Raw genomic sequence first — 120192 nt, 5'->3', positions numbered from 1 at the left:
GATAGGGTATAGTTAATAGTTATATATATGGGTATGTAGGTATGGCCAGCCTAGTATAATATTGTAGTCTTTGTGGCCAGCGTGTTCTTGAGTTCCTGACCTGTAAGTGATTACATACTCTTTGACCTGTACTGATGTATGTACTCCTACTCTGTATGTCTATGGTCTGCCGTCCGTGGTATCAGCTGTTGTTTTTTTTTTTTTTTTTTTTTATTCACTATAGGTAAGCGCTTGACCACAATCACACCTGATGGAAAGTGATGATGTGATCTAAGATGGGACGCGTTTACCTAGAAGGTGCCTATTCACTCTTGTTTTAAAGATACCCGGATTGTAATTGGTAGGAAACACAGATCGCGGAAGAGTATTCCAAACCTTAGCCATGCGTATGAGGAATGAAGACGCAAAACGTTTTGTGCGTGTAGATGGAATGTCGACGACATAAGGATGGAAACTCGCCCGACGTCTTGCGGTTCGGTGGTAAAATGGTGAAGGGGGGACAAGATCGAAAAGTTCCTGTGCACACTCTCCGAAATATATCCTATAAAATACCGATAAGCCGGCGACCTTACGGCGGTGATCGAGACTTTGAAGTTTCGCCAACAAAGGAGAGTCTTCGCCTATAAGTCTCCTAGCTCGACGGTCAACGTTGATGTTTTACATCTCTTTGATTATGTTTATCAACATCATCATCTCTTTGGTTGTTTTGTAATTTGATAACAGGCTACAACTAAACTTGAATTTTATTAAAGTTATTTGATTTTGTGTGTACCTAAGTGAATTAAAAATCAAGTGATTAGTGATTACTGAAAGAAAAATTGTATATAATATAAGTAGGATACAATACGTTGAATTATAACCGATTAGAAACGAGAGATGAATTAAATTACGATTTTTACGTGAAATTTAAAACCATGAGACAATGTAGTGTACCCGGCTGTCGTTCGGCGAAGCCGCTGCACGCCGTACCCTTCTGCGATAAATATAGATGGAAGCAATGGACAACTTTACTTCCATACCTTCAAAAATATAACCTACGACAGCTGGATAACGTGAGAATTTGCAATAAACATTTTCTCCCGAGACACATTACTGAAAAAGGCAGGTTAACTAAGGATGCAGTTCCTTTATTTCATTTAAATAACCCCTATAAACATAATAAAAAGAATAATGTTTTCGAAGGTTATAAAATTTTAGAAATAAGTCCTATAGAATCCAATGAGCCGGTAAATTTTAAGGTATTAACGTCTGGTAGCTTGCCTGCACAAGCAGACAACACCTCTAAGCGTCCATCTACAGAGGACACGCATGGTCCGCCGGTGGATCACAACATGTATTGTTTGCCTTCCCCAGCAGACAATAGACAGAAGCGTCCGTCTTCCCCGTGCGTCACGTGTCAGACTCCTAGTAAGGAGCTATTGTCAAGTGACAGCATGGTCGTGCATTGTGATGGTGGTACTCCACTGCCAAATGTGACGGTTGGCTGTGTATCTGCATCAAATGCTGGTCAGCACATTTTGGAGCCCTTGTTACCAGATGTGAAATGCAATATAAAATCAGACCCAGTTAGCCAAGGAACAGTTAATGCTCAACTATGGCCTCACATTATTGTAGAGGGATTGACAAATGCAGCATCCAATGATACAGCCAGTGTAGAGACACATGCAGTGGCACTACACAATATATCAATTCAGCAAAGTGAACAGGTTCCAGACTCACTGTGTGCAGATATAGAACATTCTCTGCAAGATGAGATGGAAATTGTAGAAGAGGGAACAATGAGTGCAGCATCCAATAATAAAGTCAGTGATGAGGGAAATGCAGTGGCACTACACAATATACCGATTCAGCAAAGTGAACAGGTTGCAGACTCACTATCTGCAAATTCTCTGAAAGATAAGCTGGAAACTGCAGAATTGCTGCTAAATTCACAGTTTATCACTCCGGACAATAATGATATACAAGACAGTTATATTCTCCCATCTGACACAGTTGCTGATCAGTCTATACACACTGACAGCAAGGAGCAGTCTGCTATTTATTTGAGTCCAAATGTTTTTAATTTGTTGACAAGCAAGTCACCTCTTGAAAAAGAGACTCTTGAATCAATACAAGCATTATTTTCAGCTCTGAAAGATCAGTATAATCTGCCATTTAAGGATGCTTCTACTAAATATTTACAAACAAGCAAATTCATTCCTGGAAATAATCACACTCCCACTGAATATTCACAAAGGCGCAAAACTCCTAAAAATCCATCTGTTGAGCTTGATAACCCATCAGAACTTAATATCCAACCTTCAGTGAAACAAATAGAAAGTTTGGTACAACCATTGCACAATACTTCTGCTCAAAAGCAGACTTTGGAGACTTTAGTTTCTGAGGTAACAGAATCAGTTAATGCAGAGGAAACAGCAGAATTACGACAATCACCGGTGATGGCGGTCTACCCGCGGCGGCGGTGGCGGCGCTGGCGGACACCAGCCTGCCCATTGAATCCCCTTTCTGATGCTGCACCGTGTCCATCCACACAAGACTTTCCAGTCAGTGCATTGCATCCTTCTTCAGCATCTAACACAGAAATAAGAAGAGTTCGCTTGGACAAAGAGAACAGTACCCCCAATGAAAGAATGTTACGTATGCAGAATAATATGTTAAAATTGAAGCTGAGGAATATAAATCATAGATACAGAAAATTAAAATCAAAATCAGATACTATATTGGCCAAAGCGAAAGAATTCATTAAAAATTATCCACATTTAAACCCAGAAGGCAAATTAATGGTAGATTTACAGATAAGATTAGCTAGAACACATCCAAAAGGTGCCAGATACAGCGATGAGGAGAAAACGTTTGCCTTTAAACTGCTTCAAATTAGTCCTGAATGCTACAAATTTATGCAACCTCTATTAAAATTACCTGCTTTGACTACAATGAAATGTTTTGAGAAGAATGCCTAAGAAAGTAATAATATCACATAATATATTATAGAATGAGAAGAATTAAATGTGAAGGCCAAAATAGGTATGTTCTATTTGATTAAATCTCTGTATCCATAATTCAGTATCATCAGTCTATTGCATCCCCACTACTGACTATATGGGTATCCAAACCCTTCTCAGAATGAGAACCTATACATAGTATCCTCTATTAATCTGTGCTATAGGTTTCTTGACAGACACCACTGACCACAGGCAGACAGACAACAAAGTGATCCTATAAGGGTTCCTTTTTCCTTTTGGGGTACGGAAACCTTATAAATAGAACTTTGGGTTGCAAGTTGCTTGAAATAGTGTCTAATGAAAGCTAATTATTGTGAAAAATAACAGCAAAACAAATTGCATTCGTGTTCGCAATTTTTTTTAGTTTGCCGCCAATACCTTTTTGGCAAATACCTTTTTTGTATTGTACGGAACTCTTCGTGTGCAAATCCGACTCGCATTGACCAATTTTTATTTTAAACACCATTTAGCACTTGAAACTGCATTTTTGAAGATGATTTCATGTTGATTTAGTCTAGAATAGGGATTTCTTAGGGCTTAGTGCATTTTTTGGAAAGTAATTGGCAACACTTGACATTTATTTTGACATGACTTTGACATACCTGCTGCATGACATTGACTTTTATGCATTGAAGTTGTGAATGAAACCAATACAATTACTTTTTGTATGAATGAAACTTCGTGGTCATAAGAAATAAAATAAAATCACAAAACCGAGTGAAGTCTTATTTGAATTATATATTTTAAATAAAGCGGTTCAATGGATCTAAATAGATTGCCTAATGATCAAAAACTACAGTTGTGCAAGTGGTATTTTAAAGGTAAAAAAATCTTCCTATGCCCTAACATAGTGTTTATATACTCTTTGTGCCCTAAGTCTTGCAGGATATCAACAAAAGATGTGACCAGTGACTCCGATTTTTCCAATAAGTACACTATTTTGTTTGTGGGTCATAACATTACAGACTAGAGTTGGAAATCTTTACAACTTCAAGCTAACACCATTCCATCTAACATTAATAAATAAAGTTAGGTGGAGATGTCAACTAACCCTTTTTAACCCGCGACCCAAAAAGAGGGGTGTTATAAGTTGGACGTGTGTATCTGTGTATCGTAGCTCTTAAACTAATGAACCGATTTTAATTTAGTTTTTTTTTGTTTGAAAGGTGGTTTGATCGAGAGTGTTCTTAGCTATAATGCAAGAAAATAGGTTCAGCTGTTTGAAAGTTATCAATTCTTTTCTAGTTACTGTAGCTTTCACTTGTTAGGGGTGTTAAAAATTTTTAATTTACACTTGTTAACAGTTAATTACATTAAACAGGATAATATGACTTGAACAACTATGTTTTCCCAGTGAATTTAAGTAGGACCTATAAATAATTGTCTTTTTTACTTTTAAGTATGTAACTATTAAAGGTACTTTTTTGTTGATAGTTGGGTGTATTCTGCTTCCATTTGTATGGGCTGTCAACTCAGTGTGGTTCTTCAAAGAAGCGTTTATGAAGCCACCGTTTGATGAACAGAAACAAATAAAGAAATGTATGTATATATCACATTTGACTATAATAATAATTGTGGTGATCTCTCTGTAGGTATCACACCCTGGCATTGTGTGGTCTATGAAGTGGAAGGTCCCGGGGTTGATTAGGTCAGTCTAATATGAAATACTGATAGCTTCTCCATGTATCTTACAATAATTGTGAACCTATTACATATTTTGAATCAATTTACCTAAACCTATGAGAAATATGAAAGGTTTACAATGTAATTGGTTTGATTTGTGTTTATTGGATAATAAGATGTAGTATTGAATAGCTCAGTATCAGTGCAAACAATACTAATACGTTATTTGCTACCTCTGGTGCAGCCCCATACCATAAAGGTAAATTAAAATACATTAAATCACATCACATTGTTTATACGTTTTATGAAATTAATGAAGATTATTTACTATTATTATAACTTTGTAAATTGCCAGTGTAGACTGTCTACCTGTCTGTTACTTCCTCACTCCTACAACTAAACTGATGACAGTGAAAGCACAGTGATAAATATCAAAGGTTTTCAGGGTTTACTAAGCCTCCGCCTTCCATCTGTCTGTCAGTGTCATGTATCTCATGAGCTGTAATAGGTAGAGAATTGAAATTTTCAGTGCATTTCTATTGCCGAAATAATAAATTGAAATTTTCACAGGATGTGTAGGTCTATTGCCGGTATAACAACAAATAATAAATTACCAAAATGGCAAATATCAAAATGGCTGCCATGCAAATCAAAGTAAAATATAAAGTACATAATATCTTGTACTCTGACTCTACTTGGATTATAATTTTGAAGTTAATCTTGTGTTAATCTTCTTTCTCTCTTTTTTTCTGAGGGTAGTGGGAAGGGGATGGATGAGAAAGGCAGAGGACCGTGTGGTGGCGCGCTCTTGGGAAGGTCTATGTCCAGCAAGCAGGCTGATTGATTGATAATGTTGTGTTGCAGATGTGATACTGAGCGGTGTGGGCACTCTGGTGTGGGCCGGCGCGCTGGCGACCTGGGCCGTCGCGTTCCAGTTGCAGCGAGTGTCCTGGGGTGCCACGGGGGATGCCCTGTCCTTCATTGTGCCTTTAGGACGTGCCTAGTCTCATACTCAGGGCTGTCAGACTGCTGCTTGTTCTATTTTTCACAAAAGTAAATTGGCACGTGTAATAGGTAGTGCTATTCTTATCGTGACGGACATAATACATTAAAGTCAAAGCATTTATTCAAAATTGGTACTGTTTATCATGCTTTTGTATTTGATTATCTGTTATCGATTGATTAATTATTATCAGTAATTGTACTGTATGTTGCATTGATTGGCCATTGTCTGAAAGTGGTCACATAATAAGGAAAATATGACATGAGGGATCCTTATCACATTGATTCTTAACTGACGTTAAAGATCTGTCAATTTAGTTAGATTAAGGGATTTGTGAACAACTGAATAGGTAACCTTTGTTAAGTGTAATTTATTTAAATAAAAAAAATTATAATAAAAGGGAGTTTAGGGGCTAGTCTAGTGCAACATTTGAATCCAAACCAACAAGCTTTTGGTGGCCAAGGCAAGGCACATTAAAAGGAAACAAAGTACTCCTGAAGAGGATTGGAGTCTCGACAACCTAAATCCTAGGACAGAATGTTCCATAATAAATTGAATGTCAGATATTTTAAAAGATGTGATTGATGAGAAATTATTTGTTAAAGCCCTCGCGAATTACATACATTTAGGGTCAAAAATAATAAAAATAAGGACCTGTGTGGACGAGAGACTATTGTCCGCGGAGGACCAAAGCCCCTCTGTTGAGTGTTTCGCTGTACTATTAGTCCATTGTGTGAGTGATAAGATGCAGTTGTTTAGTTATCCATTTTGTCCACAACAACAATGGACGTGACAGGACAACAATCCTCGTGTGCGCAGGCCGTTATTATCGTTTGATCTGTATACTATAAGCCAAGTAAATATTACGCGTAAAATCTGAGAAAAAACTCGCCATATTTGCTCTGTGTCAACTGGCATGTTAAAAGTACCGTTTGCAAATATGGCAGTCCTTTCTCAGATGGTACGCGTAATATACAGTGTTGTACATTTTGATAAGAACCATATTGTAATTAGGTAATGAACGGTTAAAATAAAACAATCTTACATAATATGAAAAGTAGTTTTATTTGTACAATATTATATAAATAACAGAGACAACACAACACAAATATATAAGTATAAAATCATTTTTTAATGGCTGACGGGAATATTAAAAATAAATAGATACTTAACTTATATTACATGAGATATAAAATGCGTGGTCAAAGAGAGTAAAAGAGAAAAGCACATATTGCTACCCAAATGCATGAGTTTTAAGTCATCACTTTAGATGAGTATGTACGTAATATCTGGCTTTTACCCGACTACCGCAAAGCCGAAAGGAAGGATTATGATTTTAGCAGTCTATGTATGTATGTATTTTTAATATCTAATACACCACAAGGAGGATAATTTGCTGACCAAGTCGCGTCTGGCAGCCGAACCGAATGCAAACACAAAACATTTTGATTTGCGGCACCTAATGCCGAAATATCGTAAAATGTGCCTAAATTCTAATCATTTGTCAAATCCGATAGTGGAGTTGAACCATAACAGACTGTGTTCATACAAAATGTTCGACTGAATCACCTTGTGCAGTCATTCAATACAGGTGGTATAAAACATGCCACATCAATTGAAATAGGTATACTGACTTATACTACTTCATCGTAATGTTTTCTTAAATTAATTTTAATGTATGTACCACAGAAATCAGAGTAAGTATGGAAGTGTAAAGTACCTACAGACACATGACATTGTCGCCGGGCCGATCGCCAGTGACCCATCGTCGCGCAGTATCATGAAAGTAGACTTATTTGCATAGCGTTACAGCTTGCGTTGCTTTGCTAGCGAAACGTTTTATGTGCAATTGACCAAGCGGATGGAAGTTACATGAAAAAGAGTGGAGGTGGAGGATAAATTTTGAGTTCATGAATAGAAACGTACTACAACATTAAAATATACCAAGCAACAGCAAAATAATTTTACTATATTTCAGCGTTTATTATGACGATCGTAGTCGGGTTTCAGTTTGTTTATCTCGTCGACAGAGCACTCTTCGCTCGGTACGCAAGATACTTTTATAAAGATTCTGTTGGTCACGATGTTTTCACATTACATGTGTATAGTAAGGTCGTGCAGTAATACTGTCGGTCTGTTCACTCGATGCGCACGAGGCGCGGCGACGCGAGGCGCCGCTCGCGCCGCACCCGCGACACCTCCGATGTTGCCATCCTGTGGACATTATAAAGGGTGTAATTAAAACGCTACGAAAAATGAAGACAGGTGACAATAATGATGATTACTGATAAGATACCTAAAAAAACGCGAAAAATACCTTTTTTTTTTAAAAAAAAGTTCGCTACACAGTGTGTTTTTTAAACTGGGAAACTATGGGGGAACCCAAAACTATAGGAGGCATTGGAAGACTCACGCTTGACCAAAAAATGGACTGTGCCAAAATTATTTCACAAAAATTACCTAGAGGTTCCTAAGACAGTTTCCCTGTATCTCCTTTGGTTCCGGATTTCCCCATACTGTTCCAGTTAAAAGAAACGCACTGTATATTGCAAATATCTGAATGATGCTAGAGGTAGACGAACATTGCGTAGATAGATGCCGCGAGGTTAATGCTGTCTCGTAGGTGGGGCATTGATCCCGAATTAGCTATACATTGCGGGTTTGACAGCATGGGCCCCACCGCCGCGCCTACGAGTGTAAGCTTGAATATTTACCTGAGCAATAACACTAGCGCCATGACGTCGCAGGAGATGAGCATGTAGAACACGTAGGACCAACTGCCCGCTCTGCCGGAGACCAGGCCGGCCAACATGGGCCCCACCGCCGCGCCTACGAGGGTAAACTTCTATGAAAATTCACACTTAACCTAATATGCACTGTATCGACAAAGTCGAGTCAAGGCAGTGTACAACAACACCAACGCTCTACGGTATATAATGCGTTTTCGTACGTGCTGGTTTTTAGGGTTCCATCTTGACAAAAAAATTATAAGTGGGCACGAATTTTTTTTTTTCTCATCTATCTCTATGCTACTTTTTGATTGTCAAGTGTGTGGGCAAAATATCAGCATAATGGTTGTTTCTAACTGACTTCAAAAATGAGGAGGTCCTTAATCCATGGGGATCTTTGTTTTTGATATTGTAGTATGTACTATGTAGATAAGTGTTGGTAAGACTCACCTATGCTCCCCGTGCCGTCTATGATGGCTGTGACGGTAGCCAACGCCTTCGCGTCGCCCGCGAGGCTGCTGTGTGTGCCTGCAATGTATACAAGTCTCCAGATTCATATCTCCAGACATTGGTACTGATTCTAATCGCGACTAAATTTTAGAGTATTCGCATCTCTTTCTTACCAAAGTTATAATAAAAGGACAGACAAACTTAATTTAAAATTGCCAGTTGTTGTTCAATACATTGCTACAATGTTGATTGAAGCTTTTATTTCGTGATGCGGGATAGACTCCGTAAACGTTTTTCTGTGTGACTGCTGTTTATTTGACGTGTTTACGGCAACCGGGTGAGATGGTCGGTTCGGGACCGCGAGAGAGGATTGAAGGAGGCGATCTAGGTAGGTTCGCTAAGTTTGTCTAGTTGCGTCGGACAGAGATGCTAGTGTGAGATACGTGAAAGTAACAAAGCTCGAAATTGAGAGTCAAATCGTTTGATAACAAGAGAATATCGTTATTTACGCCCACAAAGTCAAAGTCAAGGTATTTTATTCATATTGGGTACTATTGTACACTTTTTATATTGTACTTTTATACATGGCATAATATTGTATATCGAATCTTTGAAAAGAGCTTGCTGGTTCTTCTCGGTAGGAAAGGCATTCCGAACCGAAAAGTGGTAAATGCTTTTGACGATTCAAAAGTACTTTTATAATTGAATAAAAATATTTTGAATTTTTATGGAGTAATCAGTGAAGTACCCGCAAATGAGTGGCTCACCTAGTTCCGCGCTGACGGCGGTCGTGATGAGCGCGTAGGGCCCATTGACCAGCACGCCCGCCGCCACCAGCAGCGCCACGTTGAGCGCGTACGACATGGCGCCCCACGTCTGGTACGCCAGCAGCTGCGGGGTACAAACTACACTTTAGTGCGTGTAAGCCAGCCCCATATCTCACTGGGCAGCAAGACGGCACTACCGTGGTGTCTCGAGCTAATAAACATCAGAGCAGACACCAGTGTTGGCCACCAACAAACTTAATCTGTAACCGACTGTAATCTGTAAAGACATTCAGTCAGTCAAACTTTTTCCACTCTCTCACATTTGAATTGCCACATTAACAAGTAATTGGATGTGTACATCGTTTTCAATTAATAATTAATTAGTAAAGAATATAGTGTGTGTCATAATAATAAATATAGTGTTTCCTTCATAACACCCAACGAGCACCGATGTGAACCATCAACCAGCACATCAATGACAATGTGAAAGAGACTACCTGTCAATGTACTATCATTTACTGTTAGTCACATTTGGCAAAATAAATAATTTCATTTCATTTCATTTCACATTCTTCATCATATGGTCCTTCGAGCCGGATATGAACCAGCGACCTATGGATGTCTGTTCATATGCTATGGTCGTTAGTTTCAAAATGGACGTCGAAGGACATTGTAAAACGACATCACGAACCAAAGAACACAAAATGCGTGTACAGTCTGCAGTCTCCGTAGACTCACCGTGGGCGCACAGAGCGCGTAGAACCCGCAGCACACGAGCGCGGGGCAGCTCGCGTAGTCCGCCAGCAAGCCGGCCAGAGCCGCGCCCACCACGCCGCCCACGTCGAACGCGGTGCTTAGCTCGCCCGACTGCTTCGGCGTGAGCGGAGCTGAGGACATCCCACCGTTGATACCATCATCCTTGTCATTATCTCTACACCCCGTACACACTTTAGCCATAGTTTGAGAACAATTATGGAGAACTCTCAGGCATGCTCGTTTCTTCACGATGTTTTCCTTCACCGTTAAAGCAAGTGATATTCAATGGCTCAAAACGCACATAACGCCGAATAAAAACCCGCGGGAGAGCGATTTATTTAGCAAATTACATATAACACTTCATTGAAAAAAATTGATCAGCCATCTAGATTTAAAAATGAACGTCATTTTCGTGATGAGCATCCCGAAAAATTCGGAAACTATGCACATGGATTTTATCAAAAATTGGACAGGGTCTAATGAATCCTAAAACACTTAACAAAACGCAAGCCTGTCACGCTGAAATACTACGGCTAATTTAATTTCGTTGCTACTGCTCAGCTTTTAAGGAATTAGTATGAATAATTCTTTATCATACTTACTTGACGAGTTGATGTATAGAGGAAGCCAGAACAAGAAAGTATAGCTGACCAGCTTAGCAAAAAAGAGTGAAAGAGAGAAGTCTATGACGCCGGGGATGGCCAGCGCGCGAGTGAGCGAGACGGCACCACTTTGCGAGCGAGACGAGCGAGACAGTAGCGCTGTCTCTTCTGTTGCCGAGTCTTCTTGTTGGTACTGCAATGATGGAAACTTTCTTAGCTTCGTTTTAATCAAATATTTTTAAATGAGAATTTTATGAAGATTTTTTCGTGTGTTTTTTTATTGTGTCGTATTTTTAGGGTTCCGTACCCGAAGGGGTGCCAAGGGGATTCTATTACTATGCCTCCGTCGGTGTGTCAGAGAGCTGTATCTCGTGTACCAGACCGAGCCGTCAGACGTTTGTGGCAAACAACATACAGCATCGGCTAGCAGAGCACAGAGCACTTATTATACAAGTGTTTGGCTTGTAGCCAATCGGATCTAACGACAAGCACTTCCAAGCGTTAGCAAGCATACGCAAGCACCCGACCACACGCTTGCCAGTGCTTATTGTTTGCCACAAGCATGAAACGCGGCCATAATAGATAGAGTTCAAATTTTCACAGAATGCGTATTTCTATTGCCGCACGCTATAACAACAAATAATAAAAAATAAAAAACGGCCGCCATGAAAATTTTAAAAAGGTTCGATTTCTTGATACGGAACCCTTCGTGTGCGAGTCACACTTGACCGACTTTTAATCAGTTGTTTCGGAACGGTATATGTGTTAGTTAGATATTAATTTGAAGACTTTAGTTTAGTCAAGGCGTATCCACATGCTTCGTTCTGAAAAACTGTTAACATTAAGAAGTGTGAAATAAACAGAGTGAAAGTGAGAAATGAGTGCGGAGTGAGTGAGTGAGTGCATTCACAGACTTACCGGCGGTGAGTTAGCGGAGTGGCGCGAGGGTCGCAGGCTGGCCGCCTGCAAACATGCTGTTATTTATATGCCTATCTATTGATTTTAAGCTTATTCCTTAGTTAGTTTAACGACATATGTAGATAACGGGTGCATACCATAGATAATAGCTATACAATGTAGCATACTACGATTAATTTGATGATTTTGATTTGTCGCAATTTCGAGCCAGTTGCATGAGTCGTGGCCATAAATACCAACTTATCGCTCTCCCATTTCGACTTTTTTTTAATTTATAGAGTAGCGCTTGGCTGCAATCAGACTTCCTGTTGTGATGATGCAGCCTTAGATGGAATGAATAGAATAGATTTTTATTCAAATGAACTTTTTACAAGTACTTTCAAATCATCAAAATAATCTAACACTGGTTCGGTATACCGTTCCTACCGAGAAGAACCAGCAAGAAACTCGGCGGTTGCTCTTTTCAAGTGTTAAAACAATAATATCCCATACTATATGTACTATACAAGCAATTGCAGCCCCACGCATTGCTGGAGCGAGTCAAATCCATGTTTTTTTTGTCATTTACGTAATCTTCGATAGTACATAAGTATATGCTTGTTTTCAGGAGCATACTTTTGATAGATTTGGACCGCGCTTACCTATAAGATGCCTATTCACTCTCGACTGCTGAGAGTGAACGAAAGGTCGAACACCACTGGGGTCTGATCTCTCACTTTTGTTTGTTAGCCGAAGTGGGATAGCGATAGCGATAGGCATTTGCTTCAAATAGATATTCAAAGTAATAAAGATTTAAAAATACCTTTATTATACATTCACGAAACACAACTTCCGTGTTAACTCAGATTTTCATTACGTCACCCAAAAGCTACTTCATGCGTGTTAAGTCAAATCAGATCGAGTCAAAGGAAAGTTTAAAATCTGCTAACTTCACTCACAATTTCGTTATGTTACCAAAATGTAATATTTTGTGAGTGAAGTTAGCAGGAGGCTTAAAATATCTATGATTTTTGGCGTGCATCGGTGCTATTTCTACGTTAGATTTTCTACCGTTTCTGAAAAAAGCTTTACACCTATAGTTCAAATCAACGTTTTTTGTTGGCTGAGAAGTCGATTACACGCGCCCGCGCACCGTTGATACGCAAAATATGTCGTAATGCGGCGTGATTTGTGAATGACTTCTCAGCCACCAATAAGAAGCGAAACTCTTTACGAAGACTTGGGCTCCGCCGCTGAGGAGTCGTTAACTTCCTCGAGAGATACAAGATATTATGCTTGTTCGTATTTATCGACTGGAATGAACCGGATCTGACAGGACCAAACCGGATCGGAGCGGTCCGATCCAAATTACTTTCATAGAAAAATAATACAAGTTACGTTTCTGTCGGGCGTCCCCCGCTTTTTTTATAAACTACAAATAATTATGCCATCAACACCTTGCCCAACTTACCTGATCCCCAACAATCACTTGTGTCGGTTCCTCTTCAGTGTCAGATCTCGTGGACTGTCTGCTTGGCTGCAAATTATGTCACTATTAAATTCACTAAATACTAAATAGAATGAATACATTTTCTTTTATTTAGGATCATAGCGCAAACCCTACACAGTACAAGTGTATACATATACAGTACAGAAAAAAGGATCACAAATACTTCGTCTTATAAAATACGGCTTTGAATGCATTTCAACCGAGAAAACCACCGCCATTACATAGCTCTAATAGTGTAGAATGTAGATAGTGTGCAGGAAATATTGTACATCGAGCTTTAGAAAGAGATAGAGCGTTGTCTCTGTCGCTGAGACCGTCATAACGTCACATAGGTATGGATGACAGAGACAACGTTCTACGGAGCCGAAATCCCTTTCCAAAGGAATTACAAGTAATCTAAAAAATAATAGTGTCTAAAACCGAATGCGTGTCTGTCGCGCAAAACTGTCCCAAAAAGGGAATCGCCTCAGCGTAATGCTGTAGAAGTCCCGTGGGTATACAACCTCTTGGGCACCTAGCCTGGGTTCTGGCGCCAGGAACAGGCACACCAAAACACAGCCGCGCCCATCCTGGCGATGGGCGCGGTATATGAACGATAGCGCCCGGTCACTCTGCACATGCTTCACGTTCCTAGCGTAACACTCACAGATGTCCTGTCGGGTGTGAGGCCCACGAGCCTGGGTTCCGGCGCCAGGAACAGGAACACCAGGAACCCTACCGCGCCCATCACCAGCGCGGGGTATATGAACGATAACGCCCAGTCCGTCTCCACATACTTTGAGGCCATGAGCGTTCCTTCAACAAACATCATTCATTACAATCCATTTTAGCTTAGCTGAGTTAAAAGGGCTACCAACAGCTACTGCGACTCACCGAGGATGTTCCCCAGCGAGGTGTGCGAGTTCCAGAGCCCGAAGATGAGGCCCTTCTTGGCGTTGCCGAACCACTTGCCGACAATGGCGACCGTGCCCGGCCACCCCGTCGTCTGCGCCACGCCCGCGCCCGCCTGACATGCAACCACAGTGAACAAATCATTTAAAAAGTTTTCGAAACCCCCGCTGGCGGTTCGCACTGCATCAGGTATGGTGTTTATAAACTCGTAAAATACGGGTCTTTTTGTCATGAACTAAGATGTTTTTGTTATGAATTAAGATTTCAATTTTAAGATTGACAAGATGAGAGAATGACATCATATATGAATAATTGATAAGACAAGATTTCCACGTTATTTTACCGAATTTTTTCGTATATATTACCTTCTCTGGTCGGGACCTGCGAACTTACCTGAACCAGCAAGTAGAAGGATATGTCATGTACGTCGAGCGTGCGGCCCAGCCCGAACAGGTAGCAGAACACGGCCGACACCAGCATGCCCAGCGACAGGAAGTACCTCAGGTCCACCCGCTCCGCCACCATGCCTGCAATACAAGCAAGCATCAACAATACAAGACGTCCACTTCCTATTCAGGAGGTCGGGGACTCGATCCCGGGCAATGTAACGCAAAACTAATGTGAGTGGATGGTCCACGCCCCGATACGTGGCGAGAAACGGATGCCCTTACCACACCGACCAACGCTCACTGCGAGTCGCGAATCACCACTCACATTTTCTTTAAGTTACAAAATGGCACACGAACAGGGGCAGCCTATCTTTTTATTGTCCGTCTTCTAACTTTTCGGAGTTATGTGCATTTTAATCAATTAAAATATCACTTTGTTTTTTAATGGTGAAGGAAAACATTGCGAGGAAACCTGCATGACTCTCTTCATTTCTCCATAACGTTCTCAAAGGTATCTGAAGTCTGCCAATCCGCACTTGGCCAGGGTGGCGAACTATGGACGTAAGACCTCCTTACTTAATTTCCTTCTTATTCATTCCCTTCTTATTACGATGATGATGATGATGATGATGATGAAGCCATGCCCACAGCTGGACTGTAGAGACTTCCAAGCTCCACGGTCTTGAGCTGCCTGAATCCAGCGGCTCCCTGCGGCTCGTTTGATGTCGTTTGGCCAACTAGCGAGGGTGTTCCAACGCTGCAGGAATGGCTTACCAGAAACAAACATGGCGCCGGCGTAGGAGAAGAGGAAGGCGGAGTCCAGCGTGCCCAGCAGCGTGTTGGCGTCCGCCGTGTCTGCAACAACACTGTAGTTAGCGTTATCATTCCGTTCCAACATCTGCAGTGCTATATCAATGCCTTACTTCACAATTGCATAGTTGTCGATTTCACAAGAGAGCTGTGTAGTGGGTGGCCCGGGTGGGAGCGGGTGCGTCCTGCGGGGCGGGCAGCGTGTAGAACAAACTCTTAATAATTTTTAGGGTTCCGTACCTCAAAAGGAAAAACGGAACCCTTATTGGTCTGTCTGTCTGTCTGTCAAGAAACCTACAGGATACTTCCCGTTGACCTAGAATCATGAAATTTGGTAGGTAGGTAGTTCTTATAGCACAAGTACAGGAATAAATCTGAAAACCGCGAATTTGTGGTTACATCATTAAAAAAAATTAAAATTTCAAAGTTTTAAAGTAAGATAACTATACCAAGTGGGGTACCATATGAAAGAGCTTTACCTGTACATCCTAAAACAGATTTTTATTTATTTTTATATACAATAGTTTTTGATAATCGTGCAAAATGTTGGAAAAAATACCCGAGTACGGAACCCTCGGTGCGCGAGTCTGACTCGCACTTAACCGATTTTTATGAGTGTTTTCGACCTACACTTCAAGGAAATTTCCAAGTATTTTTTAAATACATATCAAACTTAAAATATAGCGCTCTCTCTGTTTGACTCTATCATTGGTAATATTTTTAAAAATTTCCATAAACAATACCGGAAAGCCATTCCCAATCACTTGGAACGTTTCGTTTCACACGGCAGATAACCGTTTGGACACGGTTGACCCACTTTCATTGTTTTAATAATACTTATTGTTTAATGTTTATATAATAAATGCGATGACTTGTAAGCTGTTACATTGAAAGTTAAGGGAGTGATAGCAAATTGGTAATTATTAGTAATAAAGATTGCACTTATTGTATAAAGTTCAAGTAATGATTCGCATCGTGTGTAACCTTGACACGGAATCGTCGTTCATTGTAGTTTTAGGGTTCCGTGCCCGAAGAGTTCCAACGGGACTCTATTACTAAGCCTCCGCTATCCTTCCATCTATGCATCCGTCTGTCTGTCAGCAGGGCTGTATCTCATGAACCGTAATTGTTGAAATTTTCACAGTGTGTTTCTTTTGCCCCTATAGCAAAAATTAATAAAATCCCCCTGCAGATACACTGCCACGAGAATTAAAAAATTGAAAAGTACGGAACCCTTCGTGTGCGAGTCCGACTCGCACTTGACCGGGCTTTTAAACCGATAGATGTACACAGCTAAACATACTCAGGTAGATATCTTGCAAGTCTTGAGCTACTTGTACCTATATAAAGGCGAACTAGGCAACCATCTAGGGCGCTGGAATTTCGAGGGCGCCACTAGGCACTAGGCATTAGGCAGTATTCGTGTTTTATTTATGGTAGGTAGTTAGTACGAGTTAATTGACTGGCGGGGAGTTATATAGAGCACAGCAATAATAAAACCGGCCAAGCGCGAGTCAGACTCGCGCACCGAGGGTTCCGTACTCGGGTTTTTTCCAACATTTTGCTATAAAAATTATATTCAAATTATTTTCATGAATTAGGAAAATAATCTATAGGCTTTCTTGACAGACACAACAGATGGACAGATGTACAGACGGACAACTAAGTGATCCTATAAGGGTTTTTTCTTTTCAGGTACGAAACCCTAAAAAATGTACATAGTTTTTATCAAACGCCTGTCATTTCTGTAAAATAAAAGGAAATTTTCCCACTCGCTACACTCAGCTGATTGTGGGATTGTTATACTCACTGAAGGGCGCCCAGTCGCACCACTGGTCGTCGCCAGGCCGGACGTCGGGCGGCTGGGGCAGGGCGCTGCAGTTCTGGTGCAGCACGCTCTTCACCACCGAGATGGGCTTGCGCGTCAGGTGGTACGTCATGTACGTGAAGTACGTCAGCACCAGGACCAGGGCTTGGTAGCTGGAACCAAGCAGATTCGTGTTACGAGCCAATACACTTGATGACCGTTTGCTCAAACACGGATCTTTGGGCAATCATACACAGACCAGTCAGACTTCTGAGACTCTACAGGATATATTCCAAAAATAAAGTTTTTTTTTTATATTTAGGAGAGTGTGCCAAGGAACTATTCGACCTGATTTCCTCTTGCCATTTTATCGAAACGCTAGATCTACAATCTGCAGCCTTACTTAGTCGAAATTACTTACCTAATGGTGTTTCAAATAACACTAGGTACTAGTATATGGAATGCCCTTCTGGCTTCTGTTTTTCCTGCTTGCTATAATATCAGTAGGTTTTTTCCTTTATTAAAAAAATTCGCACTACCTACGCTGATACTGATAGCGATTTTGGATTTTCCAAACTATTTATAAATAGGTAAACTTGCCTAGTAGGTATAAAGATACTTGGTAGTAAATAATTGGGTTAGGGTCATCAGATTATTTCAGTTACTATCCTAACCACAAACCGAGATGATGTACCTAGATTGTAGATCATACAAATAACAGTATATGCGGTTTGGGTTAAAGGTTGAAATGTATATCTATGTCCATTCTCATTTTCCTGGGAAGCTACTGGGCCGATTTGATGTGGTTGCATTATATCTATCTCATCAAGGTCAATTCATTGCTGGCTCACTACAGAGCACGGGTCTCTTTTCAGAATGAGAAGGGTTTGGCCATAGCCTGCCTCACTGCCCAAGTGTGGATTAGCAGACTTTACACTCGTTTGAGAACGTTAGGAGCAATCTCAGGTAGGTATGCAGGTTTTCACACGATGTTTTCCTGCACCATTAAAACAAGTGATTTGCTTAAAACGCACATAACTCCGATAAGTTAGAAGCCTGCCCCCCCCTCCCCCCGAATAAGAGGTGGATGTCTTAACTTAAGCTATCAGAGCTTATTATTAATATTATGCCTTTAGAATGTTGAACAGAATATTATTTAGGTATGTTGTGTACAAATCAGTAACATTATCCATGACAAATAGATAAAATCATCATAAAAGCAAATTACATGTAATGATAGCATCATATTACTAAGGTACCTAGTGGCTGGTAACAGCAATATGAATCACATCACTTCCAGCCATGTTTATACAGCTTACAAGCATGACATGTGATAGTGTAAAATGTGTCAGCTAAAACAATAGCTATTTCATCCACATGGATTTAGGTGTTTCAAATATAGTTACATATATGTATAGTTAGACTTATACATTTGTTCCTACTCAAATCAAAATAGTTTTAATGACAAAGATGTAATAAATAATATGTACCTATCTACCTTAATTGAAAAATGATGTCTTTACTATCTATTAATAGGTACTGCTTAGTCAGTACTAATATTGTAAATGCAAAAACAAGTCTGTCTGTCTGTTATCCTCTCATGTTATCTCACTTAGCAGATTTTGATGGATACAGAGATAGCTTGCATCTTGGAGGCTGACATAGGCTACTTTGTATCCCAGAAAATCTAAAAGTTCCCAAGCAGATTAAAAAAAGAAACTATGGCCTAAACCTTCCTCATTCCTCTTTACAAGAGACCTGTGCTCAACAGTGGGCCAGCAATGGGTTGATTATGGTGATGATGGTGAAGCGAAGACAGATTTGTACCTAGTAGGTAATAAATGTACATTTTTTGTCATTAATTCTTTCAGTAAGTACTTTCATTGAACAAGTTGATAAAAAATTACTAACTAAGACTAACAAAAAACATTCAATAGCCTTGCTAGTTCTTATCAGAACAATAAAAGAAAACACTAGGAAGTAGGCACATAGTAATTACCTAACAATGTTTGTTTTTTGCTGTGAAATTTTTTATCTATCTCATTTCTTTGTTTCTGAAAAATGATTTCTAGGTTTATGTGTATGTCAAATATATTTTGTTCAGGGAGAATAGTCAGTTAAGGGTAAAAATATTTGCAGTTATTACTAAATGTAGTTAGGTTTTACTAGTAACTGTAGCACACTTGTACGTTGGTTTCAACTCTGCACAAAAATTATAGTAAAAGTCCACTGCAAAAAAGTTGTATTTACAACTTTGTTTCATCATCATCTGGTGGTGGTGGATTTTGGTGTGTAAAAGTTTCTTATTGTATATCAAAGAGTTTGACTACTACTTAGTAGTTTACTAATTAAACTCGTTCATGTTTCAGTCCACAATTATTATTATTAAGTACTAACTTATGCCCACAACTTCGTCCATACACACACACTACACAAATTTCAAACCCCAATTTTACCCCCTTAGGGATTGAATTTTTAAAAATCCTTTCTTAGTGGATGTCTACATCATAATAGCTATCTGCATGCCAAATTTTAGCTCAATCCGTCCAGTAGTTTGGGCTGTATGTTGATAGATCGGTCAGAGAGTCAGTCGCTTTTTCCTTTTATAAATATTTAGATTAACACTTGAAACAGAAATTTGATAAAAAAAGGCACAGACCAAAATAACAATATAAATTGCCACATACACTGAAAATTATAGATATATCACCGTTTTTTTTTGTCTGTGCACAAGCTACTCGAAGGTAAAAGTTTGATCAAATTATGTGTATTATAATCTTACCATCGTAATCTGTTGAACTGAAGCCGAGGGCACATCCAAGAGCTGATCTTTTGCAAGCATTGCACTCCCACCGGGGCGTCTCGGCTCACCCCACTCATTTTCAAACAACTTAACCACTTCCCTCTCATAAAAGCCACTAAAACCTTTATCTATAATGACTCCAAACCCACACACATTTTGCAGTCTTTGTGTACAAAAAAGTTTGTTTTTAAGCAGCGAAACAAAGTTCGATAGGAATACTTATTATTCAATGTAATACACATGTGGATACGTTGAAAAATAATTTTCTTAGGTGAATAACACGATTCGCTAATCGTTTTGAGTAATACTTTGTTCTTGAATTATTTAAATTTAAAACTTATAAATAATTATTTTTATGTACTTCGAATTCGGTCGCGAACTTTTGAGTTTTGACACGTCCCCATTTCAAATCATCAAATGTCAAATCAAAGTTCTAAATGTCAATGTCAGCTGCTTGGTCTAGTGATGCGTCGATGCATTGAAATATCATAGAATTATGTCGTACTCGATTTTCGTTAATCGTTAAAGTTTCGTTAAATTCGTTTAATTGTTAAAGTACCTACTTATGTACTTTAACAATTAAAAATAACTATGAGAGAATTACAAATGTAAGCAGCCATTATTGAATTTACGATTTTAATGGTCTATGTAATTAATAACCATTAGTAAGACGTATTAAGTATTTTGTTTTGTATTTCATTGTCTTATCAAACTATGTATACCTTCGTAAGTAAAAGCTTTGAATATTAAATTCTATCCAAATGGCTATCTATTATTTTAAAGTTTTTTTTTTACAGAAATTAACCTTAATCAGCTTATCAATGCCATTAGTGCTGTGTTCAATCAGCGTGAGACGTACTGGCTGGCTAGATCGTGTAGTCGACTATCATAAGAATCGTTTTATCGATGATTTCATGAAACAGCCTGTAAAGATCTCAGGTATTCTCACAAGTTTACTTTCCGGTTACCCTAGTTATCTAGTTATAGCTTCAAAATGTTGTCAGAGTCAGATTTTTTTCTTATAATTTTCAAATATCTGAAATTGTTTTCAATGCATTGCTTGCATAGAGCATTGAATTTCAATGCCATAAGAATCACAATGTAGTGAACGTTCTTTGTAATGAGATGCAGTACCTACATAATCACGTTAACCTAGGGCAAAATTATGTAGAGCAGATAACTATACTAACTAATATTATAAATGCAAAAATATGTCTGTCTGCCTGTCTGCTAGCTTTCCATGGCCCATCCATTCAACCAATTTTGACGAAATTGGTACAGGGATAGCTTACATCCCGGGTGAGGACAATAGGTCCACGCGGGCAAAGCCATAGGCATCATCTATTAGAAAATATACCTTCATGACTCTCAGCTATGAAAAGTATGATGCAGAGAGATAAAAATAAAGATAAAGATTCAATTTTTTTCAATAGCTAGAATAGAAAGAGCACCTCCTGGTTACGTGGATTCCAAAGACTGGGATTATAATTCTGTCATCCATCTGCTTACACTCATTAGAGACAGCGAAGGGGCTGCACCGGTCAGACAAGCATTCCGGAGAGCCATGAAAACCAACAGACGGTTCTTGAGCTTCTCTGAATCATTTAAGGCTTTCCCTAGTTTAATCAAGGTAAGATTATGATCTAAAACTTAAGCTTACCTAGATAATAAGATTGGCTACTGAGAAGATTGCAAATAGGTGTAAGCCGTTTCCACTTAGATGGTGACATTAAATAGCATTTTACTTAAATCAGATCGGTAGAACGGTGATGGAATACACCGGATTATTCTGTCCTAAAAGTCACATGTGTAAGGATACTTCCGAAGATCTACAGCAATCAGACGTCAAGTCAACGGTTTATTTCATTAATTGTATCTACCTTTTTGGTGCAGGATGATCGAAATGATTTCCACTACGACGTAGACATGGGAGAGTACTACGCCGATGTAGCACAGGATAAGTGGTCAGGGATATTAGACCCGAGCGATGTGATTGTAGTTACAAATCCCGTCGAAGCAAAGCTGCCCAGCGCAAGGATTAGCGTGGAATTGCTCAAGTTTTGTACATTATGCTACTACTACTAAATACTAGCTATAACACTTTAGGTCCTTAAGGCCCGCTTTAGGTATACGTATCCTATGACAATCTCCAAATCAGTTCATTGTAAAATTATATCAAAATCGATTTAGCGATCGATCGATTCAGCATTACGACAGGTACATTTAATTTCAAATTAGTATTAAGATAGCTGTTATCTCGAGATAGTATATTTTCAGCTTTGGATTTTTTTCTTCTTCTTAAGTTTCTTTTAGGGAAGATTTAATGCAATATAAGACATCTTTGCAGGACAATTTTGGAACGTAGAGCGGCAGCAGTCAGGGTTATTCCAACAACACCACTGAACATGTAAGTACATATTCATAGATGAGGAACAATGAATAAGACCGAGTGAAGCGAGGTCTCGGGTCTACTTAGCCCTCGGATGAATATGCATCGTTATAAAATGTACCTAATATACTTTGCACATCACTAAGCCAATTTAACATTTGCGCAGAGTCAAATAGACAGTCACAGATTAAAATTCAGGGAGTTTTAGGGCAGCCCATAAAATATACAAACATGCCACTGACTTTGTCTGTGTTGGCGTTTGATGGCGCGCGTGAAGTACCTTTTTGGAGTGTTTTTTGTTAGAAGTGCCCGGTTTTTGTGTTCTGTTGGTGTTTATTGGTGGTGGAACTGACTGGGAAGCGCTCTAAAGCCGTGTGTATGTCGGCGGGCGCCGTCACAGACGAAGTCCATACTTATAGTTTCCCTAACTTGTAAATAACTACCTACAAACTTGACATTGGCTAATCAGTGTAAAGCACAGAGATATGTGTAAAGCCAGACGAGAAAGAAAAAAAAACATGCCACTTGCGCGAGATTATTTCTTCTAGCAGTAAAAACGGTAGGTACCTACCAAAGAGTACTTAATCACTTGGTACCTACTAGTACGACGTATGTTCAAGTAATATCTTTTTCCAGCTCCTGGTCAGTAACGCCGAAGAGAACTACAACTGCAAAACCAACTACAATCGCCATTGAGTCTACTCCAAGTACAATCACCGTTAAGTCTACTCCAAGTACAATCACCGTTGAGTCCACTCCAAGTACAATCACCGTTGAGTCTACTGCTACTGACGGTTAGTCTTAGTCTAACACTTAATATTTGCACACAACAGAGTGAACAGACCGTTAACGATAACTTCTCTTGCCGTCACTTTGGCACCATTGCAAATCACACAATATTAGGCCCTAACCTGTAAGGAATAAAGCAAACAAAGCAATGGGGCCAATACGATGGCAAAGGACAAGTTATAACTTGTAGTGAGCGGTCTGTAATTAGCTTGTACCCTTCCAGAAGTAACTACAGCGTCTCCAGAGAACGATACCTCTACCGCAAGTGAGGATGGTAACGAAGCTCCCGAGCACACAACGCCCGTGAACTTAACAGAAACTTCATAAACTTGAAATAAAACTGCACTCTGACTGTTATTTACTTACTGTTAGGCCTTATGGCCAAATGCTCTAGTGAGCCATTGTTAGGTTGTTGTTGATGATAACTCAGTAAATACTCAATGAAACACAGTTTAATAGTTAGTGAACAGTTTATTATCTCGGCGGCCAAGTCAAGTGTACCGCAGTGACGTCCAGCGCGAGCATGTCCACCCTGGCGCCCACGGCGTCGCCCAGCGCTGGGCGCGAGCGGCCCAGCTCGCCGTGCGCCCACTCCTTTACGTACGTACCCGCTGACGTGCGCACGAAGATGCGGAACAGTTGCGGGTGATCTGCGGAACGAGGAAATTTTAGCCACAAAATTAAAACACCGTTATTAAAAAAGCCGGACATCACACACGAGTTCCGTACCATCGTACCCATCGTACAAGATATTATAATTTTATATGCAACACTGCAAGTTAATAACGGACAGCGCCATCTAGGATATGATTCAATAAACTAATTATTATTTGTGTGTGACAATACGTCCATGGTGTGAACACATTCTAATTTTTTTCTTGTGATGTAACCACAAATTCACGGTTTACGGATTTTTCCCTGTACTTCTGTTATAAGAAATTGCTACCTGCCAAATTTCATGATTCTAGGTCAAAGGGAAGTACCCTATATATTTTGATTCCCTTTTCTTGACAGACACGACAGACAGACAGACAGACAACAAAGTATCAAGGGTTTATTTTTCCCTTTTGAGGTATGGATTATGGAACCCTAACAATAAAAAAAACTGGCACACGAAGGGTTCCGTGCCATCGTACAAGAAATAAAACTTTTTTATTTCCATGGGGGCCGGTTTGAAATTTTGTTGTTATAGCGGCAATAGAAATACACATTCTGTGAAAATTTCAACTCTCTACCTATTACGGTTCACGAGATACAGCCCGCTGACAGACAGACGGACGGACAAAGAACCCTACAAATGTAGAAAAACTTACCAGGTACCGCTACAGCCTTTAACTCAAGTATCTGCCTGGTTCTTGTAAGTAAGGGCCGTCTATGCAGCACTCTTATAGGTGTTTTCTGCTGGATGGTGATCTTGACCTCTCCAGGACTGTCCAGGATATCGGACTCCGTGCCTTCATCGGTTGTGTCCAACACATCTTCCATATCGTTCATATTTTCAGTACTAACTAGATTTTCTTTTTGGGCACCATTGTCCACAACTTTTTCGTTGGTGTCTAAAGTTTTAGCATCTGCAAGTTTTACAGATGTTTCCATGTCTGTATCCTTAACACCTTCTGAATTATCTATATTTTCATTTTCTAAGACACCATTCGATTTGTTTAGAATGTCTACACTGGTGTCTTTGGAATTTCGATTTCCTACATCTGGAATGTTCATAGATGTGTTCATTTTAATGTCTTTGACAATTTCGGATTTGTTCGGATTTTCACCCTTTTGGACAGCATTACATGTGTCCAAAACATTTTGACAAGTAGCCATAGATATATTATTATCTGTACTCTCCAATTTTAGAACGTTTTTAGATAATTTCAGATTATCTACTATGTCCATAATATTTTTAGATGTCTTGCAAATGGGTTTGGAAGATTCTCGAGCATTTTTAGTGGTGACTTGTTCAGGGTTCGAGTTTTGTGTTGTGTTTTGAGGAGTGTTCCGGAAGGAATTGATCCTTGCTATGTCTTCTGGTGTTACTTTTATAGGACTGTCTGGGGATACCTACGAAAGCGAAATAAAATATTTAAAAAAATGAATTGAGAAATTATTGTTTAGAAAAACTTTGCGAACCAATAGGAGAGTACCCGCCGCGCCGCTGTCTCAGAACAGCGCGCTTGTCACGTGGCGCTCAGTCACCACTTAGGTATGTTACTCGATTCGAGATACTTAGATTCGAGTTTGGGTCAAGATATCTTATTTATACAAAAAAAAATTGGTTGTCTGTAAAGTCGGTTTACTGACGATAGTTGAACGTGACAACAAAGGCTGATTGTGCTTCTTTGTCGCTCGTTCCGCGCTCTCGCTTGCACTTCAAGCCTTACATGGAACGCCTCAGAGCGAGGTAACGCCGCATGAGTCATGTTTTTTCGTGCGTGCAGCCGGCTCTATCGAATTATAAGACGTTGTCACGTCAAAAATATATGCTTCGTTTTCCAAAACAAACAAGTACAGTCGATAGTACCGATACCACCAAAAGATAAGATAAAAAATAATATAAGATTTTATCTCTCAAAGCTCACGGGTTTTCATAGTGTCGCCGTGTGAACTAAATCTGACTTACGTCATCGTATATGGAGTGAGAAAGCTTTATACAAAGCGCTTCGTAGGTTTTGCTCTTGGTCTCTTCCCCTTTCTTCAGCTGGACCAAATCCTCTCTGCAATACGATAATGACGTCAGCAATAATTCAATATGGCGGATTTATTCACACAATCGTGAATCTATATTATGATATAACTGGATTGCGCACTCCTAATACCTACTTATCGCTATCTCACTTCGACAAGCAAATCTACTTCTCACTTGGCAGTTGAAATGGGATATGCCTAGTTTTGATAGAGAAAAATGGGGATGACAAATACTGAATGTTTTCCCCATTTTTCTCTATGAAATACTACGATGATACAATAAAATACATAATGTCTAAAATGAACGCAGTATTATTTAATAGGTTTGGCTGAGCCACATTTGTTAAAAGTGTACTGATTCTTTTACAATCACTGAAAATTTTAATGTTTAATCTATCGCGAGTTATTTCCATCGGGCTTACATCGACTAAATACGTGAGTATAGCTGGTACAGTTCATCTCTGAAAATATTGGATGTGCGAGCGAGAAGGAAGCTTAGCTAACCACAGCGCCATAAAACGGTAGATATACCTTGTAATGGGGACAATTTGCTTCACTATGACCTCTCCACTTTTAGAAATTTCTTCACAGGCTTTTGCGAGCTCTTCCGGAGTCAACTGTCTCGTGGGATCCGTGATCTAGAAAGGAACTAGTGGTCAATCTACCAAGTAAAAGTAAAGTGGTCCCTTTTAAGGGATCCATACCTCAAAAGGAAAAAGGAACCCTTAGTTGTCTGTCTGTCGTGTCTGTCAAGAAAGCCTATAGGGTACTTCCTGTTGACCTAGAATCATGAAAATTGGCAGGTACTTAGGTAGGTCTTATAGTACAAGTAAAGAAAATTGAATGAAATGTAATATCTTTAGAGCAAGTTTTCAAAGGTCTGTTGGTTGGTAATGAGTCTCCTGCATACCTCGATAGCAAAGGGCCTTCCCTCGCCGAGGCAGCGCACGTCCACGTCCTCTCTCCCGGCCGCGATCAGTTTGAGCCTGCGCTCCGCTTCCTCGCCCTCCAAACTATGTAGTTTCAACATTTACAGCCTTACTAACAGACAATGTTTCACCGCGATATCTCTTTTTGTAATCATCAGTCAAATTTTCATCAGCAATTTGACATTCTAAAGAAGAAGCATTGTATAACTATCGTTAACAACGTTTATTGAGGGTTAATAGTTCAAAAATTTATAGAAAATACGCAACTAAAAAATTGAGTTTGACATTGGTTGGTTCTACATTGCTGCTTTTCTGAACGATATAAAAATAATATTTCGTAGCAAGCCTTCAACGGAGCCATACTAATATTATAAACGCGAAAGTGTGTCTGTCTGTCTACTAGTTTTTCTTATACTTGTAAAAGTTAAATACTTACTTGTAAAAGTCCGCTAGGGGCTTGTATATGATTTCTTGGACGGAAGACGGTAGGACTCTTTTCCCGTCCAGTATCCACGGCGACTGCGGTAAGTTGCGACTCAGTTTTATGTACCTTGGGGGAAGATGAAATAGGTATGTTTTTTTTCTCTATTCAATATAGGCGCACGCTTGCCTGCGATTACATCTGATGGGAAGTGATGATGTAGCCTAAGATGGGATGTGTTTGGATAGAAGCTGCCCACTCTTGTTTCACTATTCATATTTTTTTTTAATGAAAAAATAGCGAGCAGGCGGGTCACCTGATGTTAAGTGATTACCGCCACCCATGAACATTTGCAGCGCTAGAGATACCACCTATGCGTTGCAAACTATACCCATATTGTAATCTAGTGGGAACAACGCCGATGGGAGTTGATTCCACAGTTTGCATGTGCGTGGAAAAAGTCTTTACATTTCTTTTTTTGTTTGCATACAAGCTAAGTCAATTTACATAAAACAGAAAATTATTAATTCTGATAATAAAATCAAAGCAGCTTGGGATATCATCACAGATGAAACGGGGAAACGTAAAGTGGAAAATAATAAATTGGAACTTAAAATTAACAACCATATTACTGACTCCGACTTAGAAATAGCAAACGTATTTGAGGACTTTTTTCGAAACATTCCAGTTACCACTACCAGTTCCCTTAACTCGTCGCCAGCGGAAGCCTACACTCTTCTAAGGAGCAATGTTTCTGAGTGCAGTGTATTATTTAAATTTGAACACGTTACCCCATATGATATTGTTAAAGTATTCAAATCGCTACAGTACAAAAAAACAGGAGACCTATGGGGAATTTCAGTAAAAGTAATCAGCAATATTATTGATATTGTTGCTCCATATCTTGCTCTAATCTTTAATGAGTCCGTAGATTCAGGATCCTTTCCAGATCTTATGAAATACAGTAAATTAATTCCTCTTTTTAAATCGGGTAGTAAAACTGACCCAAATAATTACAGGCCAATCTCAATTTTACCGACTTTTAGCAAGATATTTGAAAAAATTATGCTCAACCAACTGATCCAGCACTTTAATCTGAATAAATTACTTCATTCGGAGCAGTATGGTTTTACTAAAGGTCGATCAACAATCGATGCGGGCGCAATGCTTTTAAAGCATATATTCGATGCATGGGAGAACTCACAGAATGCTATTGGAATTTTCTGTGATTTGTCTAAAGCATTCGATTGCGTTGCGCATGAGACTCTCTTGGCTAAATTGAACCACTATGGAATCAAAGACTCTGCGCTTAGTCTCATTGCGTCCTACCTCAGTGATCGTATACAAACTGTATGTGTAAATGATGTGAAGTCATCCGGATCAGCCTCACTAATGGGTGTTCCACAAGGCTCTATCTTAGGTCCCTTCATGTTTTTGGTATATATAAACGATTTACCATATTTCGTCCAAAATACTTGCGATATTGTACTATTTGCTGATGATACGTCATTGATTTTTAAAGTCGATAGAAATTATAATAATTTTGACGATGTAAATAGAACCATATCGCAGGTTACTCATTGGTTTACTGTTAATAATTTGCTTTTAAATGCAAAGAAAACTAAGTGTGTCGAATTCGCATTGCCCAATACTAAGACGGCAAATGATTTTAATTTAATGGTAAATAATGATATGTTGAAAGTAGAAGAAACTACCGTGTTCCTGGGGATAACTTTAGATGCAAAACTTCAATGGAACGCCCATATATCAACACTTGCTGGTAAACTCAGCTCTGCTGCTTACGCTGTTAGAAAGATTCAACAGATAACTGATGTGGAAACTGCAAAAATTGTATATTTTGCCTATTTTCACAGTATTATGTCTTACGGAATCTTGCTATGGGGTAAAGCGGCAGATATTGGAAAATTTTTCGTTTTACAAAAAAGGGCAATACGCGCAATCTATAATTTAAAACCGCGCGATTCCCTACGAGAGAAATTTAAGGAAATAGGTATTCTTACAGTAGCTTCTCAATATATTTACGCTAATATAATTTTTGTACGACAAAACATTCATAGTTACAAAAAAATCGGTGATTTCCACGACCGGCAAACTAGAAACCGTGATAGGCTCGCATATCCTACGCTCCGCCTCAGGAAAGTTGGAAAATCGTTTGTGGGAATGAGTGTAATATTTCATAATAAAATTCCACAATCAATTTTAGACTTGCCTTTACACAAGTTTAAAAAATCTATTAAAAGTATGCTCCTGAAAAAAGCTTATTATACAATCGAAGATTATGTAAATGACAAAAAAGCTTGGATTTGATGCGCTCCAGCAATACACGGCGCTGCAATTGCTTGTATACAGTATGGCATATTATTGTAAATTGTACATTTGAAAAGAGCAACCGCCGAGTTTCTTGCTGGTTCTTCTCGGTAGGAACAGCATTCCGAACCAGTGGTAGATTATTTTGACGATTCAAAAGCACTTGTAAAAGTTTAATTGAATAAAAATAATTTGAGTTTGAGTTTGAGTTTGAGTTTTTTCAAGAAATACACTATTCCATTGATGTATGACAAAAGTGAGTGGAAGAAAAAGACATGTTGTGTTGTGCCGACCCTACATAGTTTGGGATATAGGACAAGAAGATGCGGTTTATCAAACATTTGTATAAGTCAGCTTGAGACCTCGCTTCGTACGTTTGGAATCCTACCTGCCAGCGAGGTACATGGGAGCGTGCGTGCATACGGCGCCGATGCACATCGCCCGCACGCCCACTGCGGGCAACCCGCCGCCCGCCGCCTGCAGCGACGCCAAACTTGCGCTCTCTAGCGCCTGCCGACAACAGATCATCATCATCAACTGACAGATATCCACTGCTACACGTAGGGACTTCCACACGCCACCGCCGGACGGCAGCGCCCCCTGCAGAGTAGTTTGATGTCATCTGTCCACCTAGTGGGAGTCTTCCAAGTTACAAGGCTGCGCTTTCCGGTGCGAAGTTGCCTTACCAGCATCTTGGGACTGCAACATCTATGTGCTCTCCCCGTTACCACTTAGTTTCACAATCCGTTGTACTAACTCGGTGATTATGGGTATCTCCTCATTTCTGGTTTGATCATGCAGAGTTACTTAAAAAAACTTAATACTTAAAAACTTATTTAAGATTTTTGGAAGCTCTTGACAGAGATCACCGGCTTTTCTATTCTTAGTTCAAGCACATTATATAGCACTTATGAATATGAACATTTAACATTTAACAAGTTATGAAAATTCAAAAGTGACATGCTTACTACCTTTGTAGTAAGTCAGAAGGGGGTAAGTATGTTGATACCTGTTCCACAGATCTTCTCGTAAATTCCGTAACGAACCGTCTCTTCTGTTTGCTGCGCTCTTCGAATAGTTGTGGTGACACTTGTTTGAGAATCTCCAATTCCTAAAAATAACAAATTTGATCAAATTGGTACAATTTCAGTACCACTTAGTGGCATTTAGTAAAAAATGATTAGATTACCTGCAAGTCGTCAGCGTAGTCATAGTTGAGGGTGATCAAGAGTGGCGAGATCGCACCAGAGTCCAAAGTCTTGTTGATTTCAGCCGCGAGTTTCACTCCAAACGACCATTTCCATGCTTCTTTCAGTGCTGTTAGTGTCTCTAAAACAAGATAATATTCAAAACCCAGTCAAGTGTGAGTTGGACTCTCACACCAATGGTTCCACACCGTCATACAAGAAATAACTTTTTTTTGTGAATGTAATGTCAAATTCACGGTTTTCGGATTCCCCTTTACTACTTGTGCTATAAGATTTTGCTGTCTGCTAAACTTCATGATTCTAGGTCAACGGAAAGTACCCTATTAGGTTTTGATTCCCTTGACCTAGTGGTTAATGGCGCTCCGGGCTCAATATACTCACCCAGGGGAGATATTGGTATTGGAAATAATTTAGAAATTTCCTTGTATTTAAAACACTATCATAAAAATTATAACTTGGTATACTGAAAAAAAAACACAGAGGACACGCGCCTGGCCTTTGTACCAAAGTAAATAATGCTTACTTTTGAACGAGCACGGAAAACCACGCACCGCACAAAAGGCTTGGGCAATGAATTGTTTGCGCTACCATGAACATTCCCACGGTGCGTCGGTGTGGGGTGATCCGCGTCCGTCCGCAATATCACGCACTGAGAGAAAATGGTATAACTATTCATGCAATTTTTTTACTACTACTGAACTAATTGGCCTTGAAACTAAACTATTAAGAAACTCAGTAATCTCACTATCATCATATCCTGGGAACTCCTCAGCAAGACGTAGTGTGATGGCTCTTTCACGCAGCAACGTTGCTATCGGGGCAGAAAGCGCACAGGCAAAGGTTTTACACTCATATCTGGAAATTTTAACAGAAACTTTAAAAAGTATACCTAGCGTAAGTTCTGAAAGAACAAACAAGGAAGAATCAATAGACAATTTCATAGTGTTAAAAATAATTTCAAGAAAGTGATATGTATTTGTGTTACTCCAAAAAGTTACAGGTACATGTCTGGGATCGAACCCTAAATCTCTCAGACAGAAGGCATCTCAATGTCTTAATCACTAGGCTATTACCATGCAAAATGAAAATTTTGTAAATTCAGCCCCAAGGGGATAAAATAGAGCTTTGCATATTTTAGTATGGAGCCCCTGGTTTACCTACAAGTTCGCCTTTTTCTTTTTTTTTCTCAAAGTAGTGCAAACTAGTAGGTAGGCCAAAATTTTCAAAGCTCTCAGTGTAGTCCATGCAGGCGAAGTCGCGGACATAAGTTAGTTACATAAAATGTGGAAGGCTCACCTCTTTTTAAAAAGGACATCTTTGACCAAAACATAGCCCTCCATCCAGTTATCTTGCTGCAGTATGCTCAGGCAACTGACACAAACATCCAACCTCCTTTTCTTGCAAGGCGGTGAGTTCCTGTCCACTTCATCACTTATATCTTTACCATCCACATCTAATGTATCACCATTTAGATTCTGATTGTCACTTTTGCTTACATCTAATATGTTTTCTTTTGTGTCTTTACTATTTGTAGGAGTGGTTTGATTTTGTTCTACTGTTTTTAATAGTTTAGTGTCTTCATTATCTTGATACTGAAACATAAGTAGGTAATCAATACATTTCGTTAATGTATCGAGTTTAGAGTTCTTTTGATATTAGTTTATCATACATATTATGAAGTGCGTTATCTCAGTAAAATGTGAAGGATCAATAGCCAGAGGCGTCAAAAAAATAACTTGTTTTTTTTTCATTATTTATATAAGAACCCTGCTCCAAACGTTACCACTATACAGTATTCCAACCATCAAAGATAGTTTGAGAAAGCGATCATTATTATAAATGACAAAAAACAATAATTTTAAGAACTTTTTAATGGTACTAACTTTGATCACAAAATTGGCCACGTTCTCGTACGCGTTTGGATTTTTGATGCCTATGTATCGAAGGCAGCATGCGTCGCAGCAACCTAAATGTTTACAATACTTAAAAACAGCTTTAGGATTCATTTTTAATTAAAGTTTTACGGAAAAAGAAAAAATTAACTTAAAGCGCGTGTTTGAAATACAAATTACAAAATCACAGAGTACTTTTCAGAATGCTTGACAAAATGATAATGTTAACTGCTGTCAATGTCAAGGCAAAAGCAAGAACTCCGTCTGTGATGGCGTTTGCTGGCGCGCGTGCTGTGCTTGTTTGGAGTGTTTTTTTAAAGAGTGGCTGGTTTTTGTGTTAGTTGGTGTTTTTTGGTGGTGGAACTGATTGGGAAGCACTCTAAAGGGGCGCCGCGCGTATGTCGGCGGGCGCCGGCGCAGACGGAGTCCATACTTGTATAAATTCAATAACTTGAAAATATCACAAACTTGACATTGGCTAATCAGAGTAAAGCCAGATTTAAAGAAAAAAAAAAAAGGCAAAAGCAAGATAACAAAGCAGTGTTTTCATTTATAATTTTGGTTTTACCCATGGAATAACACTACTCTGTCTACAATTTGTCTCTAATGTTTCTTTCTTTCTGCCCTTTTTTAGCTCTTTAGAGCTTATCTAACTATGCCCTTTGATAAATCTGGGAAAATACAAAATGTACATTGGGTGTGTATAAAAAGGATATGTGTATAAAGTTCGATTTTGCCCCATACTCTAAAAGTAGGTAGTAAAACGCTCAAAGCAGTAACTAACGTTAGTCGTTTCACCTTGAAATAGGGCGAACTCCCTAAAAGTGGTAGCACTGTGCTCTGTCAAATATCAAAAATTGACTATTGGTTTCAGCGGTTTTAGAACATTTTTTATTTTTCAGAAAAGGCGACTTGTCACTGTCAAACTTTGTTTATGTAATTCAAAAATAAAAAAAATCAAATTAACACGATAAACTTCCCGTAATTTAAAGCTTTCATATAAATAAAAAGAAAGCCTTTAACAAAATGGGCACCGTGCACGCTAAGGTAAATCATTTAGATATTTACAGGTCTAGTTAGGTTATGTTGACTACTTTATACATATTTATCCCGCCCCGGCTTCGTTCGAGTGGAGTTTTAAAAAATCGGTGAGGGGGTGAAATTTCCGAAAATCTTGAAACCGTACCGCCGAAAGCCCAAATACCCATTTTCATAGATGTAACTTGAAAAATGACTGACTTTCATGCAAACTATTATCCCCTATTTAACCCCCTGAGGGATAGAATTTCAGAAAAGATTTTCTTAGTAGGCGCTTAGGTCATAAAAGGAACCTACTGGTAAAATTTCAAGTTTCTGATCCTAGCGGTTTAGGCTGTGCAATGTGATAAATTAGTCAGTCAGGGTAAGTCTTTTTATATGTATGTTTTGTGTTGTAGGCTGGACAGGACAGTGACAAGGGCGCAGTAGGCAGCGGGCTATTTGAGTTTGAAGAACCTGAAGCCTTTGAGGAACCCATACCTAAACCTACTATCAAACTTAATGGTGTACGGGTATGTACCATATTGAAGTTGGGTCTACATATGCAATGGATGTAGAGCTGTGATAGCTAAGTGGTTCAAGGTTTGATCCTGGGCATGCATCTCTAACTTTTTGGAGTTATGTGTATTTCAAGTAATAAATATCACTTGATTTAATTATGAAGGAAAAAATTGTGAGGAAACTGGTTTGCTTATCTCCATAATGTTCTCAAAGGTGTGTGAAGTGTGGCGATCCACGCTTGGTCAGAATGGCAGACTATGGCCAACCCCTTCTAATTTAGACAGATTCTGTGCTCAGTAATCAGCCAGGTTGATCATGATGACGATAAGCATATAAACTTGTCAAAGGTTCTGAAAACCCACTGCATTTATTTATTATTACAAAAAATCCCTATCATGAGGGTTGTAACAATAATCACAAAATGATAGGGATTTTTTGTAATAATAAATAATGCATTGGGTTTTCAGAACCTTTGACAAGTGTTTATGATGCAGAGGGAGAAGGAGAAAAGAAGGAGCAACTGTTGAGTTTGTTGCTGGCTCTTCACAGTAGAACCTACCTTCCGAACTGGTGGTAGAGCCCTATCATAAGGTGCACAGGCTTGTCCTACATGAGATAAATAAAATGAACAAATTGATTTGATCTGGAATTAATTTGTCTTGTTGTTATTACTAGGCCCGCGTAGATCGCGTCCACGTAGATGGGCTGAGCAGAACCAAGGATGATATCATTAAAAGCACTATAGATGATTTGTTCCATGCCACCGACTTTGAAGATGTCATTTTGCGTGCACATAAGGTTAGTCTATCAGTCAGTCAATCAGTAAGTGAGTGTATTTCGCTTTTATACACATTTAATTATGGTATAGAACCCTTCATGTGCAAGTCTGATTCACAGTTTATTTACAAATTAAAGGAAAACAACCATTAAAATTTCACTCTGTACCTATATTACAAGTTTTATGTCAATGGCGTCAATTCTGATGTTTTAAATTTAGAGTTTTGCATCATTTTTGTTTAATGGCGCGCGCATCTTTTTAGGGTTCCGTAGCCAAATGGCAAAAAACGGAACCCTTATAGATTCGTCATGTCTGTCTGTCTGTCTGTCCGTCCGTCCGTATGTCACAGCCACTTTTTTTATTTAATGCCGCGCGCATCTTTACTGCTAAAAAGGACGAGAAATTAATTTTGGATTTAATGACAAAATTTGAGTGCATTCTACAATCTTTTGTATACCTACTTCACTTTCTACTTACTGTTCTGCTCAATGCTCCTATATATTTTATAAATTATGTACTTTTTAGGCAATGTTTTGTCTATTAATAAGTTTGTAACTACACATAATAGGTAGGTCTATGTAATGACTTTTTTTTTGCCAAAATATAAAAAAATAACAAAAGGCTCAGGACTGTCACCTAAAATCACGAAGTTTGACAGTTTAATTTAAATCAAATTAGGTTTGTCTCTCCTTTTCTTATCACATTGGTAAGAAAAAGATGCGAACACTAAAATTTAATTGCTCTTAGAATCAGTACCAGTGTGTATTTATTTTTCAACAGGTCCGCCGAGCTCTGGACTCGATGGGATGCTTTAAAGATATCGGTGTATTTATTGATGTGTCGAGCGGGCCCGGATCCACGCCTGAGGGGCTGGAGGTATTTCCAATGTCCTTTCTTAAGATTAAATACTTTCTGGTAAGAAAGCCCATTTTTTCTTCTCCTAAACTAAGCGCAAATCTTGTGCTAGGAGTAGGTACAACAATAGTGCAATGGGGGGGAGTTTGAACCACCAACCTTTCAGATCAGTCCACTCCTTTAACAGTTGAGCTATTGAGGTTTATTATTGTTTGTTTTATTTCCAGGTGACATTTCAAGTGAAGGAGCTTTCTCGCATCGTCGGTGGAATCAATACCACTGTCAGTGAAAATGAAGGCAATCTCGTATTAGGTAAATCACTCACTACGCATTATAATCATTTATTTGAGTATGTTAGCTATTGTAGCCAACACCGAAGAGCTGATGGGCAGATCTTCTATTTTTAGGAACGCCGGAAGGAACAAATAAAACCAGTTAAGTATCTTCAGCGTAGTGAGTGTATTCCAACGGTTTTTCAAGTGACAGTTACCTACATTTTTATACACATTTACATTTTAGTAGACATTTTGACAATTATTAACCACAGATAAGTAATTAAGGTACGATCTACATTACGAACGCAAATAGTAGGCACATGCACGCACTATCAACTTCGCTATAGTCTTTCACTATAATAAAAAGCGTTAACATAAATTCCCCCCCTCTTAAACGTCGTTTAAGAGGAAAAAAGTTCATCTGGAGAAAATAAGGGGCAAATGCTAGTCAGAGCCCTACGCACCACTCCTCTCGCAGTTCGGACATCGGCGACTCTGGAAATTCCGTCAGTTCCGGGGTACAGAGCGGTGACCCTGCCGAGACGCCAGTTGAGAGGTGCGATGTTATCCTCTTGTAGTAGTACAAGATCTCCCACGTTTAGTCTTCCTCGGTTCGTACGCCATTTGATGCGCTGTTGAAGTTCGCTGATGTAGTCTCTTTGCCAGCGACGCCAAAACTGTTGACGCACCCTTTCGAGCCTCGAATAGCGGTCGAGGCTGTTGGAACTGAAGTCTTCGAAATTCGGTGACGGCAGCGCAGTCAGAGGCCGTCCAATCAGGAAGTGTCCTGGGGAAAGAGGGAGAAGATCGTCAGGAGAGGAAGACATGGGATATAAGGGGCGACTATTCAGAATAGCCTCCACTTGCGAAAAAAGAGTACTTAATTCCTCAAAGGTTAGATTATTATGACCTAAATATCTTTTAATATGATGCTTGGCGGATTTGATTCCAGCCTCCCAAATTCCCGCGAAATGTTTGGCATATGCGGGTATGAAAGAAAATTTTATTTGTTCGTCAGCTGCAAAGTCAGAAATGACGGGATTGGATTTCAAGAATTGAGTAATTTCCTTGGCAGCGGATACCAGATTTCGGCCATTATCAGAAAAGATTTCCAAGGGTTTTCCTCGCCTTGAGATCATTCGCCGAAGAGCGAGGATCAAGGCGTCTTTAGATAGGTCACTTACGGCTTCTAAGTGTACGCATTTGTAGCGGAAGCAGATAAAAAGACATAAGTAGGCCTTAGAAGTCTTTGCACCCCGACCCTTTCTATTCAATATCGAGAACGGACCCGCGAAGTCAATGCCAACAGTCTGGAATGGAAATGCAGGCATCACCCGCTGCGCAGGTAAATTCCCCATTAAAGGAGTCATAGTATGACCCTGGTGACGCCTGCACGTTACGCAATCGCGGACCGTACGTCTAGCTAAAACTCTTCCCCCCATTGGCCACATAGCTTCTCTAATAGAATACAGTAACGTTTGCGGCCCCGCGTGCAATAGACGCGTGTGCTCGTAGCGGAATAACAACTTCGTTAGCGTATGTTTCCCGTCCAATATGATTGGATGTCTCTTTTCGTATTCGTACTCGGACGAATCGAGCCTTCCTCCAACACGCATGACTTTGTTTTTGTCTAGGAAGGGACTGAGGGATGAGAGCTTGCTTTTAGTATTGATAGGTAAGTTTTTTGAAAGACAATTATATTCGTTTTGAAAGGAATGTTTCTGACTAAAAACAACGAGTTGCATAAACGATTCATTTAACTCAGATAACGTTAGGTTGCCCGCGCGCCTTGAAGCTGGGTTTTTACAATTATTTATAAACCTTCGTGCGTACGCGAAGCTACGTTTCAATCTGCTTAAATTTGAATAGTTTTCGAATTTGACTAGTTCTGGTTCAATGGTAATTGTAGCTGAGTGAGTTTTTAACTCGGGTAAAGTTTCGTCGACAGCCTTAAGATTAATGTTAGTGGGCCACTGATTTTCCTCCCTAAGTAGGAATTCAGGGCCGTTCCACCATAGTTTCGAATTTTTTAAGTGAATAGCATCGATTCCCCTAGATATCATATCCGCCGGGTTCAGATCTGTAGGTACGTGACGCCAAGATGCACTTTGCGTATTTTCGCAAATCTCCGCAACTCTGTTTGCTACAAACATTTTTAATTTACTCGGACTCGTGTTTATCCAACTGAGCACGACGCTTGAATCACACCAGTGTACGCAGTTTGATATTGGTAAGCGAAGTGAGTCTAGGCACGCAACGCAAAGTCTAGCTGCAAGCTGTGCCGCGGACAACTCTAGACGTGGAATCGTCATGGGCTTCCCGGCCGGAGCTACCCTCGACTTCGAGCACAATAAATGAACGCTCGGCTTACCTAACGCGTCGATCGATTTTAAATAAATGCAAGCGCCATACGCACTCATGGAAGCGTCGCAAAACGAATGAAGTTCGACCTTAATATGATTATCACAGAGTACATATCGCGGGATTTCTATCGTGAATAAAATGTCTATATTTGCTCGCGTTCGCTTCCATTCTTTTAAAAGATCGTTCGGAACTGGTTGGTCCCATTCTACTTTGAGAACCCATAGTTTTTGGATTAAAATTTTGGCTTGTATAGTTGCAGGTGATAGTACCCCTAGTGGGTCAAAAATCTTACAGGTATTGGAAACTATTTGGCGTTTGGTCGTAATTTCGCCTTGTTCGGAAGGAATCTGACATGAAAAATTCAATAGGTCGGTTTTTGGATCCCAACCCAAGCCTAATGCGCTCGTAGAATTGCTAAGACAAAGATTCTCTTCTAGATTTAAGTTTGAGTCTTGAAAGACACTAGGTAAATTTGATCGAAATTTTCTTAAATTAAAGCATCCCTCCTTTAGTGCAGTCTGAACTGATTTTAAAATATGAGCTAACTGTGCTTCTGAGTCAGCTCCTGTCAGAAGGTCATCATAATAAAAGTCGCGTTGAATTATTGTTTTTATGGACCCGTCCGTGCACTCTTCACCTAGCTGAAACAGGCATCTGGTACTCAAAAAACTAGCGCTAGCGAATCCATAGGTTACAGTATTCAGCTGCAATGCACGAAGAGACTGAGACTCATCTTCTCTCCATAAGATTAATTGAAGATGTCGATCCTTCTCGTTAATTTCGATTTGTCTATACATCTTTTCGATGTCTCCGGTGAGCACGTATTTATGCATTCGAAATCTCAATATTATGGAGAAAAGAGGATCCTGAATAGTAGGTCCTATTAGCTGTAAACTGTTAATGCTAATTCCATTACTAGAGGGAGCTGTTCCGTCAAACACGACGCGCAGCCTAGTTGACTCGCTCTTTGTCCTAAAAACTGCATGGTGGCACAGGAAATAGCCTGATTTTGAGGTAAAACTAGGGAGCTCGGAGCAATGGCCTAGGTCTAGGTACTCTTTTATAAAGGCCGAGTACTCTTGCTTTAGTTCAGGTTGCTTGCGAAATCGTTTTTCTAGATTAAAAAATCTTTTCTTAGCTTGACCAAATGAATCTCCTAAAGTCGTGGGTGAATCCTTAAGAGGTAGTCGGACACAAAATCGACCTGATTCTAGGCGAGTGGTGTGAGTTTTAAAATGTTGCTCACAAGCCTTCTCGCTATCGCTTAGTAGTATTTTTTGGGGTATCTCTTCTAGCTCCCAAAACTTGGCTATCTGATTATCCAAGCGATCGTCGAACGATTCGCTTGATGCAAAATTGCAATTAGTTTGTTTAGGGTCACAATTTAATGAAATAGGACCGGAAATAACCCACCCGAATTGTGAGTTACACAGATATGGTTTTCCATCACCTAAGGATTTAATGGTGTTACCTATTACATCCCAGAATAGGTCGGCCCCTATTAGCGCATCTACTGGCGCAGGGCTGTAAAACTTAGGGTCCGCGAGCTGAATGTTCTCGGGGAGACTGAATAATTTATAATCTATATTTATTTTCGGGATGTTCGCCGTTAATTCTGGCATAATAAAACATGATAAACTCGCGTGATAATCGCCTTGTAATGAATTAAATCTAACAAAACATCTCTCGGTAACATGATTATTTGAATTATTGCCTATACCTACAACGGTGAGGTTAGTGGGTATCGCCTCTAAACTTAATTTTTCCTTCATTCGCCTAGTCAAAAAGCTAGACTGGCTTCCACAGTCTAGAAGCGCGCGAATGATTTCAGTCTTAGAGTTAAGAGGGTTCATAACTTCTATCATCACAGTAGATAACATAACGTGAGAAATGTTCTGCCTAGATAGGTTCACACTAAGTTCTTCGACGGAATTCTGAACTGTGGGTGCAGTTGGCTCCCCTGTAGGTTTGTGAAGCAGGGTGGAATGTGGTCTTCTGCACTCCCTACAACGACTCGAAAAGCATTGGCGTGTTCGATGGTTGGACTTTAAACAGTTCAGACACAACTTCAGCTTCTGAGCCTCTGCTATCCTGAGTTCAGGAGTTTTGGCTAAGAACGCGGGGCAATTTTGAATTACGTGGTCAAGTTTGCAAACCACACAGTGAGCGCGATTCCTATCTGCATTATTGTTTCCCGACTGAACAGCATACGAAAGAGATTTGTTTTGTCTCATATTTTTATTATTATTACTCACGATTGGCGTGGTATTAAGTGAAACGCGCTTGTTTTGATTTTTGTTTCGGTTAAATGATTCCAAAACGTCGGCACGCTCCTTCAAAAACTGATGAAATTCATCTAAAGTTGGCATATCACTCAACGAATTCCGATGTTCTTCCCATTTCATACTAGTACGGCTGTCTAATTTAGAACTAATCATATAAATGATTAAAGTATCCCATTTGTCGGTGGGCTGTCCTAGACTAGCTAACGCACGCAAATTTTTATTCACGTTGTCTATTAATGAACGCAATGACTGTTCCGATTCGCGGGACAGTGTTTCGATATTGAATAAAGCGTTGAGGTGATTATTAATTAACTGCCTCTTATTATCATAACGTTCACATAATAAACTCCAAGCCTTATTGTAGTTCAATGCACAAACTTCAAGATTGGCTATGACGCGAGCCGCATCTCCCTCTAAATACGAGTTTAAATAATGAAATTTGTAAATGGGTAATATGTGCTCATTGTCATGAATAAGAGACCGAAACGTATCTCGAAATTCTAACCATCGGAAAACCGTTCCGTCGAATTTCGAGATTTGAATTAGAGGTAATTTAAACCCAATGCCTTGTGAGGCGCCTTGCCCTTGCCCTAAAGAATTACTTTGCGCATCCTCAAAGCACGGAACCCTCGAATTACGCGACAGAATGTCTTGAGCTAACGACGTCACGCTATCTAACTCATTCTCGATCTCCTCGCGAATATCTAGTTCGGCGCTTAATGTATCGCCGCTTAAAGATTCAATCTGACTTTGCACCTCACTGAACTCACTAGCTAAGCACTCAATTTTACCTAATTTAAGTTTTAATTCGCCTAATTCCAATGAATCTAACACGGAAAGCTTGTTAACCTTAGAGATATAGTTCTTAAATTTGGTAACACGACCCTTAACGCTGCTGCGTTTTATCATTAATTCCTTTAGAGACATATTAAAGTTAGTTTAACAGCTGTAGGTGAACAAAAACTGGTTTGTTATCGGCCGGCCGCTAGATCGCTGCAATAATAAGTTAAACTTATACCTAACTATAAATAGGTACGTTTCACCTATGCACGTCGCTTGCAGTGGTCGTCGGCTAATGAGCCGGTTTCAGTCTCTTGCGCAGCTCGAATGAGTGCGCGCGCCAGTAATTGAAATCGTATGAATTATGAAGTGAGTAGGTAGGTACGACTAAAGCGTAATGGATGAAAATATGACAACGTGCAAAACTTTGAATTTTGTGATTGATTGTGCGAAGTGGGATGGCCTTTTGAATAGTGCGTGATATATGGATGATTATGGAGCGATGAATGTATGAATTAGGTGTTTGTAGAATGGATTTATGGATGTTTGGATGAATGTATTGTGTTTGTATGTGGGATAGGACACTTATCTGAATTATTTGGTACGGCCTCGCTGTTGCTGGCGTAGAAAAGTGCTCCCTCTGCCTGAGCCCAATGCTGCGGGTCCGATTTGCGTCCCGGCGACGGCTTCAGACGTCTTCTCGTTGCGCCTGATGCTGCGGTACGATTGGCGTGCCGGCTGGCTTCAACGATGATGACTTGCGTTGCGCCTAATGCTGCGGTACGATAGGCGTCCCGGCGGGCTGCAACGACGTTGACTTGCGTAGTGCCTGATGCTGCGAGACGATTGGCGTCCCGGCTGGCGACAACGCTCTCACGCTGGATGGCTTTTCCTTCTTCGGGCGTCCTGTCACGGTCGCCACTATGTTAGCTATTGTAGCCAACACCGAAGAGCTGATGGGCAGATCTTCTATTTTTAGGAACGCCGGAAGGAACAAATAAAACCAGTTAAGTATCTTCAGCGTAGTGAGTGTATTCCAACGGTTTTTCAAGTGACAGTTACCTACATTTTTATACACATTTACATTTTAGTAGACATTTTGACAATTATTAACCACAGATAAGTAATTAAGGTACGATCTACATTACGAACGCAAATAGTAGGCACATGCACGCACTATCAACTTCGCTATAGTCTTTCACTATAATAAAAAGCGTTAACAGAGTAAAAAAAATTATGCATTTTAGTTAGCTATGAAAATACTTGTATGATATAAAACGGAAAACCTGGGTTTAGTTTAATTTATTTCAGTCTGGGGGAAATGGGTCTAAAATGTTGTAAACAGGGCTAAATTGTAGGGATTTAGCTTACGTTACGTGCTGGGTCGCGGTGAGCTTATGGCGGCTGAGTACAACGTTATTCATGCTTTATTGGGGCAAATGGATCTAAGAATGACTTATTGTAGGGGTAAAGCTGCCTAATGTGCTGAGTGCAGGATGTGTGTGGTGACCGAGAACAGCGGTGTGCATGCATTATTTCAGTCTGGGGCAAATGGGTCTATAAGTAATTTATTGTAGGGGTAAAGCTGCCTAACGTGCTGGGTCGCGGCGAGCGCGTGGCGGCCGAGTACAGCGTTGGGCATCGCAGCTCGTCCAACTTCAACGTGTCCGCTACCAAGCCTTACCCTCACGGCGCCCTCACACCCGTGTGAGTACAATCTTCAATACATATTAATCCTTTAAAACTGACCGACTAACTATGACTGACTGCGTGGATATCCACGCACGGCTTAAACCACTTGGTCTAGAAACTTTGCTTCAAAGTTCAAACTTTTCTTTGTTATGTAAGAAAGGTAGAAAAGAATATTTTTACACACTTTATATTAGTTTTACGTTACTTCGCAATTGTGTATGGGAATCTAACAATTTACTTTTCATTCAGCTATATATTTTAAAACTTATCTACCTCTGATGACAATTCTAACTTTTAGTGCAACTTATAAAAGTAACATAAAAAAACATATAAAACTATTATTTTTAGGGTAAATCTGCCTAAGTAACCCTGGCCCCTTGTTTAGTTACGAAAATCACACAGGTTGACAGCGACGGTGTACCAGCAGAACCACGAGTACCCGTGGTCGGGATACAAGCTGCTGGATCGAGGGCTGCTCTTAGATATCGCCTTTAAGACTTCCTCAGTAGTAAGTGATATGAATATTCTTCAGAATGATCTCTACCAGTTTTTAACCACACCATCAAAAAACATTCAAAGTCGCTCAATATAACTGTATCTATTCTGCATGTTCGTTAGTAAGGTACCTAAGTAATACATTTGATCAATAAAAAAATTAAAAAAAATTATGCAAATGTTCTTTTTAACCCCCGACCGAAAAAGAGGGGTGTTATAAGTTTGACTTGTGTATCTGTGTGTCTGTCTGTGGCATCGTAGATCCTAAACGAATGAACTGATTTTAATTTAGTTTTTTTTTTGTTTGAAAGGTGGCTTAATCGAAAGTGTTCTTAGCTATAATCGAAGAAAATCGGTTCAGCCGTTCGAAAGTTATCAGCTCTTTTCTAGTTACGGTAACCTTCAGTTGTCGGGGGTATTATAAATTAATTTATACTTGTTACTAATGTGCAGTAAACATTGGGTACATTAAATGGTTTGAATTTGTAAGACGTTAAAAATTTACCAAGTTTAAAGCTCTTAAATGAATTCTGACATGTTATTCTGGGTTAGACCAAACACAATCTGCAATGGGAAGGCATAGTCCGCGACACGTCCGTCCTGAGCAAGACCACCAGCTTCAAAGTGCGGGAGAGCAGCGGTGAGTTTTACGCCGAGATCTATAGACCGCACTTTGACTTTGACACTGCTAAAACGAGACAGCGTTATATAGCTGCCATAAATCTGTCTCGTTTTAACTAAAACTTAAGTCTAAGCAAAGTCAAAGCACGCTCTATAGATTTTAGCCTTAGTTACCGTCACAGATCTAGAGCCATGGGTGAAAATATTTGCACACACGTACACTTATCCTAGAAAGGATTGGTGTGTCAGCAGAGTTTGATTGTGGGAGGCAGAGTATGGTGTGATATGACAGCGCACGTTAAGTCTAATTAAAATCTTAATGGAGCCTAAAATTTTTAGATTCATTTTTGTTTTTGTACCTAAGTTGGGGTTAATTTCATAAAACAGATAATTTGTAGGTCCCCAGATGAAATCCGTGATCCGTCACATAGTGACAGTGGACCACAGGGACGAGCCCATCTTCCCCACGCGTGGGACTTGGGTCCAGTTCTCGAGCGAGCTAGCGGGGCTTGGTGGTGGTGTGGCCAATGTACGCACTGAACTGCAGGCGCAGGCTAACAAGGAAGTTTCGCCCGGGTTTGTGAGTATTGTAACTACACCATGTTCCCAGAATACTTGCAAAAACGAAGACAGGTGATAGTACTGATGATTTTGCCATCTGCCATTTTACCACAAAAAACGCGTTTTTAAAAAAAATCATGTATTTTTAAAAGTTCACAATATATTGCAAATAAAACATCTGACTGACGCAAGAGGTCAACAAACGTTGCGTAAGTAGGCCATTCGGAGTCAATGCCGAGTCGTAGGTGGGGCTTTGACCCGAGTTTTGCACGCTATACACTGCCGGTTTGAAAAACTAAATCACTAAAACTACAAAGTAAGGCAAATGGTTATTGGCATTGGAATGTGTTTAGGTAGTATAATAATGACTCTGTTTTTGGTAGCGTTCTGGTTACACCTTACATACTAATTCTATAAAATGTGTGTGCCGTTTTCATATGCTTTTTATGAAGCTCGTATTAATTCCTCGTAGGTAGTGCAAGCGTCCGGCGCGCTAGGTGTCCTGCACGACATGTACGGCACGGACATACCGGACCACTTCTACCTGGGAGGGCCGGCCACTCTGCGCGGCTTCCGGCAGCGAGGAGTGGGCCCTCATGCCGACCAGCACGCTCTGGGAGGGACGGTGAGTGTCGGTAGAGGGGACTCATAATATTTCAATGTTACATTGGAACATTGAAATAACATAATGGAACATTTTGTCATGTGCAGGTGTACTGGGCATCGGGGCTGCATCTGTACACCCCCCTCCCCTTCCAGCCCGGCAAGGGGGGTCTGGGAGAGCTGTTCCGATCACATCTGTTCTTGAACGCAGGCTGCTTAGCGCATCCTGGTAAGATTGACGTAAAATTCATGGAGCACAGTCATGCAACTTTGAAACCTATAGATTTTTAAAGGAATCTGACAAATCATAGACATGATATTAGTTAAAAGAGCATTTCTACAAATTTTTATTGTGCTTGTGATTGCTTAATCTTTATCTGAGGTGAAACTGTAACTAGGACCTTTTCCTTTTTTCGTGCGCGAAGTATCTTTCCATTAGTTCATCAAGTAGGTACATGTTTGTGCTGTATGTAGTGTTTGGTGTGTCTGTAGAGGAGACGGGTCTGGCGATGGTGGAGTCCCTATCGGAAGTCCGCGTGGCGTGCGGCGCGGGCGTGGCGCTGCGGCTGGGGCGCGCGGCGCGGGTCGAGCTGAACTACTGCGTCCCGCTGCGCGCGCGGCCCAACGACGTGCCCGCGCCGGGCCTGCAGTTCGGCGTTGCGGCGCATTTACTGTAGTGCGGCGAGGTAATGTGTTTATTAGAGTGGGACCATTTCACAGATAGCTTGTGAAAAGCCTTTTCATAATGAAACACTTGCCATTTTACTAAATATTCACAAATCAAAATGTCACGACCAAAATCAACGCTATTGATCTTGGTCATAATTTCTTAATGAAATCAATGTAGCAAACGATTGCAGGTGCCAAATATGAAAAATCACGTTCCGTTAAAAATCGCTGTGAAGAAAAATAATAATTTCATTAAATGAAAATATGCGAAAGTGTGTCTGTCTGTTTGTCTGCTACCTTTTCACGGCCCAACGGCCAACAGTTTAACCGATTTTGACGAAATTTGGACATAGGCTACTTTTTATCCCGGAAAATCAAACAGTCCCCACAAGATTCCTAAATACCCATCCGCTAACCGATTTGCATGAAATTTGGAACCGAGGTAGCGTGCGTCCTTGCAATTGACATAGGTAGGCAACTTTTTATCCCGGAAAATCAAATAATTCCCATGAGATCTTTAAAAACCGAAATCCACGCGGACGAAGACGCGTGATTAGAATGTTTGAGTCTAGACCCGTAATTGATGATGGATTCTCTGGATGTAATTGAACTTAATTATTATTATTAATTCCTTTTTTATGTATTTTTTTTCAGGTACTCCCAGATGTAGATGTATAAATAAACGACATACGAATTAATGTAAATTATTATGAAAATGTAATTTATAATTTATTGAAATTATAGTTAGGTAACCAGCATTTAATTCGGACAAATCGACATAGCTAAAATGGGTGTAAAAGTGAAATAAAATTGCTTGTGTAGTGAACTATAATTTATTTGTACAGTTAAATATAAAGCAAAAATAAAAGTTATTTTGTTTTAGGATACTGTCTTTCTAATAAATTATTCTTTTTCATTCTTGAAATATAAATTACGTACCCTGCAATTTGACTAATGTTAAGCTCTTGTAATAACCTAGATTGGTTTAGTATCTAGCCGCCAAGCAAGAACTAGTTAAAATACGAAACCTAATGATTACAAATATTGCTCGGCATATACTTTGACAATGTGTGTACTGTGTAGGCATGTATGTAATATAAAAATTATAGTTGTTGTTGTTGAAATAAATTGTTTTAGTTAAGAAATTGTGTTTTTTTAACAAACATCAATATCATATCTTTCTAGAACAATAAGGCCCATTATACGTCTACATGGAGATGTGTTTAGCAGACCAATCAGATTATTGATAGACTAGATCATGCCTGCGGCTTCGTCTGTGTGGACTGCACCAATGTCAAACCTCTATTTAACCTTTTTAGGGGTTGAATTTGCGAAAATCCTTTCTTAGCGGATGCCTACGTCATAATAGCTATCTGCATGCCAAACAGCCTGATCCGTACAGTGGTTTGAGCTGTGCGTTGATAGTAGATCAGTCTGTCAGTCACTCAGCTTCTCCTTTTACGTATGCAGATTATGTGAAGGTTTTCTTACAACATTAATACATAATCTCATTGAACTGTTGAATAGGTACAGACATTGTATTCCATCTAGGAGTTTCGCTAACTCAGTGTCTAACACTGAATGATAGCCACCAAACTCATTTGACATTGATTGGTTCAATGGTTTTACATTGCTCCTTCACTGGGTGAAATTAAAATACTTTTGTTTTGTACAAAACCTTCAATGGATTAAAGTAATAATTAGTGTCAAAGGAGCCAGGTGGCTATTATTCAGTGTTAGACACTGAGTTAGCGAATCACTCCGCTGACCAATGATTTGTCTGTTGGATAGCCACCAGGTCTAGTTTACTAATTTTGATAAAGGAAGGTGGACAGATTTTTTATGCTTGCAGAGTACATAGATGAATTATAAAATAATAAAAACAAGTTCATAACATATCATTCTATATTTCACTATAACTAATATTTACATAATAAATAATAATTTATTCCTTAATTTATTAAAAGCTACGAATGTTGCGATCATCAAATAAATTTCATTGGACATAAACTTGAAATGTTGACAGATTTTCAATTTAAAATCTTTCAAAACGCCACATATTTTGTCCACAGAAGACAAAAATGAGTCACATGATACAGTGAAAACATTATATCAGATAAAAGATTGATGCTATGCTATGCCCAATGAAGCAAGCATTGGCGCATATTCACTCAAGAGACTGAACTTTTAATTTGAATATTAGCATTGGAGTACTGACTATTGTCGTATAGAGAGTACATTAATGTATCTCCTTCTTGTATAAATTTTCGTAGTGCAGTTTGGATCTTAGCATGTCATCTTCGTTTATTTCTATGTGGAGGGGAGGAATTAGAGCGCCGGCTACTGACCTGAAAAACATCAAATAAAATATAGTCTATACTAAAGTTGAGATCTGTTTAGTGCAGGTTAGCAAACTCAAACTTAAACCTGTCTCGTATGAACTAAAACTTAGGTCTCTTAAGTTTTAGTTCATACGAGACAGGCTTATGTCAGTGATATAACGCTGTCTTGTTTTAAAGTGTCTTAAGCCTAAGCAAAGTCAAAGTGTGCTCTATAGATTTGAACCTTAGTATTCCTCAGTGCTTGAAGTGTTGCCAGTGATTATATACAGATCTGAGACATGGTTGCTAAAATATAGGAGCTTCATAAGAAAGCTCGGAGTCCCTCAGCAGGCAGTAGAGAAGGTTATGCTTGGAGTTTTTCTATGTGGTCAAACTAGAAATGAGGAGATCAGTAGGAAAACCTGATCAACATAGCACAGAAAGTTGTGAAGCTGACGTGGCAATGGGCAGGGCACATAGTTAAAAAAAAAAACGCAGCATTGGAAGCCCCAAGCATTAGGAGTACATACATCGTCAAACGGGTTAGAGGTACCAATGTTAAATGGAGGTGTCTGGTGCTCATAATAACCAAACACCACGTTCTTATTTACTTTACTGTCCACACTTGAGTTACAGAATACTTGGATAACACCACTTGTGGAATACTAGTGAAGGGTTTATTCGACCTGGACTATCTTCTGCAGTCTTTCTCAAATCCTTACAAGAGACCTATGCCCAGCTGTGAACATCTGTCGGTTGATTAAATATTATTAATAACTAGCTGATGCCCGCGACTTCGTTCGCGTGGATGTAGGTTTTTTAAAAATCCCGTGGGAACTCTTCGATTTTCCGGGATAAAAAGTAGCCTATGTGCTAATCCAGGATATAATCTATGTCCATTCTAAATTTCAGCCCAATCCGTTCAGTAGTTTTTGCGTGAAGGAGTAACAAACATACACACACACACACACACACATACAAACTTTCGCCTTTATAATATTAGTGTGATGTGATGTGATGATGATAATTACCTGGCCTCAGAGTTGAGGAAGTTGAAGGTGGAGCAGGCGTGCTCGGTGGGCAATATCTCCACGTTGAGCTTGGCTTCGCGCGCCGCACGGAACACGGAGTTCAGAGTATCCCTCTCATTGGTTTCCAGCCCTACAATCTGGAAATATAGAATTATTAGATGATGCCCACAAGGTTCGTTTTCAAAAATCCATTGGTAACTCTTTGATTTAAAAACGAGCAGGCGACGTAACCTGATGTTAAGTGGTTACTGCCGCCCATGATCATTTGCAGCACTAGAGGAACTGCTAATGCGTCGCCAGCATTTCAGGAATTTATTGGTTTGCCTCTTGAACAACCCCATATTCTGGGAAAATAGAAGCCTATGTCCTGTCTCTAGGATATAATCTACCTGTGTGCCCAATTTTGTCAACATGGGTTCGGAATTCAGCCATAAAAAGGTAACAGAGAGAGAGATGCTTTTCATTTATATTATTAAGAATGGTTAATTAAATAGCATACCAAGAGATCGATCTTGGGTTCAAGCAGCTTGAAGAACCTCAAAGAAGCCTCAGTGATGTCCTTTGATGTCCGCACTTGCCAAGACAGTATTGTTCTAAACAAAAAGGTACATATTCCAATGAGTAAAGGCATAAAATAGCTGAGTATTGAAATAATAAATAATTAATAGACTACCTATATACCTGGAAAAAATAGCTAGAGGTCCAAGCACTGTAATTCCATTGTTTAATCTAAATCCATACTGAAACAAACCATAAATAATTAAGAATATTATATCAGTTAGGTAAGTACTTAACGAAAAACCTTATGAAATGTTAGATTTCTAGCTTACAGTAGCATAGGAGTCTATCATAAGCCCTAAGTCTTGCTCTTGATTGATAACGCGCACTGTCGTCTTGCCTTCGCCCTCGTAGGCGGCTTTGTATCGAACATTGCTACAAAGAACAAAAATGTTAGCTGCTTAGCCAGATTTTGATTAGAGAGCGGTTAGATAGGTATTGAGAACTCTTGGAATATATGTACAACTATCAAGGAATATATGCCCATATTATTGAAGCAACGAATGAGCGTAATAATAATTTTATTGATCAAAATAGTAGGCAAAATAAATAAACACAAGTCTAACCTCCAAAACACGGGACTCCTTTTGATACCTAGGCTCAACTGTCGAAATTTATTTGATAGCATTGTTAGTTATTATTTAATTAACAATCACTTATAATATCGGTAATGCGCAATAATTTACATTCAATTTGGGAAAAATACAAAATTCTGCCTTTCTCACGAAACGTCAAAGTGACGTCCAGATCATATGTTTGACGTTGTTTAACGATTTGCCATGCAAATGCGTCTACGATATGCGTGTATCGGAATGCGGCAATGACGTCATTTGACCAAACCACAAAGCTGTCAAGTCAAAACAACTGTCAATTTTAAATTTTGTAGCAATGCAGATGCGCGCTATTTTAAAATTTAATCTTGAATTAAAGAAAACCATTGATTTTATTTAATTTCTTCTTGCTGAATTTAGTACCTGAAATCAATCTTTAAATTCCGTCCGCAGTGATCGCACAGTGAGCTACCTGGTTTTTAAAAAATATTGAACCATACAAAACTTTTTATCCAATATCAAATCTAAAGATTTTGAAAAAATCTGTAAAAAATGGAGAGTGTTAGTGCTACGACTCAAATTGTATACGTCCAAAGGAATCGTAGTGTGAATAATAATGGCTTTAAAAGCGGCTATGATGTAGATGTTTGGCAGGAAGTGAGGAAACGTTGGATGGTACTGGGTGTCCTACTGGCCATGGCGCTCGCTGTGTTGGCGCCTCATTTTGGAGCTCCCGGAGGCAACTACATGCATGCTCACGTAGTTATTACTAGAACGCATTGCACCCATTCGCCCATGTAATTACTAATTATTTTTCCTCTTAAATTAAGGTCTACTCCTTAGTGTAATTTTTCATATGTGACAGTCGAGTTACATTATTTGCTATTTGTATGAAGATATCAAATCAGGTTGTTTTCCCTTCTGCCGTCTTTATTAAAGTAACAGATTTAGCTCAACTCATATTGTGTTGGGGGTGATAGCCTAGTTGTTAAAACATTGGACACCTATTCGAGAGGTTGGGATTCGATCCCGGGCATGTATGTCTAATTTTTCAGAGCTATATATGCATTGTAAGCAATTAAATATAACTTTCTATAACAATGAAAGAAAATATAGTAAGGAAACCTGCATACCTGAGAGTTCTACGTAAGGTCCACTAGGTGACTGAAGCATGCCAATCCGAACTGGACCAGTGTAGCAGATTATGGCCGAACCCTTCACATTCTGAGAGGAGACTTGTGCTCAATAGTAGGCCAGCGATGGGTTGATCCAAATGATGTGTTAGCTAAACTCATGTTAACTGATGAAGCTAACTAGGGTCTCATAAAATCACACAGCAATGAAAGTTTACTGTATCATTTCATATACTTATAATTACTTAAATATCAACCACTTCAATTTATAGTGCCTAGATTTTAATCTGTATAGTTTTAATACACTAAGTAACTTACAAATCTGCTTTGCTTTTAAATTTCAAGTATTAAAAATCTTGTTAGGTGTTTAATAAATATGAGAAATGAAGCTATTTACTTTTTTATAATAAGTCATCTAAGTATCTATTGTGAATATATTTCATTACATTTAAAAGCTGACAAGTCATATGGCAACACTAGGAACAAGTTTTGCACTGATCAATTTTAGTAGACCATTAAAAAGCAGTTTTCAACACTCATTGTAGGCATGTTACAATCCATACTATTATCATAAATGGGAAAGTGTGTCTGTCCGTTTGCTAGCTTGTCACTGCCCATCCGTTAAATTGATCTTGATGAAATTAGGTGCAGAGATAATTTGCATCCCGGGGACTAACATAGGTTGCTTTATGTCCTGGAAAATCAAAGAGTTCCCACAGGATTTTTAAAAACCTAAATCCACATGGATAAAGTTGTGGGCATCATCTAATTGGTACAGATTGCATACTTTAGCTGTACAGATATTGGCTACTTTTTATCCCTTTTTTTCCATGTGGGAGGGGAAAATCCTCATGAACATCAGAATTGGATAGTGCCAAACTCCTACCGACTAAAACTTCCTTTTTTCTCCAAACAATATGTTAATAAATAATAATGTTCTCCAAATAAAAATGTTCTCGCCTTGTTGGCCTGACGCGCTCTGGCTTATCTTCCTTCTCTTTCATCCTCCTTTCTTTCAATTATGGATTCCATATATTTCTGGTTTATCATACACTTCCTTTTCTCCTCCAGCATCGCACTTATGAGATTTCACTCCAAACTCACATCCCAACTTGTTCATGGCAGTCCTTTTAATCCTGGAAAACCAAGGAGTTTCTACAAGGTTCTTAAAACCTACATACATACATATACATATACAAAAGTCATGGGCATCATTTAATAATAATGAATTATACACAGCTCTTAAAAAAAGCTGTGATGGTTTGGTTTTGTCTTACCATGGAATCCTAAAATTAAAGTTGTAGGTATATTGCAGGCCTGTTGCACACAGAGTATGTGAGCTACCTCCCGCTGTCGTACATCTACTTCGCGGCGGGGCGCACGCGCGCGCACGCCGGCCGCACGCGCCTGTATGCGCTGACGACGCTGCACGCGCAGGTCGTCGCCTTCGCGATGTGTGCCGTCAGCGTAAACGCGCTCGCGGTCGCGCTGGACCGACGCGTTATTGAGGGGTGAGCTTTTCACACTAGATTGACCGCGATCACAATAGATTGGAGTTTATCGTGCGATGCTGAACGTGCAGGTCACACGATAAAAGCTGAAACACACCAGCTGCGTAAGCGTAGATGTAAGCATGTGCGCGTACCACAGCGTTGTAATGTCTGGAAATGTATGAGACATGGCACACCGCTTGTGTGGCGTGAACGTACTTAGTATGTAGACTTATTGCGTGAAGTTACACATTGCAGAGTTCATTCAAAGAGACGCGAGGCGTTGTGTCTTTTCTCCGTTTACGAAGCAGCGCGTGAAACGACAGTTGGGTACCGCAGCGTTGCAAGCACAAAGACAAACATACAGCGAAGTATGGTTCTGTTTGTGAAGATGAATGATGTATTAAATTAGCCCTACTTTAGGTACCTACTAAGTAGTTACCAAGAAGTCTTTCATGTTCTTTTTCTTTTAAAAGTGCAAACAAACTGAATTGCGCCGTGAGTGTGGTGTTGTGTTCGTCAGACAGCGATCAAAGTCATACATCGAAGTTGTGCAAACAATTCTGTCGTGGCGCTCCGGCTCCCGCAGTCAATTGTCACACGACCACATAGTTTGGCCTTCTGCTCGATTGAGAATTACAGCTACAATATCACGATTGCAACCACAGCAACCATTCTGATTGATTGACGCTCGCTTAATATTGGCTACAATGTATAATTGCAACAAGAATACCATAAATTCAGCCAGTCAAAACGATTGCGATTAATGATAGTTGCATTTATACGCAATACGAGCTACTGTTTGCATTTTTATGATAACCATTGGTGTATTTCAGCGCAATGCTAGCGTCCGTGGCGCGGCCGTGCGCGTGGCTGCCTCTGTCGCTGAGCAACGACGGTGTGACGCCCGCCTTGGCCGCGTTTAACTACGCCTCATCCTTTGTGCTGTCACCTCTAGCTCATCTTGTACTGGTGCGTATCTCTCAAGCATGATAGCTTCACAAGCTCAACTCATTTGACAAGCAGTACATTCATTAACATTTCAACCAATCGGTAGCCCTCTACTGAGCATTCTCTCGCGGAACGGAAGTGTCTAGCTTATAGAAGCACCCCTCTGGCCAAGTGCAGATTGACAGACTTCACACACCTTTAAGAACATCGAGAACTGTCTGGTACCTACTTATGCAGGACCTGCACTGCAAGTTTCCTTACAATGTTTTCCTTCTTCATTATTCAATATCTAATTCATTATTCAATATCTAAATCAATATTTAATTGCTATTACTTGGAGAGGTTAGAGCTGCGTGCCCCAGACCGAGATCAGTAGGAACTGAAATTTTTTCATGTGCTACAAACAGACAAATCCTTTTATTTTGGCATAATTGCGGATGAATGTTTTTTTATTGGAAGCATTTCTGGCATGCAAAATAATTTGTTTTTTTTTCAGTGTGGCCGTATCCCAGTGCCTTTGCTGAAACGTGTGCTGATAACGGCTGTGACCGCTTTCGTACCGTTCACGCTTGGCACATTGGCACAAAAAACTGGAATTGGTAAGTGACAGCTAGAAATAATTGAGATTAAAATGTATCTATTAGGTAAGTGTTCTGGACCGGAGACCACGTACCGGTAAGCGCAGTGTAAGATGCCGCTAAACTGATGACCTGAAGAAGATGGTGGAAAGGGGGTAGATGAGGACCAACAGGGTCCACCTTCCTCATCACCCCCTTTCCACTTGTGGAGCAGCAGTGGAAGAGACTAGACGATGCCCACTACTTCGTGGTGGATTATGGTTTATTAAAATCCCGTAAGAACTGTTTTATATTCAGGAACAAAATAGTAAATTATTCAATAAATTGATGATAGCCCAGTCTTAAATCTTTGTTCCCATTATTTTAGACCCTCGAAGCAGCAAACTATCGGCTCTCGTGATATTGTACACGGAATGTTGCCAGTTGCTGCGAGAAGCAGAAGGCAGTCTGTACATTACTGATGTGATGGCAACACTGTTCTTAGGTAAGTTTAGGGTGTACCACAGGGTTGCTGAATTGCTCCAATATTCTTTTTGGTTTTTAATCATCAGCACGGGTCTCCTCTCAGAATGTAAAGGTTTTAGACCATAGCCCACTATTCTGGCCGAGTCTGGATTGGCAGGCATCACACATATTTGAGAACATTGTGGAAAATTCGCGAGCATGCAAGAAATTTCACGATGTTTTTTTCACCGTTAAAGCAAAATATGATATTTGATTGCTTAAAATACACACAACTCTGAAATGATAGAAATGCATCCCTGGTATTGAACCCCGGACCGAAGTCTTAGGCTATTGCCAATTTTTTTTAGTATATTTTCATTTCAATATAATAATATTTTAATATCAATTAGTAATAGTTTTTAAATAGCTTTACTAATGCCAATTAATAAAGTGCTTGTTGCCTTTGTCTAAGTAATATCTTAAATATAACGTACTTTAAACTGTGAATCTTTCCAAAAAATAAAAGTTTCGCCTATAAATAATTGTACCTACATAATTGGATTGAATATTTTGTCATGTTCGTTTGCAGTAATAAGCTGGTTGACAACAGTAGCTACCTCAAGTTATCTCTACGTCAAATGTGGAATGTTGACGTTGAACGAAGCTCAAGCCTTATTGTTAGTTTCTACCCCCAAGTCCATTCATATTGGTGAGAAAGTCAATTTACTACATACCTACTCTTTCTCATGCTCATTCTATCAAGATTACTAAGTTCATTGACATATGAGTTTATTATTAACTGTGAATCTTTAACCTTCATGTTGTATTGTGCTGTGATGAACTCCATTTGCACACTTAATGTATTTACTTGAATATGTCAGGGCAAAATAGTTTTCACTCCAATTTTTTTGAATCAAATTGTACCAAATTCTGGCAAATTAAATTTATTATGTCTTTCGTCTATGTTTTGTGACATGTATAACTATGAAATATTAATTCAAAGACCTTGATTGATATTGGTTCGATACACAAATTTACATTGTTCATTTATAGAAACTAGAAAAAGTTTCGGTGACAAAATACTTCCTTGCGTGACCCTAAATTTAACTAAAAGTTAATAATTACATACATTTTTTGTGTAATTTAGACTGAATATAGATAAAATGCGAAAAATGGGTCTGTCTGGCATATTTCTTCCTTTCAAGTGTTTGACTAAAAACATAAAAATGGGAACAGTTTCAAAAACATAACTAGGTTTCAGTATAAAAAAACTTAGTGTTAGTTTGATTAACTTTGACGTACAAATTTCATCAAAGGATTCAAATCTCAGAAAGCTTCTGCTAAAGATTTATTAAGGTCTAATATAAAATATCTGAATGTATTAGAATTTTTAAAAGAAGGAAGTTTTTGCGTACTTATATTGCATGTTCGACCTTTTTTTTAGAATTTTCTGGTTTTTTGATTGACGGTGGTTTTACTGTAGTAATAGTGCTCGTTCTATCTTCCTAGAATGGATTTCGGCAACACTATGCTCCGCGTCCGGCCTCGCTCGTCTCCCCGCAGTATTTATAGCGCCTGCGCAAGCACTACTTCTAGCAGCAATCACCACCGACCGTCACGGTAACGATGATGAGGATTATGAGGGCGATGAGTTGCCTAGATAGGATAACTGTAACTGTATACTAATGAGAGCAGCATTAGATTTTACTTAAGATTCAAACTAAGGGATAACAGTTCTGGTTTTACAATAATTCAGTCCAGGCATTAAAAAAGTTGTAACAAAAAAAATTAAGACATAACTGCCCCGCCAAAAAACGAACTAAGAAGCCAAAATTTTTACATTTGAAAATGGCACCATACAGTTGCAATATTATTTGTTTTTCAAAAAATTAATGGCCAGTGTCACTCGGAATGATGAAAGGATGCTAACGACACCCCTTACATCCAAACCTGTTCAGGCATTTAGAAGTTATGGTAAAATAAAGACGTTCACATTTAAGAACACATGAACCCTTAACATAACACTCCTTTTTCAGTCGTTTTGAAAAAGACTAGATTATGGAACCGCGGTCGTGTAGTTCGAGTAACGTATGTAGCTAACTATTGTAATGATGGTAGTGAAAAAACAATTGTTATAGATAAGAAATAACATTTTTGTATAGTTGAGTAGCATAAAGAACAATTTAGTATTTGCGGAATTATGCAAAGTTAAGTCAAATTATGAAAATAAAGTAAAATTGAATGATTTCATATTCGCGGACATTTGTAAAGTACAAGATTTCGCCTTTGAAGTTGCTTTGAAGATCCTAATACGACCATCGGACGAATAGTGGTTATAAATGATAAACTTTGAAATGTTCAGGATTTTTTTTAGCTTCACCAATTTGCCACATTAAAAAAATTAAACATTGATAAAAAGATGCCTTAGAAAAGATAGCCTTTACATTTAAGATGTAACTACATAGTTTAAACTTAGATAGGTAGATCACAAATTAAGGCGCAGTCTCACTAGGTGTAAGTCTTCAGTTCACTTTGTCTGGCTATCTCTGAAGCTATTGTCTAGATTATTGAAAAGCAAATCAGTGGATGACTTAACGAATTGGCAAACAATTTAGGATGACCCTATGACTGGCCTCTAACTCTAGAAAATATTTGACCGGGAACTGTAGGTATGCTAGTGAGACGGCATCCTTTAGTCTTTCCAATATAATCTTTTTACACTGTGACCTCAGTGCAAGCATGAGACCAATAAATTATAAACAACTAAGAGAGATAAATAAATTGCTTATTATTGAAGCACGCAGAGTAGGTAAACAGATTTTCTAATAGATAACCGTGTGATACTAGTTGTTGCCAAGCAACATATTATTAGGGCGCGCAAACAACTTCTGTCTTCACAACAGTTGCGTCGGAAAGCAATTAACTTGCGGGAGATGAAACTGTTGTAGAGACACCAGTTAATTGAGCGCGCATACTCCAAGAAATTCCTCGCTCCGTAGAAATAATTCAAATGGTTGTAAGTTTTAATCGAATATTTACCAATAAATTTTATTCTAGATATAAAAAGTGCTCATTTTCCAAGTTTTAAAACTAGTTACGTAATTGATAACAACGAAATATTCCTTCTAGTTCGTTGGGTCCATTATTGTAAAATTAGTTATAGGTTGTTGACTTTTTGGTAATAAAGTTATTTCTTCCGAAAATGAGTTTCATTGTTTAACACAACCTTGAATTCTGAGTATTTGTAACGCTCATCTAAATTGATTGCAGGATTTTGCAAAGAAGATATTGTGTAGCTAACATTTGCAATACTCCGTGATAGCTCCATTGCGAAAAATCGAGGCAATTAATAACTTACAGGTAGAGGTTGTAAATAAAATACAAAACTCTTGTTCTTACGATTTATAATTTTTTACTTAAAATAAAATTATCACAAAATCATGATTGATTTTTACATTTTTAAATAAGTAGAATGAGTCGCTAATGTTAAGACACTTTTAAAGTTACTTATAAATAAATTTCAAATCACAGTCAATAGCTTATTTATCTTAATTCCTAATAAGAGTTGTGATGTTTATTACATAATTTTTATGAGTTACATTGTGTAAAATTTACGCTATACCTACTATATTTATTTGTACCGACTTGAGATTTACTGTAACCCACGCTGATATAAAGGGGACCATTTTCCTAGATGATAATTATTTGCATATTATTATATTAGTAGTTTTCCACTCCAGGTTCTAAAGCTCATTATTATCAATCAAATAGTCGTTAATAAATGCAACAATGCAATTTAATCAGTACAAACATAGGCTAAGCTGATTCCTAGCTCCATGTTACAAATCAATATAACTTGCTAAGTAAAAAACAATACAAAGGTCACTTTCATACATCAACTAATTAAATTTACTAATACAAAAGTAGGCATATATAACATCATAAGAGTATAAAGTATTTGATACCAGATCAAAAGGCACTATGACAATTCCTCATATCTCATTAAGAGATCACATAAAATGGCGACCACAAAATGGCGAATATCAAGATCGAATGGTTGTCATTGTCACGAGTTGACCTCAGTGGGACCTTGCTGCTGTAGTAACTCCCAATATAAGCCTCGTTTGCGGACTAACTCTTCATGAGAACCGCTTTCTGCGATGACACCTGCAAAGAAGTAGATATTTAACGAGAGTCAAAGTTCAACTCAAGAAAGTATTGTCTCAAGTAGGGTAAAATTGGGAGTTGTAGCTCACGTCTCTAGATAAAGCGCGGCGCGTCTAGCGGTGTAGCTGCACCGCGCCGCGCATCGTATAGACGTGAGCTACAACTTCCAATTTCACGATCGATGTTAAATATAATCAGTAACAAGAGAATGATCAGGTTGTCACAAACTCCTCGAAGATGATTCAATGGTGATATTATTCTTGGATAGCCTACATCGCTATTGACATCTCATTTTAGAATTATTTGGATTTATATAAGTAATCGTTTATTTTAAATCGTTCAACAAATTACTTTTAATGTGTCAATTTCAGATAAATCCTAATGACTCAGGTTTATAAGGTTATTTATGAAAATCAGACGGTTTTAGTTACACATTAATCAGCTGATGGTATCAAGTCAACATACTTATTATTTATTCTTAATACGCGTGCGGAAACTTTAAGACCTTGATAATAAATGTTGGATTTCTTTGAGATCGTTGATATCAGAATACCATCGTATTCCTTATAGTTTAATATATGTACATGATGCAGCCCCCACAAATTCCATTTTACAATAACAACGTCAACTAAATCATTAACTTTTAATATCATTTTTATTTGTTTATAATTATGATGATTACTTTGAGTTTTTGAAAAGGAATGACTTTCTTAGACCATGTACATGAATAAACTAAAGTCGTATTAATCAACAACTAATAAAAATATTGACTATACTTTGCTAGTCATACTTATATTACTAATCAACCCTTAACAAAAGGAAAGTAAATAAAAACTACTAGATATATATTTTTTTAGAAAATTTTATTATCGAGACACCATTTTCTTAAAACAAGCACGTTTTTTAATGCACATATTGAAGGATGGTATAAACAACTAAACACATCACTATTCGTTTCGTATTGTTCATACAAACTTAATAAGCTAGGGCAAGATTTATCTTCCAAATTATAAACACTATCGCAACCAAACATTTTCGATATCCACTGCACTTTTTCTACACCTTTAGCATAAACACGTTTATTATTTAAATAATTATTCATGTTTACATAATCTTTGTAGTTTAAGTATGAAATAAAACCTTCTTTCCAATGTATTCCTCTGTTTTTTTCTATCCAACAAACTTGTTTTCTTTCCGTTTTCGTTAAATTATAAAATGGGTATGGTGGCCTGATTAAATAAGTCTGGATATGGTTATTACACAATATAGCTATTTCTTTTACTATAAACTCATTGGAATCCGTCTTGAATCCTTGTACATCAATGATGACACTCATGACAACTTGCGAACAATATTACTTAAGGGTTTATATTCAAAGAGGCGATCGTTTATTATAAGACAATATGCTGATGTTTTATCCGGGATATCTTGCGAACTTTCAATTTCCAAACGTACGTCTACAGGTCCTGTCTTTAAATTCTCGTTTTGTCTTGAACAGTCAATTACAAACAGTGGTGCCTTTTCTTTAAATGTGATCAGATCAAACAACGGGTCAACAGGAAGATTATAATAAGACTGACGAAATTGAGTGTACATTTCGTATAATATACTGTATTTATTTTCATCAAATTTCAAATTAAGTGAATCGTATGGGTAATACTGTGAATTTAAAAACAGTGTTACATTCGTTAATTTGCAATGATCAAATATAGAACTATCATTAGTCTTACTGTTTTTCCTATTAGTTTGTAGACCAAAAATAACATATCGAGGCTTTTCAAGTTGAGAAGTAGTTTTAATTGACCACGAATGTTTTGTAGTTTTAGGAAGTAAAGGATATTCATATAAATCCCAATTTCTGAATGCTATTTGAATAGGTTTGTCTTTTTCTAAATACTTAAGTAGTGAGAGTCTTTCACGATCCGAAACTTTTATATGCGGCACACGCCACTGAATTGTTCGTACTTCTATATCTATATTATCATCCTTGTGAATTGTTACACTATTTAAATTACTATTACTTCTATTCAGAATAAGTTCATGTTTACAGTTTATAATAATTTTATTATAATCCTCGGCAAATCCCATTATTTTATTCAATGGTATAACAGCATTAAAATATCCCTCTGTCATTTTAAAACCATCCATTTGCCAACCCCACAATGCTGCGACTTTGCTATCCCCCTCATTCATCGATATGTATGATTTTAATGTTGTGGTTATTCCAGGGTTTCTTACGCGATCTATTTCAATACCGTTCATTTCATACCTTATGTCTTGAAATAGAAACATAACAGGGTTATTAGTAAAATTTACAGGTTTCTTTATTTCTTTCCCCGATTGATCTTTTCCAGTCACTGTGGCAAAGCCTTCAACATAAATTGAACTATTACATGGTAATATGTATATGTCTTGCTGATGTATTGGAATGCGAATTTCATCATTTTCTTTAAAGCTGTTATTGTATGGATTGTACGTGTGGATCTCATAACTTTCGATAGAATTATCGAATACTGGGGTGTTATTAATATTTAGAATATTCATACTTTGAATCCGAGTGATCGGAGAAAATCTTTGTTTCTTTTTGTTACAATATTACGATTTGCTTTAATACGTGTACGCGCTCTAGTAGCACGCAAATGATTGATTCTTTTCACCTCATATCCAAGTGTTTTATTAAACACTATCATTTTGCTCTACGTAAATGAAGTCTCAGTTGGATATTTTCTTCTCTAAAATCAATATTGTTACCGTTTTCGTCAATGATTTTAACAGTTACGGATGATATATTACTCTTATTAACAGGAAGATAAATAATATTTTTTGGAATTTCTATATATCGATATCCTGGAGGAACGTTAGGAATAAATTCATGAATAATATGTGATGCAAACCCATTATTAAATGATCCGAATATAAGATCACATTCGATCCTGATGACAGACAAGGGAAGAATGTTAACTGGATTAACAGACTCATGCCATTTATTTGCTTCAAGTTTTACATTTGGGAAACCAAGTAAGCGTCCTAAACTGTTTTCTACGTCAAAATGTACAGTTTTGGAACAAAAAAGCGAGCATGTTAAAGTATTATTATTTGGTTTTATTTCAATTTCACAGTTGTCTAACTTACTCGCAAGATATTCTCTTATGTCATATAAATCATAAGTACCATATGGAATTTTTAAATATTTACATTCATCACCATATGCAAATATGTTATTGCTATGATTTATGTTTGGTATTGAGTTCAGAGCAGAAAAATATAATAAACCGCATTCATATTCACCATCGAGAATAAGAGGAGGTTGAAAAAATGATTCCAACACAGATTTGTGCCCGGTAATAGTGATTGTTACAGACATGATCGTAAACTAAATATTTACTGATTTTACTGAACTATTTATACATTTTATTTTGTGTATTCCAAAAACTTCTTAAAAACTTTATACATAGATGACCGCAGTTATAAGGATGACTACCTTGAAAATTTTTGTAATTATAACTCATACCAGTTCCTAAATATTGAATTAACTCTTTAGGTGGTTTTAAATTTCCATAGCTGTCAAAGTATTGAATTTCATTATTTACTTTTGCATAGGCTACCCAATGAGAGCCAGGATTATTGGAGCTATCCAAATTAACTATACCACATTCTTTTCGAAAAGGATGTTTTGGCATCTCATCTCTCATAAACACCCCTCGAAAGTAAGGAATGTCTTGCGAATGGTTGATGATGTCGATATTGGTGAGCGCTCGTTTGGGTAGCCTTTCTCTTAGTTTTTTTCATTTGAAATGTAAATTCCTAAACTACCTCTATGCGGTTTGATATGTAAACCTTTGCCTATATGGAGGGTTTCCATTTTTTCATGATGCCTCTTTAATTCTGTAAAACGTTTTTTAGCGTCTTTCAAATCATTTATAACTTTAGCGATTCCTGCAGCACCACCAGCTAAGCTACCCGCAGCAGATAATCCGGCAAAAATAGGTATCAAAGGAAGTACTCCACCAGTTTTTGGAATTGGTATAATTCGAGGAAGTTTTATTGACGAGTCTTTAGTCAATTCTTTAGCCGCTGCTATGGCTAATTCTATAGCCATTTTCTTACATTTGGGTTTCATTTTTTGCACATGCTTTTTTGCATGAGCAACAACATGTTTAAAGTGTTTTTTCAAACCAGTGCCTGAAGCGGATTTTTTTGGCGACACTGTTTTAGAATTGTTGGCTTTACTAGTCAGTCCCGACCCGGTATACAATTTAGCTATCATAGCTTTATTAACTAAATTTGCTGCTATCTTTTCTCCCAAAGTTGCATCAGATGCTAAAGCACGTTGCTTAGCCCTTTTCATCAATATTTTATCAGCCTTATGACGATCACTTAATGAAGTTGACAAGTCGTATGCAATATCGTGTTGTTTACAATATTCATCCAATTTATTTACACCTTGATCTCCCCGTGCAAGCCTTTTATACAATTTTGTACCAGCACCACAGTAATTATATCCAGGTAGATGAAGTTCAAATGGTAAATGATTTATAAACCAATTGAGAATACTGCTCTCTTTCATTACTTTTATTACAATGAATGTAAAATAACTATACTATCACTTAAATAACAATAAATAAATTGGGAACTAGTTAGTTATAAAATATTCGTTCTATCTATCCAACTATTTTCACTCGATGGAAATCCTAACCACTTTACAAATATCTTGTTTCCTTTTCTTTTTAAAACTTTTTCAATAAGATAGACATTAGGATTTTCTGTTTTTTGAAGTTCTTCTGCATAAAATGAGCCCAAAATTGGCTGATGTTTAGCATCTTCTATAAGGTAAGTAACAGGATTCGTTTTCTGTACTTTTTTAATACGGAATATTTCGGTGGACCAATTAGGAGTGTAACCTTTTTCAAAAACACCTTTATACTTACTAATCCGCACAAAATCTCCAACTTTTAAATTTCTCTTCTTAAGGATTTTTAACTGTTTTCCTACATTAAATCTTTGAAGTATAAGTTTCTTATTATTTTCATTAACTGCGTTAGGAGATAAACCGATCGTTCTATGTTTAGAGGTGTTATAATTTTCAACTATTTCTTCTAGCACACCTTTAGTCCAAGTGTAGTTTCCTTGGAAACTGAATTGTTTATACATTTTATTTTTTAAAGTTCTTATAAGTCTTTCAACTATAGAAGCTTTTTTAGTGGAATATGTAGAATAATGATTGATGTTAAACTTTTTGACTATCTTTTTAAAATTTTCGTTGTAAAACTCAGTTCCAAAATCTGTTTGAAGGTTTTTTGGAATACGTCCTTTCTTTAATATAGATTCAAACGCTTTAGAGACCTGATCTTTATTTTTAAACTTTAGTGGAAATGCCCAAGCATATTTTGAGAATGTATCAATTACAACTAAAATATATTTATAACCTGAATTTTGTTTCGAAAGAGATTTCATATCAATCAAGTCAGCTTGCCATAAATCGTCTATATCTCTCATGACAACATGTCGACGAGGAAAGTTTACTCTTGCATTTTTATGTATTTCATTTACGACGCTGTTTTTGCTCATGTTTTACTTTACTAGCCTCGGTGATTTCGATCAAATTACTTACTTTAATATTTATTTCTGTAATAAACTGATTAATTGATGATATTTTTTTTGAAAGATTCTCTGCCAAAACATCAACGTATTCTTTTGTAACACAATCGTTAGAATCTACCGGCTGCGCAAGATTTTTTACTCTTTTATGCTGAGCATCCAAATTATTGTTTGTACACTTCAAAGCGCATTCTAATAACACTCCTTTCATTCTTCGCATCTTATTAACATGATGTCCAAACTTATCAACTTTCATGTTCAACCTGCTTATCAATACTGAACACGCTCCATAAATGTGCTTTCTTTTATTCTTTTATTATACCCGCTTCTTTTAACTCTTCAATAATCGAAAGAATTTCATTATCATGATTAGTGTTGCCAGCGTCTCTGGACGCAATAATCAATCTTAATCTTTCAATTAACTCATTTGGATCATCCCAATAGATGAGATCAGTATCAGTTTTGTATTTCTTTAAAACTGGTAGCCTACCACCGTACTTTAATTTGTTTGTTTCACACATATCCTTTTCATAAAATAATGGTTTGATGATTTGAGAATATTTTTTTCCTTTGTCACCTTTAATTTGATTAGCAGGATTGTAATCCCTTTTATGAGCACTAGTACTAATTAAGATATCTTTATATGTGATTTTATCACTTTCAGTTACTTTATTCAAGTTTGGTTTATTTCTTAATAAAAGTTCTATTAAACCAGCAGTTAGTTCATAACTTTTATCATCAATAGTAATAAAAGTTAATTTGTTTGAAGACATATCATCTACAGTTGAAAATTTGACGGGGGTATTTCCTATCATCAATTTTTTGTTAATGCGACGTATACCAAATGGTATAGATACATTGCTTTGCTCGCCAAACAGATCATTGTCTGCCAGTGTTTCGGAAATGTTGACTTCATCATTTAGAAATTCCAAAGGTTCAGACATTTCCTCTTGTTTTTTCGGATTTTCTTCAAAGTTATTATCGTTGTGAGTAATTTCAATATCACCATCTTGTTTTGAGTTTATATTTGGAACTTCAGGCGATTGATTATTTTCAACACTTGCGTTGTTACAATTAGTTTCATGATAAGATTTGTTTGTAGCATATTTACTTAGTGTAACAATTGCTTTCAAAGGATCAGACAGTGGTTTAAATATTTTTTTCCGCCTCAGTTCTAACTCTTCATCTTCATCACGTAATCTTTTTACTTTACTTTTAATAGCCTTTACTGATTTAATTAACTCTTTTTTCAAACTTGTTTCCATTTCTTTTTTTAATTATTTTACACAACCATTGAACTATGTAGTAAAAATTAAAATGAAACTAATTTTAAATTACAATCTGTTTAAATAATTTCATTCAAAATTTTACAAAAACGTCGAAAGATTTTCTATATCTACCGTTATTTAATTCACAATCTTTGTTAATTATTAAACATGTGTATGGATCTTTCCATATATCTGAACATAATTTTTTGAAGTCTGACCAAGTCATGTCAGAATTGACATGTTCGTTATAGATGTGTTTCAAATTTATATCATCTTGTTTAAAAATTATTAAAAAATTTACGTTATCTCGAATTAATTGTTTTGGTATCTTAGAATATGTTTGAGTCAAATAAAAACAGTCGATGTTCTTATGTCTACCCATTGAAAAATAATCTCGGATATTTACTTGGTTCTCGCAAGTAACATCATCAAAAATAAATACAGAATTTTTCAAGGCTTCAGTAGGAGGAATAACCTCTTTATCATCTTTGAAGGTAAAGAGCTTAACAGCTGGAACCATGCTTAAAACTTTATTCAAAAAACAATATTTTGGTTGAAATGTTGTTTTAGAATATAGGTAAACATTTTGAAACTTGAGACCATTTTGATGTAGTAATAAGCTTAACATTGTGTTTGTTTTGCCACAATTTGACGGTCCACATATTATACAGCGAATCGTATCGGGCAATAGCAAACTATGCCTTTTTTGGATTGATGACGCTTCTATATTTAAATTGTTAATTTCCAATGTTACTGGTTGTTTGATCAACTTCATTGTGTTTTCTGTTAAAAAAGATAAAATCCTGTTATAAAGTCTTCACATTATATTCTATATAATTTTATAACTAAAATGTAACATAATGTTAATAACCAATTTAAAGAAATGACACCATACACGTGTAAACTCGGAATGCGTTGCTGTGTCACTAAAGATTTGTTTTCACTTTGCTCAAATTACCCATTTGAGAATACAAGATTATATAAGATTTTACTATCGATGCATGTTCATTCCTGTTACAGCTCTCGGGAAAAACTTGGAATGTGATGCTGTGTCACTAAAGCATTATGTTTTCGTTTTGCTCAAATTACATCGTTTTAGATCGCAAGACAGTATTAGATTAATTATTATTTATTAAAGCTTCATTCCTGCTACAGCTCCCGAAGAAAACAGTAGCCGCGCTCATAATTTTATCATAATAAATATCGAGTATTTTACTTGGTAAGTTATTATAATTATTTTATAACAATGTGCTGACTTTTAATAAAGCATGTATTTTTTTACCGTTATTTATTAATTATTTTTCTTTTTGTTTCAGAATTATGTCGACTCCTATCTTACCCAACGAAAATCTAACAAATCCTTTTTACTACGCACAAGATGTAAACGGGTTCGCGGAAACTGAATTTCAGAGACTTTGCGAGGATTTAGCTCAAAAACAAGCAGCAGAACCAGTTCAAGCATCTAGTAAGGAGATGAAAAAAAAGAAAAAATGCAGTTTATCACTATTGAAGCCTGTTTCACCCCCGACTTCTACATCAACATCCTATGTTATTCGCAAAGCAACTGGAAGACGGCTTCATTTAATAAAAATAAATATTTATGGACTAAATGGAGGAGAACAAGATGAAAATATAAATGGTGATACTCCTAGTGTTAGTGCACAGTATGTAGTCAAGGATAATTACGATGAAGTTATGGATGCTACAGAAAATTTGATAGGTAAAATAATGTCAAAAATTACTCACTCCATATAAATGTGAACTATTGTTGAAATGTAATTTGCTTATTTTTAAATATCATCATATTTTTTGTTTATAAAAATAGTGTTTTTTAGAGTAAGGAGCTGTAGCATGAATTCATTATTTATGAAATAAACGTGGTTAAAAGAATAAAATTGTTTTTTTAAATTTTAAACTATTAATTGAAAACATTATGATTGTACTAAGTACCTAATAATATTAACGTATTCCATGTAAATATTAGGTAGTACAATCAAGTTTTTTCAAATATTTCAAGGGTTCGATTCCCTTCAATGTAAAGGTTTTTTAATTTTGCTTAATGTTTGCTTACTGCATTTTCATTTCTTGACCAAGGTGATAAGGATATAATGTTGAAATTGAAGGTCTATTTAAACAAACGTAAAGGTCAGTAAGCAAACATTATCACCTGCTATGATATCACTATAACTCAAGTTATTGATCTCGATAAATATAAAAATAAAAAACTAAAAGGTAAAATAATAAAATGACAGTGATGATGAGTAGTAAATATTTATTTCAATATTTGCATGCATACATGAACAATCAAAATTGCACAGTAATGAATAACATAAAATCTTGTACAAATTAACAACTAAAAAATTGTACTGTAGTGCCCCCACGGCAACGTTTTAAATTGCTTCTTTAAAATTTGTCTTTTATCATCTTCACTATTTAAAACTAACTTATTAATTTTTTGGGTATATACATTATGATTTTTAGATCTAATAACACACATATTCTTTCTGACTGATTGATTGTAGTATAACACATTTTTGTATTTATCTATATCCAACCTTTTGGTAACAGATGTTGTCACTCCTTTTGCCTTTTTAATAGACATTTTTTGTGATTCAATACAATACAATTTTGCTCGTAAGCCAACAAATTCAACAATAACATCTCCACCCATCTCATCTTTAAAAAACCCCGGAATTTTCATATTTGCTTGAGGGATATTGTAAACATTTTTATTGCTAAAATTGCTGGTATCGAAAAACTTAATATTCTTTTTCATGTCTGAATAAAAATCATCAGTATATATGCGATATAGTAAGCTATCAGTATCAGTATAACAAAGTTCAATATTTTCTTTATATAATGGTTTCATTATAGAATAGTGAAAGTTATATAAATGTGTTTTAGCTAACTCTAAAACAGTAAACCCCACATAAATTGGTCTATCCAAAATTAATTTCGTTTGTTCTAATTGGATTGCAACCAAATTATCTGTAAATATCGACAAACATTTAAAGTTAGGCGCACTTACATACTTTTCTGCTCCAATAATCCTGTTTGTCTTATTATTCTTATCTGTCCATGTATTAACAAGTTTTACATTTACTTGTTTTCTTTTATTTTCTATGGTTTTACCAAAAATAGCATTATTTTGTTTTTTGAAAAAGTCTTTTTCAAATTCAGACTCTGCTTTTTGCCTCAAAGAGGTATTCAATTCAATATATGGTTTCAAAAATTCTTTTTGTTCAAATGATAGAATTCTATGAATTTTTAACAATTTTAGACCGTTTTTAAGACATTCTTTTAAATGGATGTAGTGAATAACATAGGAACATTTGTCGTATAAATTTGCAATAAGCTTGGCATTTCTATGACCAAAAGGTGTAAATTTTTCAGCAGCAAATGGTAAATCTGAGTGAGCGTCATGTATTTCAGATGGATAACTAAGATCTACTTCAAGTATATAACCAATGTTACTATCAACAGTAATAGAATCAATTTCAAAAGTCTCAATTTGGTCTTTGTTCAAAAATTTAAAATTACTTGTAGGAAGTTTCATCATCATTGCATAACCATACAGGTTCACACAGTCTAAATATACCAAAAAGCTACTTGATTTGTTGATATCATAGTCAGACATATATTTATTGTTAGCTTTAGCATACCTTAAAGAACACTGAGCTAGACCACCTCGTATACCTTTTTCAATCATTTGATACATCTCCACATCAGTTATAAGGTCTAATTTTACATTGGTATGCAAAAGCATTGCATCCCAACTTAAAGAAGGTGAAGAAACATAATAGCACGGATCTAAGCAATAGGTTGCTAAGCTAATTTTTCTGAATTTTTCAAAACTATCTGCTAGTAATAGTACATCACATTTTAAATATAAATCTGTATATTCGCCTAAATTTTTTATTTTAAAAGTTTTCCAAACTTTCAATGCATGTTTATAATCTTCTTCCGAAATAAGTTCTGAAGTAAGTTTATTAAAAAAATGTTTTCGTTTTGGTAACTCAGTTTCATCGTAACGTTTTAAAGAGTCTATATAATCATAGCAGTACACACCCTTTCTGCAAATCAAATCAAATAAATACTGATCACTGTAATACCTACGCAAGTTTACGAAGTCGTCTTGATGTAAAGATCTAGCTAATTTATCTAAGCTACAACTGAGAAAATTAAAAGAATCGATGAATTTCAGCTGAGCAGCAGTTTTTGAATCAATTGATATAAATTTTGTGAAAGATATGTATTTTTCTTTATTTTTTGGAATAATATTTATACGACCATTAATACTCGCTAACTCTTTAATAAAAAGATGGCAATCGTAATTACTTAAATTATGAAATATAATAGGTATAAAAGGACATTTCTTTGCACTCAAGTTGCAAATGTTGTGAGCCGCGCCTCTATATTCCCCTGTAAAATGATCGTGATCTGCTACAATTTTATCTGTGGATGTAAATTTTTGTTTACATATACAGCAAACTTTTGCATTATGAAAACATTTCTTTTCAGTTTCAGTAAGTAGTTTCATGGGATTATTTTCTAACAAAATTGCATGTAATCGTTTGACATCATTTGAAATTGTTTCTACAAATTTTTGAGCACAGTTAGCTCCTATGTATGAAACCAGTTCATTAAGTTCAGGTTTAGATTCACAACAAATATAGTACGCGAAAGATGTGGCTTCATGAACCTGTATGGTTTCAGTATGCCCAGATTTACTTTTATCAGAATATTCTCTTAATAAACTTTCAAAATCACCATAAATCACAATTGGTATTCTTTGAGTTCTTTCATAATTATCAAAATATAATTTACTATTTTTCTCTGGAAGAACAGTTTTAATTCTAGCACAATTATGTTTGCATAATTTTTCTTCTGAATTGAAATAAATGAAGCACTCCTCACATAAAAAAATTTTAGACTTATTTTTAGTAAGTTGACTATGAACCAACCGTTCAAAGTTTCTTATCAAACAAAAATGTCTTTTATTGTTTTTAGTAATGTAAAGCAAATTAACATGAACAAGTTTACGCTTGCTGGTTTTGTACAGAGGTCCGTTAATATCACCATTTTTTTCTAAACTGTATATATTAACACTTATGTCAGAATTATTTTTTTCAAATAATGTGATATCCTCAAAAGATGGTGGAAACGACATACCATCTGTTTTTAAAACTTTTGAATAATGAGGATATGAAGATACTCTATTACAGTTTTTATCGGTGGGATACATATGTGCTAATATACTCCACAGAAAACACTTATCATCACTATTTTTAATATTTACACAAGATCTAGTTTTCAGAATTTTTATTGGTAGTGGAATATAGGAGCCTGTCCTTAAAGGATTATATTTATTAATGTTTACTTCTAAATTATTCAAAGAGTCAAAAGACCAGCCTGATTCTGAATGTTCAAACTCTGATAATTTGTTAAGCAGGCTTTTTACACACTCTAAATATATATTTTTTATGTTTGTGGATTGAAAAATTTGTACATATTTAGTATTAAACGACTTCAAAGATTTTTCATTATTTTTTGGCAAAGTAAAAGTCGCAAATAGTTCAAAATTTATTTTAAGAGCATTATGTTTCTCAAGACTTCTTTTTACTAAATTACATATCGTATTTACAACTTCAGATAAAAATTGCTCAGGTAACAAAATTTTTTTTGATGGACATACACGATAGCTTAGTATTCTGTTCTTAAAAGCAGTTCCAATTATTTGAACATTATCGAATTCTGTGCGAAGTAAACAATTAGACTTATGTATATAACTTTTCTTATGTGAAAAGTATTTTTGCACTGTTATATTACAAATATCACAAAAAGTCATTATGAGATTATACTAAGTAAGAGTACTTATTATTTGAAGTTAGTAAAATGCAGTTAAAATTTTCATGCTGGGTATAGTGTAGGTTTAACCCCTTTAAAATCTTCCTTAGCAGCAGCGACCAAGCGATTCGTTGCCTGCCAAATTTCTGAGTTGGTATCCATACATGACTTATAAGTAAAAAGGGCGTGACGCCATCGATTACCCGGGCTTATCTTTGATGCTTCAGCAGCGTTATAGATGCGGAGTTCTAAGTAATAATCGCCTTCCGTTATTAATTTCTCTGGTTTTCGCTGGGTAGAATACCCAGATGCTATTTTTTTGGTGATAAAATTTTTAAGTGGTTCAAGCTTTTGCACCACTTCTTCTTCGTACTGAAAAGACAAAAATAATATTTTTAGTTATTAAAAAATATTAACTCAGTTAATAAAATGTTTATTAATAAATAGGTTTCCATCAATAAATTCAACAACCCAGAGTTGAGTTGCGAAACCTCCCCTAAAGCTAACAATTTATTTGATCCAGCTCAAGAATCGAACTTGAGACCTTAGGCTCCATATTCAAACGTGCTAAGCTAATATTAACTAATAATTAAATAATTAAATATAATGATGTAAAAAAACCATTAATATCTTCTTAAAGGGTTTAGTTGATGCTTATATTCAGTCAGAATTCTAATATTTCTTGAAAACAATTGTAATAATATTATATTTACAGTAAAAATAAAGTGTAATAACTCACCTCAGACTCCCATGAAGGACGTGCAGCCTTGACAGGCTTTTTTTGAAGCGCTTTCTTACGCTTTACAGGTGGTTCCGGTTCAGATTCTGAATCTGACTGCCGCTTTTTTGATTTCTTCAATTTATTGAGTGATTTACTCTTTGAAGTTGAATTTGAAGTTATAGGTAATTCGTCATCCGAATTAAAAGGATTATTACTAAAGTTCGAAGCCCTGTTATAGAAAAAACATTTTTTTAATGTTGTTACATCATACTATTAACTAGTTCTGAAACAATTAAAGATTTTTTGGTGAAATGAAATTTAAACATGTATGTACTTAATGTAACTTTTTAAAATACTATTAGGTAAGAAGTTAATATTAAAAAAAATATTATTTCTCTGTAGATGCACAACTCTTTCATTAAAATATGTAAAAAATAAAAAAAATAAAAAAATACATACATACTGAAGCTAAACAACTGCTTTTTGAAATTTAAAAAATGATTTTTTAAGTGAATTAAGTAAACGTTTGCTCGTTGAAGTGCTCACAAAAGAAATGCGTAGTGAAAACAGTGCTTACAGAATTTAGGTTCTTCTAATAGTCAATCAATAAAGTCAAAAGTTCATAGTATTTGCATAGAATAATGACTCTTAAACATAAAAGTAATTAGAATGACATTCAAAGATCTCATTATTACACACATACATAAGATGCCGCATGCATGTTTAGGATTCCCTATTAGGAAGCAAACTGCAAATATGCAATCCTGCAATACGAGTCATTAGACACCGAAAAAGAATCACTTTTAGTTAACACATGATGTATCCCGACTATACCTACTTTGATATTATTTTTTAACACTCATGGCGTCTGTTCTGTATTTCTACATTAGATAAGTATGCATATTATGCACTATGTAGGTAATGTTTACAGCAATTGAAATAGTGTAATGCCAAAATACAATATAATATTTCATTAGTTACTTACCAAAAGCGGATCGATTAATAATAATTTTATAAAAATTATCGCCCATTTAGAGAATAAAAAGTACTTATAGGTACTTACTTATATGAAATATGATTTTATCGGCAAAAATAGTTAGGTAGAAAAGTGTTAATGTAAGTATTTTATGGAATAGTAGGTCTATCAACCGAACTCGATCTACTCTATGAGTCATGATAGCATAGTGATTAAGACGTCCGCTGCCTCCGGTTATAAGTCGGGCAGGGGTTCGATCCCGGGCATGCACCTCTGACTCGGACACTTGCTTTAGTGGGATACCATAACACTAGAATGAATGAATGAATTGGATGAACCTTAATACTACAACACTTGAATTTTAACCTTCTATTATAAGAGTGTGGTTAGTAATTATTATTGATACTTATATACCGACATACTTACCTGTTCCGGCATAGCATGCTTTCCATCCTAAACTGACACACCACTTACCATGTTTTGAATACTTGAATAAATGAATGATTGAATGATTGAACGATCGTCTTTGAACCTTTATACCGCAACACTTGAATTTTCGATAAGGGAGTGTGGTTACTAATTATACTTATATTAATAAACTGACAAACGTACCTGTTCCGGTTTAGTATGCTTCCATCTTAAACTGACACACCACTTACCATGAGTTGAATACTTGAATAAATGAATGAATGAATGATTGAATGATTGATCGATTGTCTTTGAACCTTTATACCGCAACACTTGAATGTTCGGTAAGGGAGTGTGGTCACTAATTATACTTATATTAATAAACTGACAAACGTACCTGTTCTGGTTTAGTATGCTTCCATCTTAAACTGACACACCACTTACCATGAGTTGAATACTTGAATAAATGAATAAATGAATGATTGAATAATTGAACGATCGTGTTTGAACCTTTATACCGCAACACTTGAATTTTTACTTTACGATAAAGGAGTGTGGTTACTAATTACTTATATTAATAAACTGACATACCTGTTCCGCTTTAACTTGCTCCCATCATAAACTGAACCTCCGCTTAACATAAATTTGAGATGAGTGCTACATTAATTGCATTAGGTAGGTTCTTGAGGGTTCCAGTACAAAATATAAATTATTCTAAATCTAAATAATCTAATCGATGCTTAAGAATAGAATTTGTATAAAATATTCCAACTCAGTATCGTAAGTAGTTGCATCAGTTGAGAATGTGCTAAATCAACCATTGAATCATCTTTCTACATGAGTTAGTAACAATAACCTGATCATTCTCTTGTAACTGATATCTATTGTGAAAATATTGTGTGTTCTAGCTTAAGTCTTATAGATCCGGCGCGCGCTGGCGCGCCGCGTCATCTAGAGACTTGAGCTAGAACACACAATATTACCCTACTGTCTCATAGTCGATGCGGATTATTGCAAAGTAAGTAAATACCTATTTAGGTACACAGGCGTCTAATTAAAAAAAAACTTTGCTGTACCAACTCGGGCAAAGTAGGTAACAATTTTGCTGCTTTTCAACTAAGAAATCTACTGTGAAATATGACAAACTTTGAACTTTGCACAACTTATCATTTTATTCATTGATAAGTAGTGTAGCATTTGACAATGATCTCACCTAGTGGCAAGCGAAGAAGCAATTTTAAAATGGAAGCAACTCTAATCGATTTCTACGCGGCATCATATCGAGACGCTATATCGTTTGGCGGCATGGCAATATCGGTAGAGCTACCACTAGCCATGACTGCAAGCTCTCACAGACCATTAACAAGTAGTTAAACGATTGTTACGATGTTTCATGAAACTTATCGCGGAATTGTACAAAGTATCTAGTTAATAAATACTCATTTATTTATAGTAACGCTATAAGATATTATGGTACGTCGTCTATAATAATTTTACAGCGAAGTTTCGGAAAGTTACCTCCATCAACGACACAGATGACGTCCGCGTGCCGCACTGTAGCGAGGCGGTGGGCGATGATCACTGTCGTCCTGTCCTTCGACGCGCTCTCCAAAGCCGCCTGTACCACCTGAAATAACGAGAAGTTAATATTTCTACATCGACAAATCAACCACCACCACCGTTAATTGATAGCTACAGTGTGATTATCACAATCAGTTACTTGGATGACTCTCTCTATGGCTAAAATTCACAGTTCCAACATCATCATCATGATTAAACCCATTGCTGGCTGATTTTTTAACACGGGTGTCTTTTGAGAATGAGAAGGTTGGCCACAGTCCAACACGCTGGCCAAATGTGGATCGGCAGACTTCACACGCCTTTAAGAACATCGGAGGACTCTCAGGCATGCAGGTTTCCTCACGATGTTTTCCTTCATCGTTAAAGCAAATGATGCTTAATTGCAAACACACATTAAATCCGAAAAGTTAGAGGTATGTGGCACGGTTTTGCCAGTAGCGTGGTAACGAACGAAGACTCTCACTAGATAACTAGCACTTACACGAAGAAAAAGTTTAGTACGGATCGAGCAAGTTTGTTAAAATATATGTTTCTAAACTTTCAACTATGTCCTGTGTAAACCTAGCTAATATGAACGTTTTTTTATTTATTATAAGGCAAGCGCTTGACACAATCACAACTGATGGAAAGTGATAATGTGGCTTGAGATGGGACGCGTTTACCTAGAAGATGCCTATTTCCAACCTGTACACTCGCTGTGGTAAAACTATTCCTTGCACCTTACGGAGTTTTGCAAAGTACCACGTGTTTCTATGGCTAAGTTGGGATAGTTTATTACCTTTTCGCTCGCAGCGTCGAGTGCAGAAGTAGCCTCGTCGAGCAGCAGCACTCTAGGATTCCGTAACAAGGCTCGCGCTATCGCCACGCGCTGCTTCTGACCTCCGGAAAGCGCCGCGGAACCCGCTTCCAGCACCGTGTCGTAGCCCTGAGGACAAAGAGATAAGTTATAGGGGACATGGGAATATTAGGTCATACTTAACTGTCGTAAACCTCTCACTACTAAAGAAACAGGAAAAACAAGCACTACATACCACCACACAGAACCACACTCTACCAGCCGGGCGATTCAGAACACTCGATTCGGTAAGTTACCGTTCGATAAGACGTACTCTTCATTGAAAAATACGTCTTATCGAACGATAACTTTCCGAATCGATTGTTCTGAATCGCCCGGCAGGTCAGTAGACAGTCGTTTGTACGGGAAACATACCTAGGTTCGTTTGTGATTGGTTGGTCACTCAAAATGGTTAACACCCACTAACTGTATTGTCTTTGTCATTTGTATGGGATTACGTAACAGAGAGACCCTACATTTACTTCTCTCCGTGGACAGAGTATAGTCACGCGCTTACCGAGGGTAGAGTAGCGACGAAGGAGTGCACGTTGGCTTGCTGAGCAGCCGCGATGATCTCCTCGAGCGCGACGTGGCGCGAGTTGTCGCCGTACGCGATGTTGTCGCGGATGGAGCGCTCGAACATCACGGGCTCCTGCTGCACGAGCCCGAGCTGCGCGCGCAGCCGCGGCAGCGCCAGCTCGCGTCGAATGTCGCGTCCGTCCAGCCTCTGCAAATAATCGGGGACTTTAATCTTTCTCAAAAATAAATAATAGCTAACTATGCAGTCGAATGATATGAAATGGAGAAAAACATCATCATGATCACTAGATTACAACATGGGTTCATTCAAGGGGCGGACCAACAAATTCCTGAAGGGCCGGCAACGCATTGGTGGTACCTCTAGTGCTGCAAGTGTTCATGAACAGTGGTAATCACTTAACATCAGGTGTCCCGCCTGCTCGTTTGCTCGCTATTTTATTAGCGTTCATTAAATTCGTTCATTATCTTCAACTCAACGCCAGCCTACTTTACAGCACGGGTCTTAGAATGAGGAGGGTAGAAGCTATTAGGTGTGTGTCTTACCACAACGCCCTGGTTGGGGTCGTAGCTCCTCATCAGTAGATGCATGATGGTGGACTTCCCGCAGCCGGAGGGCCCGACCAGCGCGAGGGTCTTGCCGGCGGGCAGCTCCAGGCTCAGGCCCCGCAGCACGGGCACGTTGGACCTCGTGGGGTAGTGGAAGTGGATGTTTGAGAAGTCCAGTTTACCGGTCGCGACCTGTACAACAGTTGTTTACTTCAACAAAAAGCTCAAAAGATTCTTGATGTAACCTAGCAGAAGATAATAGCTGAATGTGTCGAACTGGCGTCTGTCGAATTTGGCAGCCAATCAAAAAGGAGGGTTTCTTCTCCACGGGGAGGAGAAGAAATCCTAGAAATACGATAGAAAATCGAAAATACGCTTTGCGTGTGTGATATTAAAATCATGCCAAATTGTGGGTCCATCAAAAGTTTGGAACATGTACCTACTACTTTGCTGTATCAACGACTTGTTTATTGCTTGGATCATATACCTACCTACAACATATAAAAGATTATAGTAAATCTAATTTAAGGTCCCATAAAAGAGATTCTATGAATCGGAGTAGGTTAAGTATGACATGCTCTCACACACTTGATATGACTTTTGAGATAAAGGTAAACATTGAGTGAACACGCGATAAAGTGTTCACCGATTTACATAAATACACTTAGCATCATTCTTCCAAAGTCGACCGTTGGCGGATTAAACATCCATGTCGGATAAATACTGTAATCAGTATGAGTAATTTCAGTCCATCATCATCATGATTAACCCATCGCGCACTGGCTCAGAGGTCGAGTCTCCTCTCAGAATCAGAAAGGTTTTGGCCATAGTCTACCACGCTGGCCAAGTGCGGATGGGCAGACTTCACACACCTTCAAGAAGATTATGGAGTAGGTACTCTTCATAATGTTCTCAAAGGTGGCGGTTCTCGAAGGAAAACAGGTTTCCTCAAGATATTTTGCTCCACTGTTAAAGCAAGTGATATATAATGCTCAAAACGCATTTACATTCCTTGAATTCCGAAAAGTTACCGACACACACCTGTTTTTTGACATTTCGATTGGGAGGTGAACGTCTTAACTACCTAGACTATCATGGCTTAATATCTTCAGTTAGGGGCGATGTAACTTACCCATGAGGGATCATCCACAGCAGTGGGCTCGGTCTGTACCAGGGGTTGCCGCGCCAGGGCTCGGATGATGCGGGCGCCGGAGCGGCGCGCGGCCGCGAAGTTGGGCGCGAACGACAGCGCCTCGGCCAACATCCACGCGCCGTAGATCAGAGCTTCCGATACCCTGGGGAGGAATAGACATGGGTTAGTCAGTACCACTTTCCTGATTTCTCATCAGAGATTTTTGGAGACTTGAAAGGTTTATAAAATACGCGTGGCTTTGCGTATGTACCAATGGGGTAGACTCCACACTTCTAGACGTACACTGGTTGATGACAAGTTTAAGTAATTTGTGTAAGATTTTGCTACACAGTAACAAAAAGTCTTGCAGAGTTTTGAGTTTTGGTGATTTCGTGCGATTTTATTTTATTTTATTTTCGCGTTTTTTTGTGGTATCTTATCAGTAATCATCAGTAAGTATCACAGTTCGTTTTTGGTTGCGTTCTGGTTACAACCTGTATGCTTGGCTTAGGAGGTTTTCGTTGCCGTCAACTTACAGTATAGCGTACTCGTAGTTCAAGTCCTCTCTCGCGATGAGGTAGCCGCCGTACGCGAGCGAGACCGCGTAGCCCAGCGTGGGCGCGCACAGGCACAGCCCGTACACCGGCCCGCGCACCCAGCGCGTGCTGTTCTGCCGCTCCGCCTCGTCCAGCGCGGCGGAGTAGCGCCCGAGGATCGCCCACTCCACGCCTGCGGGCAAAAAACGATTGCTACAGTCACCCTGTAGGAAAATAACACTTGAAACAATCCTCAGGAGAGACAACTGCATTACACGGATCAGATATCAGGTATTCTTTCGAAAGTGTGTTCGTGTGCTCCCGGCATACCAATGCCCTTTCGACGTTTGCGTTCCTGCCACGTATAACCGTCAATCCTCCCGTACAAAGTACAAACATCTGTTCCACGATGTTTTCGTTCGTTTCGTTGTTTTAAATGCAACGGTTTCATTAACCGACTTTTTCAGGAGATCGAAAAGCTAAAATAAAAATGGCTTACCTAAACTATGTACAGTCCGCACGTTGAGCACCGCTTCAGTGGCGAGCCGTGACGCACTCTCCAGGGCGCGTTGCTCCTTCACTTCAGACTTCTTCGTCACCCAGCCTTCCAAGCAGATGCCACCGATTACCTGAAGATACAACAACATTATTGATTTAGTAGCCAAAACCGTCATATGCGATCTGTCATCAATAGCCTATAAAAGTCCACTGCTGGACGAAGGAAGGTCCTGGGAAGGTTTGCCCATAATCACCACGTTGGTTTACACTTGGTGATCGCAGATGATTGAGTAAAGTTTAACTTACGCATGGCACGCTCAGCAAGCTGACGAGGGTCATCTTCCAGGAGTAAGCCAGCGCCAGCCCCACGCCCAGCACCATAGTGCTGATGCCTTGCAGCATCGTGCCCAGCCGAGTTCCTGAACAATGGAAGTTTGTTGTTGAAAACATGGCATTTCTGGACAAAGAGGGAAGGTTGCCCGTCTTATGCCCTTCTCTATACGAACGTATTACGCCTAAAAAGGACGTACCAGTAGCACCCTGCACCGCAGCACAATCTGACGCTAGTCGAGCACACAGAGCCCCGACTGAGTTTGTGGGCACGTCGAACCAGCCTTGTTCCTGTAATAGAGGGAATATTTAAAAACAATGGTAAGGAGGATCATAGTGAACCCATACCCACTATAGGCCCACTATACTCTCAGCATGAGAAGGGCCACAGTCCACAGTCACATGGCAGGCCACAGTCTGCCATGCTGGCCTTGAGCAGATTGGCAGAGTTCAAACACGCCTTTGAAAAAATTATGGAGACCTCTCAGGCATGCAGGTTACATTACAGATGTTTTCCTTCCTATAAAGCAAGAGATCTTTAATTGCCTAAAACGCATCTAACCCCGAAAAGTTAGAGGTGCCTAGCCGTGATCCAATCCCCGAGCTCCTGAATTGAAGGCTGATGACGGCTATATAACTATAAAGAAGGATACAATCTGATTCTGATCTGATCATTTTACAGTTCAGATACTTTGTGACGGAATATCAGATTCATGTTCCATACAACATTTGAAGGTACGGCAGAGGGCTATAACCTAAGTCTTACTACTAAAATAATCAAGAGTTTGTTTGATGCCAACAACCAACGTCTCAACCATATTGGTGAATGACAAACCAAACTATAAATAACAATACCAACCTGTACTAAGTAGTTGTTGAACGTGAGTATCCTCAGTCTATCCGTAAGCTTGGCGCCGGCCAGCCCGAACAGCCAGGCTTGGAGGAAGGTGACGACGCCACTCACTAGCGCTGCACAGGCAAACAGGCCTGCGTAGATCTGAGATTGGCGGAGGATTTCGTCGTGATCTGGCCAAGAGAACATCTGCAAAAGGAGATAATTCATTGAGATACCGTTAGACAGGTAGAGTTTGCCTGAAAAAATGACATTATGATCTAATGGATTTAACATTATTATCTGTATATATAAAAGGAAAAGCTGAACGACTCATCTATCAACGCACTGCTCAAACTATTAGACGGATTGGGCTGTATGTCATGTAGATAGCTATTATGGCGCAGACATCCGCTAAGAAAGAATTTTTGAAAATTCAACTCCTAAACAGGTAAAATAGGGGTTTGAAAGTGTAGTCCACGCGGACGAAGGGTTGTTATGAAAAAATTGAGAAGTAAAAAGAAAATAAATGGGAAATGGGAGAGGGAGAAGTAGCGATGGCAGAGTGGGCGAGAGATGAAGAAATAGTCACTTACGCCATATAACTTGGAGAATAAATACGCGAAGACAGGCATAGTGGCTCCGATGAGCAAGGAAGCTGCTCCTCCACCAGCGAGGAAGGGCCACTCCTCGCTGTTCAGCTTGAGCAGCTGCCAGGTCGACACGTTCGCTTCTTTCTCTTCTTCCTCCTCAACTTCGGTGTCCTGGAGAAATGTTTTAGTTCATTTACTTTCTCTCGGCGCTTTTCCCTTGACCAATTGTTTTCTTTTTCGGAATTATTATGATACCATACATATTTCGTCTTTTAGAGCTTTAAGTTGAGACAAGAAACCATTATCAAACTAGATATTATTATTTTTCTTCCGAAAAATTTCACTGGCGATTTTTCACGGAGAGTGATTTTTCAAATTTCGCACTTACAAAATTTGCTACAGTAATGCAATGTGCTACTTTTATTGATCTTTCTCGAAAAGAGAATTTTTGCACTTACAATAACATTCACTTTTCGTGAAACGTAGCAAACGTTTGTTTGCTACATTAATTGAACAAGATGTTTTTACTTTTTCCCTTTCTGATTTCTAACGCGTAGGGATGTGAGTTTTCTCGCTCGCGTGCTCGATAGCTCGGGTCGACGACTCTGCGTTCGCGAAATTCAAACAATAAAGCGAGATTAAAATGAAATAATTTTCAAACATTGTGCGATTTTTCTTCATGAATATATTCAAAGGTTACTCGGAACTGTTACTTATGAAAAGGCTTTTCCTATGATTTTTCACATGCTATCTGTGAAATAGTCTAACTCTACTTCGATTGCTTTTAACTGAGGTATTACTTACGTCTTCCTGAGTTAGATGCGGTACGGAAGTCACTTGGTTTGACGACATGGATCCGAGCCGAAGACTGCCGCGGACAAAACGATTGCCCCGGAACGATTCTGCATAGGAAAATTTTATTACATTATTAATAATAATCTATTAAGCTTATCACGAATACTTAATTGAACTTCCTTTACAACCTCTCGCACTGCCAAGGGGTAGTAGTAAAGATCTCTTATAGACATAAATAAGTGGACTAGCCACTTTTTCTTTCTTTCTTTTTCAATGTTTAAAACATACCTCTATGTGTGGAGCAAATGCTGCTGCTCCGTCTAACCCTATTCAGCTTCTGTTCTGCTTCCGCTTCCACCACCTCGTCGTCTTCTGTGGACTCGGACTGTGTGGCTTCTATACTTCTGCAAAGAATCACATTCAAGTATTAGTCAGGCAGTTCGATTTTTGAACTGATAGTTTGACAGGCGCGGATATTTAGATTCTTCGGTTGAATATTAATTGAAGAGTGACCGTTGAGTGGCATATTGCTTGCTTGGTTGCCTGCTATTCCTGCATGTGTAGTAGCAGGAGGGTGGGTGGTTCATATCGCATGATATAGCTACCTACGAGTACATCGTTCCATACAGATTTGTCTATTTTGGCGGATTATAGGAAGTCTAACTTGTTGTCCCATGTCAAATGCTTACCTATGCGTCATATCGTCTTGCAACAGTTTCCAGTAGGCGCCCTTCTTCTCCAGCAGTTCCAGGTGTGAGCCCTGCTCCAGCACCGCGCCCTGCTCGATGTATACTATGCGAGATGCGTTCACTATTGTCGATAACCTGAACAGAGATGAATAGGTAAGCCGTAGGTACCACAGAGTTTTTAACACGGACATGACCTCTGTGACATTCAATCGGAGGAGCATCATATCTTGTTCGCATAGGGCCATTATTTTATTTGCTTAGCGGTCCTCCGATGTGACAACGTTTGGATCAAAATATACTTATAAAGGCCAGTAGGTACATAATATTGTTACCTTACTGTTTAAGAGGGGTTTTGTGTCGGGGGTTTTTAGACTTTTTTCAACTTCTGTCGGCAGTCCTCACTGACTGGCCATATTTTTGCAACTTTAGTCTTTAGGAACCACTGGCAAGTTTGTTTTACATAGTCCACACCAGCAGTCATCAATTATTTACAATAATGTGCCCATTATACATAATATGGCACAACATATTAACAAAGATGTGGTTAAAGAATTTATTCTCAAAAAGAAAGATAATCTTCTATAAAACGTAAAAATTCAAGAAATAGATACGAACCTATGCGAGACCACTAAGGTAGTCCTCCCTTTGCTGGCAGCGTCCAGAGCCGCCTGAACCTGTCGCTCAGCGGCCGGGTCCAGCGCGGATGTGGGCTCGTCCAGCAGCAGGATGGCCGGCTTCCTCAGCAACGCGCGAGCGATGGCCACCCGTTGCTTCTGACCTCCCGACAACTGCGCTCCCCTTTCACCGAGGGTGGTGTCGTAGCCCTGATGAAAGAGTACATAGGATATTTTTAACTGAAACTTAGATGTTTAAATTGGGGATTTATTAACGCACTTAATTGTCTGGGCAGTATAATAATATTGCTCATATTATAATATTGGTTGTAGGTATCCATGAGTAGTGAGACTGAGCTTCACTTATGTTGGCTGTCCAGCAAGACATTGGTTTTTTAGTTTTCCAACTCGTGAGATATACCTAAAGGGGCTTAAATGTTATCTCAAAGCTCAACCAGGCTGGGCTTCTTTATGTATGTGTATTGTCAGATCGTCATTGGTAAATTTCTAGGTTTCATCCAAGAAAATTTTACTGATGTCATATTGACAAGATACTGTTTTTTGTTCCGATGAACCTTCTGATATGTTTTTCAGGATCTTTGAATATATGAACCAAATACCGAATACTTTGTTTATTGGGTTGAATTGAAATCTTGTTTAAGAGGGTCTCGCTGTACGTGAATCAAGCTTTTGTTTCCTCGGGAGGGGAAATACTTACATTGGTCAGTTTAGTGATGAACTGGTGAGCGTGCGCGGTTTTGGCCGCTTCGATCATGTCCGCCTCCGTGGCGTCTTCTACTCCCAGCATTATGTTCTCTCGAATCGTTCCACTGAACAGCACTGGTTCTTGGCCTACGACACCTGAACAAAATACAACAATTGGGTTTATTTGTGTCCACGATTATCTATTACATGCGGGATCAAGGTTTAGATTCTATTGCTAACGGTCAAAGTCCCGCGTTCACATCATCACCTTTAAAGACAACATTGTTAATTTGCCTTTAGTCACGCACGCACTTAGGCAGCGTGAAAAACTAAATCCTTCTCATTCTGATAGGAGGCCCGTGCTCTATTCGTGTTGAGATGATGAGTTCGATAATAATCTTAAACGAGTTGCTGGGAGCCGCTGGACACAATCAGCACAAGATTGCCATTTCAGCTTCTCAGCCAGTTAGTTGAGCTATGTCAGATCTTCTCGTTCCTGATTTGATCATTTAGAGAAATTCCAAGCATAGCTCTCTCCATCGCCCACTGAGTGACTCTAAGCTTTCTTATGAGGCTCATAAATTATCGACCAGTTATCGGATCTATATGTTATCATTGGCACGCACTGTTCGTAGACTTTAGTCTTCAAGCACTGAGGAATTTCATACGAGAATGGGACTTGGGAATCTTGTATATCACTTACCAATCCTTCTCCGGAAATGGTGTAAGTGTAGGGTATGGAGCTTGTTGCCGTCCACCACAATGTTGCCACTGTCCGGCTCGTAGGCGCGCTGGAGAAGCTGTAGCAGCGTCGACTTGCCGCAACCCGAGCCTCCCACTAGAGCCACTGTTTCACCCGCCTTCACCTTCAGACTTAACCCTCTGAGTACCTGAAAGAAGTGAGTTGGATGTAAAAAAAAGATAAAAAAAAGAATATTAACCTTGCTAATCATGACTATTACTCCCCTTTTCCCCTTCAATTAAGCGTAAAGCTTGTGCTAGGAGTAGGTACTACAATAGTGCAACGGGTGGGGTTTGAACCGTCGCCGACCTTAAGGAATTCAGTTTGCTCCTCAACCGTTGAGCTATCGAGGCTCCAAAATTAAACTTTTGTTGTGCCTAAGTGTTCTTCTTCTATTACAACCATTCCCAAGACTGCCGAGGGTCACTGGTAGAGATCTCATATTGCAGAGATAAGTGCTTCCCTGTCCATTTCTTATCGTTTATTTTCAATTACCCCTTTTAACCCCTACCTAGATAGTCGAAATTCCAAGGACTTAAAAATTACTAGTAAAAGCAAATTAATCATAGCAAATTATTCTAAACCTGAAATGTTCGTTTTCCAATGTTCGATGCGACATTCCGTAAAAACCTAATAGTTTACTAGGTTTTAGAATAAACAGATGTTGGCATAGGTTTTGATGTTTTTCTCTAAGCTAAATAATGCTCAAAAAGCTTACCTTCATATCAGGCCTCGATGGATAATTAAAGTACAAATTATCAAACACGATATCGCCCTTAAACGCGTCAGGCTTAAGTCCAGAATTGTTTAACGCGTTGATCTTGGACTGTCGTTCTAGAAGACCAAACAACGACTTGGCAGCGCCCCGCGCGGTCGAGAAGATTTCCAGATGCGGGTTCAACATGGCGATGTTTTGAGCTGCCATGAAAGTGCAGAAGAGGACCTGTGAAGGATAATATGTTTAGATTAGAAAGTTGTACCTACACCAAATATACTTACCATAACATTTTTCGCGGATGCAAAAATAAATTCGCGCAGGGACAGTATCTACCTATGCAAAAACAATCACGGAAAATATTGCCATTACAATTCGACTTCACACTAGAAGTCAATAACATTTTATCCCTGGCACTACAAAAAGCCACAAATCAAGAAAAAAAAGAAAAATTTTGAGTATATTATATCTATTTACTTAGCATTCCCATCTATCCATGTTTTTTACTAAAATGTATAAGGAATATTCTAGTAAGTTGATAATCAAGAAAAATCTGGAATACTTTTCTGGCCGATTCACACCAATTTCTAGATTTTTAGGCCGAAAAAGTTTTTCGGTTTAGAAATCTCTTCTTTTGTTTTTACAAACCCAAAAAGATCTAAGGAGGCTTAGGTTGGTGAAACATAGCTAAGTAGATCTATCATTTAAAACTTGTGTTTTTGGACTTAGGGGGAAAGATTGAACTTTTAAATAACTTATCAAAGATAGTCTTACCGTGACCATAACTCCAGGATGATAAGTCCTCTCCTCAGGTGGTAGAGGCATGTCGCTCACACACAGCGCGGCTCCATACGCGAACACTATGGCGTTGAGGCCGTACGTCAGTAGCCAGCCGAGGCCAGCGCCCGTTCCCGACCACGCGCAGCGGCGGCGCGCTGCCGAACTGGCACCACCTAGGGCTTCTGAGTATCTGTTGGAGAAACAACAGACTTCAGAGGATTTTTATTCAAGTTAGCCCTTCTGTTATCTCGCGTGGTTGTAACTGTAATGATGCAGTCTTAGATTTAACGTGGCATCATACTTGAATTTTAATTCAATTTGTAGGTACTTCTTTGACATGGTGCTAAATCAAAACCGCCAGACCAAATCAGAAACAAAAGGATTTAGAAATTTTAAATGCACTTTACCCTGATCGAGATCGGGAACTCTTATACTTATAGGAAGGCGTCAAATATTTTATTAGCATAGATTTAATAATGTTTGTGATACGTAACAGTGCTATTTTAATCGAAACATTTTATAAGGCTTACCTGGTTACTTCAACCTTTTCTCCCGAGTACGCTCTAACCGTGCGTATGGCAGAGAGCGCCTGTTCAACTATGCGCCCAGCCGTACCATACGCCACTACTTCATCTGCTGAGCAGCGGGTTTGGTTCTGGAAAAGAAAAGATAATTTAAGAGATCTTCAAAATTATTTTGGGCTCCTTATATAATGAATGTATTAATTGTTTGAGTAATTGATGCCATATTAGCACGTGTTGTCTTGTTATCGTGCTACAATAAGCATCACAGTATGCTTCATTATGCTAATGTTTTGTGTATTTACTTACCTGGTTAGTATAGTGGGTTCGAGTCTCAGATTGAGCCAATTTTATCGGATATATCTGAGATTTTTTTTAACAGCCTGGAGTTGGAAAGTTGATTATGTGACACCACGTACCTCAGAAAGTACGTAAAGGCCTTGGGCTTATACCTGAACGCTCTCCGCTAGTGCCGAATGGCCGTCACATCGGACTATATTAAGAGAATGAGGGAATAGAGAGTTTAGAACAACTAAGTATATCGTGAAATACCTTGGCAACAAGGGCAGCGACGACTAGCGCTATTGGCACGACGACCAGGCCAGCCAGCGTGAGTTGCCAGCCGTGTGCCAGCGCAACACTGGTCGCCACGACAACGCTGCCAGCCAAATAGGATGCCATCGCTACATGCTCGCCGACACCCATTTTTAATTTTTCTGTGTCTCTGTAATATACAAATTGTGTTTATATAGTTGGTTCCTATGCGATCTTTCTTATACTTATGCGATCTTTTTTATATTGATTGTTTCTGTAAAGTAAAAGGCCTTGCAGAATACTTGAGATGCCGTAAGAGATCTGACAGAAGTGAAGTTGTACAGTGTTTCGCTTAATGATACGGGCAACCTGATGCCCAGCCGATGAGATGCCGTGCTTTTTCGTTCATTATATTGCCATTAAGGTCCCCATTCGAAAGTTCCATTAAAAAGCTTTGCTTGAAAAAAGGTGTCGTCAGAAGCAAAGCTTTGTATACAGAATGAGCTGTTGCATTTCCTTTCTTTTGTACTTTGTCTCACGAACTCAAATAGGCACGCTGCCTAGCAAAAGAGTTGCGATCGACTTGAAATTAATGACGTACTGAATTTTAAAGATGTTGTTCAAAGAAGAGGTACAACTTACTCTGTAAGGGTCGATGCGAAGTTCATCGTAGTGTTGGTATCGAAAAATGCTGTCTCTTGACTTAATACTGATCGTAGGAGTTTCCATCTTAACCTTGTTATCTGAAAACAAAATATACCATAAGTACTTTAAGCGTTACATTGACTTTAAACAGAATTTAAAAAGCAATAAGTGAAAACTTGCTCTACCACAGCTCTCTCTAAAGCGAACGCTATTAAAATTCATTCAGTTCATTCGTTTCAGAATTACGATATAGTCCTACCACTTTGGTGGTTTTGCCAAATTTTTAGAGGGTATCGGTACGACGCCACGTAAAAACCGATTTTAGGCGATGTATTTAAAAACTGGCATGCCATGCCACAGTTCGCTACTAACTTAGACAGTGTCGTCATTTACCACTAGAGACTCTAATATGATAAAAAAGATAGCTACAGTGTGATGATCACAATCATCTTATTTGGTTAATCATTTATTTGGTGGTAGGCTTCGGCCGTGGCTAGTTATCATCCTCATGGATCTATCATGGATTTAAAAAAAGTTACCATTCTAGCAGCAGCCCAGTTCGCGAGGGTGACAGCGCAGGCCGCGGCGACCAACTGGCACGCCATTATCGCGAAGCTGGCCACCGCGAATGCTATCGAGTCCTCCACTAGAGCGTCCATGTGGTGGGTTCTGTTGCTGTCACCTCTGGAAATAAATACAATGGTTTATTCGTAGACAGGGAATATCTTGGTCCTAGACATTTATTTGAAGTGTTAGTTTTTAACCCCCGACCCAAAAAGAGGGGTGTTATAAGTTTGACGTGTGTGTCTGTGTATCTGTGTATCTGTGTATCTGTCTGTGGCATCGTAGCGCCTAAACGAATGAACCGATCTTAATTTAGTTTTTTTTGTTTGAAAGGTGGCTTGATCGAGAGTGTTCTTAGCTATAATCCAAAAAAATTGGTTCAGCCGTTTAAAAGTTATCAGCTATTTTCTAGTTTTCTTGTAGAAAAGAAGGTTAGATAATCCTTAGGTTCATAATATTCAAGTGTCAATTGACAAATATCAAGTTGTCAAGATGGACGTTGCCTAGATATACATAATTATTTATTTGAAAATGATTTGTCGGGGGTGTTGAAAATTTTTAATTTACATTTGTCACCATTGTCAAGCGAAGGACAATTACTTAATAGTTGTCTGACGTTCACGCGAGCTTCTGATGTCAGTATCTAGCGACTCGTCGTCGTCTGTCACCTAGGACTTAGAAGCATTTTAGATTCCCAACGTCTATCGATTCTTCGAACTTAACGCCGTGTAAGCATACTTATTACTTTTGTCTTTGCGCAGACTTTACATAAAACGAGACAGATTGATGTCATAGAGATAAATGTTTCTGATTTTAACTGTAGTCTGAGTAAAGTCAAACGCTCTATAGATTTTAGCCTAAGCTTTTATAGGATTTATACTTCACGACAAAGTTGGTTCGATTATCGGTAACTATAAGGTGATGATACCCACATTATGTAATGAATTTTTTTTTTTTTTTTTTAATGAAAATTTTACAATAAAACATATAAAATATAATGAATCATATCTACTTACACTATTCTGTCCCCTCCAAAAATGTGTAATATGTACGCCTGTCCAGCATTGGGCTCGGCCTTGTGTCGTGTGATGAAGAGAGCTGTGAGTTCTCCGTATATGAGCACCGCGGCGACCAGTCCTGCTGAGCAGATGCAGCCGGAGAGGGAACCTAATACTGTGGCTAGCCTCTCGATCCATGTTGAATATCGCCACTGGAAACAAAGAAAGATATCTTTTAAAAGAAAGATATATTTTTATTATCTATATTTTCATTGTATAACCCAAACAGATTTTCCCACCAATGTCTATACACCGCAATATTAACACGTCAGTAACACAAAAGATTCTGGTAAGTTTAAGAAACACAGACTCAGAAATATTCATTTATTTATCAGCCTTTTCGTTTATAAGCAACTGGATGATACCCGCTACTTGGTCCGGGAACTCTTCAATTTCCGGGATAAAAGTAGCCTATGTTCGTCTCCGGGATGCAGGCTGCACACAAATACTCGCGACTTTCTCTAAGTGGATTGAAGTTTTTTTTAAAACCCCGTGGTATCTTTTTGGTTAACTTATATGTCTGTATCAAACTTCGAGAACAGGTAAACAGATGGGCCGTGAAAAGATAACAGACACATGGACAGACACATTTCCACATTCATAATATTAGTTTATAGTATTTAATTACGTACGTCTTGTATGAATTCCTCGGCGTTGTTAAATAATTCATGGAAATAATTTCGCGTCCATTACAATTAAAAGTGTCGCGGTCTATTGCCTTTATTGCCTCGTTGAGTTGAGACAGTTAAAACTTTGAGTTTTAATTTTTAGAGATCCTCGTAGCTTCACTCTGGTAAACCTAAATGTTATTTATATTTATTCTACTCAACTCACTAGCTACTATTTGAATATTAATTATGGAGGATTCTGATATCAAATTTTTCTAGGCTAAGTATAAGAAATCATTCAAGATCAAAGGTTACCTATCATTAATGCAGCATCCAAACGATGGCCCGTATTGTCTCGAATTCAAATTAGAGCATAATACTTAGGCACTCATTCGTGGATAGCACTGAAGAGAGAGAAAGGATTTCTTTAAACTTTGTAAGATAAGGAAGGGGAAAATAAAACCACACGAAATTACGTGAAACAGTGAATTTAATGAATCTGCATCAGCCAGTAAATGGTTTGATTAAACAATTACCTTATACGGAATTTAGTCATTACATAAACGTCTCACCCGGAGACAAAACTTCAATCAAGACATAAAGTGGTTAAATTGACTGTTTTATGTGGTAGACGAAGATATGAGTGCGATCGTAAGTTTTGATGATAATACGAGTATCATGAGTTCATGAGTGCGCTTGTAGTGTTAATTATCAGAAACGCCATAAATCTTAATGGTTTTTGAGTACCTAACATTTTAAAATACTGGCCAGGTATCCTAAGTCTTGATAATGATTCTGAAATTAAATTCTAATCAAAAGAACATAGATTACATAAAATATGATATTGTAGGTACCTATCTAGGTACCTACACGTCGCGTCGTCGCAAGCGTTGAAACATGCTGTTTATTTTTTTTGTAATGTTATGAAATTAGTGTCAACTTATGTTCAATGTTTCTTGCAAATAAATAATTCCTAGGTCTTAAAAACTTCACAAGGATTAAGACCTGGGACTCTACCGAAATACTGTTTCAAGAAACCCCCCTAACATAATGTGATTAATGGATATGGGTTACGCCCCTCGTTCGTCACCCGGTCAGGGCTCAGAAGGACCCCAGGTAAGGAAGGAGGTGACGCGTCATGTTCTGGTTGCGCATCTGAGACGGATGTTGCAGTAGCCAGGCTGCCGACAGTGGTGGGACCAGTCTGCAAGTTCGTGGCGGATCACGATTCACGACCACCGTGGCGATTCGCTAAGTCAGTGTCTAACATTGATAGCCACCCAGCTCATTTGACATTGATTGGTTCCACATTGCTGCTTCATTGAGTGATATTAAAATAGTTTTTTCGTAGAAAACCTTCAATGGATTACAAATAAATGTCAAATTAGCTCCGTAGCATTCAGCGATGAGTTAGCGAGTCGGTAGGCAGGGCGGGAGCGCGGTGAATACCAATAAGTGAACCCACACAATCGTCCGTCTAGGGAACATTACACAGACAGGGGTTTTAGGTGGTTTTAGTGTGTGCAAGCCCCACATAACCCCTCCGTTTCCCCTGACGGAGGGAAATGCGTTAGGCATTTCGTGTGTATAAAAAAGGGGTCATGACCCTGAGCAATGAGAAACACGATGTAGGGATGGAGGCATCACTTGAAGGACAATTACTGAACCCTACTTAGGAGCAGTGAACTTAGAGCAGGGGTAAGTGCATGACGAGCAAAACTTGAACTTGAATTGTAACAGGAAAATATAAGGTTTTGTAAGCACTTACTTATTGCGAATATTATGATTCACTTACTTTATTATTGACGGATAATTTTATTTTATCGCTTTGATTATTTTATTACTAAAGTAAGTACCTTTTGTGGTTTAAGTGGGAAATTACTTTTATGCTACATTGTCTCCTTATTTACACCTGTAATTTATAATCAACTTCAATAATTCTAATTTGTAATCTAATTTCTTTATTTTATTTACTAGCCGATGCCCGCGACTTCGCCCGCGTGGATTTAGGTTTTTCGAAGTCTCTTTGATTTTCTGGGATAAAACGTAGCTTATGTGCTAATCCAGGATATTATCTATCTCCATTCCAAATTTCAGCCAAATCCGCCTAGTAGTTTTTGCGTGAAGGAGTAACAAACATACACACACACAAACTTTCGCCTTTATAATGTTAGTGTGATTCTATTTCGGTACACCAACAGCAAGTACACAAACCGCTTAAATTAAATACATATTATAATTTATTACATTAAAAAAAACTGGTTAAATAAGGAGATAAAAAAGTTATTACATTAAAAAAAATGGTATTTGTATCATTCTGCCCCACCGACGGGAAAGATTAATTGAGCACTTTGACATGAACTGAAAATGGACAAAGCTTGATTATAATTGAAAAGTATTTTTTTGTTAAAGAATAATCCAAATCAGTAAAAAAACCTGCGAAAGCTTTGCAAGTCACAAAATGATTTGCAAAGCTTGTGTAGCGCTTTTTGCTTTCAAACCGTCTGAGGCCTAAGCTAGTGACAATGCTTTCAAGATTTCTAATTCCAAGTTTCCTTCTGTATCCGCCTTCGAATTGTTTTTGTGTGTATTTCCTAATTTTCATTATTTTGGATATTTTCTAATATTTTTACAAATAATGTATTGCATTGATGCGTATTAATGCGCCCCTGACTTAACTTTACCACTGTACCTACCCCAAACGACATTTTCAAAAAACTGATATCACATTGATTAATTTTAAAAATGCATTAAAAATACATTTGGGATCCAATAATAATTAATATTTCATATAATATTTCTGCATTATTTTATTTAGTTTGCTAACTGGATGTTGCTGAGGTTGCTATTGTATTAAAAGTATATTATTACTAGCTGATACCCGCGACTTCGTTCGCGTGGATGTAGGTTTTTTAAAATTCCCGTGGGAACTCTTTGATTTTCCGGGATAAAAAGTAGCCTATGTGCTAATCCAGGGTATAATCATCTCCATTCTAAATTTCAGCCCAATCCGTCCAGTAGTTTTTGCGTGAAGGAGTAACAAACATACACACACACACACACACACATACACACACACACATAGAAACTATCTCCTTTATAATATTAGTGTGATTACTATATAACATGTATAAAAACACGTGCTAGCGTTGTCACGATTCAAATAAAAATATCTTTGGTTATTAATGTACCTACCCCTTGCATCTACTGACTACTCATATCTGCCTCACTTCCCCCTTACACCTACTTAAAGGGATGCAGTAAAAATAGCTCTAATATTATGATACCAAGTAATCTCCTAGTGTTTTATATAAAGCCTTGACTTCAAACAAAGACGGCAACATCTGTTAGAAGTCACTATATTTTTTTTCTACATAAAATATTTTTAATTGATAATATCTGAAAAATTGCAACGATTTTAATGAAACCTTACGTTTAATGACTGATAAGTATAACTGATATCGTATTGTTCTTCGCAAAACCTTCGAATTAATAATAAAATATTTACTGCCGTCTGGCTGTCCATTATAATTAAATAAATTATAGTTTTTCAGCTTAATTAGTAACAATTAACAAGGCAAAACTAATTTACTTCAGTGTTATTTTAATGGCTAAGTTGAAATACTAATAAATTAATCGTAAAAAAATAATATCCGCCTATTATAATATTATTTATATCAATGCCTGATGAGTACCTACCTATTTCATGATTTCTGACCGATAACTACCTAAGCAAAAACCAGGTAAAAAAAAAGTTATTCAAATTTTTAGGGTTCCGTACCTCAAAAAGAAAAAACGGAACCCTTATAGGATCACTTTGTTGTCTGACTGTTCGTCTTCGTGTTTGTCAAGAAAACCTGTAGGGTACTTCCCCTTGACTTAGAGTCATGGGCAGGTAAATAGGTCTTATAGCACAAGTAAAGGAAAAAATCCGGAAACCGTGAATTTTTGGTTACATCACAAAAACATATTAAAGTATGTTAAAATTCAAAGTAAGATAACTATACCAAGTAAGTTTATCATATGAAAGGCCTTTAGTTGTACATTCTAAACAGATTTATATTTATTTGTATGCTTAATCGTTTTTGATTTGTTGTGCAAAATGTCAGAAAAATACCCGAGTACGGAACTCTTGGTGCGTGAGTCTGACTCGCACTTGGTCGGTTTTTTTTCTTTTAGACGTTCCATCCCCGGCCACCCTGTATAATATTGGATGATGCCCGCGACTTCGTTCCCGATATAGGTTTTTAAAAATCCCGTGGGAACTGGGAACTCAATGATTTTCCGGGATAAAAAGTAGCTTATATACTAATTCAGGGTATAATCTATCTCCACTCCTTTCAGCCAAATCCGTCCAGTAGTTTTTGCGTGAAAGAGTAACAAACATCCATCCATACATACAAACTTTCTCGTTTACAATATTAAGTAGGATAGAAGATAATCATTAACAATTGCTGCAAAAAGGCTCAAATTAAAAGAAGTATGTACATTGTCCTTTAAAGTATCTACTCTCCTACTAGGTATCTTATACTAGTAGAAAGTTGTATGCAATCGGAAATGGAATGTGGCGGGGCTTTTCCGGCGATTCTGAACTTACGGGCAGGTATGTATGCAGTGGGTGTATGCTATACAGATAAGTGGCCCGGGGAAGTCCCTGAGGCATTGCCCGCATGCATCCAACCAGTTTGTATGCGGCAAAATGACTAACCTACTATTACTGCCTATTTTGATTAATTGGTTGCTAGGTTTATTGGTTGCTTTAATATATCTAACAACGACGATAGCCTACTGGTTAAGATGTTGGCCTTTTATTCAAGGGGAAGTGAGTTTGATCTCTGTCACGCACCTCTAACTTTTCGGAGGAAATATGAATGCCTTAGAGTTTTGATAGTTGAAGCATCAATCAATTTTCGCAAACTGGAGGGAGACTTCTTACTTCCGGGCGAGAAGTCATTTCTTCTTCGTCTCCCTTCCAAAAGGTTGGCCGTCATTCGCCATAGTATAATGCCCTGTTCTTTTCCAAACAGAAATAAGTACCTGCTTAATTTGAAAAGTCAAAATTTCTTCAAAATATAAATTCGAAAGTGTCTGTCTGTTTGCTAGCTTTTCACGGCCCATTTTTCAACCGATTTTGATAAAAAATACACGACATAGCTTACATCCCGCGGAAGTACATAAATCAAAGATTTCCCACGGAATTTTTAAAAACCTTAATCCACACAGACAAAGTCGCGGGCGTCACCTAGATTCTACGTTACCATAATAAGTAAAATTGATAAATGATATCTATTAGGAAACTTGTATTTTCCTCAAGTACAAACAAGGAAATGTTACTGTACCATGCTTACTGTATTCGTCATGTAACTCATCGCACATGTTACACCGTGTATAGATACTTGAATACTACCTAACTGTTTATCCTTAAGACCACTTAATGTTAAGTGTTGATTACAAATTTTTTACCTGTACTTTTGTATCTAGGTACTTTTTTCCTTGGATAAGGTTATATTAATTTAGTGGTTCAGGGTTCAATACCGGGCACGTACTTTGAACTTTTTGGAGTACATACTTAGCGCTGTCAGTAATTAAACACAAGTAGTATTTTAACGGTAAAGCGAGACAGAGAGGAAGCTTGCATGCACGTTTCCATAGTGTTCTCAAAGGTGTGTTAGGTTTGTCAATCAGCACTTCGTTAGCGTGGTTGGTGTTGTGTTAAACTTTCACTGATATTTTCCTCCGAAAAATTAGAGGTGCTTGCCTGGGATAAAACTCAACTTATTGCTTTGGGGAGGGGGGGGAGACGGCGGGAAGCATTCCCGTCGATCTACTATATAACAATTTATACATTTATGTATATATTCACGTATACAGATTACCACCAGTGCACCTCTATATTATTATTTATGTTACATAATTGTTGTATTCGTATAAGGAAACAAGTAGGTATTCCACGTGCAAATGCTGCGCTTATTAAATATTCCATATTCTATCAATCATTATTATTATTTGTTTTAAATGTCTAGATTCTTACCTACTTATCTAGAAAAATAATTATTAAACTTGTTTTAAATAAATGTAAGTAATAAAAATCTCGAAACAACTGTAGAAGTATGTGTGGGTATAATATAAGTAAGGTTATTGGATATACAAAATTATTAAGGTTTTATTAATATTTAGTACGAGGGAGCCGCCCCGGCTTCGTACGAGTAGTTAATAACAATTATAGTAGAGATCTCTAACTTTTGAAAATAAAATAATATAGCCTATAGCCCTATATCATTCATGAATAATGTAACTTTCTACTGGTGAAAGAATTTTCAGAATCGGTTCAGCAGTTTCAGAGATTTTTCGTACAAAACAAACTAACTTACAAACTTTAATATTCTACTTAACTACTTCCTACTTTACTATTTACTTTTCTATTTTATTTATTTATGTACTTTTCTACTTTACTATTAGTTTTGATTTATCGTGCATTTCAAAAAAATCTGAGTACAGAACCCTCGATGCGAGAGTCCGGCCGGTTCTTATTATATTTGCCTAGATTGATCTTTTTACGTATTACGCAATTTTGAATCTCAGATTACCCACCTGCACGAAGGCGGAAGGAAAAATACCTAAATAATAGCGTAAACACCATAAACCACTATAATATTGATGATAATTATATGCTGTAACAAAGGAGTAGCTGATACCTACTTAATAATAATAATTTATTAGCATTTATTTCGCAGTATCGATAAAATGGATGTCTGTTTTGTGGTTAGTATCACATGAACTTAAATCATCATCATCATCATCATCATCATCAACCCATTGTCGTTGGCTCACTCTTAGCATGAGCAGCTCAGGCCATAATCCACCACGCTGGGCAAATGCGGATGGCAGACTTCACACAACTTTTGAGAACATTATGGAGAAGGCTCTCAAGCACGATTTTTCCTAGTGATATTTTAATTGCTTAAAACACACAAGAAACTCCGAAAAATTAGAGGTGCGTGTCCGGGATCGAACCAAGTAACCCTCACGGTCTCTTAACCACTTAGTCATCACCGTCTATTTTATGAATGTATGTAAATGTCTAAATCTAGATTTCGATACTTGATCTAGATATTTTCCGATAAAGAATCAAAATCGAATCATAAATTCACTATCTATACTTAAGATATCAAGTCTGGTTTACGTGTTTTAGTAAAAAAAAAATTGCCTGCTACATCAAAGTCTAACGCATTTCTAACCGACTTCAAAAAAAGGAGGAGGTTCTCAATTCGTCGGAATCTTTTTTTTTGTAATTTGAACTTTTGAAGAAACTAAGTGCACTTTCGAAATCTGAATACAAAAGACATCAACGCGCGCGGCGGGCGTGGCGCTACTATAACCTACTATGTATATGTATAGATTATTATATTATGACGAATTTACTTATTGTATATAAAGATTTTATATCATTGTAATGTTATTTTATTTAATTAATTAATCATTAATGACTTTGATTGATACTAATCAATTAGACAACAGATTAAGTACGCGTATATGTATCTATTTCTTAATATTATGCAATAGGTACCTAAGTAATTTACCTAATAGGTACATTACGATGAAAAGGTTTGTAGCCCTGGGCAAGTGGCCTGTAGCATCTTCCTAGATGAATGCGGGTTCGAATCCGGTGAACACCTTTGTATAAATAAAATTCAGGTGCGATAAAAAGTACATAGCGATACGGCTTCGCCGAATCAAATCGGAAATAATAAAATAGATTTGTCTACTACTACTATGATAGCCTAGTGCTTAATAGACGTCGGTCTTCTAATCGAGGGTCGGAGATTCGATCCCGGGCACTCACCTATAACTTTTTGGAGTGCGTTTTAAGCAATTAAATATGACTTGCTTAAACGGTGAAGGAAAACATCGTGAGGAAACCTACATGCTAGTGGTTCTCTTTCAGAATGGAGGCCCGTGGTTAGTAGTGGGCCGTAGATGGGTTAAGCAGTGCCTTGTTGCCTATATAGAGTGCACACGTCTAGATGAAGCATTTCTATGATATTAAAGCCTTAAATAAACAAGTAGGTAGGTATCGATCCAACGGAGGAAGTTTCCATTTCACATGCCGCGAGGTGGTCGTATTGATTTCTGCGACGTAGGTATAAAGTAGAACCATACTGTTATAATTTGTGACTCAGGCAAAGTGAGGAGCTGGCTAACAATACGCTACAGTTACAGTTCTGATCAAAACCCTTTTTTTCCTGCACCCAGATGTTTTTAGCCTTCTGAAAACAAATCTAAACTTAATTCCAAGCAAAACGGCCTACGGATAGTTATAGTTATCGTGGAATAAAGAAACTCAGATACACATACATCATACATGAACTCTCAAAACATCACCTATCTATCAATCACTCTTTCTTTGTGGAGTCGTTTTGGAAAATCGGGGCAGCTACAATGTCACGATCGTAATCAGCTCTGATTGGTCGACGCTCGCTCACTATTGGCTACAATGCATTGTTGCAATTAGAATAGCATACATTCAGCCAATCACGGCAATTGCGATTGATTGACGCAGGTTTTTCAGAATCGACCTACAGTTGGAAGTGGTTTCGAGTAGGTACGGTTATATATACGAAACTAACGATTATATAGTGATTCACTGAACTAAGTCCATCAAATCTAATGAGATGTCCCTCGTAAACGTGATTTTTATCATAAAGTCGTAATAAAACCAATAAAATGCCAAAATCGGACGTGTTCTAAAATATATTCTGTTGACGACATCTATTTGACGTCAGAAGTACGGTTATTAAAGTTTTGTACACAAATCCATATATTTAGCAGATATTTACGTAACTTTTTGCGAAGTTTGATTAGGCATTGATTTGCTAAATGAAGTGTGCCAATTTATTATCGTAAAATTGGGGATTCCTCGGAATGAAGGTTGACAGTTTTGAATGCCAATGGTTGGCTTATTTTTTGATTATATTTAAACACCTTTTTCATAATCTTTTTGCTCAAAACTTTGGCGGTCATTTTTCTAGGTACGATTTTAAAATACCTCAGCAATGTATCTGTCACTCGAGGTAGTAATTTTTTTTTTAATTTCATGTTGCAGAAATATCCTGTTTTTTATATTCAAATATTTTGTACACAGCTGCACAGGTACAGCAATTATTGATAGATACTTTTGAAATCTATATTTAACTGTAGGTATATCTGTCTTGTATATCTGTAACATTAATCAAACGGGAGGTGGTCTGTGGTCAAACAATTTTCATAGTTTCTGTATTAAACTTAACCATATTGTACCTAATATAAACTAATCTGTTTTTAGCGATAAATAGTCGAACACCAAGATAATTTCGTAAAGACAAAAAAAGAGATCAAAATGAATTTCACGCATAATGTTATTTACGAAACTGAAACTGAAAGTAATCCATTTCAATTTTCAGTGATTTGATTAATAATACCGCAATCGTATTATTTAAAAGCAAACAAAAAATTCTATTGCCAGCCAGGAAATAAGTGAATAATTCCGATTCCACGAACCGACGACAAAAGTATAACTTAGTATAGGATTTTATGTTATTCGTTATTTTTTGTATTAGCATACAGACGGGAATCCCGTTGCCCTCCTCATATTGCTTTCCTCATAGTGGGAATGAGTCAATCCACGTCATTTTGTATGTTAAATTTATTGTTTTACGAAGTACTTAGGTTCCTGTATATTGTATGGGTATCTACTTACTTCGTAAAATAGTCATAACTTCTGAAATAGTCGTGGATTAACTCATGAGGATAACACACTAGGAGGAATTTAATGAGGAATGTAATACCCGTAATACCAAAAATAACGAATAACATAAAATCTTATGTAGGTTACTTTCGTCGGTTACTGAGGTACCGACCGAGTACCTACTAGGTAGAGATATTTCAAATTGAAATTGTGCATTTTTTTCAACATTTTTAAAAAGCTTAATCTACACTTAACGAAGTCGTGGGCAACGTAGGTAAATAATAAAACCTCATTCAATAAATGTATTATCACTTATTAATTCGGTAAAAACTCGCATCAACTAATAGATTTCAAATAGATTTTGTAATTAAAAGTTGTAAGGAGTTTCGTGTTTTATAAATATCAGCGAAAATGATGTAGCATTTTTACACGACTGTCCAAAAAAGGAGTGTAATGTTTCAGCCTATAATGTGTGTAGGTATCTATATTCCACCATAACTTCTAAATAAATACATCGTGAGGAAACCTTGCATGTCTGAAAATTCTCCATAATGTACATGGTTTCAAACTCAGAGGTGTGTGACGTCTGCCAATCCGCACTTAACCAGCGTGGCAGACTATGACCTAAGCCTTTCTCATTCTGGAGAAGACCTGTGCTCAGTTGTAGTGGGCCGGCAATGGGTTGATTATGATGGTGACGATGATGCATACTCTCTGTCATTAGTGATTAAGTAGGTACGAGTATATACCTATCTACCTAAAAGTTTTTGGCCATTTACCGATATGTTTACACATCTTCTTAGCGTTGAAGTGTAAACGCCTTGTCCCTGATAAAACTAAAGTGCGAGTCTTATGAACACAGCTATTCTATTTATTATTGGCTAAAATTATTGAAATGTTCAAACACACTTATTTGCGGTTAGAAACAAGTTAGAAGAGGTGTGAACTTGAGGCTACTGCCGTTACATCTCATCGTGTGTGATCATGATTGGCATGTTTGCGGCCAAACACGATCTATCAGATGTAATAAGAAACGATTACTATATCTTTTGCCTTATTTTTTATTGCCTTAGAATTATTGTAGGATATAGTCTCGTCCGTTGTAACCACTAAATTTCTGAGTTAATTTAAAATTGGCGCACTACAATCATTAGAATAAGATAGTGACTCTTTTTTTAATGAAATAAACTGTTAAAAAAGCGGCAATAGAGTCTCGCTTACTTGAAAGCTGATTTATTAGCGTTTTTAGAAATCTACAACGATACGGAAAGTGTCACTTTTTGTTTTTACAACCTCATCTCACCTACTAGATTTATTTATTAATATATTTTATATAATAAAATTCTACAGGGATTCGCCCGCGTGGATTTCGGTTTTTTAAAATCCCGTGGGAACTCTTTGATTTTCCGGGATAAAAAGTAGCCTATTTTTTTTGTGTTAATCCAGGATATTATCTATCTCCAATCTAAATTTCGGCCAAATCCATTCAGTAGTTATTGCGTGAAAGAGTAACAAACATACACACACACACACACACACACAAACTTTCGCCTTTATAATTAGTGTGATTAAAATCCATAAAAGTATTAAATGTCCAGTTATTATTATATGTAGTAGTTATTTATTATAGTCCAGTTTAACATCCTATGTTTTCAGCTATGTGAACCTCCGTAACAGAAAACAAGATGCTTAGAATTATGGTAACCAATCAGCTTACGTAACTTTTAAGGTGGTTATTTTGACGTTATAGCGGCAATATACATATACATTCTGTGAAAATTTCAACTCTACTACGGTTCACGAGATACAGCCCACTGACAGACAGACAGACGGACTAACGGAGTCTTAGTAATGGCCCCGTTGACATCCTTCGCGTACGGAAACCCTAATTATTGCTAGAGCCTAAGGAAAGATGAGTGCTGATTGATATACGTCTAATATCGAAAAGGATTCGCAGTTTACTTCGCAATTTCCTTAAATGTAATACACTTATGTAATGTTATGTAACATTTATATAGGTGCCTAGGTACGCGTATAAGGTAATGTGGTGGTTAGCCTTAAACTTGAAGCCGTTGGCCGTAGGCCGCGTCGTCATTCAGCTCGGACTGCTCTAACCTGTTTTATGAGTTTTATCACGTGGATGACATATGTGATTTCGCGAACGACGAGCTACATGCCCAGAGATTTCTTTTACTAACTATAAGTAGATTTAAGCTTTTTTAAACCTCGTCGGAATACAACGGTCAGCGATAAACTATTTAGTGGAATGAAGCTTTTAAAAATCCCGTTTGAACTCTTTTATTTTCCGTAAAATTACTCTATGTCCGACTTCGGGATGCAAGCTATCTCAAACGCATTTCGTCAAAACCTGTTAAACCTGTTAAACCTATCAAAGTACTTAGGCCGTGAAAAGGTAACAAACACAGAGAGGCAGACAGACAGGTACACTTTCGCATCACTACCACTGATCACTACCCATCTTATAAATGCGATGTTCGTTTATTGTCTTATTGATTTGTTCTTCAATCACGTCGCAACGGAGCAACGTCAGCAAACGTCACAACAATACCCAAACCTCATCCCAAAAAACATTCAGCGCCGAATGATTCATATATGGAGGTATTTTGACATGTACCTAAGTATAGCAAAAAAATCTAAATAAACAGGCTTAGGCTAGCCTGGAAACCGAGTTTTTTGGATGACACACGTAGATAATTATAATTATGCCTTATCTTTAATCGTTTCGGAACAAAAACCTTTAAGCAATTTTTTATAGATAATTATACCGTAGCCTACCTATGCATATAAAAGGATAAACTGACTGACTGACACAATGTACACTAACCATGTACAATGTACAGTTTAAACACCTGAAGTCTAATGAATTACAAAGCATAGCAATGTTCCGTACATTTCAGAGTAGTAGTGTAACGAAATCTCTACCGTGGTGAGCGGTACATATTCGAAACTCCGTAACTGTCACTTTGAGTCAGCCAATCACGGCAGCGGCCTGTTTCGCCTAACAAGTACGAACCAATGAGAAGCCTGTTGCGAATTTAACAGACGTGAGTTTGTGGCCTCAATTTTTGAATGACAATTATTGCGTGTGCGTGGATTTAGATTTTTTGAAAACCACATGGAAACACTGCTTTTTCGGGATAAAAGTTGCTATGTCAATTGCCGTAAGCTACCTCTGTACATATAAATCGGTTAAACGGATGGGCTTTTCAGAATACTGGGCGGACGCTTTGATTTTTTGGGATAAAAAGTAGCCTATGTCCACAGAAATCCAATAGTATTTTATATCTATGCCTATGTCCGTCCGCGGGATGAAAGCTAACTCTATACAATATTTCATCAAAATCGGTTAAACTGTTGGGCCGTGAAAGGCTAGCAGACACACACTTTCGCATCACATCACACTAATATTATAAAGGCGAAAGTTTGTATGTGTGTGTGTGTGTGTGTATGTTTGTTACTCCTTCACGCAAAAACTACTGGACGGATTTGGCTGAAATTTGGAATGAAGATAGATAATATCCTGGATTAGCACATAGGCTATTTTTTATCCCGAAAAATCAAAGAGTTCCCACGGGATTTCGAAATACCTAAATCCACGCGGGCGAAGTCGCGGCCATCGGCTAGTTTTTAATAATATTAATTAATTATGCATTATTGTTAGGAACGCGCCTTCTATGCTTTTGATCGTTCACTGTTGAGTTTGAAAACCTAGACCTGGCGGTCATGAGTGGTCCCAAGAAAGGATTTTGACACAAGAGATCTTTAAAATTTAATCCACGCGGACGTAGTCATGGGAATAAGCTAGTATGCTTTAAAAGAATATCGTCGGAATTCGAACCGAGGTGGATCGGATTTCAACTACACCTTTTTGGGAGTCGCGTACCTAAGATTTTTTGCGAGGTGATCAAATATATTTTAAAACAGGCTTTCAACATTTTAAGGGTTCCGTACCTCAAAAGGAAAAAAGGAACCCTTACAGCATCACTCCACTTCCCGTTGATCTAGAATCATGAAATTTGGCAAGTAGGTTATTCTTACAGCAAAAGTAAAGGAAAGAACCCGAAAACCCTGAATTTTAGGTTACATCACGAAAAATAATTAAAATGTGTTCACGAAAAAATTAATTTACTAAATCACATTTTATAGATGGCACCGTCCGTCATTAACTTGCGTAGTTCTACATAAAAGTGTTAGACCGTGGTATATCTTGTACGATGCCGATGGTACGGAACCGATTGTGCGAGACCGACTCGCACTTGACCGGCTTTTTTAGTTTTTTTTGGAGTCGGTGGGCACATTTTTGTTTGGATTAGGTAAAAATAGAGTTCCTATTTTTAGTTTCGATTGATAATGGGTGTGATTTTTGTGGTCGTAGGTACTGTGTAGGTAATATATTTTGCACTGAAAGTGAAAATTAAATTAAGTAAATGTAGGGACTTATTGTGATACTTTTGATAAGTCAAAATGCCACCACCGCTGTTCGGAAAGAACTTCTACTGAGAAGATTTAGTAAGAAATTCGTATTTTTTTAGAAGTGTTCTTTGCTTGGATGACGTTGAGCTTGTAATAGGTAGTTGAAGTAACATATTTTCTCGTAAACGTTAGTACCTGCACAGGAAATCCGCATTAACATTCTTGTAGATTCTTTGTAACAGTCCTACCCGCAACCGGGGTAATGGGATTACAAACAATTTCATTAAACCTTACTAGAACTATTTACTCGTACTTATGTATATCTATGTACCTAGTGAATAAATTAATTTTCTTTCTTTCTTTCTAGTGATTTCCTTAGCAATAAAAAATGTTTTACCTACATGGTTACTAATGAGGATATATTAAGTACCTATAAAGAAATAGGTATACATTGCGGCCGCAACGTCCTGGTAAAATAATAAGTTAGATATAGCTAAAAATGTTAGCTTGACGCTCAGACGAAGTTTATAGAGAAAGTAACTATTGAACGGGTCTATATAATCTATATTGTCTACATCTGTAGGTACCTACTAAAATATTGAACGATAAGGAGTCAGTGTTACGGATTTTTAATAGGAATAGACATTGGATACAGTGACTCGAGTTCGCGGTAAAAACCAGATGGAAAACTAAAATAAACAGTCGGTTATAATCTCTCACCTTGAGGTATTTTTAATTTTTAGTTCTCTTTCTCGGATTATTGAATAAAACAAATTCTTTTAATACCTACCTAATCAAGAAACGACTCAGAAACGCTTATTTTCCAGAAACTTAAAATCAAACGTCATAAAATTTAATGGGCCTATGTCGCGCGAAATATTTTTTAGACACTTATTTCTCATCTTCAGGAGGGACTGTGAAATATTTTTTTTTTCAAAATTTTGTCTACTTTCTTAATACTAAATTGCTTTGACGTACAGACGGACAAACGTACAGGACAAAACTATAAGTGTTAATTATTTTATTACGGAAGAGCGCGTTTCACGCTGAGAAAACGCGACTGCCCCGCCAAAAAACGAACTGAGCTAATTAAAATTTTCACTTTTGAAAATATGTCTATTGATTTCTTTTTTAAATTCATAGGCAGTCACGCAGGATGGTGTAAGGATTATGACGATATACTCCATATACATACAAATTAGTTCAGGCATTTAGAAGTTATGGTGGAATAAAGAAACTCATATACATACATGAATCCTGAAAACATTACACTCCTTTCTTTGGGAAGTTGTGTTATAAAAGGTCAGACTGGCATATCGCTCAGATATCGCTATTCGGTGCCAACGACCAATGTCTGCCTCATAATAATATTATGTGACATCTACTTACAATACGTTATTAGGGTTACGTACCTGAAAGGTGCCAACAACACCCTATTCCTACTAAGCCTCCGCTGTCCGTCCGTCCGTCAGCGGGCTGTATCTCATGAACTGCAGGTAGAGAGTAGAAATTTTCACAGAACTTCTATTTCTTGCCGTGATAGCCTAGTGTTTAGGACGTCCGCCTCCAAATCGGAGGTCCGGGGTTCGATCCCGGGCATGTCGGTGCCATGCAAGCATGTTGTTTCGGAGTTATGTCCGTTTTAAGCAATTAAATGTCACTTGCTTTAACGGTGAAGGAAAACATCGTGAGGAAACCTGCATGCCTGTAAGTTCTGGATTCTGGTTGAGGTTCTCAAAGGTCTGCGAAATCTGCCAATCCGCACTTGGCCAGCACGAAAGACTAAGGCCAAAACTCTTCTCACTTTTAGAGGAGACCCGTGCTCTGTAGTGAGCCGGCGATGGGTTGATCGTGATGATAATGATGATGTATCTATTGCCACTATATTAACAAGTGTCATTTCTTGTTATTGTTTATACTATTATGCAGAACCTTTGGTACGCGAGTCCGACTCACCCTTAACCGTTTTTTTGAACTGGGTTGCATTCGCTTGTATGTGATTGTTTATATTTATCGGTTATCACTTATCACCGATTCTGTAATCTGTATCAGTAACCTAGGCGTGAACTGACAGCTTACACGAAAATAACGGACTTTTCTGCCAATCATTCTGCTTTGTTATCAGTTGTCCGTAATATGAGGCAACTGATCAGGCGGATCTGTCTGACCTTTCACTGTCGTCTCATTGACTCACTGAATCTATTTAGAGGCCACTGATATCTTTATTATACAGATATAGGTATTACAAAGTACGAAAAATGACGAAAATAAATCTTGTTATAGTAAAAGAAAAACACTGCTCTGTCCTAGATTTTTTTCAAAAAATTTACAGCCAGTAGCACTCAGGATGGTGTCAGGATTCTAGCGGTATACATCCAAATTAGTTCAGCCAAATTAGAAGTTATGGTGGAATAAAGAAACCCACATACTCCCTGAAACATAACACTCCTCTTTTTAGGCAGTCGTGTTAAAAAACTGGTCAAGTGCGTGTAAGAAAAGTTTGATACAAAGTTCGGTAAAAAAATATTTCTGTATTGGTATCTTCTAATATTAAAAAAAAAACTTTGTAAGAAATCTTATAATGATTTTAATAAGCCTATTTAACAAGTACTTGAAGAGATTTACCATTTAGACTACTTAATACTCTAAAATATTTTTTCTACATAATCCTTAGCTACATCATCCCGAGTGACACTGGAATCCTTTAAATTAAAAAAGCCTGTTTTTTTTTATTTTTTATGTATTTTATGTTATTGATTTATCGTGCAAAATGTTGGAAAAAATACCCGAGTACGGAACCCTCGCACTTGGCCGGTTTTTTTAAATAAAATTACGACTTGGTGTTTTGTATTGTCACGTCCATCGGTCAAAACGAGTTTGTTCAGCAATGTCGTCACAACACAACACAGGAAGTTAATTAATGTTGAACACCAAGTGTATTAAGTCAACTCAAATCATGGAATCAGGAAATACCTACTTACAAGTAGGTACTTCCTAATTCCATGACTCAAACACAAAGTCAAGATTAGTGACATAGCGTTTCTGAGCTCGGGTTTGTCAAAAATGCAGTAATTACCGCAAATTAGTGGTTGTCAGTGAGGGTCAAGCTTATATCTTAATAATGTTAATGCCGTGAGAAGACAGAATAATTTGCGTTTCATAAAGGGTGCTTTACTTGGATAACTTTATTAATTTTTGATTCCAATGCCTTAAGATTTGCAGGATGCTTCGTAATTACTCAGTGATCACTAAATGAAAGTCATCAAACTCATTTGACACTGGTTAGTCCATCCTTCGCTGCATATTGTTGCAGGCATGCTTCTTATGACTTATGAGCGACATAAAAATAATTTTTCGTCATTGCGGCAATAGAAATCAACTCTCTATCTATAACAGACAGCTTAGTAAACAACGGGTCCCGTTGGCACTCTTCGGGTACGGAACCCTAAAATCGTTCTCTAGGAACACAGAAAAGTGTCTAGGAAATAGGAATCTACCCCAGGCGTGGTTTGAACTTTGAATAGGCGTTTTAAAGACGATTCGAAGCTAATAAAGCAACTCGCTTAATAGGTAGGTACTTAGTTAACGGTTTATTGTCATCATTGAACGCAACTAATTTTCATTCTTCCTCAAAAATTTTAAACTTTTAGGGTTTCGTTGAAAGGGCTGTACATTTTAAAACAGTTTTTTTTTTAATTTTTATGCATAATAGTTTTTGATTTATCGTGCAAAATGTTGGAGAAAATACCCGAGTACGGAACCCTCAGTGCGCGAGTCTGACTCGCACTTGGCCGCTTTTTAATCGATTTTGGAGTGGCATGTCGCTTATGTAATGTTGCTCTACATCTAATGAGTAATGACTCACAGTAATCGACCGCCCGTGCACTCTTGGAAATACCGCAGAAAAAACCGCGCACTTTATGACATACCTACGTAGGTAGTATGTACTTACATACGTTTAGAAGAATCTTATGTAATTAAGCTATTTACGTCACTAATACAGTGATCGAAATATTGTCAAGTTTGAACGGTAGTTAGTCTTGTGAGTTTAATTTGTACCTAATGTAGGGAGTAGGTAAGCTCCGGAACTAATTAGCTACATTATCTCCGAGTAGGTATAATATTATTATTAAGCAACTCGTTAATAAAATGGGATGAAAAAATTTAAACGGAGTAATTTTTATTATTTTTTACTTATTTATTTATATTTATTAAACTTATAGAAGATACAGGGCATTTTTGTTACATTAAGTGCCACAAAAACCAGTGTACCTACAGATTTTGATGAATTTACTGTTTAAAATGTTAAATTATTCCAATCGCTCTACACCACCCATCCTCAGTCGCCCAAGTTTTTCATAACGAATTTAAATGGGACCAAACACATGCCTTTGACGTGTCTTACCTTGCCTTCATAATATCATACCTGTCTATATACGTACGGATTGAGAATCCTTTTTTACACAACTGGAATCAAGATCTCAAAAATCTTGCCATATTCTGCCTCCAGCATAATAAATTATAGTCTATGGCATGTTAATTATTTAAATAGGTATCGTATCGTTGGATCAAATTACTTATACTTAGTCGGAAAATTGTATTTTTTTAGGTAGATTATACCTGCCTACCTATTATAAGTGGTGTCCTGCACGACAAACCAATTACAACATTATTTATTTTTATATTTTAATAGCGGCTAAAATACCAAGAAGCATAAAACTAAACTATTCCAAACATGGCATAAAATTCGCCTTACCAGTTACCACAGAACTCTATAGAATAAAATAGAATAGAATAGATTTTTATTCAAATAAACTTTTAACAAGTGCTTTTGAATAGTCAAAATAATCTACCACTGGTTCGGAATTCCGTTTCTACCGAGAAGAACCAGCAAGAAACTCGGCGGTTGCTCTTTTCAAGTGTTCAACTTACGTGTATGATAAGGTTATTTGTTCTCTACGTAGATATTTAATAATACGAGGACCACATTTCGCCATTTTTAAGTACTCGCCCGTACAAAAATATAAAAAATAATCCCTTATCTCTTCGGATTTTTTAATTCGAGGCTATTATTTATCATCATCATGATCAACCTATCGCCGCGCTATTTAACACGGGTCTCGTCTCACAACCAGGATGGGTTAGGCCATAGTCCACGCTGACCATTTACAGATTGGCAGACCACAATATACCTTTGAAAACATTATGGATCAGGCATGCAGCTTCCCTCACGATGTTTTTCCTCAACTATAAGACAAGTGACATTAAATTGCCCCATAATATTACAACTCCAAAAATTTAAGATCCTCGGACCCCTTAAATCAGCTGGCCCCACGACAACTGAAATCTGAACCACTAGGCCACCTTTATAGAGACGGAATTTATAAAGTATCTATTAATCTAGATCTATCTAAATTCTGTGCCTATATTAACAAATATGTCTCTTGGCTATTGGCAACATTTTAAAAATATTAAAATCGAGAAAAACGTATAGTCCGAAACAAGTATTTATTTTAAGCTCTCTTGGCTCATGCTAGCTTTTTCTGTTTTCTTGGCTGTGAAATTGGCCTTCGTATTTGACCGGTTTTTTATAAATAAGCCACAAAATTAGTCTTATGTGGCCCAAAAAGGAATCGGAGCACCACGACTCCAGGCAGTCTTGTCCAGATCCTACTTCCCCTAGGAGCTTTTGTAAAGCGCGAAGCCATAAAGGTGCCCACGCACTCTACGCACAGTTCAGCTGCAGTTCAGTTCGAGTGCATAGGCGTCTTAAGTCCGCAAAGGAGGTCATGCATATCATTCATTCAACAAAAAACTCGTCAAGCGTGAATCGGACTTGCACACGATGGGTTCCGTAAAAAGAAATAACACTTTTATTTTTTTTAATGATGTTCTTAATTCTAAAATCATAGTTTTCGGAACTTTCCTTTACTTGTGGTATAAGACCTACCTACCTATGATTCTAGGTCAACGGGAAGTACCCTACATAGGTTTTGATTTCCTTGACGGGTCTTGACCGACACGATATACATACAGACACAGACATACACAACGAACCAGTGAACAAACTGATCCTATAAGGGTTCCTTTTTTGTCTGGAGATACGGAACCCTAAAAACATCATACGAGTTACGACACACCCAAGTAGCGCTTTGTTTAATCGTGCGTCCCAAAAATATATAAAATAAGAAAATACCTGCTAATATTCCATACTTACGGCTGACATTTGCTTGGGGAAACAGGTCAATCAAGTTACGATGTTCAGACTAATATCACGGTAATATCGTTTTAATAAAACGACTGAACAATATCTATTTGCCTATTACCTAATACCTACCTATACTGATACCGTAATAAATTACCAATAGGCAGAAACAGGTTTCAATTCATATTTTAATTATTATTCTAGTATTGATCGTTTTATAAATCCAGTAAAAAATAAGACTTCATTTATTAATTTATCATCTTAGCCGTTACGCATCATCAATAAAATTATAGGTAATAAATATATGAAAGACTAATTCTAAAAAAAAAACAAAAATAAAATTTTAACGGAATTCAATAACCACAAACACTAAAAAGTATTAAATTATTTAATTATTTAATTTATATTATGTATATACAAGAGTTAATGTAATTCTAAACTAACATTTTTTGGAACCGGTGCAAATAGCCGCATGAACCTTCTAATCATCTTAATATTGTTTGTGACTCCACATTGGCACCTCATTGGCACCGACTCCAAAAAATTATAGTTAAGAATTTCATTAACTCTTGTATAAATAATATTATATTTGGTAATAAATTAAACTATTTTTTACTCCGAATTATTTATTTCCGAAGATATTCATCAGATCGTCACTAAACAAAAATGGGACCATCTTGGAAGTACCTGGAACGGCATTCCGAACCAGTGGTAGATTATTTTGACGATTCAAAAGGACTTGTAAAAGTGTAATTGGATAAAAACATTTTGAATTTTGAATTTTTTTTTTGAAAGTTATGACCTACCAACAACTACCAAACAAAAAAAATTTATCAAAATCGGTTCATATTTGGCGGAGTAATCGCGTAACAAACATAAAATAACATACAGTCGAATAGAGAACTTCCTTCTTTTTTGAAGTCGGTTAAAAATATATCCGCGCACCTTTATTTTCGGAAGTGATATGGCGTGGCGGTAGAGTTAATCTTCTAGTTCTGAGGTCTGTGACCCAATTCCTTAATGTGACCTTAACGTGACTTTTTAATGGCCATTTTATAACTAATTTATTTGCGGTTAGGATCTTATATGTCTGCTATGGAATTTATGTATTTTTCAATAAAAAATATACAATATTTAAACGTTTTTAACATTCTAAGGACGTGATACACCTATTTACAAAAATATTCCTAACTACTTCGGTAAAAGTATTAATTTTTTAAATTATTCTCTTGTTTTACCGTAAAACAAGAAGAATAATTCAAAAAAATTTAAAAAAAAAACATACTGCCCCATGTTTTCCCAAATAGCCAGTGTCTCTCGGGATGATGTAAGGATTCTGAACGGTACCCCATACACACAAATCTGTGCAGGCATTTAAAAGTTATGGTGGAATACAGAAACTCACATACAAACATGGACCCCGAAAACTCCCTTTTTTGATAAGTAATTAAAAAGAACTGACTTACCAGGTCAAAAAATCCAATACTGTCGTCTTGTTTCTCTTTCTTAACACCCATATCATAAGCTTTTCCCTTGTGATTCACAAATCTTTTACTCTGTCCCTTCATCACTAATTTTTGAAAAAAAAAAACCACAAAAATCGCACTAAAAATCCAAATTCCAAGGCATAGCTTCGTCTAACCTTTGGAATATCTGCTAATAAATTAATGGCGTAAGACGTCAATAAATAACTAGTTTTTAGTATTTGTTTTATTTTATTAATCGGTCGAGCAATTAAAATAAATATCTCGATACGTTGAAAATACCTAAAAAGGTTTTTTCGCGCAACGCGTCTTCTTCGCACGCGGCCGCGAATAAAACTGCTAGTTTGAAAAGTTTACATTATAAATATCTCTCGGATTCTTGAACGCGGGAAACCCCTCGCTACGTAAACTTAGCTTTCTCATAATGTTTAATTAGGTGGGTCCCGTATGCTATGAGGAAAATGAAAAGATCTAATTGCGAGCGCTACACCGACCGTGGTAAAGAAAGCTTCAGGCAAAGCGGTTTCCCCGCATGTCAGAAAAGCGGAAAATTCATAATAGATTCTTTCATTCATGATAACGCAATTTGAGACGTGTTATCCACTTTTTTATTTAATTTATATACAACTAGATGATGCTGATGATGAGGGACTTCGTCCACGTATATTTAAGCTTTTTAAAAATCCCGTGGGAATTCGTTGAATTTTCCTGGATACAAAATTGCCTATGCTGTTTCCGGGATGCGAGTTACATCTGTACCAAACATATGAATCGGTTAAATGGCCCGTCCGTTTAACCGATTCATATGTTTGAGAATCCCGTGGGAATTTTTCATTTACCTTTATAAAAAGTAGCCTAGGTCCTTGCCCGGGATGTACATAATCTAACTTTGTACCAGATTTCATCAAAATTGGTAAAACTGTTGGGCCATGAAAAGCTATCTGAAGACAGACAGACGGACACACTTTCGCATTTATAATATTAGTATGGATAAGCGTTTATAGCTTAGTGGTTAAGACGTGGTCCTCCGTGGTCGGGGTTACGGGGTTTCCCACCGAATTCGGCCATGGCTATTTCTACACAGAGATCTGTGCGGTGTGCAGAGATGCGGAGAGTCATCTGTGCGGGAGATATTAAAATAAGCAAATGTGTTCAACTTCAAACACAAGTGCACTCTCTATTCCTTATAATATAATCCGATGGGATGGCAATCCGACACAATCGGAGACAAATCAGCCGCAGGACCGAAGACACGACGTGCTCTCCGAGGCACAGGGGTAAAGCACCGCCAACTTACTAAATACGGTCTAGAGAATATAGAATGAATATATGTCAACTTACATCTAAGCAAAGTCAAAGTGCACTCTATAGATTTCAACCTAAGAGTCGCCTCGTTTTTTGAAGGCTTGAAGGCTAGAAGACTAAAAGCTCTTTAGCGTTTTAAACCTTTTTCATTCAAGAGCATTACTCGGAGCTCGTAGACACTGTGAAACCAACTCTACCTTTTACGGTTCATGAGATTCAGCCCGCTGAAAGACAGACAGACGGACGGATTCACAGCGAAGGCTTAGGTTGAAATTTATAGAGCGCACTTTGACTTTCCTCAGACTAAAACGAGACAGATTTATGCCAGCGGTATAACGCTGTCTCGTTTTAACAGTTCTGAGCAAAGTCAAAGTGCGCTCAATAGATCTCAGCCTTAGTATTTTAGGGTCCCTTTCGCACTCTTTGGATACGGAACCCTATAAAACCATATTGCGTGACAGTTTGTTGTTATTCTAGACACGTATTTTTTGCGTAGGTATAGGTTATAGGGGTATGTGCGTTACTACCTATTTGATATTAGTCTTTTCTGACGCATTCGGTTTGCAAACAAAAAGTCCCGGATTAGCTGATTTCCTTATAAAACGTAATTTATGTTAATTGAGGAACCGATCTTGTCTGAATACTAATATTTTGAAGGTAAAAGCCAGACAAATGGTATTGAAGACTTACTTATTATAATTATTTAGATAATATTAAAAATACAATTCAAACTATAAGTTTAATAACCTACGTTATTATTTGCGTAAAGAATGACTTTCACAAAATAATGCAGGTATGGTATTAAACTATAATGAGATATATACCTAACTAGATGACACCCGCGACTTCTTCCACGTGAATTTAGGTTTTTGAAAAATCCCTTGGGAACTCTTTGATTTTTCCGGATAAAAGTAGCCTATGTCCATCCCCGGGATGTACTATGCTAACTTACTATACCTATACTAACTTTATACCATATCAAAACAGTTGAACTGTTCGTGAAAAGCTAGCAGACAGACAGGCAGACACATTTTCGCATTTATAATATTAATGGTATAGTTATGGATGTAATTAGGTAGGTACGTGGGTAAGTAAGGCTGACACTTTTTACGCGGAAAAATACCTTATACTTACCTAGTCCCTTGGAAAAACAGAACTCAAAGCAGACTGCTTAATATTCAAAATATAAGTACTTAGTAGGCACTAACCTATAAAAGGAAAAGGTGATTGACTGATCTATTCTATCAACTAAGTAGGTATCACCTGCCTATGTGCTATTATTTTATTATTTTTATTTATTTTTTATTTTTTGGAGACACACAGTATTAACAATAAACAATAAACAAAACAAATACAAAGCACACACACCACAACAGTCTCCAAAGAAAAGTTAACACAGAATTAAAAAACACAATATTACTGAGAAAAAAACAAATGTCTACCTACCTATTTGTTAATTTATACTCAAAAACAGTTCCTGTAACTATTAACTAAATCCGTACGTCACTAATGAAGGTTTCTGAGAAAAATGCCATGACAAACAGATGAGTGGTGACGTCACAACTAACATTTCCTGCAGGAAGTAGCGGTTCCAAATAAGTACTTACCTACCTAGGTCATCATCATCATCATTATCAAGCAATCTACTGAGCACGGGTCTCCTCTCAGAAGGAGAAGGGTTTAGTTAGGCAATAGGCGGCCAGTTTTGCCACGCTAGCCCAATGCAGATCGGCAGATTTCACACACCTTTGAGAACATTTATGAAGAACTCTCAGGCATGCAGGTTTTCTCACGATGTTTTCCTTCACCGTTACTTGTCAACTCCGAAAAGTCAGAGGTGCGTGCGTACCCGGGATCGAAGCCCCGACCTTCTGAATTAGAGGCCGATGTCTTAACCACTAGGCTATTACCGCACTGCCTAAGTTATATGGAACTACGATTTGTTCAACAACGATTTTTTTAAATTTACCATAGAATATATAGGAAGATTTTTTATTCAAATAAACTTTTACCAGTGCATTTGAATCGTCAAACAAAAGACTCTACCACTGCACTGGTTCAGATTGCCCTTCCTGAGAAAAACCATCAAGACACTCGGCGGTTGCTCTTTTCAAATATTCAGCTTACAATATAATTATGCCACATAGTTACAGATAGGTACGCTTTTTATCATCAAAAGTGTTGAGGTTTAAGTATATATATACCTACTTATTTAGTGGTTTCCTAACTGTTAATTCTAAGTATCACTTTTATAAGTCGTATCTTTCGTCGTTTTTATCCCCGACCCAAAAAGAGGGGTGCTATAAGTTTGATGTGTGTATCTGTGTATCTGTCTGTGACATCGTAGCTCCTAATGAACCGATTTTAATTTAGTTTTTTTTTGTTTGAAAGGTATGGCTTGATCGAGAGTGTTCTTAACTATGATCCAAGAAAATCAGTTCAGCCGTTTGAAAGTTATCCGCTCTTTTCTAGTTACTGTAACCTTCACTTGTTGGGGGTGTTATAAATTTTTAATTAACACTAATTGTAAGCAAAATTCGGGTGCGCAGAAAAGGGCAAACTAACGTCGACAGGTTTTTATTCTAAGCGTCGACATTTGTTATGGTGTCGTGCAGGTTGTTCCTATTAAATATGTATTTTTGTTAAAATAAACAACTTGTATGCGAATCACATAGTCCGGAAATCATAACATTATCACTGTTTTACATCTATATTATTGCTGTCGATAAACGACATATAATTTAATTTGCATCTTAATATTTATTTTGATGCGAGGTATCATTGTGGTTATAACATATTGCGGTTAACCACGATCAGGTGTCGGTATAGATACCTATAAACACACTGGGATGCCATGGCGACGTAGCTGGCTACGTAGCCATGGCTACCTACCATAGCCAATTAGTGAGGTTGCCAAATAAGTACCTAAGCACTAAACAACAGCAGTAGCGAACACAAGCACGTGGGCGTCTGTCATAGCGATCAGTTGGTCGCTGAGTGAAGGGATAAGTAACTTGTATCCAAAATACTGTCGACTTGGCTACGCGTCGCCAGGTCGCCAGAGTATCCAGTCTCCACGTAGGGGTAGGTCGGTCGAGGTTAGGCCTCCAAATTGACCGACGTCGCCAGACCGTAGCCAAGTAAGTTAACTGTCCATACATTTCAGTACGAGTTGTTTGGATACGTGCCGGCGACGTCGCCATGGCGTCTCAGTGTGTTAGCGTTCTAATCTGATTTGATATTAGGTATGTTTTGAATGTTTGTGTACCAGATAACTGTGAAAGGAAAAATACAGCGTCCATTTCTTGAGAAAACGCATATTTTATTATTCCGTGTGGGCATGATTTGAATACACCTACCTAAATTTTTTGACTATAGGATGATTACCCTGGTTTTGCACGAATAACAGTGAGGTAGGTACCAAAGGTAGGTAAGTAACACTATGTATTCGATGAAAGCTCCCTTGACTGCGATCTCACCTGGTGGTAAGTGACTATGGAGTCTAAGGTTGAAATCTTTAGAGCGCATTTTGACTTTGCTTTAACTTAAGTTTCAGTTAAAACGAGACAGAGTTATGCCAGCGGTATAACTCTTTCTCGTTTTAACAGTGTCTTAGGTCTGAGCAAAGTCAAAGTACGTTCTATAGATCTCAGACTAACAGGGAAGTAGGGTAATTTGATACAAACCAAACTAAGTAAACTAGCTAGGTATATGAAATTTCTTTAAATGTACCATATCCATATTATAATATATACTGTACATTTAGTGTATATATTACTGTATATATTTAAGCAACAAATACTGAAAACAACGATTCATAAAGTAGTAAGCTGTTATCAAAACATAATAAGTAATTACGTTCGGAACCCTAAAAGAGTGAGGCCCAACTCGCACTTGACCGTGTTTTTTTAGTTAATATTAGGTAGGTACCTACTCCATTACTCCCTCATAATATCTGAACCGATTTTATACAGACAAACGGACAGACAAACCGAAAGTTCCGCCCAAGTACTTAGATTGGGTTCGGACACCTCTCTTCACACGGTAAACAAATTCATAATGTGATTAAATGTTTCTGGTTTTCCCTTTTTAACCACAGTTAACACAATAACTTGTGATTCATTTCATGAAAAAAAAAATGGGAGTATTCCGTGGAAAAATTTGTTAAACATTAACTGTATCTTATTCGCAGTTGGGAGTACCTAATATATAAATTCTTATCCTAGACCTAAAGCATCCTAAAGGCTGCTTTACACTGCGCTGGAGTCACAGCATGCCGCATGCGACAAAGCGGCATGCTGTGTATACAATACGGCTAGGTAATTTGAAAAATTGCTTTTTGAGTTATTGCCAAAAAAATTGAGAATTTTCCCAAGAAAGAAATGCTAGGTAAGATATTTTCTTCGTAAGATTACTGTTTTAGCTAAAGAATAAGTATGTATAAGTAGCGACCCGCCCCGGCTTCGCACGGGTGGACACTACCACGAAAAATCCTACCTATTTTCCGGGATGAAATATAGCCTATACGGAGTCGGAAGAATCCCTCTAAGTAATGGTAAAAGAAATTTTGAAATCGGTTCAGTAGTTTTTGAGCCTATTCAATACAAACATGCAAAAATACAAAGGTTTCCTCTTTATAGTACTAAGTAGTATAGATAAGCAATTACAGGGTTTTAGTTCGGTTATAAACAGTAGCAATACTTTTTTGAAACTAAATTACCACGTTTTTGACGATAAATCAAAGCTTTTTTAGATGAAAACGGCAGTGTGAGTGATAAAAGAAAAATAAATAGACGCGTTTAGTTTTCAAAATACTTAAATTTATTTTTTCTCCATAGCTTGTTTAAAGGCGGCCGCGGCAGCGCCGCTCGCAGCAGCGGCTGCAGCCGCAACCGCCGATAGGAACTTCGTCCCCTGAAATGCAATACGTAATATCAATTTATTGGTGTAGGTACCTACTTTTCGTTTGGTTATCAGATTATGTTAGAAAAATTGGTTACTCTAACTAGGATAGATTCCAACGTATGCGAAGCGTGTTACTTTATATACAACTAGCTGAAACCCGCGACGTTCGCGTGGATGTAGGTTTTTAAAATTCCCGTGGGAACTCTTTGATTTTCCGGGATAAAAAGTAGCCTATGTGCTAATCCAGGGTATAATCTATCTCCATTCTAAATTTCAGCCCAATCCGTCCAGTAGTTTTTGCGTGAAGGAGTAACAAACATACACACACACACACACACACATACAAACTTTCTCCTTTATAATATTAGTGTGACTAGCGACCCGCCCCGGCTTCGCACGGGTGGACACTACCACGAAAAATCCTATCTATTTTCCGGGATAAAATAGGTATAGCCTATACGGATTCGGAAGAATCCCTCTAAGTAATGGTAAAAGAAATTTTGAAATCGGTCCAGTAGTTTTTGAGCCTATTCAATACAAACATACAAAAATACAAAGGTTTCCTCTTTATAATATTAGTATAGATGTTTCAGAAAATACCTTTTGATTACAACAAGGTGCGTTTCCTGACGTTTCACTTGTTGTGAGCTAGATACCCATACCAATAGCCCCTTAGTAAGCTTCACTTCATCTCTACTTTGTAAGCTTCCCGCCATGCCCCTGATCTGTACGCCTAGATCTTACAAGCTACGGAACGGATTTGAATGCGGTTTTCAACATTAGATAGATTCAAGACGAAGGTTTATACGTAATAAGGAGTTCAACATTGTTTTGTGTTAGTTTGTTCAAATATGACGATAATAATAATCATTCGAGATATCGGAAGAAATCCAGCCAACTGAGAGCTTTCATCGAAAATCCCGCCTTATTTGAAATACAACAAAATATCCCCACATACACCATCAGTACCTATACCTACATTGTGATTAATACATACAGTGAGTCACTATAGTGTGTCATTTTAATTTTGACGATACCTCGGCCGCGAGTGTGGTGGTGAACTCCTCCGCCTTCTTCTTCTGTTCGGCCGCCAGCGTGCTGATGGCTTGCTGGAACTTCTCCAGCTCGACGTTCTCCTTGTCTTTGACGTCTTCGAACAGCTTGCGGACATTCGCTTCCGTGACCTTTACGCCATCTACGATTTTTGCTGCAAATTTTTATTTTTTGTTGTTAAGTAAGCCTTACAGGACAAGTATACGTAAACGCAGCGATGTAAATACAGGAACCGCAATAGAAATACATAATTTTGAAAATTTTAACTCTCAACTTATTACGGTTCATGAGATACAGCCCGCTGACAGACGCACAGACGGACAACGGAGGCTTAGTAATAAGGTCCCGTTGGCACTCTTCGGGTACGGATCCCTAAAAACTGAGTAGTTACAATAGCCGCGCCTCGCCGCCATTCCACTTCCTCGTTGTGTTGGGTCTACACTTGTTTTTTGT

General features: G+C 37.7%; 10 protein-coding genes across 15 annotated transcripts in view; 4 read left to right on the top strand and 6 right to left on the bottom strand.

Moving 5' to 3' along the window:
- The first annotated feature begins 3627 nt into the window (after positions 1–3627).
- LOC123871189 (gamma-secretase subunit pen-2) lies at positions 3628–6685 on the top strand. The gene is made up of 3 exons (XM_045914830.1): positions 3628–3823; positions 4437–4541; positions 5490–6685. Exons 1-3 carry the CDS (start codon positions 3763–3765, stop codon positions 5627–5629), a joined length of 306 nt encoding a protein of 101 aa, XP_045770786.1. The 5' UTR covers positions 3628–3762; the 3' UTR covers positions 5630–6685.
- An 876-nt stretch (positions 6686–7561) lies between these two features.
- Positions 7562–20546, bottom strand: LOC123871188 (glucose-6-phosphate exchanger SLC37A2). Of its 2 annotated transcripts, none has more exons than XM_045914829.1 (14): positions 20019–20546; positions 17240–17409; positions 15394–15485; positions 14624–14757; positions 14213–14345; positions 13986–14134; positions 13301–13366; positions 11851–11895; positions 10933–11125; positions 10313–10461; positions 9575–9698; positions 8808–8885; positions 8343–8457; positions 7562–7842 (listed from the first exon to the last, which is right to left on the bottom strand). In XM_045914829.1, the coding sequence occupies exons 1-14, from the start codon at positions 20076–20078 to the stop codon at positions 7767–7769; spliced, it is 1584 nt and encodes a 527-aa protein (XP_045770785.1). In that variant the 5' UTR covers positions 20079–20546; the 3' UTR covers positions 7562–7766. The 2 variants fall into 2 exon arrangements, with proteins under 2 accessions (XP_045770785.1, XP_045770784.1); XM_045914828.1 differs by having other exon boundaries at positions 15394–15474; positions 20019–20544.
- Positions 20547–20694: 148 nt separating this feature from the next.
- Positions 20695–23665, top strand: LOC123871192. Its single transcript, XM_045914833.1, has 7 exons — positions 20695–20765; positions 20837–20978; positions 21473–21669; positions 21933–22096; positions 22387–22446; positions 23065–23222; positions 23441–23665. The coding sequence occupies exons 1-7, from the start codon at positions 20754–20756 to the stop codon at positions 23542–23544; spliced, it is 837 nt and encodes a 278-aa protein (XP_045770789.1). The 5' UTR covers positions 20695–20753; the 3' UTR covers positions 23545–23665.
- A 1-nt stretch (position 23666) lies between these two features.
- LOC123871183 (tRNA pseudouridine synthase Pus10) lies at positions 23667–32893 on the bottom strand. Its single transcript, XM_045914819.1, has 12 exons — positions 32669–32893; positions 32082–32377; positions 31531–31640; positions 30767–30906; positions 30587–30688; positions 29966–30087; positions 27265–27378; positions 26810–26912; positions 26431–26537; positions 25835–25928; positions 24531–25275; positions 23667–23867 (listed from the first exon to the last, which is right to left on the bottom strand). Exons 1-12 carry the CDS (start codon positions 32789–32791, stop codon positions 23692–23694), a joined length of 2232 nt encoding a protein of 743 aa, XP_045770775.1. The 5' UTR covers positions 32792–32893; the 3' UTR covers positions 23667–23691.
- LOC123871193 (NADH dehydrogenase [ubiquinone] 1 alpha subcomplex assembly factor 3) lies at positions 29667–50856 on the bottom strand. Of its 2 annotated transcripts, XM_045914835.1 has the most exons (8): positions 50671–50856; positions 50377–50479; positions 50228–50286; positions 50046–50139; positions 49547–49683; positions 48401–48542; positions 43964–43973; positions 29667–29709 (listed from the first exon to the last, which is right to left on the bottom strand). In XM_045914835.1, exons 1-6 carry the CDS (start codon positions 50730–50732, stop codon positions 48434–48436), a joined length of 564 nt encoding a protein of 187 aa, XP_045770791.1. In that variant the 5' UTR covers positions 50733–50856; the 3' UTR covers positions 29667–29709; positions 43964–43973; positions 48401–48433. The 2 variants fall into 2 exon arrangements, with proteins under 2 accessions (XP_045770791.1, XP_045770790.1); XM_045914834.1 differs by lacking the exons at positions 29667–29709; positions 43964–43973 and having other exon boundaries at positions 48086–48542.
- Positions 33560–47339, top strand: LOC123871191 (sorting and assembly machinery component 50 homolog). 2 transcript variants are annotated; one of them, XM_045914832.1, is made up of 13 exons: positions 33560–33724; positions 34114–34227; positions 34892–35014; positions 35775–35870; positions 36077–36161; positions 43131–43260; positions 43648–43753; positions 44293–44380; positions 44760–44941; positions 45395–45547; positions 45634–45754; positions 46018–46206; positions 46849–47339. In XM_045914832.1, exons 1-12 carry the CDS (start codon positions 33704–33706, stop codon positions 46200–46202), a joined length of 1404 nt encoding a protein of 467 aa, XP_045770788.1. In that variant the 5' UTR covers positions 33560–33703; the 3' UTR covers positions 46203–46206; positions 46849–47339. The 2 variants fall into 2 exon arrangements, with proteins under 2 accessions (XP_045770788.1, XP_045770787.1); XM_045914831.1 differs by having other exon boundaries at positions 46018–46211.
- Positions 36291–39014, bottom strand: LOC123871185. Of its 2 annotated transcripts, none has more exons than XM_045914823.1 (2): positions 38388–39014; positions 36291–38219 (listed from the first exon to the last, which is right to left on the bottom strand). In XM_045914823.1, exons 1-2 carry the CDS (start codon positions 38542–38544, stop codon positions 36526–36528), a joined length of 1851 nt encoding a protein of 616 aa, XP_045770779.1. In that variant the 5' UTR covers positions 38545–39014; the 3' UTR covers positions 36291–36525. The 2 variants fall into 2 exon arrangements, with proteins under 2 accessions (XP_045770779.1, XP_045770780.1); XM_045914824.1 differs by having other exon boundaries at positions 36291–38222; positions 38391–39014.
- Positions 50857–50979: 123 nt separating the features above from the next.
- On the top strand, positions 50980–58316 carry LOC123870765. Of its 2 annotated transcripts, XM_045914172.1 has the most exons (7): positions 50980–51394; positions 53104–53299; positions 54115–54250; positions 54726–54828; positions 55175–55291; positions 55841–55960; positions 56761–58316. In XM_045914172.1, exons 1-7 carry the CDS (start codon positions 51208–51210, stop codon positions 56913–56915), a joined length of 1014 nt encoding a protein of 337 aa, XP_045770128.1. In that variant the 5' UTR covers positions 50980–51207; the 3' UTR covers positions 56916–58316. The 2 variants fall into 2 exon arrangements, with proteins under 2 accessions (XP_045770128.1, XP_045770129.1); XM_045914173.1 differs by lacking the exon at positions 55841–55960.
- A 667-nt stretch (positions 58317–58983) lies between these two features.
- On the bottom strand, positions 58984–112797 carry LOC123870764 (multidrug resistance protein homolog 49-like). The gene is made up of 26 exons (XM_045914170.1): positions 112459–112797; positions 89980–90173; positions 88939–89083; positions 88397–88497; positions 87773–87944; positions 87230–87354; positions 86694–86889; positions 85923–86147; positions 85166–85352; positions 84476–84618; positions 83759–83967; positions 83144–83278; positions 82743–82858; positions 82464–82561; positions 81663–81830; positions 81094–81276; positions 80435–80525; positions 80211–80323; positions 79906–80035; positions 79407–79599; positions 78871–79033; positions 77736–77930; positions 77170–77379; positions 76596–76742; positions 75755–75863; positions 58984–59418 (listed from the first exon to the last, which is right to left on the bottom strand). Exons 1-26 carry the CDS (start codon positions 112558–112560, stop codon positions 59318–59320), a joined length of 3951 nt encoding a protein of 1316 aa, XP_045770126.1. The 5' UTR covers positions 112561–112797; the 3' UTR covers positions 58984–59317.
- A 5805-nt stretch (positions 112798–118602) lies between these two features.
- LOC123871008 overlaps positions 118603–120192 on the bottom strand; it is a 1872-nt gene continuing 282 nt past the window's right edge. Inside the window, exons 2-3 of the mRNA XM_045914525.1 lie at positions 119724–119893; positions 118603–118695 (exon numbers count right to left, since the gene is read on the bottom strand). Of these exons, the coding sequence (XP_045770481.1) occupies positions 118603–118695; positions 119724–119893 (263 nt within the window). The remainder of the gene's footprint in view (positions 118696–119723; positions 119894–120192) is intronic.

Source organism: Maniola jurtina, chromosome 13 (genome assembly GCF_905333055.1).
Source record: "Maniola jurtina chromosome 13, ilManJurt1.1, whole genome shotgun sequence".
NCBI classification, from domain to species: domain Eukaryota; kingdom Metazoa; phylum Arthropoda; class Insecta; order Lepidoptera; family Nymphalidae; genus Maniola; species Maniola jurtina.
Note: the sequence above shows the minus strand (reverse complement) of the source record. Positions and strands in the feature narration are given on the sequence as shown.

What these genes read in the sequence shown, in the direction of transcription:
- LOC123871189 (XM_045914830.1), top strand. Translation starts at nt 3,763, where the DNA reads ATGGATCTAAATAGATTGCCTAATGATCAAAAACTACAGTTGTGCAAG. An exon ending in GTGCAAGTGGTATTTTAAAG is followed by an intron (nt 3,824 to 4,436) that starts GTAAAAAAATCT and finishes TTTTGTTGATAG; the next exon opens with TTGGGTGTATTCTGCTTCCA. An exon ending in ACAGAAACAAATAAAGAAAT is followed by an intron (nt 4,542 to 5,489) that starts GTATGTATATAT and finishes GTTGTGTTGCAG; the next exon opens with ATGTGATACTGAGCGGTGTG.
- LOC123871188 (XM_045914828.1), bottom strand. Translation starts at nt 20,146, where the DNA reads ATGAGAGGGAAGTGGTTAAGTTGTTTGAAAATGAGTGGGGTGAGCCGA. An exon ending in CAGTTCAACAGATTACGATG is followed by an intron (nt 17,410 to 20,018) that starts GTAAGATTATAA and finishes GCTTGGTTCCAG; the next exon opens with CTACCAAGCCCTGGTCCTGG. An exon ending in CCTTCTACTTGCTGGTTCAG is followed by an intron (nt 14,346 to 14,623) that starts GTAAGTTCGCAG and finishes GTTGCATGTCAG; the next exon opens with GCGGGCGCGGGCGTGGCGCA.
- LOC123871192 (XM_045914833.1), top strand. An exon ending in ACAGCCTGTAAAGATCTCAG is followed by an intron (nt 20,979 to 21,472) that starts GTATTCTCACAA and finishes TTTTTTCAATAG; the next exon opens with CTAGAATAGAAAGAGCACCT. An exon ending in CTTTCCCTAGTTTAATCAAG is followed by an intron (nt 21,670 to 21,932) that starts GTAAGATTATGA and finishes TTTTTGGTGCAG; the next exon opens with GATGATCGAAATGATTTCCA.
- LOC123871183 (XM_045914819.1), bottom strand. Translation starts at nt 32,791, where the DNA reads ATGAATCCTAAAGCTGTTTTTAAGTATTGTAAACATTTAGGTTGCTGC. An exon ending in ACTACGCTGACGACTTGCAG is followed by an intron (nt 30,689 to 30,766) that starts GTAATCTAATCA and finishes TGTTATTTTTAG; the next exon opens with GAATTGGAGATTCTCAAACA. An exon ending in CCCCTAGCGGACTTTTACAA is followed by an intron (nt 26,913 to 27,264) that starts GTAAGTATTTAA and finishes GAAACTACATAG; the next exon opens with TTTGGAGGGCGAGGAAGCGG.
- LOC123871191 (XM_045914832.1), top strand. Translation starts at nt 33,704, where the DNA reads ATGGGCACCGTGCACGCTAAG. An exon ending in TGGGCACCGTGCACGCTAAG is followed by an intron (nt 33,725 to 34,113) that starts GTAAATCATTTA and finishes TTTGTGTTGTAG; the next exon opens with GCTGGACAGGACAGTGACAA. An exon ending in CACGGCGCCCTCACACCCGT is followed by an intron (nt 43,261 to 43,647) that starts GTGAGTACAATC and finishes AAAATCACACAG; the next exon opens with GTTGACAGCGACGGTGTACC.
- LOC123871185 (XM_045914823.1), bottom strand. Translation starts at nt 38,544, where the DNA reads ATGAGTGCGTATGGCGCTTGCATTTATTTAAAATCGATCGACGCGTTA. An exon ending in GGCACAGCTTGCAGCTAGAC is followed by an intron (nt 38,220 to 38,387) that starts TTTGCGTTGCGT and finishes GTGCATCTTGGC; the next exon opens with GTCACGTACCTACAGATCTG.
- LOC123871193 (XM_045914835.1), bottom strand. Translation starts at nt 50,732, where the DNA reads ATGCTATCAAATAAATTTCGACAGTTGAGCCTAGGTATCAAAAGGAGT. An exon ending in TGATAGACTCCTATGCTACT is followed by an intron (nt 50,287 to 50,376) that starts GTAAGCTAGAAA and finishes GGTTTGTTTCAG; the next exon opens with TATGGATTTAGATTAAACAA. An exon ending in TTCCTCAACTCTGAGGCCAG is followed by an intron (nt 48,543 to 49,546) that starts GTAATTATCATC and finishes GATGTTTTTCAG; the next exon opens with GTCAGTAGCCGGCGCTCTAA.
- LOC123870765 (XM_045914172.1), top strand. Translation starts at nt 51,208, where the DNA reads ATGGAGAGTGTTAGTGCTACGACTCAAATTGTATACGTCCAAAGGAAT. An exon ending in TCATTTTGGAGCTCCCGGAG is followed by an intron (nt 51,395 to 53,103) that starts GCAACTACATGC and finishes GGTATATTGCAG; the next exon opens with GCCTGTTGCACACAGAGTAT. An exon ending in CTCTAGCTCATCTTGTACTG is followed by an intron (nt 54,251 to 54,725) that starts GTGCGTATCTCT and finishes TTTTTTTTTCAG; the next exon opens with TGTGGCCGTATCCCAGTGCC.
- LOC123870764 (XM_045914170.1), bottom strand. Translation starts at nt 112,560, where the DNA reads ATGAAGGGACAGAGTAAAAGATTTGTGAATCACAAGGGAAAAGCTTAT. An exon ending in CCATTTCCGGAGAAGGATTG is followed by an intron (nt 84,619 to 85,165) that starts GTAAGTGATATA and finishes TATTTTGTTCAG; the next exon opens with GTGTCGTAGGCCAAGAACCA. An exon ending in CAAGACGATATGACGCATAG is followed by an intron (nt 82,859 to 83,143) that starts GTAAGCATTTGA and finishes GATTCTTTGCAG; the next exon opens with AAGTATAGAAGCCACACAGT.